Below are 144,179 nucleotides of genomic sequence, written 5' to 3'. Positions count from 1 at the left end.
CCAATCTTATGTCACTACAAACAATGCTGCAATGAATATCCTTTTACATCCATCTTTGGGCACATGTGTGAATAAATCTGTAAGAAATTCCTGGAAGTGGAATTGCTGAGTCAAAGGCATGTGCATTTAAAAATATTGATAAACACTGCCAAATGGCCCACTAATGGGATTGCGTTAATTCTTGCTCTCACTAATAGTATATGAGATCTCATTTCCCCACGTGCTCATCAACACAATGTGTTATAATTTTTATCTTTAAAATACTCTCTTCTAGTTGTGTCTTCAGCAGAGTTTTTCAGAGCAAGCAGTGAGATCTATTTAGTAAGTTGTAAAGTCAGTTTAGTGGGTAGAAATCATCCTAGAACAGAACATACCAGAGAACATCATTTATGGTAAGGGTAAGTGTTGTTCTGGAAACTTTTGTTTTGGTCTCACATCTGTGTACGTGTGCGTAAATGAACTAAGTTGTGATGTAAAATGTAGTTCTTACTGTAGGTCTTGTTCTAAACAGTTTGGAAAACATTGCTCTACAGGGATGGCAGCTACTTTCTAGAACAATCTTCTCTCACTCTCAACTATCATTCTAAAGTTTAAAAAAAAAAGAAAATCCCCCAAATCCTCTCTTCCTTGCAGCTTCCCTTTACCTTTCATCTCTGGTCCTGTCCTCTGAGAAAAATGTTGTGATGCAAACCCACTTCAGTCCACCTCCCTCCTGTCAACCAACCCAACTCACCTCCCGTCGGATGTGAGCTGGTGTAGAAGGATTTCTCAGAGGGCCTCCAGGAGGGGCTGCTTGTGACTTTCTTTCACAAAAAGGGCACTATTGACATTCAGGGCAGATCAGTCTTCATGGTGAGGGGCTGTCCTGTATGTTACAGGGCATTTAGAATCCTTGGCCCCAGACACAAAATACCAGGAGCATCCTCCTGGTCACTGCAATAGAGAAAAAGCCCCTTCCCCACTTTTCTATGTTCCCCCTAAGGGGCTGTAGCCTCCCCAATCAAAATCCTTGCTGCCGGTGCTGGGGTGGTGGAAACAACGGCTAGAGCTGTACTTTAACAACTTCTGTCCCCATCACCTTTGCTTTAAAGTCCTTCTTACTTCTGCTGTTTGGAACCCTCTAAGCCCCCAACTCCCGTACACACACACACACACACACACACACACACACACGTACACTGCTTGGCTGTTTGCTCTACTCATCCTTCAGGTCTAAGTATTTTGGGAGGTCTCCTCCGTTAGACGCTCTTTCGTTTCTTCTTGCTCTCCGTGATCGCAATGCTATTCTACTTCTCGTTTATTTTGTATATGACCTGTGTCTCCCTCTAACGTTTATGCTCCTCCAGGAGGGCGGGGACCCTGCTGTCGCACCCACAAGTGTATTCCCAGCATAGTGTCTAATATCTAGAAGGCACTCCATAGCTATTTCTAAAAAGAATGATTTATATACGTTCTCCCTTAGTATCAGAAGAGGTACTGATGGACCAATGACAATTTCCTGAGAGTACTAAGTAATCCTTCTTCCTCTGGTGACTGAGGCTCTTTGCTGTCTGTGAAGTGAGCGTCGGAGGAAATTCTGATGAATTGTCCTGGGTGGGTGCGTCAGCCAGGGGCCTGGCAGGAACAGAAGCGCGCTCAACACAGGAAATCTGCAGAGTATGAAAGGACTATTCACAAAGACGCGGGCAGGGTTTAGGGAATCTGCCAAAGATGTGCAGCAACCTGGGGACTTGAACCAGCAGGAGAATGTTACCATCTCCGGGTGTGAAGAGATGAGAGGAGGGAGAAGTCACCTGAACGTTGACGAAAAGTTGTGGAGAAGGCCACGGGACAGGGGCGGTGTGGCATTTGGCCAAGGGACTTGGCCAACCCCTGGTGACCCCACAGGAAGCGGGCATGGGAGTAAATGCCCCAAGCTCTCTCCTCCCGCCCTTTGATCTCCTGCCAGGGCCTCCCATTGGCTGAACCCAATGGGCAAGGAAGCCCAATGATGCGGTCTACACAGGTCAGCCTCCTGACTGCTCAGTCCACACAGAGCAGAGTGGACAAGGGTGGAGAGTGCTCTGGAGGAGAAACAAGATGACAAGACAGTGATTTATCTCAGGGGACAGTAATGGTATGGCCTTGAGAGGCCATGGAGTGCAGTGGTTAAGATCATGGGCGCCAGAGCCAGAGTCCCTGGGCCTAAATCCTCCCTCGTCCACCCCCTAGGTATGTCACCCCTCTGTGCCTCCGTCTCCTCATCTGTAAAATGGGAATAATAATGGTGCCCATACGTGGAGTTGTGTGGGCATTGAACGTGTTACAGTACGTGCCATATACTTAGATCAGTGATTGACACATGGTAAGCGCTCCATAATTGTTAGCTCTTATTAGTATTGTCATTTGAGACGTTGTACTCCTAGGCCTGTGTAGAGGAAATTTAAAGGGGAGGAGAAAATGAATAAGACCTTTCGTTGAGGGACGGGGCTTTGCAGAAGCAAAAGAGAAGTAAAATGTAATGACAGTGGAATTGGTTCCCTGGTGCGGAAAAGATCTCCCTCTTCTTTCCCATCAGGAGGGCTGACCTCAGCTTTGAAATTTTGATTGCTAGCAAAAATTGAGTTTATTTATTTTTTCTCACTTTCAGCACTGTCATCTTTTTTTTTAATAATCAATAGGCTGATGGAACATATTTGAATGCAGACATTAAATGAGTTTGCATTTGCTACTTTGAAATGTTTTAATCCCCCGAAGAGAAAGATTAAAGCTCTTTACAGAGGGTAGGGGTGTATTTCTTTTAAAAAAATTAATGTTGATATTCAGCATTCCACAAATCTTCCTTCATTTCCTGGTGTCAGCGGCTAGAATCATTTCATTGCCCACATCACCACTGGGCCACAGTGAAAGGGAGGTGGGGGGGCGGAGGGGAGCTGAGGCTGCTGGAAAGGAAAATCAAGTGACAAGTTTGCTTCATGGAGAAAGGGGCCAGGGAGGGGAATGATGCTGAGGGGATGTACAAAGCATGCCCTGACAAAGGAACCAGCCACATCGTGAAAAAATATACAGTTACGAGCCACATAATGATGTTTTGGTCAACGATGGACCGCATATACAACGGTGGTCCCATAAGATTAGTACTATATAGCCGAGGTGTGTAGTAGGCTATACCATCTAGGTTTGTGTAAGTACACTCTGTGATGTTCACACAATGATGAAATCGCCTAGCGATGCATTTCTCAGAACGTATTCCCATCATTAAGGGATGCATGGCTGTATATCTTTATTTCCATCTCTACAGATAGATAGATATAGATATAGAGATAAATATATAGATATGGATAAATATTTTGGATTAACAAATTTTCAATAAGGGCAAAATGTTTGGAATGAACGGAGAACTCTCTCAGGCATGAGAGACAAGTTCTCAGACTGTCACTGGCATACAAAGTGTTATGATGATTAAATGAGAACAAAATGTTCATGAAGAGGGAACAATAAACCTTGTCCAGCTGCCAGTGTCCTGGAGACTTCAGAAAGCACTGGACTGAGAGTCTGGAGAACTAGCTTCACCCTCTGGAGCCTCCTCTCTGGTTTGTTACCCTTCCAAGACACTGGGCTCCTCTGCCTCACATCCTGATTATAATACCTCCACTGCTTACCTTGCAAGGTTTGGGTGGGTGAATGTGAAAATCCCTGGAAGAATATAAAATCATGTATAAGAACATAGTATATATTTAAAGTGTAGTAGTAAGCAAGTGATAAGTGTGCGTTCATCCAACAGGGTTCATTGTGCATGTGCAGTGTGCTAGGTACTGTGCCAGGGCCTGGGGACACAGGGGTGACTACTTTGAGGGAAAGAGAAAAACAGTGTTAGATGTATAAGACAGTAGAGAGAGGTTAGAATTAAACTATTCTAAGATATGGTCTTGGAGGAGGGTAGAGAAACTAATTAATTTTAGATTAAGTCACATATGCATGTTAAAAAATGGAAGGTAACTACTGAAAGAATAGAAATAAAATATAACTTTGCTACTAGCAGTGGGGGAAATAGAAGACAGAAGAGGCAGAGGGAGGACCAAGCAAAAAGCAGGAAACAGAATTCACAAAATAAGATGGAAAAGCAAACTTCAAACATATCACTAATCATAATAAATATAAATGTTCTAAACTTGCCAGTTAAAAGATAGAGATCAAAGATGGGAGATGGACAGAATCCAGCTATACCTAACACATAAAAACAGAGAAAGGTTGAATTGAAACATGTTCTTTTTCCAGGGTGGATCATAACTGTGTCAAATACATCTTTTTTCACTACTTGAGTTTCCCCTTTTCTCTAGGGACTTTATAATAGAGTAGGGATTGAGTTAAAGCTGGGGAGAAATTAGAGGTGGGAGAGAAAAGAAAGGAAAGAGCATTTATTGATTCATCTCCTGTGCTGGGTGGTTTTGAAAGGGAACAAATTTGCTTAGGCTAGAAATGTTCACTCTGGAGTAGCCTATTAGTCAAAAACTCAGACTATGGTGTCAGGCAGATCTGGACTTGGTGTCCAACTCATTTATTCATTCATTCACTCATTTAATTAATATTTGTTGCATACCTACTACGTGCTAAGAAGTTTTCAGGGAAGTCCCCGTAATCTCTCTCTCTGACTTAGTTTTCTCATTGTATCAGTTATCTGTTTCTACAACAAGATTATGTAAGAAACAACCACAAATCTCAGTGACACATAACAATAAACATTTATTACTGCTCACTAGTCTGTGGGTTGCCTGGAAGGAAATGCCGATCTGGGCAGGGCTTGGCTAATCTTTCTGGGCTTGCTTATGGGCCGTGGGCCTCTGGAAGCTGGCTGGTCAAGGATAGCCTTGGTTGGGCTCAGTTCTGTCTTAAGTGGCCTCTCATCTTTCCGCAGACTAGTTTGGGCTTATTATCCTAAAGAGAGGAAGCAGAAGTTGCAAGGACCCTTGAAGTCCAAGCTCCTGGCATTCTATTAGCCAAAGCAAGACACTTCACCCTTCACCTTGAAGGGTGAAGACATTGACTCCATCTTTTGATGGACAGAGCTGCAAAATCACTTTGCCATGTGAAGTCACATTGCAAGGGCTGTGGGTACAGGGAAAGGAAGAATTAGAGCCATTTTTGCAACCATCATCCTGTTGTGCAGAGATAATGTTAGCACTCACTGCTTCGAGTTATTGTGAGAATTCAGTGAGATCATGCATATAAAGCCATGATTTTGAGCCAGGCTTGCAGGAGGTGCTCTGAAAATAATAGCCGTTACTGCTGCCATTGTTGCTGTGATCATTAATGTTTTTATGATTATTGATTTGGTCCTCTTCATCCCTGGGCATCTGCTCAGTGTAGTTCAGAGGTTCAAATCTCCCAGTCAGCTTTGCTCCTGCATGCCTGATTGCTTTTCCTCTCAGTAAAGGAGCAAGTCAGTGGATGGAAAACTTCCTTGATTTTGCGAACACAGATGCCACTGTGTGTTAGCATCCTTTGGCCATTAGCTGTCAAGGCAGCCAGGGTAGAGATCTATTTAAAGAACACGTAGGTGCCCTTGTTTTTTGCCATCAAAGCTGTGCCAGGGATCAGGGATGGAGAGACATCTGACACAGGTCAGAAGACATCTGACCTGAGGTGAGACAGACCCTCCGTTTGCCATCTGCATTTACTCAGGAAAGGAGAACTAATTGCCTAGTGAAGTTTGGTCTCCTCATGTTAATTATCGATGCCAGCAGCTAAACGTTAATAGTTTATTACTTATTTTTATTTCCAAAGGAGAGAGATTGAGCCTCCAGTTAGAAATGCCTCGCAGGCTGCAATTTTGCTAAATTCTATAGTCCTGCTCACAACGCTTCAGCAGGCTGGATGCTCTTACATTGAGCTAAGAGAAAAGGGATCATTGAGTCTTGGCTTCATTGGGGCTCTTGTTTATTTCCAAGCAAAGAATGGCCAAGACGTTTTTCACCATGTAGAATAAACCCGAACAGTGGTTGATATTATGGGGCTGACATCAGCCTCCCTTCCCAATGGGAAGCACTAGCATTTGCAAAAACAATCTACATTTAGGGAGAAGAGCAGAACAAATTTATTGATAGAAATCCCAACCAATTTTAATTTTTTAAAAGCAGAGAAACACTTTCTTTTGCGTTTTATCCCCAAACAGAAGAAGAGCCAGAGATGAGATGTGTTTGCGATTCATCAGAAAATAGACAGATTTTATTTCTCTTATTTTTAGAAGTAGCTGTCTAGGTACTGGGTTCTCTCGAATGAGAGAGGGATTATATTTGGAAATCCTAATTATGGAGAGGCTTTCTTTAAAAAGCAGCCTAAAGCCAAACTGGCTCCCACTGATGCTTCTTTGGTTGTTTCTTTCTTCTCTTTAATCCTTCTGACACTCTGAAAGTAGTTCACACATAGAATTAAAAGAATCCATTTTGTCCATCCTTGATATTTGCTTGACTTTATAGTTCCTCTCCAGAAGCCACAATCTCATCCTCTGGCCCTCACTTTGAAGAACGGTATCAAGAAAATTAGGAATTTAATTTTTTTGGTTGGAACACTCAACTCAAATAGGCTAAAGTAAAAAAAAAAAAAAGGAATATATTGGCTTACATTATGGACAAGTGTAGGAGCTTCAGGCATGGCTGGATCCAGGTGCTCAAATAATGGCATCAAGAATCAGTTTCTCACGTTGCTCTCTCTTTTGCATAGACTTCAGTCTTAGGCTGAAGGGTGGCAAAGATGCCCCTTAATAGCTCCAGGCTTACATTACCCGTGTAGCAACCCCAACGTAAATGATATACCTCCTTCCTAAGAGCACTAGCAAAGTTTCAGACAGGGATCTCATTGGCTTGCATTGGGTCACATGCCTTTCTCTGTACCAAACATTGGCAATTGTGGCCAATCCAATAGATGGCTTGGTCAGGCTTGGGCATGTGCCAGCCCCTGGAGTACAGGGAAGCATCAGCTCCATCCAGACCTCATGGACCAACTATGCAGGAAGGATAATTTACTCGAACAGCAATCAGGAGCAGGGATATGTGTGCTGATCAGGCGAAGGTAACAGATGATCTCTGGGATGATGTGCTAGTCTGGGTCTTCCAGACGCCAAGACGGGCTTAAACGTGTAAGGATTTAATTAGGGAAACACCTGTGGAAGAAAATAGGAAGGGAGCCAGGAAGGCTCGGAGAGCCACCAGACCCTGAGTGAAGGGGAGAGGGAAGGAAGGTTGAGTAGGAGCATCCTAGACTCTTGTGCAGTCTAGAAAAGTTTCAGCAAGGCGTCAAGGAGTCCTCCAGCCAAAGTCTCTGTCAGAGGAGTCCTGTGTCTCCCAGGATCAGGCCTGTTTTAGTATTCCTGCTGCACTCCATTATTGGCTGGGAGCAGCCCGTGGGATGCGTGGCCTCGTTTGCACCGATGGATTTGAGATCTCAGCAGCTGGGGCCCTCAGTCAATTAAGCTTCCTGAAGCTGGAGATCTGCAAGGCACATTCTCATGGCTGCTACAGATAACAACTCATCTTTATAAAGTATCTGCTAGATTAAAAGGTGCTTCCATAGCTCTCAGCATAGTTGATCCCCTGTGATACAAATAATGTTGTTATCACCTCCTCCCATCTCACAGATGGGGAAGGTGAGGCAGGAGAGATCATGACTTGTCCCAGGCCACTCTACTAGTCAGCCAAGAGCTAGCACTCATATCCTGACCATTGCCTCCCTGCCCGTCACACCCCCTCTGCACTGGGTTGAATAGTAACCCCACCGCACCCCACCTGCCAAATTCACATCTACCCAGAACCTCAGAATGTCACCTTATTTGGAAATAGAGTCCTTGGAGATATAATTAGTTAGATTAAAATAAGGTCACTCTGGATGAGGGTGAGCCCTAAATCCAATATGACTGGTGTCCTTAAAAGAAGAACGGATTAGCACACAGACATAGAAGAGACAGACGGATGAAGGTGATATGGCGATGGAGGTAGAGATTGGAACGGTGCAGCCTTAAGCCAAGAAACACCAAGGACTGTCAGCAACCCCCAGAAGCTAGGAGAGAGGCACGGGACAGATTCTTCCCTAGAGCCTTCAAGAGAGACCAGGGTCCTATTAGCACCTTGATTTTGGACTTCTAGCCTCCAGAACTGTGAGGAAATAAATTTCTGTTGTTTTAGCCATCCAGTTGTGGTAATTTGTTATGACAGCCCTAGGAAATGGATACACCCTCCTAAAAGAACCTGCCACCCCTCTGGTTCTTCTCTTTGTTTACGCTGTGTGATCCTGCCCCCACCCAGACCCATCTCATCAGCACTGCTGATTAGGTAAGTCCAAAGCCACAGAGTCTGTGGTCAGATAGTAGAGGCGTTGAAATGCTGGGCCAAGGAGACTTGGGTCGTGCGCAAGTCCGAGGAAGGTGGCTGAAAAAGAGACTTAGTCATGTTGCTATCATGCACCTCCTGATATGATGTGATGAGAAGGGCATTTCATCTCTGTGAGATTCTTCCCCCAAATCCATAACTCCAGTCTAATCATGAGAATCATGATACAAACCCAAACTGGGGGTTATGCTACAAAATACCTGATCCCCCGTATTCTTCAAAAGCGACGAGGTCGTGAAACAAGGAAAGACTGAGAAACCGCCACTGGTTGAAGGAGACTAAGAGACGTGGTGACTGAAGGTAACGTTGGATCCTAGAACAACCAAAAAAGATATTAGTGAAATGCAAATGAATTCAGTTAATAGTAGTGTACCAATGTTAATTTCTTAGTTTTGACAAATGTACCATGGTTATGTAAGAGGTTAACAGTAGGAGAAGTTGAATGAAGGGTATATGGGGACTCACAGCTTTTCTGTAAATCTGAAATCATTACAAAAAGAAAAGAGAGAGACAGAGAGACAAGAGATGGAGAAGCAAAGCAAAGAAATACCCTCGGGCCAGACAGGGAGAAAACTTGGTTTGTGATGTACCTCTTCTAAATTATATGAGGTCTGGCTAAATTTCATATCCTGTCCTTGGATGCATCTGTCCATCCATCCATCCACCCATCCACCCAACCACTCACCCATCCATCCATCCGTCCGTCTGTCTATCTGTCCATCTGTCCATCCATCCATCCATCCATCCACCCACTACCCATCCATTCATCCATCCATCCATCCATCCATCCACCCACCCACCCACCCACCCACCTGTCCATCCATCCATCCATCCATCCACCCATCTAACAAATTTTTATTGAGCACCTATTATAAATTAGACACTATTCTAGGTTCTAGGGATACAGCTGTGACAGACTATTAGGTATCTGATCTCATGGAACTTGTATTGTGGTAAGAGAAACAGACTCTATCTATCTATCTATCTATCTATCTATCTATCTATCTATCTATCTATCTATCATCTATCTATCTTCATCATCATCATCTATCTATATAAATTAACAATAAACCATCAGATGGTGATAAGTGCTATGTGGAAAACTAAAGTAGGCAATGAGGGGGAGGTGATCCGAGAAGGCCTCTCTGAGGAAGTGACTTAAGCTGGCACCTTAACGAAAAGAAGAAAACCTGCCAAGCAAAGAATAGGAGGAAGTGCAGTCCAGGCAGAAGGAACAGCTGGTGCAAAGGCCCTGAGGTGGGAACAAGCTTGGGTGTTTGATAAACAGAACAAAGGCCTGAAGCTGGAGCTTAGTGAGAGAGGGGAGGGTAGTAGGAGATGAGAGCAAAGAGGCACGTGGACGAGTGGGGGCAGATGACGTAGGGCCTGTAGGCCAGGTGAAACCATTTTTTTAAGTGCAGTGGGGAGATCCCAGAGGGGGTTTCAAGAGAGGGAAAGACATATCCAGGTTTGGTCCTGAGGACACACCCTTGGCTGTGTGTAGAGAACGCACTGTAAGAAGATAGGACCAGAGGAGGCAACTACAATTGTCCCAGCAAGTTGATGGTGGCTGGGAGCTGGAGACTGGACTCCACGAGATCCATCTTTACGATAAAGCTCCCTTTTCTCTCCAGCTACTCAAAGGGGTTTCTGTTTCTTGCAACCAAATATGTGCTGATTATGCTTCAGGCCGTCTGATGCCCCATCTCATGTTTCCCCCATGCTCTGAGGTCTTCAGTGAAATGAGCAAAACTTCCCTTTAGGATGTCGAATTTTTCTTGTTCCTTGTCTGTGCCCACTTTCTCCCCTCTGTGTAACACTCTTAAAATAGCTCTCTTCTTGGGGCCCACCTTGGCCTGACCTCTGAGAAAACACCTCACGACCCCTAGTTTTTCTCTTCTTCCTTCCAAACTTACCTGTCCTGCATCCATTCTCTCGAGTCTCTTTCCCATGCTAGGGATGGGCTGATAAATGTAATCTTGCCAGACTGGAAAGGGGTGATTCTTCCGGATAACACTGGGGTTTTAATGGTGAGTTTTGTTGCCTTCTGACTCAGCCAGCATTCATTGGATGTTTGCTTAACTCTATCCTGGGCTTTTCCAAGTTTCAAGCCCCTTCGATCCTTTCACACACCTAGGGAAGTAGATACTCTTCCTCCTTTTGACAGCTGAGGATGGAGAGGCTCAGAACCTCTGCTCCCTTTCCCTACAACGAATTATGGGAGTATCAGGATAGGCCAATGAGATGAAATGATTTTGTGCTGTAATGCCCCTCAAGGTTGACTTGAGAATGACATATAAATTCGTATGAAAAGTACCCTCTGGAACTTATCTCGTTCTTCTGAAAAACCAGTAGGCATTTTCAAATGCAACCAGACTTGTGTCCCCTGGGGCTTTCTCTTTCTTCGTTTCCTGTGCTAGAAAGGGCTGGCGCGAGGTTCCCGGGTTTGCTGTCTGAGTGAGCAGGAATGTTGCACGCGGCTACAGCTTTGGAAGCGTCAGCTCTGGGGCAGGAGATTTGCAGCTCACCTCCCCTGCCACCATCACTCCCCATCTTTTCTCCAAGCGTCCTCTTCCATGTGGTCCAGTCTGTGAGAGGGGCCCTGGGTGAATGGGTGGCCTGAATTTCTGCTCAGTTTCTTTGCAGTTTCTAGGGTGTGGTCGTGATGGTGGAAGGCTCAGTAAGCTATAGGCATCCATCCCTGAGGAAGAAACTTGTATCTTATTGAGGAAATAAATGGCTGGCAAAAATGGTGCCCTTTTCATTCATTCATTCATTCATTCACTCATTCATCAACTACTTGTTTGGTATTTATCCTGTGCCAGATACTGTGTTAAGTACATAAGACAGATATGGTCCCCTGTCCTCAAGGAACTGACATCTGAATGTAGCCAGCAACTCTGGCATGGATCTTCTGGGATGATCTAGTCCAGGTCCTTTTAAACTTGTTCACAGAGACCAGCATATAGAACACATGGGGCTCCTTGCAGAATCCTATTCACTGCTGACACATTCCATTTACGATAACTAAACCTGCAATTTAGACATCGCCCTCCCGCGCACTGGGGATCACAACAGAAGGAGACAGGCTGTTCTGGTGGCTGAATTCTGCACAAGGTGGGCAGAGAAGAGGAGGTCCAATCATGTCAGGAGGAGTTGGGAAAGGCTCTTGGGAGAGTGGCCAGGTGCCCTGTTCCAGACCCAAGCAGGCCCTTCAATGTGTGTTCAACACAAACAACGTGCTTAAGAGCATGGGCTCTCATGTCAGACAGATGTGTGCTGAGACCCGGCTTGGTTACCTGCTGATGGGTGAGTTTGAACAAATGTCCTCTCTGAGCCTCAGTCTTCTCATCTGAGAAATGGAGATCAATCCTAGGACTGACTTTCCAGGGTTGCTGTAAGTATTAAACAATATCCTGTGTGTAAAGAACTTAGCTGAGGTCTTGGGACATCGCTGTTATCATTCTTTGTAAATTCTGGGGAAATTTACTACCAGGAATCAGAAAAGAGGAACTTCAGTCTGGCCTGTTGTCATCAGAGAGGTCTCCCGGAGGAAGCGACCTTTGAGTCCCTAAGCTTGGCAACAGCAGGAATGGTATCACTTTTGTGTTCTTCCATATCCCTAGCATCTGGCACATAACTTGTTTACAAACTCAGTGTATGTTTGTTGAGTGAATAAATGAATGACTGGCCAGGACCTTGAAGGTGGGATAAAATGTACATGTAGAAGGGCCTTTTGGGCATTTCTCTCTTCCTCGGGACCATACTTATTAATGGGGTCAAACTATATATATACCATTTTGTAGTTTTTTTTTTAAATATGGAGATTACATCTTGACTATCATGGTGTGGGGCTGCTTCACCTCCCCCGGTGTGGAATGTACCACAATTTGTTTAAATGACCCTCCTCTTGTTGGACATTTGGGTCGTTTCTAACTTGTCATTATTGTATGCAGTACTGTGGTGATAATCTTTGTACATACACCTAATTATTTCCTTTGGTTAAATTCCTCGAGAGAGGCTCATGAGTCAGATGGTAGGTGTATATCATTTCTCAGGTTTTGGACGCATGGCGCCAGCTCACCCTCCAGGAAGCCTGTGCCAATTTACCTGGCCACCTACCCATCAGCTAGTCCGATCGCTAGTCTGCTGCCTGAAAGACAATCTCTTATCGTTCCTGCAGCGGTCCGCACCGCCTGGCTTGCCTGGCCGAATGGGATTCGTGGGGAGCGCTGGCTCTCCTGTTTTCAAGCCTGCTGGATATCTGTCGTGTCATGTTAGGATTACGTGAGTGTGATGTTGAGAAATGTCCTTGGAGAAGAGATGCTCCCCAGATGTTGGAGCAAGTACTGGAGTAGGGAGGGAGAAACGCTCAGGGCGCTGAGAGATTGGTCACGTGGCAGGTCCCCTCCCCACGCTTCCCTGGTCTCCCGTGGAGGTAACCTTGTTCAGTCTCTCCCCACCTCACACACATGGCAGAAATCAGCGTCCTCTCCATAGTATCCTTCTCGCGGCTCTTTTATAGCGCTTGTCACACTGTTCTGTAATTTGGGGCCCTCTTTTTCCTCTCTTCCATTGGCCTGTAGCATGGGGGGGTGGAGTCTTACTCATTTCAGTATCCCCAGCATCTGGCACAGGGTCATGATAAAAACTAACAAAATGAGGATGATAATAATAGTAACTAAAGTGTTGGGCACTTACTCTATGCCAGGCACTGTACAGACTGTACCACTGTACAGAATGATCCCCATAAACTAGTGATGTAGGTATTATTGTTATCCTTGTTTTACAGATGAGGATGCTAAGGCTCAGAGAGGTGAAGTGACTTGCCCAAGGTCACACAGCCAGTGAGTGAAACAGGCAGGATTGAAGCCAACTCCCTCGCAATCATTCTGCTAGGTGCTTGGTGGGTATCTAAATGATAGTCTAAATGCTCTACATAAGCCACTAACTGAGGATCCCCATTTCCACCTGCTCCCTCCCCAACACTAACTGATGACTGGCAGATGTCAGCAGATTTGAGGAATCTGATTTTTTCATTTACAGGGAAAAGTCAGACTGGGGGTTTGAGAGGGTCTTCTTGGAGGAGTGCTTTGCTGACCTCCCCACATCCAGGCACAGTGCCTGGGGTCCCCCCATTACAGATTCGCTCCTTCTCTGCCAGAGCTGAAAGCTCCCTTTGAAAATGTAGATTCTTTCAGCAAATGTCAACCTCTCCGTCCTTAACGCCTTGGTGGGTGTCAGGACATCTCAGCTTTCTTCTCAAGCTGCTCTCCTCATGCTCCTCTTTTCTTTCCACTTGTCCAAATCCAGCCAGCTCAAATGTCACTCCTCAGGCTGGCTTCCTGGCCTCTCCCAGCTCGTCCTGCTCTGTCCCTGTGGCCAGCATCTCTGGCGTTGATCGTCTGGGATGATGATCTAGCCCAGGTCTTCCTAAAATTGTCCAAAGATAGCAGCATCTTGAAGATATGGGGCTCCTTGCAGAATCCCGTGAACTACTGACATATCCCATTTATGATAATTAAACTTGCACTTTCGGCTGGTCAGATGCCCCCTTCATGAGATTCCAGTAAGATAAAAGATACAAGCATCAAAAATTCTAAGAATAATTCACTTATTCAGCATTGACCGAACGTCAAATTTGTTCTGGACCCTGAGAACTCAGAGATATACAGGACTGAGCTGTGTTCTTGGAATGTCCATTCTAGGGGAACCAGTTATAATGCAGGCTGGACCTGGGGAGAAGGTTAGGCTGTGCTGTAGGGGCTCAGATGAGGGATATATACGTGGTCAGTCTTCTATAAGTGTTAGTTATTTATTTGTTGTAGACCAGAAACAGATTCTGGAGGGGACGTGGGAGAGGGAAGACCCTACATTCTTCCTTTATTTTCTTGGCATAAGACCGTGCTTCTGGATTTACTGGAATAACTGGGAAGCCGCCCTTTGAGAGATGCAGTTGCTAAGGGGAGGGGTCAGGTGAACCCAGCATACCGAGAGGCTGGTTTCAGGGCAGATAGTGCTATTGAGGTGCTGGAAATAAAAGAGAAAATCAAGCTCATGTTTGCCCTGCATTACATCAACTTAAATACATTTGCGTAGAAGAAAACATTATGTCACTACTGGAAATGGAAATACAGCATTTCTCTAATGCTGTGTTTAAAAGAAAGATGTAACATTTAAACCTTAAAAAAATATGTGTCCATAGACACCTAACATCATCGTTTGTATCTCAGCTCAACATGTATCACCCTTTTGGAAAACGCCTCCCTTCAATAATAATAATAATCACAATAGCAACAATAATAACTAAAGATGATCCACATAGGGCTTCCTATATGCCAATCACAATTATGTGATCCTAATGACAACCATGAGAAGGTAATGTTATTATGCCCCACTTTACAGGTGGGGACACTGAGGCACAGAGAGGTTTAGCAACATCCTGCAGGCCACACAGTTTCTATCTGGTGGAGCTGGGTTGGAACCCAGGCAGCCTCGCCCTAAAACCTGGCCTTTTAACCATTTCATTATACCGTCTCTGCCGACGCTCCCTCCTCTAACTAACACCTATGGTAGTTTTGAGGAAGAAAGGAGTCTAGTTAGGCACCCAGCACACAGTAGGTGCTTAATTAATGCATTACTTAAGGTATGCAACACTCGTTCACATCCATTAGCTCAATGACGCGTTCTGGCCTTATTGGTAGGCAGCCGGGGAAAGCATTGTAGTCCCATCTTACAGTTGAGGAAACTGAGGCTCAGAACACACAAGTGACACGCCCAGAGTCTCGGCTGGTGAGTGGAGGAGCGAAGAGTCAAGCTCAGAGCTTCCAAAGACAAGTCCAAGTTTCCCTCTCTAGCAGTGCCTCTCCTGATAACACCAAGTTGACTGATGAATAAGTAATACTCATTGACTTGTCTTAAAAGCTTGTCTTTCCAAGTCCGGCAGCATCTTCTCTGCAGTCACCCTATTTTCTCCTAAGGGGGCTAATGGGCTTCCCCAAGACTTGCCTCTTTCTCGGGGAAGGGATCTCTCAGGGCACATAGGCCACCTCAGGGGTCCAGCAATTCTCTCTCTCTCTTTTTTGCTTTCTCTTTCTCTCTCTTTTTCTTGCTCTCCTGTCTCTCTGCCCCATTTACTTGTTTTGTCTTTGACTGATCCCCTGTGATGAGTTGTGCTCCTGGAAAGCTGCCCTGTGACAGTTCTTTCCTTTGTGTTCCTGATGATAGCTTTGCCCCGGAGGCTTCTAACAGAGAAGGAGGGAGTGAATACAGCACTGCGTGCCCTGGCAGTGCCATCCAGCGACAGAGCCTGGTGGTTGGGCTAAAGCTTTGAGCACGAGTCCTTTCTCCTGTAGGGCCTCCTTCTGCGTGCACATGTGTGCAGGTGCACACACACATTACACACACATGCACACTGTGTGTTTAGAACAGGCTGTGACATGATTGAAGGATTGGGTCCTCTGGCTGATTTGTTGTGGGATTCTCATCGTAGGGTCCTCTGGCAGACTTACTGTCTTGGTTTCCTCTGGCCACTGCAACAAATAACAACAAACTTAATGGCTTAAAACAACATAGATTTCTTCTCTTACAGTTCTGGAGGCCAGAAGTCCTAAAATCAAGGTGTCAGCCGGGCTCTGCTCCTTCTGGAGGCTCTAAGGGAGAATCTGTTCCCTTGCCTTTTCCAGCTTCTGGAGGCTGCCCTCATTCCTTGGCTTGTGGCTCCTTCCTCCATCTTCAGGGCCAGCAACATAGTATCTTCAACTCTCTCTCAATCCTACAGTCCATATCACCTCTCCTCTCTGACCCTCCTGCCTCCCTTTTTCCCTATAACCACCCCAGATAACTCAGGGTAATGTCTCCATTTCAAGATCCTTAACTTAATCCCACCTGTAGAGTCCTGTTTGCCATGGAGGGTGACATATTCACCCCTTCTGGGGATTAGACCATGGACATCTTTTGGGGCCATTATTCTGCCTACCAGTCTTTCTAACTGAAACGGGAACATTCTTGCTTTCTGGGCTATCTCAGGCCCCATCTCCCTGGGAGACAGTAGAGCACAATAGGCCCTGAAACAAACTGTTTAGATTCACACCCTGCCCTCCCCACTCTTCCTAGCTGTGTTGTCTTGGGCAAGTCACCTGACCTCTCTGTGTCTAATTTCCTCATCTCTAAGCTAGGCAAATAATGTACCACGACTTCATTGTCCTGTTATAAGTCATGAGTTGCACTGGGGAGATAAGGCATGTCACCTGGTGAATAATAAGTGCCAAAAATAAATGAGGGATACAATTATAATTAGGGGTGCCATATAGCATAGTAGTTATAAACTCAGAGGGCCTTGGGTCAAATCCCAGTCCCACCAGTTATGAAGTAAATGGCCTCAGGCTAGTTGCTTTAGGCATCTGAGTCTGTTTTCTCATTTGTAAAATGCAAATAAAACTATTGCCATCTTAATACGTAGAATTGTTGTGAGGATGAAATAATAATATAGTGCACATGCCAGAACATAGTGGGTAGCTTTGGTCATTAATAGTTATCACCACCATCATCATTGCCTGTCTTCCCTGGAGGTGATGGAGAGTCTTAATGGGCTGCCTCTGGCCTCAGCAGAACAAGGACAAGACAGGGCAGCTTGCTGAATCCAGGGCCCTGAGAATCCCCTTTGCAGTGCTCCATCTCGGAGAGGATCAGAGCCTGACCGGGCTCAGCCTTGGGGTGTGTGTCTCCTTGCCGCAGAGCTGTTGGAGCTTACAGCAGCAGCTGGTTCCTTGAACCTCCCAGGCGCTCTCAGGACAGAAGAGGGGTTTGGAGATGGGGACCAGGGAGGTGGGAAGGGTGGGGGCAAAATTCCATGAGAAGGCAAGGCTAGTTCCTAGATGGCATGGTCAACAGGGAAGGTGCACAGCTCTGGTTTCAACCATATTATTATTTTTTAATTTTGCCGCAAAGCCTTGCTTCAATGAAGGCTTGGGCAGATGCCCAGTATGCAAAACAGCTAAAAGCCAACTGCTCTGGTTGAAACCAGGGTGTGTGTGGGGGCAACTCAGGCCTCCTTTTCACTCCTACAGGGGCCTCTAGGGGGCCCAGTTTGAGAAAAAACTAGCAGGGTGGCAAAACACAGGCCTGGGAGTCAGACAGACCTGGGATTTGCATCCCTGCCTCTGCCACTCCCTGGCTGGGTGAGCTTTGGGGTTTCACTTCACCTGTCTGAGCCTCAGTCTTCTCATCTAAAAATGGGACAATAAGAGCACCCACCTCACATAGTTGTGAAGACTGGAGATGGTAACTGTAAAGTGCTTAGCACAGTGCCTGACACATGGGAGGTGTCTAGGCATTTAGCAGGTGGGACCTATTTTCATTCCCTAAAGGAGATCTGAATTCATGACAACCCTCCCAGAACATGTGCCTAATGCCCAGGGAAGCTGTGACAAGTTGGGTAGACATTCCTTGGGACCAGGAGCCCAAAGGCCTAGGGGCTACTTGGGTTCTGATTCAGCCACCAGCATCCTGTGACTTTAGTCCCTCTCTGGGCTTCTTGAATCACTCTTCAGATGTTTACTGAGAGTCAACTGTGTGCCAGGCACTGTTCTAGGCATTAGAACACAGGCCCTGACATCTCAAAGGCCTGAGTTCCAGACTCAACTCTGCCACTTCCTAGCTCTTTGTCTATGGGTAGGTCACTGCCCCTCTCTGGTCCTCGGTTTCTCCACGTGTAAAGTGAGGGGATGAACTTGTGTCATAGGGTCTCCCCAGAAAAGATTCAATGAAATCCTGCCAGAAAATTGTAGAATGCCTTTGAACTTGACTCTGAGAGAGAGACATTCTGAAGCCTGGGCTTTGGGATCATACAACCCTGGGTTTGAATCCTGTGTCTGCCACTTACTGTGTAACCTTATGCAAGGGACTTAATTTTTTGAGTCTCAGTTTCCACGTCTGTAAAATGAGGATAAAAATAGTACCCTCAAAGGGTTGTGATGAGGATTCAAGGAGATGATACCTGTAAAGTTCCTAGCAGAATCGCTGGTACATAGTTGGTTCTCAATAAATGATAACTGCCGTCATCACCACCACCTGCACCATCATCACCATCATCACCATCAAGACCACCACCACCTCCACCATCATCACCATCATCACGATCATCATCATCTATAAAGTGAAGCTCTAAATGGTCTCTAAGGTCCTACTTTTCAAGGGCAGAATTAAGTGGCAAGTATGGTAGATCACCCTGGGCCCTCTGAGTGGGACACTTTTGAGGAGGGGCCCCATTAGAAAGACTTCTCCTTCATTTTGCAAAGAAGCTCTAAACAGATCTTGATCTGCTTGAAATTTCCTGTTCTTTCCCCATAGTGAGCAGGAATAGGACTCTTGAGCTCTGGCGCACTGGAAGCCATAGAAATCAATTTCTCTTTGTATATTTCTCCTTTTAATGATTTTATTTTCTTGTCTGTATAGTGATTTCACTTCAGAAGGCCAGCCTAGATCTTTTGGGGATGGGTCTTTGGCCAAAGCTCCATTGTCTGATGTAGACCTCCTATAATCTCCCAAATTCATCCTGCTCAATCCACATACTGAAAGGTTAGGCTGGCACGTACCATCCTGGGTTGGCTGTCAATTCCTTTCTCCCTCTCTCAAAACATTTGAGTCGTAGGACAGGTTTTGGATCATGGGATCATAGGAGCCTACAATTTGAGTGTTCTTAGTTGTTGCTTTTTAACCTCTCGCTTCCTTTCTTTAGGAAAATCGGGTAACCATATCCTCATTTTACAGATGGAACTTGGAGACATTAAATGAATTTTCCAAGATTGTGTGGGGGCTAGACTTGGTTCCCAGAAACCTGTCAGGTGCTTATTCAACTAAGTCATCCTGCCCCTTGGAAATTTCTGTTTCCTCGGCCTCATCTTTCCTCCTCTGAATTGCGAGGCACCCAAGGTACGGATCAGAGATCTGCAGCAATGTGAATGAGGACAGGTCGACTGGGCTGATTTTGAGGGAAAAAACCACTTGGAGGCTCCCACACTGGGGTCAAACTCGTTTCTGAGCCCAGCGGAGTAGTGAAGGTCTGGGGGCGTGTGTGGGGAAGGTGCTGCGAAGTTAACAGCTCCTTTGCTCTGAGAGTGAGCGACGATATTAGAACAAGTGTGGGGAAGGTAGGCTGTCACTGATTTCACTGTGTGATGTCGAGAAGTCCCGTCCCCGCCTCCCCCTTCCCTGGACTCCCCCTTCTCTGCTCTAACCATCCAACAACTTAACTTCTCTGCCTGAGGGTTCGCTTCCCGCCCATCCCCTCCTCCGCCGCATCTTAGCGCTGTCCGCGGTGCTGATCGGCAATCTCCTGATTGCCGTTTCCACCAGCTGGGATCTCGGGTGCGCCCAACCTCTCCTCCTGGCCTCCCCCCTCTCTTTCTCCAGGCATCTCATACGTAAATCACGGGTGGGAAGCAGGCTTGGTTCCCCTTGCGCCGGGAAGCTGCGCCCCCCTGCCTTGCTCACAGAGGGTTTTGCAGCAGTGGTGGCAGCCGCCACTGATTCGGGCACTGGGGAAGCAATTGATTCGTCTACTGCCAGCAGCCCGGAGTTGCCTACGCGGACGGCAGAGAAAAAGAAAGAGAGAGAGAGGGAGAGAGAGGCTCACAGAGCGAAAACCTTCATCCATGTGGAAGGCAGGCTGAGGAAGCCACTGTCTTTGCCTTGTCCACTGATGAATCTGAGTTTTCTCCTCTTCTAGCAGTGGTATTTCTTTTCGTCTTGGTCCTGCATGATTTAGGGGTAGTTGGTGTGTGTGTGTGTGTGTGAGCGTGCGCGCGCGTGTGCTGGTGCTTCAATTTTATTTTGGGAAGAGTAGGAGAGTCAAATGAACATTTTTTTTCAGGCACCTCTACTGAGCTTTCAAACCAAGTCATCGGGAGTTAGCATCTTCCTACCCGGCAGGGAAGGGAGGAGTTGGCAAGAATTTGGCTCACCCATTCCCCCTGCAATTCGCTGGTGTTGTGGTAAGTGATATTCTTCTCAATTATGCAAATGAATTAGGGGTATTGGAATCCCAGTTGCGATGAGGCGTGTACATGAGCTGATGGGATAGAGGGTAGGTGGGAGAAAGGGGTGTTGAGGCAGGGCCACATTTATTTGACCACATTCTGCAGTGTTTTATTGCCTAAACGGCACCCCAAAGCCAAATGAGATTTCGGCTCAGTGCCCAGGGAGGGGGAAAAATATGCTCATGTTTTAGGCAATGCGATCAAAATTGTGGCTTCTGCCCAATTTGCCCTCTCCCTTGCAGCAGAAGCTGTTGAAAGTAGCCGGCAGTTCTCTGAGTGAATTAACACTTTGTGGGCTGGCCAGCCTGGCATAGAGGGCTTCTGGGTGTTCTGATCTAGTGAGTGGGCACCCTGGCCCTGGGTGGGAAATGGTCACCTGAGACTGGAAGGTTAACCCTTGCCTAGGGTCGCCTAGGCACATCAGGTGAGGCTTGCATAGGACAGGGCTCAGATTGTACCATCTTCCAGGGACAGCTGAGTAGTTTAATTGTGGTGTTTTTTGCAAGCTTGGCTGTTCTAAGATTGGGAGACCTGGGAGTCATGAAAGGACCACATTTTGCTTGGAATGAGCGGCCAGGCAGGCCAGAAAGCAGCAGCCAGCTGCCTGCTGAGTAGACGATGTTTTATTTTCACAGGTGGTGTAACATGTAAGTGAATGTATGGGGAGTGTATCTTGGCATCAGCCCGGGAGACTCCATCCTTGAGCCTGTCTCCAAGTAGGAAAAGAAGGGAACAGGGTTTGCTCAGATTCTGGGGAAGGGCTCCAGGCTCCAGCTTCAGATCTGTTCCAGGACAGGCCAGACTCTGCTCTAATTTCTGTATCTGAGATCCTGATGGAATAAGCCTGCCCCAATCCGTTAGTGAGCAGGAAGTGTAGGTCCTTGTAACTGAATCCAAAAATTCACATTTAATTTTAAAATGCCTTTGCTGCTAATCTCTGAGCCATCAAAAGGGGATTTCTCTTTGCCTTCTGCTTTGATTACATCTACCTTTCTGGAAATGAATGTCCTTATTTTTAGCATCTTCGCCATTATCTCAGGGGCCACTTCAGTCTTCTGCACCCCCCAAGGATTTCCTCTTTAGGCTCTTATTCTTAGAGGTGGGAGGAATAAAACATCAGCCCCAGAGACTGGAGAGCCTGAAATGTAAGCAGGGCCCACTCCATCATTTTCTCTAGCCCCAGAGCCAAGTGGGGACGCCAAAATCCCGCGGTGTGTGCCTGGTCAGGCAGGACGTGTGAGGCAGAGGGGAAGGTTGCTCGGTGGTTAGTGCCAAAGATTTGGTCCTCAAAATCCCAGGTTTCCCTCTCTGGGTGACCTTGAGGAGGAAGTTGCCTTAGTTTTCTCCTTGGGAAGCCTCAAGTGTGAATGATGAATGTGAGGAGATTTGGTTTAAATAAGGAGCCACAGATCTGGCCGTGGGTGATATTTAAAATCTGGAACTTTCGGCACTAACTGGTCAGGCTGGACCATGGTGGGGCCCTGGAGCAGGGGACTTTAGGGGTCCCCTGCTGCGCCGAGTGTTAACCCTTTAATTGCTGGATTAAGGGTGGGTTTGGGGGTGACTTGGGGGGTATGAAAGGAGCCGCAGGGGCTGCAGTGTAGCATTACCATCCAGTGCGGGAGTATGTTAATATTTTAATGACTGATCCAGCCATGCGGCACATGCCAGCCCAGCTGAGGTGGCCGGGACTCGTTGTCCACATGTGGGTGCTTTTCAAACGCCTCCTTGCTGCCTCCCAGCCTTTCTTCCTTGGGGGTGGCTACGATCTGAGAGGCTGCCCTCCCTCCTCCCCCATCACATTTGAAATGGTGCATTGTGGTGCACCAGGGAGAGAGAAATGGAAGCTTCTGGAAAGAGCCTTGGACTTGGATCAGGACACCTGGGTGCCAGCCCCAGCTCTGCCTCCCCTTTCCAGGCCTCAGTTTCCCTATCTGTGCAATGAGGCAGTTGGTGTAGGTGACCCCAAGGCCTCTTCCAGCTCCAAGATCCTGTGACTGTGCGATAGTTGTGTGTGTGTGTGTGCATGCACGCTTCTAGGAAGGGTCAGTGCTGTGTTTGGGTATTTATCACGTGTGTTGAGGAGGTCTGTTTGGGGTGAATCAGGATGGGGGTCTCTTATGAGAACTTTGCTAGGTTCCTAGAATCCTGTGATCAGCTGGAGAGAGGTCTGCTTTATTTACGGGCTCAGATACACAGCCGTGCAAGATTTTGCAGCCCTTGAAGGCCCTCTAGAGACTTACCCCAGAGGTGGCAGCCAGGACCCCTTCGAGAAGCTCCACTCTGAAAGATGCATATTCATGCAAACACACAACATCAGGGGATTCGTGGACTCTCCCTAATACCCTAATCTGAGCACCTCAAGTTCAGAACCTCTCATCTAGTCTCACCCCTTCAGGGGTCTCAGAGAGGGAAAGCAACTTGCCCAAGTCCACACAGTAAGTTATGGCACAGCAACATAGGAATCTACCCTCATGAAGACAAGGCATCACCCCCTCACTCCTGGCTCTGGCCACCCCCCATCACCCCACTCCCCAGCTGGGGTGCAGAGAGAGGACTTTCAGCAGCGCCTCTCCAGCCTGTGCTGCTGATCGGGAGGCATAATCATGGAGACAAATGTGGACATTTCCTTTCTCGCTGGTGGGAGAGGGGCAGCGCCCAGAGATTCTGCAATTCTGAAAGAGTGGCCTGGAAAGTCCGTCTCACGAGCTCGCTCTGCCTTTTCCCTGTTCTAGCTGCTCTCATACACATCCGGGCTGCCCGTTCAAGGCTGTGTGTTCTGGTCAGGGTGGCTGCTCTGGGGATTTATTTGTAGGATGGGATATTTAACACCCCCCCCCTCTGTGGGTCATAGAGGGTTTGTGACTGTCTAATAAAAACCACCGTGACATATGGACCTGTCTACTGCTCTTTATCTCCTTTGAGTGGGGAGCTGGTCGTAAATGCAGACAAATCAGGAGTTGATGTGAAGGCGATGAGAAGCAAACAGCACGGTTTATTTCTGTTAAGCGCTGTGGCTGTAACCTGGGATAAAAATAAATCCGGGACCCAGTAGTGGTGGGCTGGAGCTGCCGAGCTTAAAGTATTCAGCTGCCACCCAGGATGGAGATCCTTGACGTGCTGGAGAGTGAAGGAAGCACCACAGAAATAGCCTCCTCTCCTTCCTGCTCCCCACCCCTGTCTGCCTCCTCAACCAGCCGTTTGAGGGGCTGCCGTGTGGGACTCTGGGAGCAGCCAGACCTGAGTTCGAATTCTGACTCCAATGCTTCCTTGCTGGGTGACTTCAGGCAAGACTCTTAACCTCTCTGAGCCTCAGTTTCCTCAGTGAGGGATATTAAGGGAGTATGGCTTGGTGGCTAAGAGTGTGGGCTCTGGAAATAGATCTCTTGGGTTTAGATCCTCATTCTAGCACTTTCTATCGTGTCAGTTTATCTCTCTGGGCCTCAATTTTCCATCTGTAAAGTGAGGATAATAAAGGAACTGTGAGAATTTTAAGTTAATGCTTGCACAGTGCTGAGGACTGAGCCTGGCAAGGAGAAAATATCCAACAAACGTTAGCAATGGGGACGATATTGGTGATGGTAACAGTGGAATCACCCCCGACTGAAAGAAGATAGGGGTGCGGTGGAGGAAAGTGGATCCTTCAGGCCAGTTGTGCAGCTCTGGGATCCAAGAGAGAGAGGCCGTGGCTTGGAGACAGGAGACTCGCAGTCCCACTTATTCCCTCCGTGGGCTTCGTGCAGTTGCTGGAGGTCCTGGACCTCAGTTTCTCCATCTGTGAAATGGGCATAATGACCTCCTTTCCTTAAAGCTTGTGAGTACCCAAGGGAACAGGGTGGTTGTGAGTGTGGTGGGCAGGCCCTGGAGGAGTGGCTCTGGGAGGAGAAGCCCTACTGAACTGGGAGTCCTTGTTCCTCCAAATCCTTGGGAGGCTTTTGCTGACTCATCCCAACTCACCAGCCTGGAGCCTGTGGATTTTTCCTAGGAGGCTTGAGCTCTCTCTCCCCTCCCTGCCATGGTGCTTCCCTGCCACGGAGCTCCTGCACAGGGCTCCTGGGGGGCTACAAGGTGAGACCTTAAAGGCCAAGGCTGTGCCATCTTCATTGTGGGAGTCAAGGTTAGTACATAGCAGGTGCTCAGCGATGACTTCATGAGTGAATGAATGAATGAAAGAATGAATGAAACCTCAATTGATTGACTAGTGGACAGGTCAATTTGAGGAGGTGCCTTTGGCTTATGGTCCCACCAGAGGCTTCCATGCAGCCGGCACTTAATTAGTGTTTGTTGATTATGATGTATCACCGGTGAAGAGTTTGGAAGGCTTTCGACTCTGATCTGCTACAGCCCCCTCTCTCCTCCTGCCAGGGCATTCGTTGACATTTATTCATGTCACACATTTATTGAGTACTTATGGTATGCCTGACCATGGTGGGTATTGGGAATAAAATGGTGACAAAGACACAACCCTTGGGATTTAGATAAAGTAAGTGGCTGCCTACAAAATGCGATCTTTTGTGGGGGTGGTACAAAGAGGGCTTCCTTATCCCCTTTTTAGGGTGTTTTCACTCAGCTCACTGATATCTGAAATTCCGTCATTAGTTTCCTTCTTTGTCTTAAGGCTTTGATCTTGGAGGATGAGCAGATGCTGGGGCGGGATAACGCATCCAGCCTTGTTAGTCACTTCCCCTTTAATGAGGAGGAGTTGTAAAATCCTCTCCAGAAAGTGAGGGGGGAGCCTTTCTGGAGTGGGGAGTGGAGTTTGCACATGCTAAGCTTGCGGGGAGACGAGAGGGCGGAAGGCAGAGAAAGGCGGACGTTGCTGCGTTCACATTTTGCTGGGGGGTAAAAAGCTTTTGATGCCCTAAGGAACCCAAGGCAAATTCTTGGTCACACCCTAGACCTGCTCCCTCAGAAGCTCTGAGTGCACAGCCCTGGACCTGTGTTTTCACAAGCCACTGCTGTAGATAAAGGAGTTCTTCCGAAATGCAAAACACTTTTGCAGGTGTTAGTTATAACAGTTCTAGGTGTGTTTCGAGCCTTAGACTTTTTGCCAAGGTTCCTCCCTGCCCCGCTGCCCATCATCCCCCAGGATGAGCAGGATAAGAATCAGGCTGTTGCCTCTCCAACACACACCAATTACTTTCTGCTGCTGAATGCCTCAGTTTCCCACAGGAGCTGGACCCAGCAGGGCTGACCCCAATCCCTGCTAACCTCAGAGCACTCCAGGGAGTGCTTCTTTCTCAGGCAGGACCCAGGGACTTAGGTTATCAGATGGCTCAGGGGCAAGGCAGCAATGATCAGCCCTCCAGCCTGGCCAGGCCTTTGGGGCTTGAGGGAACAGAGCTGGTTCTTCTTAGCCCAACACAGCTCCCTATTTGGGCCAGGGAGACGTGGGAGACGGTGGTGCCGAGGCTCCAGGCTGCCGTATGGAATGTCTGTGGTTTCCTCGAAGTAATTGTCTTGCTGTCATTAGTTTTAATGACATAATGCATGCTTAAATCTCATTGTAATGGAGCCGCGTCAGACTCTGGTTTAGTAATCCAGCTAGTGAACAAGATAACACGCCTCAGGAAGCTGGGGTTTCTGCCCACCCCTCTGCAATTAATCAACAAGAGGAAACCCATCTGACAGCATCATAATGATGTTCGGTTTGTGAAGGATTTATTTGGAGAGCGGGTGGGGGGAAATCTCGTCTCTCAATATAATCTGAGTGAGTTCATTCAGCTGCCTTTTTCTTTCTTTCTGTTTTTTTTCTTTCTTTCTTTCCTTTTTTTCCCTCTTTAACGCATCTACACAATGACAAGCAGCGACTTGTGAATGGAAGCAGCTTTCAGTAGAGAACAGATTATGTAAGCAGGTTTTGGTGCCAGCATTGATGGCGGGGCGGCGTTCTGGGGCTGCTGAGAAGAGGGAGGATTTCTCCAAGTTCGTGGGGAGGCCCTTCATGCGAGACGCTGCCCCAAAGCATCTGCGTGGTCCATTCTGTCCCACAGCTGCCCCTGTGTCTGCCTGTCAGTTTCTCCCTCTGTCACTGTAGCCTGTGTCTCTACATCTCTGTCTCTCTGGCTCTGTCTCCCCTTTTCACTGCCCCCGATGCCTTGCCCATCTTTCCCATTCTTTAGAAATTCTGCTTTCTTCTTTGGTCCCTCTTTGGTCACTTTCTTTCTCTCTTCCCCCATCTTTCCTGCTGCCCTGCTGCTGGCCTCTCCCCTTCCTTATCTCTCTCTCTTGTCTTCCTCTCCTGACTCCTGCCCTTCCCCACCCCATCTTCAGTCTCATCTATGCAGCCGTGCCCACGTGCTTGTGAAGGGAACGCATTTGTGAATCCCTGAGACCCGAGTCAGGCCTCCAAGGAGGGTGAGCAACCGTCCCGGGACTGAGGGGGTTCTGGGCTCGCAGGACTCTCTGTGTCAAACCTGGAAAAGGCTCGGGCAAACCAGAATGAGTTGGTCATCTTACTTCTACGTTGAATGCTTGAAATTTTGTAGAGCTTTCCAAAGGCCAAAGAGGCATCCTTGTGGGCGAGTTGCCTACTGTCCTGCTCAGGGGAAGAGACACGGTGGTCTCTGCAGCCCTCCCCAGCCTTGGCGTTCTCTGCGTGGCTTTGGGGTGTGAAGAAGACCTGGGCACTCAGAGGCCAGTGGTCGGTCAAGGGCAGGGTGTTGACCCCCTCCTCCTTCCCTAAGCCCCTCCCCCAACAAGACTGACCACCCAGCCAGTTATTCGCTCCTTTGTCACAAGAGGGGATGCGGTGAGAGATTGCAGATGGCTTTGTGTCAGACGTTCTCAAACTTGAGCCTGTGTCCGAATCCCCTGGAGGACAATTAAAACAGAGTTTCTGATTCAGTGGGACTTGGATGGGACCCAAGAATTTGTGTGTCTAACACATTGTTCCCATGTAACGTGGATGCTGCTCCTCCAGGAACCCCACTTTGAGAACCACTGCTTTCTGCAAACTCATTCCCCCATCCATTCATTCCCAAATATTTACTGTATACTACCATGTGCCAGCCCTGTTTCAGGCCCCGGGGACCCAGCAGTGAGCCAAACAGAGTTCCCTGCCCTCTTTGAGTAAAGTTTGATTGAGAGCTGAGTTTCTAGAAGAAGCCAGAACAATTCAGGTGGGGGGAACAGCAAGTGTGAAGGCAGAGACAAGTGTGGTGTCTTGAAGGAACAGCAAGAAGGCCAGTGAGTGGAGTGAGGGGAAGGTGAGGGGGACGAGGTGGGAGGGAGGGCCGGGGCTGCGTCATGCGGGACCTGCCAGCGTACACGAGGAGTCTGGTTTTATCTTATTTGGGGGGAGGGTTTTAATTGGGAGAGTGACATGACCTAATTTACAATTTTGGTAATGATGGCTTTGGTTTCTGAGTGGAGAATGGACTGCGGTAGGCAGGGGTGGAAGCCAGGAGACCAGGGAGGGGGCCCAGAGACGGGGCTGTGGGCCAGGTGGTGGCAGGGAGGCAGAGGGCCAGAGGGAAGGAGTGGCAGGGCCCGCTCTGGGGGACGGGACCTGTTCTTGGCAGGGGTTCAGCAGTTGTGATTCTGGGGATGTGGAGAGAGGCCTTGGCTGCTCCCGGGGTGGGGGGGGTTGGGTTAAGAGGCAAGACCAGCAGGGCGTGGTGGGTGAGGGGGCCTTTCGGGGAGATCTGCAAATGCCCGTCCCGTGCTGGCTAACATGCGCGGTCGCCCTCTCTCCAGAGGAAACAGCAGCAGCTCGGGGTTTTTTCCTCCCATGAGCAGAGGCTGCATTAACCAGTCAGCGTTAAGCAGGATATTGGAACTTGGCAAAGGTGATGCAACCGCTGGAAGTGGCTGCTGCCGCCGTGTCAGGCTGGGATGTCTGGCCCGGTCTTTCTCCCAAAGGTCTGGAGACTGGGGGCTTGTAGGAAAGCCTGTTGGACAGGACAGAAGATGCGAGCTTCTGGCATCGGTAGCTTCCTCTCTGGTCATTAGAGACCTGCCTGTTGTTCACCAGAGCCAGAAGGGAATGATCAGCACTGGGCATGTGCCAAGGGACGAAAGTAGGGTGACACTGATTCTGGGGCAGGGCCGGCCCCTCGAGGGGGAGACCGCAACGTGCAGACTGGTGACACATGTCCTTTGCCCTTCAGAAAGGGACCTGCTGCCACTTCTTTAGATTTGTTTTACTCTCTTTTCCCTTGGAAGGGTTGATCTGGCCGGGCCAGGCCTCCTAGTATCTGTGTATTCTCTGCAGAGGGGTCTGGGCGCGTGTCGTCCCCTGAACGGTGCATTAGCTCTTTGGGGAGAAATCTCCAGGGAGAAATAAACAGTGCTCGCCTGTTGGTGACCAGGAGGGGGCTTTGCGTCTGATGACAGCGTGAGGAGAGCTGGCTTCACTTGCCGCCTCTCAGTTTTCCGTGGAGAACTCGTCCGCGTTGTGGATTAGCACGGAAGGTTGGTTTTGGCACGGGGCTCTGAGAGTTATTCTGCCTTCTCCTTTCCTAGTACATGACCCGCGTTGATCCTTGCAGGCCTCTTTCTCAATTTTTCATTATTTATTCTCTTTTATCCCTGTACCCCATACCCCTCTCCTCATAGGCAACCCTTCTATTCTGTTTAATGGATATCTCGTTTGTATTTGCACCTTCAAAACATGTATTTTTGATTTATATAAATGGTATTGTGCTATAAATCTCATTGTTTCTCACTTTTTTTTCACTCAGCACTGTTTTTAACATCCTTCCATGTTTCTTTGCTTCTAATTGTTGCTATGCTCCAAAGTGTAAATCCCCCATATTTTACGCATTTTCTTAAATTATATTAGTCATTTGGGAGGTGCAGGGAGATGCTTCACTGTTTTGCTTTTGATTATTTGTTCAACAAACATTGAGCACCCACTCGTAGTGCCAGACCTCATGGGGATGTAGAGAGAGGCAGAGGTCAAGTTGGTGGGGTCTGAAGCCGGCGCATCTGGCTTTGAATCCTGACTTTGATACCCACGGGCTTTGTGACCTTTGGCACAGTGACTTTGCATCTCTGAACCTCAGTTTCTTCTTCTGTAATATGGGATAATAATCAATCACCACCTCACTAACTATTCAGAGTTAGTGTGAAGATCAAGCAACTTAGAAATATTTTCTTTTTACGTATAAAGCTCTGCAGAAATGGACTCTCTGGTCTTCAGCTCCTCCTGGCTTGGATTTAAAGCACGAATGTCCAGCTGATAAGGGACTGGACTGCACCGTTCAGTAGGAGGCAGTGTGCTCAGTGGTTAGAAGCACAGCTGCTGTCTCCAGACTACCTTGGAATTCTGGTCGTGCCACTTGCCAGCCTGTGACCTTGGGCAAGTTACTTGGCCCCTCTGGCCTCAGTTTACTCACCTGTAAGACAGGATTAATAAAAACACCTCCCTCATAGAGTTGCCCTGAGGATTACATGCGTTAATATATGTATGAAGCATCTGGAACAGCACCCAGTGCGTGGTGCACTATATAAATGTTAGCTGTTTATTTTTGTATAAGGCTTACATTTTTAAAAAATTACTTCTATAGTCAATGTTGTTTCACAATAACCTTCTGAAGAGGAGAGCTGGAATTACTACCTCCATTTCCAGATGAAGGAAGGAAGCCCCCTCGAGGTGAACCAATTTCTCAAGGTCACAAGGTGAGTTAGGGACCAGAAAAAGGTTGTCTTCAGGGATGACAATGGCCAAGCCACAAGGCTCCGAAGCCTAGCAGGTCCACCAGGCCAATGACAAAGCATAAATCCAACAAAAAGCGACAAAATGACGGTCACAGACAGGCTGTAAAAAAGCAGACGGCTAATTTGGTGGCCTCAGGATCCTTCCTGATGGGCCCCGGCAGCTGGAACTATGATCACCTCCAGGTGGTGAGAGTGGATGCCACACCTGCTCCAAGCCACCTGGCTATCCGGTCACACCTTCTCTCCAGAAGGCGGGCCACCAGCACGTGGCTGATACCCCGCTGGGGAGCTGGGGAGCTCCAGGGTAGACACTCAGGGTTCTGGAAGCTACTTCTCATGCTTTTTTGGAAGTTAGGACCCCTCAAGCTTCTGTCCCCATCCCCCTGCATGTGCCATCAGCAAACCTCTGGGCTCTCTGTTCTCAGTGCCATCAGTTGGTTGGTTCAAGCCCGGGGTGTGTGTGTACCAGGCATTGTAAGACCCGACTCGTTGGTGGGATAGCCCCACAGTTAGGGGCTCAGCATCAAAAGTGCAAGACTCCTTGGATTCAAACCTCCCCTTCACCCCTTTCTAGTTGTGCAGACCTGGCCAGTTACCAAAGCTCCCTGTAGCTCAGCTTTTCCCAACTGTAAAATGGGGATGCTGTTAATAGCACGTATTTTGTAGGGTTCTCGTGAGGGTCAAATGGGTTCCTAGGGCAGAGCTCTCAAGGGTACTACCACTGTCACCATCGGTTTACCTCTCAGCAGCCAGTACAGACTTGTTCTCAGATCTTTGGATCTTCCCAATTCAGGAAGGCTCTTGAAGGTCACTTACCTATGCTAGTGGTTTCCAAACTCGCATCTGGCCCGTAACAAAGTCCCCAGTGGCCCTGGCAAAAGGACGAGGGTTAGGCGTTTACAGATGGACAAAACATTGCCAACTAAATTTTCCTAGAACAGATTTTCCTTTAGCCTGACATTATGTCTTTTCTGCTCGTTTCACGTTAAAATATATTTTTTAGAAACGAAACATTGGCAATAGTTGATGGTAGTTTCTTTTTTTAAAAAATTTTTAGCGCCCTCCTTCGCAAATAACAACAGCAAAAGTTGACAACCCTAGGGAGGCCCCCTTAAATTTGGAAGGGATTTTCACTCATTTGAGAAATCCCGATATCTGGGAGGTAATTTTGTCCTGTCATTAACCTCAGGGGTTATAAATTTTAGTGTGTGCAAGAATCTCCTGGAGTGTTTTTTTAAATGCAGATTCTCAAGGCCCATCCCTAGAAATTCTGGGTCAGAAGGTTTGGGGTCGTGCCGGGGAATCTGCAGTGTAAAGAGTTTCCTGATGATTCTGTTGCACTGGTCCATGGGTCATGCTGGGAGAAACGTGGTTCCTGCCGGTGGATGAATCTTCTTCATCAGTCGCTGGGCGGTGGGTTTGAATGCCTCCAGGGAGAGGGACTCAGCACCTACACAGGCATCCTGTGCCTTGTCGGACAGGTCTGGTGAGCATGCGCGTCCTTCCTGATGTTGACTTGATCTGACCCTTGTGGCTTCTGATCATTTTGCCTTCTGGAGCCAAACTGAAGAAATAAAATTCCTAAGACAGAGCGTGATCCTTACGAGTTAAATGCACATTAGGAGATGATTGCATGAAGCTACGAGTCCGAGTTCGTTTCTGTTAGGGCGATAACTCCGAAGTGAATGTCTAGCCTCCTCTGCATTGTAATTTGGGCCCCCCTCAACCAACATACAGTCATTCAGTCAGTCAATAAATATTTATGGACCATCTATTACCATGTAAGTCAGATGACCCCAAATGAAAGGTGGACCTTCAGTTTCCACATTTTCCTAATAAAATGATCGATCTCCCCCAACCCCACAAAATGTTTTGCCAGACTTAAATAAATAACCTGTTAGGGATGCAGATAAAATGGTCAAATGCCCATTTATAGTATTTGATTCATTAATTATATCACACACACATACTTAAAATCACATGTTATATAAAATGATCAATTGATCCATAAAAACTGTTTTTTCTGCCATTGATACAAATTTAAAAAATAATTAACAAACCAGAAAAGCAAAGAAAGTTTTATAACTTTAATAAAAGTCGTTTACTGCAAATACCTTTTGGTGAAGAACGAGAAGAGGAAGAGACACCATTTGGAGTTGCCTGGTGGTTGAAAAATTTAGAAAGAATGGACTGAAACTATTTTGCTATTCAAAATAAACTAAACTGAGAGAGATGGCTTGACAGTATGAAAAACATTTTAAGGACCAGGATGGAAGGCGAATTTCTGTTTTCTGAGAAATATTTGGTTGGAGGGATCTTCAACTTCTATTTGGTCATTTATAGTATTTGTCAGGCACTGTGCCCACTGCTGGGATATAGTAGAAAACAATTTAAATTTGGTATCTTCGCTCGAGGAATGTCTACTTATAATCACGCAAATGGGTGTATAATTGCAACCTGAGGCAAGGGTTATAAAGAGAGAGGCACAGATCTATGAAAGCATTTCTCAAATCTGACCTAATCTGGGAGGGCTTCCCTGAAGTGACATTTGACCTAGGAGCTGAAGGATGAATAGGAGTTAACCAAGTAAAGAGAGGAGAAAAGAGTCTTCATAGCAGTGAGAACACCATGTGCAAAGGCCCTGAGGTGGCATTCAAAGATCTGAAAGAAGATCTGAGCTACAGGGTCAGGGGTAGCTCAGTGTGAGATGAGATCGGTGGTACCTGCATGGCATGGTGCGGCAACTTGTCTTTATTCTAAGAGCAATGGAGTTTCAGAAGCAAAAAGATGACGTGATCTGATCTGCTTTGAAAAGGCCTCCCTCACTGCAGCACAAGAGTCACACACAAGGGAGGAACTTGGGGAGATTTGACAAATACTCTGACCCAGAAGGGGCTCCATGTATTGGCCAAGCCCCCTGTGCCCCACACTCTTTGCAGCACCAACTCCCTGGGAAGGAGGAGGACCGTGAGACCCCAAACAGGGAGAGATTTTGTTCTGCAATTAACCACGGTGCGGGCTTCTCCCTGAAAATGTGGAGGGAGAGAGTGGAGGGAGGATGTTAGGGATGGTTGCCAGTCTACCTGGGTTTAAATCCCAGCTCAGCTGCCGTGTGACTTGGAGCAAGTTAATAATTTCCTTGCACCTCAGTTTCCTTATCTGAAAAATGGGGACACAATCTCATCTACCTCATTGGGTTGTCTTGAGAATTTAACAAGTCAATACGCATAGTCTTTGCCTGGAACACTCATGGCACGTGAGAGGTGCTCAACAAACATTAGTTATTATTATTTTGATGACGATGAAATCTCAGAGCTCAAGATTCTAGAAAGGATCCTGTTAATCCTTTTCACTGTCTGCCTCACCTCCTTTAGGCCTTTACTCAGACATCACCTTCTCAGGGAGCCTTTTCTGATTATCTTATTTCAAATTGCACCCCCGCTCCAGAATTCTGCTTCCTCCTTCTGTTTCCTATTTCTCCCTAGCGCTTAGCATCATGTGACACCCTCTGTAGTACTTATTTGTTTTGTTCTTTGTCTGTCTGCCCCCACTAGATGGTCAGATCCACCAGAACAGGAATATTTGACTGTTCTGTTGACCACTGTCTGCTCAGTGCACTGGCGCACAGTAGGTGCTCAATAAGTATCGGTTGGAAAAATGAACACTGACAGTGTGAGTCTCATGCTCTTTGCTCTTGTTCAAAACCTGCCCCCTCCCAAGGCTGCTCTAACTCACCTGTCGGTTCATTACACACCAAAAGCAGCAAAAGGAAAAAAATCTTCAAGCCCTAGAGAAGGGTGAGGGATGGACAGGGAAGATGTTGAGGCACCAGAGATTCTGGTGATGGGGAGGAAAGGGACGGTCTTTTACAAAACCAGCTCGGCAACCTGATCTTTTTAACCCGATTAATCCCATTAAGCCTTTGTCAATATCAACATTACCTCACCCTGGCCGCGCCTGCTGGCGGAGCAGCAGGCGTATTCAATATTTAAGAAGACCTGCATTGCAGGCGGAGGCTTTGGGCCGCGTATGGAAGAACAAGCAGCAAATGTGCGGCGACAGTCTCCTAAGTGGTGGATTATTTTTAAAAGGAGAGAAACAGAAGAAAAAGCCCCAAAGCCCTCAGCCTCCCCTGGCCTTCCCCGATTTCTGGTAACGTTGAATACCCCAGAGTTATTTGCTCTGACTCAGGGCAAGAGAGTGCTGCCAGCAGAAGGGAAACCTTGAGCCAGGGAATTTGGTCTCCTGGGTCCCGGTTTTCTAGCACTGCATAAAGCCGTGGTTCTCAGAGTGTGGTCCCCAGACCAGCAGTGTCAGCATTCCCTGGAACTTATTGGAAATGCAAATTCTTAGGTTCTGCCCCAGGCCTCCCAAAGCAGAAACTCCGGGGCTGGCTAGGAGGTGGGCATCAATCTGCTTGCGCGAGCCCTCCAGGCGACTCTGATGCTCGCTCAAGTTGAAGGTGCACTGGCAGGAGGGAAGGGACCCTGAGGAGGGTGTGGGTGGGGGCACGGGGTTCTAAGCTGGTGGTTCTCCGCCCCGGCTGCACGTGAGAATCACCAGGAGAACTTTCGAAACCTGTGATGCGGGTACCCACTGCGAGTATCTTCTTCAGTTGGTTTGGTTGGGATCCTGGAATTAGCATTTTTAACTCTCCCGCCCCTCGAGATTCTAGGGTGCAGCCCGGGATGTGACCCTTTGTTGTAAGGCGACCCCTCTGTTTACCACCATGTGCCTTTGGAGAGTCATCTTACGTCACGTGTCCTCATTTTGGGCATCTGGAAAGTGGGCCCTAAACCTCCCATCTTAACGTGACTTGCAAGGAAGTTATGAAGCTTAAATTGTGAAATCTCTGTAGGGTGGCAAAGTGCTGTGCAAATGGGGAGTTGAGGAGGGTCTCCTGGGACGGGTCAGTGCCTTTTGCCAGTTCTTGACCATTTCCCTCTGGTTGCCCCAGCTGCCCCCCATCATCTTGGGGAACCAGGGCCATAAGAATACTCACCATCTGAGAGTTTTGAAAGAGTTTGGCGATTACCGCCCCTGGGAGAGGAAAGGTTGACGCAAGGTGCTGGAGGCAGGAAAACAAGAGGAGGGGTATAAATTCAAACCTCACATGTTGTGAGGGGCAGTGAGGACTTCACACCAGAATTATCCTTGTTCTGGAATGAGGGCTACCAGTTTCTGAGCACTTAATGTGGGCCAGCAGCGTACGAGGAGCCCACATGCCCATTTCATCCGATTCTTCCATCAGCCCTGAGAAGAAGGTACAGTTATAACCCCCATTTTCCAGACAAGGACAGTGAGGCACAGAGGGGCCAAGGAACTTGCCCCAGGTCCCAGGCTAGCAGGGGATGAGCCAGGGCCAGCCCCCAATGAAGTGTCTGGATTTAGCCACTTCGTATCAAACAGGTCCCTAAGTTGAACACAGGCTGGCGTCCCAGGAGAGGTAATTACTGAGGAGGCGTTCTGAAGATGTCTCCAGAAGCTCCAGGTGAAGTGACGTGGGAGGAGTTAGTGTCACCCGCACCTCCTTCTCTTGCCTCTAAATTCAGACCCTTAACACAATGCCTCCTGCAGTCTTCAGTTCTTCGTCGCGAGAGCCTGGCTTTCCACTCAGGGCTTCTACGGCCCCGTGAAAGCTTGTTGGAGACACTTTAGTTTCCTTTCTCAATTTGCACATGGCAGCTTGGCCATGCAAAACCAGACCAAAAACTCAGAGATAACTGCAAAGCCTCAACTCCTCTTCTAGAGAGAAATGACCTTCAAGCTTTCATTTCCTCAAGAAAGAGCTGGAAATCAGGGCCAAAGAGACTCAATCCTCACTTGTCCTCCGCTTTGAAAGATGAGGACCTTCCTGTACCCTCAAGCCAGTCCTCACCAGTGACCCAGTTTATTCCAGAAACTGAGCTGACAGCCTGGCTGGAGGAGAACCACTTCCACTATCCCTAGCTCGCTGCAAACCTTTCTCCTCTGAGCACGCTCTGTGGACATGAGATTGAAAATATAGTTATAAACCCATTTGCTCCCAGCCCTGCTTTGTTATCTGATCAGACTCCAGAAAGGCTGGGTGCTGGATGATTCCTGTCAGTCTTCCGTGCCTGGTGAATCCCCGAGCCAATACGTTGCCTCTTGGTAGGTTTCCATTCTTCTGCTTTTCCTCATTCTGCCCCGGAAAGGTGACGGGGGAGGAACGGGGTTTGAAATGCACCTTGGGTTTCTCGTGGGAGAGGCTGGCCGGGAAACAAGCCGTAATGACAGTACTTAGTCGATCCTTGGCACTTTTCCTCCCAGATTGCCTCTTTGCATCAATTATCTCATTATCTGCCCCTTGCCTCTACCGCACTCTGAAAAATAAAATAGAAAACAGACCAAGCTCCTAAGCTCTTATTTGTCTCACTTAATAGTCCTCATTGTAAGAGGGAAAAGAGGAAAGGGAGGAGCACTTGCCGATTAGTCTGGTATTTTTTATGTACACATGTATATGCGCACCTCGTATATACCTATACATACACTAAGATATATATAACATATCATTACATATATGTGTATATATACAGAGAGAGAGAGAGACAGGCAGACAGACAGACAGAGGGAGTCGATTCACGTTATTCGCAGTAGTTCTGTTCTATAAACATTCTATGTGATCACTGAACTAGCAAACCGTGGACTGTTGCTCCTGGGGGAGGTACAGGGTGAGTTCCTGTGAGCCTCTGGTCACACTTCATCAACCGATCTGCACATATCCTTGTTTTATCTGTGTTTCTGTTTAAAGACACCTTATTTAATATATGTCTTGGTCTGTTCGGGCTACTATAACGAACCACCTGAGACTGAGTGGTTTACAAACAACAGAAATTTATTTCTCGCAGTGCTGGAGGCTGGAAGTCCGAGATCAGGGTGAGAGCGTGGTCGGGTTCTGTTGGGACCCCTCTTCTGGGCTGTAGACTGCTGACTGCTCGTTGGGTCTTCACATGGCAGAGAGCAGAGTGAGGGAGCAAACTCTCTCTCGACTCTTCTAAGGGCACCCATCCCATCGTGAGGGTCCTGCCCTCGTGACCTCATCTAATCCTCATCACCTCCCAAAGGCCCCACCTCTAATACCATCACATTGTGGGGGCAGAGTTTCAGCATGTGAATTTGGGGGGATACAGACATTCATTCCATAATAATATATATTGTTGATTCATTAACAGTGAACTCAAGGCACACGGCACTATACCTTATGCCATAACGAAGCTTATCTAACAAAGATATATTTCTCTATGAGGCACATCACAGCCTTCTTGCCCTTAGGAACACCAGACAGCGCTACAGCACTATGCTCGGGGGCCATTTTAAACAGTGAAATCACCAAAAAAATGCAAACAACGTGGCACTAAATAGACCTCCAACAAGAGGCTTGTTTCTAGTCCGAAAGCAGAAACAAGAGGGCAGAGGCTCCCCTGTTGGACTTCGGCTGGGACCACGCATGTCGGGCAACTCAATGTTTTTTGGCTGCTCTGTGCATGTCTGCAAATGACCAAAAATATGCCGCCGGTATTACTTTTGGGCTTACTAATAAATTTTAGTGAGTAGGCAGATTGGCAAATATGGAGTCTGCAAATAGTGAGAATCGACTGTGTGTGCATGTGTGTGTGTGTGTGTGTATCAATCAGGATGATGTTGATTGTAGACACAACTCAAACTAGTTCAAGTGAGACAAAGGGACATTTCCTGGCTAATGTAACCAGAATCCACAGCCTGGCTGAGGCCTGACTCTATCCAGTGGCTCAAAAATGGCATGAGGACTGAGTTCTCATCAGCCCTCAGTTCTGCTTTCTCCTGGGCAGGCCTCGCTCTCAGGCAGCTTTCTCCACCTGGCAGAACCCCACCAATGTACTTGGGGTTCAGAAACTCAGGGCGTAGCCTCCCATAGTCCACAGAAATCATCCTCCACAAGATGGAAAGTTCCATGGGGGTGGAGTGGACATCTGTTCCTCCTTCTCCTGGTACCAACACTCCAGTTTTCTTTTAGGGAACCATCTCCTCCATATCTCAGCCCGCGGTGTTCTGACGGGGCTGACTCCACTCTGCCTGTGTCCTGTTTACTGACTTCCCATTGGCCAAAAGAAGTCACATGCTAAGCCAGAGTTAGTGTGGAAGGGTCGACACCATGTGGAAGGCGTGTTCGTTGAGGACATCAATTTAACAGTCTACGGTGCTGCCCCAGAACAAATAGAATCAGGGCCTGTGGTTCACTGTCTGCTGTTGGCCTCATATGCTTTTGATAACTCATGTAAGTTCCTGGAAAGCTGGGTGTCAAGAGGGTGTGTGTGTCCCTGTCTGCCCCCAGTGCAGTACAAATGCTTCACCTACTGGAGTGAGTAGCTTTGAAAGAGAAACTAGACCCGCTTCAGATGTGGTTTTGATGTAAGGTCTCTCCAGAAAGTCTTCAAGTCAGGGAATGGGTGGTGACGTCTAATGGAGCTTGAAGGTGTGTGTGTGTGTGTGTGGTGTGGGATATGTGTGGTGTATGCAGATATGGACTCTGACATCTACGGTTTGAATACTGGCTCTGCCATTTGTTTAGCTGGTGACTTTGGGCCAATACCTAACCTTTCCCTGCCTCAGTTTCCTGGTATAAAATGGGGCTAATGATCAAGTTGAGAGTTAAGTTAAATAACACCATGCTAAGTACTAACATGTGTAAAGCTCTCAGCACTGTGCCTGGAACAGGACGAATGCTCTATTTATGTGGAGTTCAATGAAGAAGGATGGGGAGGAGGAAGAAGATGGTGGGGGGGTTTAGAGTCAAACTGCCCTTGACTCCCAGCCCTACGACTTACTGGCTCTGATTCAACCCTGGGGAAAGGCAATTAACTTTATAAACCTCAATTTTCCTATCTGTGAAATGGACTCACTGGTGTCTCTTTGCAAGCGTGATATGAGCCCATGTATGTCACTGACTTAGCGTGGCCCCTGGCCCGTAGGAGATGTTAAGTACCGTTTCAGCTGTTTAGATCCCGGAGGTGTGATGAGAGTAACTTACTCCTCTTTCTTTAGTTCTAACCACGTGCAAGGCACGGTTCTAAACACTTTGCAAGTGTTACCCATTTAATCCTTCAACGTCTCTATGAGGTAGGTACTATTATCACCATTATTATCATCTGTTTTTCATATGAGGCAACTGAGGCACAGAGACGCTTAGTAACTGTCCTAACATTGTACAGCTAGAAAGAAGCAGGGCTGGGATTTGAACCCTGGCAGCTTGGCCCCTCTCAACCTCTGTACTCCTCTGCCTCCAGTGATGGGCGTCATAACGCCCCCCGCCCGGGGCGTTGTAAATTGCGGAGTGCTCCGTCCATACTTGATGTCCTGATGGCTGTTTCCATGGGGACACGGGGAGAGGGACAGGAACTCTGTGGTCCATCCGTGTTCTCCAGCCAACACCACCCGAGATTCATTTCTCTGTCCCTTTCCCCCACTGGCGCCAGGAGGGCCTGGGCAGGAGAGGGGAACGGATGGAGGCAGAGCTTCAAGATCTATTATTCATGGGAACGAAGAGGAGCTTCTCGTTCTTTCTGAAGTGGTCTTGGATTTCTTAGCATCCGCACTCCAGGGAGTGGGCATGGCTGGACTGCGTGAGACAAGAGGTGTCCTTCCTGGCCAGAGACTCTGTAACCCATGTTACTGGCGGGGCAGAGAAGACCCGGGTGACACCTGCCTCGTGAGGGCTGGCCCTGTACCAGCACGGGCCTCGATACCTTGTATTGCCCTGTTTCCCCTCCAACCTCCCAACAACCCTGTGAAGTAGGTGCTCTTACAGCCTCCATTATACAGACCAGGAAACTGAGGCTCTGAGAAGTGAAGTCGTTTGCCCGGGCTCACCCGGCTTGAGTTTGGAGCGGGTTGAACCCAGGTCCATATGACAACAAAGCCTGAGCTTTTGATGGAAGATCCTGTCATGAAATTTGTACCGTGGGTGAAAATGAGTGTGGCGTGCGTGTGCGTGGTGGAGCTGGGGGTGTAGGTGTGGCGGGTATGGGGGTAAATGGCAGGGCTGTGGGTGTGTTGTGGTGGGGGTGGCGCTGCGGGTGAGGAGGAGGGCCGCGTGGGCGCCTGTGTGAGTGTGTGTGCTAGAGGATGTGTAGTGTGGGTGTGTAGGGATGGGTGAGGATGGGTGTGTGAGGTGGGTGGGTGGGAACCGGGCTGTGGGTGGGCTGTGGGGGTGGGTTGTGGGGGTGAACGGGCTGTGTTTGCATGGGAGTACGTGTGAGTGTGGAGGAGGTGTGCGGGTGTGGGTGTAGGCAGGTGCAGGTGGAGGGGGGATGTGAGTGTGTGTGTGTGTTGTGACAAGGTGGGAAGACAAGCAGAGCCCTTCCTGGGGTCTAGTTGCCTCTTCCTCACAAGGATGAAGTGAAATATGCATTTTCCCAGGACAGGGAGCATCTAAGGCCAGAGTACTTAATCTTTCTGTCTTGTCACCGGAGCCTGGCTCTGCCTGCTTGATGAGAGAGTCAGGCTAAGTCAAGGAGTTCTGCCCACAGATGAGAGGGAGGAGTCTGTGAGCTGGAGCCTTTCCTTTCCAAATGCAGAAAGAGATTTCAGAAAAGCACACTGCCCTCTTTACAATAGCCCCAACAAGTAGTTTTGCTGTTTGTGCTTGATTACCTCTAGTGACTGGGAACTCATTACCTCTCAAAGTAGTGCATCCTCCTTTTGATACATCTGATGGTTAGAAAGCCGTTTTTCCCTTAATCCAGACTCTCCCTTACTGTACCTTTCACCTATTGCTGCCAGGTCTGCCAGGTGGCTATGCTGTAAAAGTGGTTGTGCAGTGTAGTGGTTAAGACAGTTGGTATTAAAGGGAAACCTCCTGGGCTTGTACCTTGGCTGGCTCCACCATTCCTGCCTGGTGACCTTGGGCAAGTTAATGCACCCCTCTGAATCTCAGGAATAGGAATGACTTCAGAGCCTACCTCATAGGATGGTGTTGAAGATGGAATGGGGCAGGATATGGAAATTGCCCATCTGAAGGCTGGTGCTGTTAATTTCTATGCCACCCCACCTTTGCTAAGGACAGATCCTCAGGACAGGATAGTGAGCTGGGCACAGGTCCTGGAGCCATACCACTGGGATTCCAAAAGGGGCCCCATCATTTACTAGCTGTGTGACCTGGGAGAAGTTAGCCAACCTCTCTGTGCTCCAGGTGCCTCACCTGGGAGAGGGGAATAATCACCGTTCATCGGGTCATTGTGAGGCTTAGGTGAGTTAAGTACCTAGAACAGTGCCTGAGGTATGGTAGGCACGCAGAAACTGGTGGCATTCCCAGAGGGGTAAGTGAGGAGAGTTTAATGAAGAGGCTGTTTACAGACGTGTGAGCAAACCAGCAAGGTCAGGGCGGCCAGGATGCTGGAGCACCCAGCGTCCAACGGAGGGAGACATCCCCTCCAGGCCTGGAGGCACGGGGCACAGTTATGGACCCAGAAGAGAACGGGTCGTATGGAGAGGTCCTCCCGACAGGAGCTGTGACCTCCAATAGAGGGCCACAGCCAGCCCACGGTGACCAGCACGAGGGGTCCAGGGGATAAACACCCCAGCCTCTCTCTCTTCCCTCCCTCCAATCGCCTACTGGTGCCTCCCTTTAGACAAACCCAACCAGAAGCCAGAGGGCAAGAAAGCCGTTGATCCCGTCCACACGGGCCAGCCTCCCAGGCACAGAGCAGGCTTGGAGGGTGAATAGATCCGAGGAACAAGTAGAAAATGTCCAGCAGAGCTATTTTTATTATTAGGTTGGACCATAATATGCTGCCACTATGCACCCATATCTGCCATATGAAAACAGCAAATTAATATGCTTCACCAAATATTACATTATTTGCACCCACAGTCAATAGAGCTGGGTGGTCAGAAGGCTCATTTATACAAGACTCAGGTCTGAGTCCTCGGATATTCCACTGGCTGCCAGTGTGACCTTGGCAAACCAGGGCCTCAGTTTCCTCATCTGTAAAATGGGAATGCTATGTCTCCCATCTAAGGTTCATGAAAATGCTCCACAGATGAGAGGGCAGAGACTGATGCCATTTTTTAAAAGTGATAAATGCCCCTCTCTGCTCCGAGTATTTCGTCCCTGAGACAGAGGAGGGAGCAGGACGACACTTGTGTCTCCGTGGCACGTGGAGATTTAGGGCTGCCGATCAGTCACTTCCAGCTGAGTTTTCATCAGAATAAGTTTCATTGCGAATTGCGCCTGAGTGGCAGCCAGGGGCCATTAAGCTAAATGACTCGTCTTCCTACGCAGACCTGCCTAATCACATTTTCCTGTGCGGGCCGCGTCCTGTGCGCGCATGCGCAGATGCGGAACTCAAGCCTGAGCTGTCCCTCGCTCGCCGCAATGTAGTTGGAGCAGAGACGAGCTTGGTTAGCAACGAACGCACCAAAGGCGAGTTTCCACTTGATCAAGGACTCGGGTAATTGGCTGGACCGTGCCCGGAGCCCTGAGGAGTGTTCTGTTCACAGGGTCTGCGTTTGCATTTTGTCGTGCGGTATTGGGGTTTACAGACTCAGGGCTCAGAGGGATTCAAAACTCAGGGGAGGAAGGAAAAGTCTGGGGCACCCTGCCCAGCAGGAGACACTCGCCCCGGTTAGGTCAGTTCTGGATGCTGTGCCCCACCTTCAGCGTGTGTCATGTGTTCAGCCCTGAGGCTTCCTTTCCAATGCACGCCCTGTTGGGACTTACTGGCTGTGTGTCCTTGGGCAAATGACTTTACCTCTCTGGACTTCGGTTTCCTGATCTGTAAAGCTGGGTAATAAAAGGTCCTGTTTTCTAGGATGGGTATGAAGATCAAATGAGATGTTGCCTGTGAAACACTTAGCGGGTTTCCTGGCCCATAGTGAGCACACACGGGATGGGTCAGTTTGTGCTGCAATAAACAAGCGGTCCCCAAAGTTCCAGTGGCTGAGACAACAGAGATTTGCTTCTAGCTCGTGCTACCTGGATATAGTGGGTCAGCAGGGTGTCTGCTCTGCATGTGTCCTCCTACAGGGGCCCAGACTGAGGGGGGCACCCTCTTCATCCATCTGTGATTGTCATGATGGGAAGAGGGGAATGTGGTGAGGATGTGCTGGCTGCAGGGTTTCCACCTGGGGACTTTGATTGGCCAAAACAGGTCATATGGTCATTCCAGCTTCCCAGGGAGAGGGAAGGGCCATCCTGTCACGTGGTGGAGAGACAGAAATATTGTCATCAGCACTAATGACAACCAGGGCACTCAACAAATGACCCTTGCTGTGACACAATTACATTGTTATTATCACAACGTGATACATATTGTTGTTGTTATTTCCATCATTCATCATGGTCATGCTTCATGTACTTGGGCTACAAAAAGCCTGAGACATTTCCTTCTAGTGCTGAAGCTGAGCTCCCATCTCTTTGGGAAAACATAACTGAGATGATTGTTATTAATAATAACATAAATTAATGATAGTTTCCTATCATTTGACAAGGAGGGGGTGTTTTGTGTCAAGCCCTGGACCAAAGACTTCACATACATTATCTCACTGAATCCTCACAACACAGTCGTGTGCCACATAACGATGTTTCGGTCAATGATGGACCGCATACACTATGGTGGTCCCCTAAGATTAGTACCATACGGCCTAGGTGTGTAGTAGGCTGTGCCATCTAGGTTTGTGTAAGCACACTCTATGATGTTTGCACAACAACAAAATCACCTAACGACGCATTTCTCAGAACATATCTCTGTCATTAAGTGACACACGACTGTAGTTCTATTTTGAGGTGGGTCCTATTACTGTCCCCACTCTACAGATGAGGAAACTGAGGTTCAAGAAGGTGAATACACTTGTCAGGCTCATAAATGGCTGAATGGGCTTGGACCGCAGGTCCAGGCCCTAAGTTGCTTTGCTGAACTGTCTGCTAAGGGTACGTGGTCTCAGCCTCTGGACCTTTAAATGGAAGTAGGGTTGTCTGGGTGCAGAGTGCTGGAGATGCTCTGCACTGTCATTGGTGACCCGCAGAAACAGGGGTTCATCATTGGGCCCCACTCTCTTTTCAGTTCTGTTTTCCCCTCCTCCCAGCTCTCTAATCACCCGGGCTCCATCCCCATGACCTCCTCCAGTCCCCAAACAGTCCACGTCCATGGAAGTTTCTGAGCCTTTGCTCGCTCAGGTCTCTCATCCTTTCCTCCATCCTTTATGTCTTGCACACCCCAGCTCATCCTTCAAGGCGCAGCCCAAATGTTCCCCTCTTTGGGAAGACCCTTCCCACCCCACCCGCAGGTAGAACCAATCCCATAATCTGTCTGTTCCCATGGCATTTTGTACGTTAACAAATCTAAGCCTTTTCTAGACACACACACAGACTTTTCAGAGGGGGGAGGAAATTAGTCTTTCTTTTTAATTAATGCCAGGTCTCTCATGCCAACTTTTAATACTGCCACCTCATTTGTCTTATTAAGTACTTAGTTTTGCTTTTCATTAGTGCTGTTTCTTGTCGCTGAATTTTAATTGTCAGTGCAGCGTCTCAGCAGGCCCTTGGTGAGGATGCTTTGCAGATGTTTCATGTCCTTCTGGAAAGCCTGAGCTTAGGTGGCAGTGCCTCTGAAGCAGGGGAAGAGGAGGTTCCAGGGGGCGGCTGAAGGCTGGTGTATTTCTCTCCAGGCCTCAGCCAATTCTGGCTGCCTTTGAGATCCCTATTTGCTTCAAGGAGGCTGGTCTATGAAGACACGTAGAGAGAGCTGAAGGAGGGTTGAAATGGCAAAAATTCAATTCGTATTTGACCTGAGGAGAAAAAAAAAGGAACATATTGGCTCACAGTAGCCAAAACGGCCAGGATAGATTCAGGCATGGCTGGATCCAGCATTCCAACAGCATCATGAGGAATCAGTCTTTCTCCATTTCTCAGCTCTACTTTATCCTTTGGCAGGCCTTTCCCAGGTGGTGGCAAAAGTGACCAATAGCAGCTCCAGGCTTCTGTTCTGCCAGCTTAGCAATCCCAATGGAAAGAGAATGCTTCTTTCCATATAGGTCCAGCAAAAGTCTTAGGGAAGGCCTTCATTGGTCCAGATTGGGTCATGTGCCTATCCCTGTACCAATCACTGTAGCCCACAGGGTGTAATACACTGATTGGCCAGGCAAGGGTCATTGGCCCACCTCTAGGGACCAGATTTGGATGAGCCCCATCTGAGCCACACAGATTGATACTGAGAGAGGAACGGTTTCTCAAAGGAAAATTGGGGTGCTGTTACCACAGAAAGGGGAAGTAAATGCCAGACAGGCAAAACCAAGAAATCTCTGCTGCAGAATCCACTGCAGTGTCTCACTCAGGCCTAAACAAACTCCTGGAATTTAGACCTTCGCTCCCCCACAGTCCCACCCTCAAATAACAGTAACAGTGACCTCCTTGCCTGGTACTTGAAAAGCATTTTAGGTTACAAGGTCCCTGTGCACGTGTTAACGCATCCGCTCTTCCCAACACCCCTGCAAGGTAGGCATGACAAAGCTAGGAATTTTTATGTCCTCATTTTACAGATGCAAAAACAGAGGCCCAGAATGGCTAAGTGACTTGCCAGAGTCAGACAGGAAATGAAATGAATAGGGGAACCCGGGTTGGATCCCAGGACTCTGGGCCCAAGGCCAGCAATTGTCCCACAACAACTGTCCCACAACAACTGTCCCTCTATCAGTCAGTTTTTGCTGCATAACAAAGCGCCCCGCAGATTGGTGGCCTGGAAGAACCACCATTTATGTATTTCATGGTTGTTTAGCTCAGGAATTGGGTCGAGGTCAGCTGGGTGATTCTTCTGGTCTAGGCCAGACTGGCGTGATCTTGGCTAGGCTTCCATGCTGGCTGGGCCTGGCTGGTTTATGCTGGGCCAGCTGCAGTAGCTAGGACAGCCGTGGCCCCCGACCATGTGGTCTCCCATCCTCCAGCAGGCCAGCGTGGGCTTCTCCTGTGGTGATTATAGGGTTCCCAGGCCAAGCTCTGACACGCTGCACTTTTCAAGCCTCTCATTGCATCACATTTCCTACCGCTCCATCAGCCACAGAAAACCTCACCGCCATCTCAGAATCCAAGAGTGGAGAAACAGATTTCGCCTGTTGATGGGAGGAGCTGAGACAAGCATGGAGGCAGGAAGGGAAGAACTGGGGCTACTTTTTACAACCAATCCACCACCTCTGCAGTGAGCTTAACGCTCCAGTTCCTGAGCTAGGTGAGGAAGAAGAGGGCAAGACGCACCTTTAGAGAGCAGTGCTGGTCGGGGCATTTGAAGCACCATGGCGGCTATGTGGGCATTTAGTGCCCTTCAAAGCACGTCCTGGAAGTTATGGTCCACTTTTGCTGCTAGAGAGCAAAAACGATGATGATGATGAGGAGGAGGAGGAGGAGGAGGATGTTGATGATGACAGTGATGATAATAGTAGGACAATAGTTAGCATTTACTGAGCATGTACTATGTTCCAAAGACCATGTTGAGTGTCTTGCCTGCATTATCATACCTTATCCTTTATAATACTCTTAGAGACAGTACAGTAAAGTGATTAAGCATACAGGGTCTGGTGTCAGACCTGGTGGGTACCAGTCCCAGCTCTGCCAATCACCAGCTGGATGGGCAAGTCACTTAACCCTTCTAAGCCTCAGTATCCCCATCTGCAAAATGGAGATAATACAAGTACCCTCCTTAATGGGTGGTTGGGAGAATTAAATGAGGTCATCTACACCCATCCACAGGACCGGGCACATCTCAGCAGCCATGATGATGAGACGGGCAGTGCTGTGATTGCCATCCTCATTTTAGCAACCGGGAAACAGGCCCGCAGATGTTAAGTCCCTGCCAGAGACAGTGAAGCTTGTAAGTTGCAGAGCAGTGGGGGCTGGGCTCCGCCTGCCTTCACCACTGTAAAATGGGGACCGTGCTGTGGGGCTGTCTGAAGGCTCGTGGCAGGCGCCATCTGTTATTGCTTATGGCGATGGGAGAACTACGTGGAGGTGACACGGAGTTTGCTCTGTTTCAAGGTCAGGAGCGTAAACGTGCTGTCTCTCAGGCCTGTCTCTGTCCTTGTCTCGGGCACCAACCAGCTTAGCCTGGAAGGAGCTAAGGTCTGTCATTCCAGCCTTGGATTGGGGGGGTGGGGGTGCTGGGGATGTCCCAGCTGGCTCTAGGAACAGAGAGAAGCGAACAGCAGCCTGCACCCTCTGGATGCAGCTGGATGTGTAAGGGTCGTGGGCTCTGCGAGAGGAGGCTGGAGGGGCGAGGCGTGCAGGCAAGCAGAGGGGGCGCTCAGCTCCGTCAAGTATGGTAGGCAGGGCGGGAGCCCGCCATCTTTCTCTGCTGGCCCAGGGTCCCTGCCTTGGCACGGAACCCTAAGTGCCTGGCAGATGTCAAAGCTGGATGCATGGGGAGACAGAATAGAACATATTCAGCTCACATCACCTCTCAAAGCCCTTCTGTGGCTCCCGCATCACTCAGAGTGGAAGCCTGAATGGTCCTTGTGATCTGACGCGCCCCCCCTACCTCCACCCCCACCCCAACCCCCACCCCTGCTCTGATCTCAGCTCCCACCCATCTTCCCCTTGCTCTCTCCACTCCAGCCACTCTGATCTCCTTGTCGTTTCTCTCACTTACCAAGCACATGCCCACCCCAGGACCTTTGCACTTGCTGCTCCCTCTGCCTGGAATACTCTGCCTCCACTATCCACACGGCTCCATCCATTACCCCCTCCAGGTCTTTGCTCAAATATCATCTCTCAGTGAGGCCCCATCTGACCGCCTATTTAAAATCGACCTTCCCTCTCAATCACCAATCCCCTTTCCCTGTTTTATCTTTCTCTAAAGCGCTCATCACCAACTGACACATTTTATATTTGGCTTGTTTAGTTATTGTCTGTCTTCCCCCCAGGAAGGTAAGCAACATGGTAACAATGATTTTCCCCTTTTTTATTTGTTTTGATGCTGTGTCCCCAGTGCCTAGAAGAGTGTCTGGCCCAGAGTAATAGATGTTCTATAAATATTTTTTGATTCTTCTCATTTCTCAAGAGAAGCTGGCAATCTGTATTTTTAATTAAATCCGGTGCTTTTAAAATATTGGCTTAATTTTATTTTTAAACAATGCTGCCTGAGCCAAGCAAAAACATCTTGTCAGCCTGGATCCCGTCTGTGGACCGCCCCCCACCCGTTTGAGGCCCGTGGTGTAAGTTTCATTTCCCACCCCATCAGAGAGTCTGAGAGGGTTTTTCCAGATTCCTAATTGAGCAGTGATGGACCAGACTCAGGGGAGGAGAGGAGGGGCAGGAAAGAGACGGAGAGATGGAACTGACTGGGCACCGTCCAAGCTGGTGGCTGCAGGTTCCGCTGTGAGCATCTGGTTTAACTCCAAGACGGTGGGGCCGGGAGGCCAACTGTGGCCGTGAACTCCACGCAGACAGCTGCAGCTCACGCCGGCTCCCCGCAGCGCCCTGAAGCGGCGCGCAGCCCCCGCCAGCCCAGCACCGCCCCGCCGGGTCGAGCTCAGACACCTGCTGTAACTCTGAAGCCAAATGGGCTTTAAGAGTTGTTTTTTCCCGTCAGCTACAGCCGGCAGAAGACTTTGGAGATTCTAGGAGATGGAGACACCATTTCTTAGCAAACAGTGGGGAGCCGGCGCTTTCTGGGCTGGGGGCAGGGTCTTTGTGGCAGTTTAAGAGGCAGGGTTGCCTAAGGGTTAGCACCAGGCTGTGGCGGTGGGCAGATCGGGAACAAGGCCTGGCTCGGCCACTTGCTTGCGAGTTTATTGAGTGCCCACTGCACTCCCTGAGCTCTATGACTTACATGCAGATTTACTGAGCACCTACTGTATACCATACTCAGGGCTGGCTGCAAGGTGAAAATGCAAGGCCTGTTGTTCAAATATTATTAAGAATTTCAAGATGATGACAGCAGAGCATTAAGCCAAGTGCGGGATCCTTTTAAGCTCAGGGTCCGTCTGTGCACTGGAGGTGCAATTGTTGAACAAATACAGACCAGGGCCCTGCTGTCACGGATCTTACAGAATAGGTGGAGAGACAAACAGCACACAAATAAAAATAATAATTGCAAATCATGATAAATATTATAAAGGAAACAAACAAGATGCAGTGAGAGTAAGTAACGAGGTGAGAGGAGGTAACTTAGAGAGTGCAGTCAGGGGAGGCTTCTTGGAGGAGGTGATGTTTGAGCAGAGACCAGCAGAGCATGAGAAGGAACCAGCCACACGAGAGTGAGAGGAAGACGCTATCAAGGCAGAGAGAACAGCGGAGGCAAAGTCCTGGTGGCAGGTAAGGCCAGTGTGACCAGAGTGTGGCCAGAGACACAGGGAGAGTAGCAGGCAGAGGATCATGATAGTTCTTTGAGGTCACAGAAAGGGTCTTAAATCTCCTCTTATGTGCAACAGGTAGCTACTGAAGCACTTTATCATTTTAAAATTATATTTTTTAAAAAAACAAATATTCACTTACTTTTGAATAGCTAACATATCCACATGGTTGCAGATACAAAGGGGTAACTGTGAATTCTCCTCCCATCTCAGTCCTGCTACCCAGTTCCCCTCCCCAGAGGCAAGCGATGTTATCAGTTTATCGTGCATTCTTTGCAGGAATACTTTATGTGTATACAACCCCAAATCACACGTACATATCCTACTTGCCCTTGTGCACACAAACGGTGTTGTTCCGGAACATGGTCCTACATCTTGGTCTTTTCTGTAGGCAACTTATCTTGGTGATCAATCCATATCCATCATAAGAGTCGCATTCTTCTTTACAGCTGTGTAGTATTCCACTGTGCAAGGCACCATCATCCAGCTGGCCAGTGCTTATTATTTGGCATTTAGATTGCTTCACTGAAAGAGTTTAAGCAGGACCCTGGGAAGCCCGCTGAAACTCTCTGTGACTCAGTTACTCATTTGTAAAATGGGATAAGAAGGACATAAGCCTGTTGTGAGAATAGAAGGAGATAAACTTGAGCATGCAGCACGCCCTTGATATTTGAACCATCGATTGTTGCTGTTGTTGCTTTTGTGACTCAAAGTTGACTGTTCCTTGGAGCTTGCACGGGACTGTGGGGGAACCTGTGCCCAGGAAAAAGAGCCAGAGCCTCTGGCTTCCAGGGGAGGCAGTTACTTTGTGCTTCGTGAAGTTGCAGCTGCAGGACTGGATTGCAGCCGCGGCTTTGGCCCTGACCGGGCCGAGGCGTGAGATCTCGCAGTGTCTCCAGGCGGGGGCCAGGGTGGGCAGCTCGCTGTTTATTTCTGAGGCTGAGAGGTGGGAATACAGCCAGGGGCCGCCAGTCACCAAACACTCATCAGAACCTGGCAATCTAAAGCCCAGGGAGGAATGTTGTCCAGGTGTGAACAGAGTAACGCACAGCACGTGGGCTTGGAGGCTGCGTTTGAATCCCAGCTCTGCTACTTGGTGGCTGTGTGACTTTGAGCAGGTAGTTTAACCACTCTGAGCTTCAGGATTGTAAGGATTAAAGTAAATAACAAAGGTATGGAATTTGCCACAGAGTAGGTGCTCAAGAACTGTTAGTCATTATTGTTGGATAAACTGTAGTCTAGGAGAAGTAGGAAAAGAGAATCCCCATTCTACAAAGTGCTTACTGTGTGTCAGGGTCCGTGGTAGGTGCTTAAACTCATCAGCTCGGTGACACCAGGTTCTGCCATGGTCTAGGGCTGGCATCCGGTACTATTGATCCACCACACGCATCTCCACTTCTGCTCTTTGTCAGTGGTTGGCTCCCCTCTGCTGGTCCTCCCTGGGCCCCAGGCTCCCGTCCAATATGGTGATGGTTTCTCTTTGGTGGGCAACGGGAAAGGCAGGGGTGATCTGAAAATGTCAGAGGCTCGCCGCTGGATTTTCGCCGTTTCTGTTAACTCCCCTCAAACCCACCATCTGGACTGGACTTCACAGAGTGTCATCTGCAGGCCGGTAGGAGAAATCTTAGGACCATGCTCTGTCAGATGGGAAAATGGCTAGGTGGCTTGTCCTGGGGTGACATAATGCCCGTGGGATCAGAACCCCACTTTCTTAAGAGCCTCCCTTCTACTCCTGCGTGAGGTCAAGTTCTCTACAAGCAGAACCCGAGATGGGGTTTCTTGTGCTGGTGATGGACTCGGGGAGGCAGGACAGGGCCATGGAGGACGCTAGGCAGGGATGTGGCTTCAGCTGGAGTCTGGCCTCAGCCTGACCCCACGAGGACCTCTGGAGCATGCTGGCCCCACACAGCCGTCCCACTTTGAGACGGGGGGCTGCACTTTTATATTCTCCCTTGTCAGCTAGTCTCTGGCTTTGGGCTGCTCCCTGGGGTGGGTGTAGCTCCTAGGTAATTCTGAGCAAGGCAGCCGCTCTTGTTGCTGAGGGCAATTCGCTGGAAAATGGTGCTGCTCTGAGCCCTTGGCTGCTAACGCTCCTAGAGGCTGGAGGGTGGGCGTGCCACCTGTAAAGGGCATCAACACTGTCTGCCATGCCCCCTCCACTCCGCCTGCCTCTCCAACCACACATGGCCTCCTCTCTCTGGCCTTGCTCCTTCGGTTGTTCAAATGCCTCGGTTACTCAGGCATCCCCTCTCCCGGCCCAGGCCTGGCTGACTGGGGCAAGGAGTCCAATCCTGGGATGTGAAGTGCTCTGAGAGGCCTGGGTGGTGAAGCTGAAATAGCCAGTGCTGTCCAGAGTGGCTTCTGGCCTGGAGGGACAGAGATGCATGGTTTCCGTGGGGTGGCCAGCCAGTGTGTTGGGACTTTGCAGGTGGAATTTTAATAGGAACTGAACTCCTGGTGCGCAGGACTGAATGCAGAGAGGCAGGCCAGGCTCTGCCTCGAGGGCAACAGAAGTTGGAGATCAGAGTTCCTGGGAGGGGACTGTGTATCCCTTGCCCTAGTCCTGCCTGCCTTCTGGGTCTTCCAAGGGCCGAGTTTCATCTCTGCTGCAAAGCAGGAGGCAAGGCATTCACGTGAACTTTCGGCCATCCAGACCAGGGGCAGCTGAGGAAGCTCGTTACCAGGGAATGAGGCTCTCGGCACCCAGCTGGGGCCAGGGGGCCCCAGGGGGCCCAGGGCAGCCTCGCTTAGCTCTTGGCGCAGGTGATAACGAGATGTTAAGGTTCTTTTCAGCAGATTTCCTTTGCAACAGGAGCCATCTCTCTTGTCTGTTTTCAAAGTAGAAACAATGATATGGTCATATTAATCTGGGAAGATTATGTTAACCCCACAGGGACAGACAAAATGGCTTTTCTGTAAGGGGCTTCTCTCCCACATGTCCAATCATCAGCCCACCTCCGGCTTCGCCCATCCAAAGATTTAATAAGTCCAAAGCCTGCAGGATTGGAAAGAGAGTTATCTCCCTGTTCACCTCCCAACCTCTCAGCTATTCAGCTTTCCAGAACACAAGGCTGTGGGTAAGGGAGGGAGCCGTCTCCTCTGATCCTTTTCTGCCGCTAGAGAGCTGTGACTACCAGTGGAACTTGCCCTCTCGGCCTGAGGTTCCCCATCTGGAAGGTGGAGAGGCTGGGTGAAGTTCTCTTTCTTCTCTGGATCCCTGGAGCGCTTGGCAGAGAGAGGGACTTGAGAAATACCGAGTGGCTGAATGCCTGGGTAATGTCCTCCCTGGGTTGTTTTCCAGGAGCGCTGGACTTCTGCCATGACTGACACCGTGTTCAGCAGCAGCTCGAGCCGTTGGATGTGTCCCGGTGACCGACCCCTTCAATCAGAGTAAGTCACTGCGTCTTCCTGGGATGGCTTGTTTGGGATAAGTGAGGTCCTGACAGTTCTCCACTTGAAGGAGAAAAGGAATAGCAAGGAGAGATGTAGAATTTCCTTCCCTGGGGGGGGGGTGGGGAAGGAATCTGGTGGGAATTTTGTCTTGGAAACCTCTCCATTGATCTTTACTGCTTTGCGGGGTTGGAATAACAAGACCAATGTCCCAGCTCCGTGCCCCAAATTAGAGGCGGCCTGGTGGAATGGGAAGTGAGCTGACCTGGTGGTTAGACTCAGTTCTGGTTCTAGAGCTGAGCTAATTTACTGTGTGATCACAGGCGAATCTCTTCCCCTCTCTGGGCCTCAGTTCCCTCATCAAGCAAATAAGGAAGCTGGACTAGATCAGAGGTTGCAAACTGGCTGCCAGCTGACTCTGACTCACAGAAGTGTGTTTTATATGTTTGGCCTGATCATTTGAACAATGGGAAATTTCACATAAAAATAACTTCACATTCTGTATCCAGAAATTACTGTACTTGAATCAGTGGTGTGCTGGATCTGTACCACAGTGGCTCAGGAGCGCTGATGTCAAATTTTCAAGAATTTTGCAAGCCAGTTGTTAACCATAGCCTTTAATAAAAAGTAATTTTGGGGGCCGGCCCAGTGGCATAGTGGTTAAGTTTGGCACATTCCGCTTTGGTGGCCTGAGGTTCACAGATTCAGATCCTGGGCACGGACCTATACCCCTTGTGAGCCATGCTGTGGTGGCAACCCACATACAAAATAGAGGAAGATTGCCACAGATGTTAGCTCAGGGCTAATCTTCCTCAAGAAAAAAAAAGAGGAAGATGGGCAACAGATGTTAGCTCGGGGCCAATCTTCCTCAGCAAAAAAAAAAAAATGGTATATAATTTTACAATTATATTCTGTTAAACATAAAAGATCTAAATACTCAAAATTAATCACTTCTTACTTATTTTACTACATTTTGTTATTCTCTCTGTTAAGTATTTCTATTATACCTATAGGGTGAAATACTATATAATGGCACGATACTGCATATTTCTTCCCAGTTCTGCATTCAGTGACATCATGTTGATATTCAAAATCAGCCACAGCCGGGCTTTTCCCCGGAGATTCAACTGTTAAACATTTACCAGGACACCACTGCCTGAAGTCCGCGACAGTCTAAGTCTGTTGTTAATCGTTCCTGCAGATTTTCACTCATAGTGACTTGTTTCTTTGAATGCTTGGTAATTTTTTATTGGGAGCTCAATCTGAGAATCCTGGGGATCTACGTTGGGGATATTTTTCTTCAGAGAGATTTGCATTTGGTTCTGCCAGGTGCACTGCTCACCCAGGAGGACTTTAGCTCTCTTGGAGGGTCCTGGCTCCAGGAGGGGGTCTCAGACTCAGCTTCCTCGCCTGGTGAGGAGCTCAGGGTCAGATGCTGGGACACGGTGCTGGTATTTGTATTGGCTTACGGCTCACAGCTCCCTGTTCTGGATTCAGTTTGCTGGGTTTTCTTTTTCTTTCTTTAAAAAAGTGCCTTATAAAGGTATAATTAATGTACCTTCAAAAGTACACATTTCAAGTACAATTTGGTTAATTTTAAAACTTATGTATATACTCATGCAACTATCGCAATCAAGATCGTGAATAAATTCGTTCACCCAAAAGCTTCCTTGCGGCCCTTTCTCCTCGCTCTGTCCCCTTATCCCCAGGTAATCACTAACTTTCTTTCTGTAACTATAAATTAGTTTGCATTTTCTAGAATTTTATATAAATGGAATCATACAATGTGTACTCTTTTTTGGGGGAAGATGTCTCTCTTTTTTCACTCAGCGTAATTATTTCACGATCCATCCATATTGTTTTGCGTATCCACAGTTTCTTCCTTTTCATTACTAAATCCTGTTTTATTGTGTGGATAGACCACAATTTGTTTATCCATTCATCTACTGATGGACGTTTGGGTTGTTTACAGTTTTCAGTGAGTACAAAGAAAATTTTGTATAGACATACGCTTTAATTTCTCTTTGGTAAATATCTAGGAGTAGAATGTCCCGGTCACATGTAGGTGTATGTTTAACTTTTTAAGAAACTGCCAAACTGTTTTCCAAATTGGTTGTACCATTTTAAATTTCCACCAGAAGTGTATGAGAGTTCCAGCTTCTCTACCCCATCATAGCACTTTGTATGATCAGTCTTTTCGATTTTAACTAGTCTAGTGCTTGCACAGAGGGTCTTTTTTGTGGTTTTAATTTGCATTTCCCTAGTGACTAATGATGTTGACTGTCTTCTTATGTAATTTTGCCCTTCATACAACCTCTTTGTTTAAGTGTCTGTTCAAACCTTTTGCCCATTTTTAAATCAGGTCATTTATCTTTTTGTTATTAATTTTTACAAGTTTTTTTCTTATGTTATAGGTAAAAGTCCTTTGTTGGATATACATTTTGCAAATATTTTCTCTCAGTCTATGACTTGCTTTTCTTTTTCATAACAGAGTCTTTTGAAGAGGAACAGTTTTTAATTTTGATGAAGTCTATTTTGCTTGTTTTGAAATGGGTGTTGGAGAATTCCCTTACTTTCTAGAAATCCCAAAACTGCAGTAAAAAATATTTGCTCTGATTTATCAAGGAGCTAATTATATACTGGTGAGGGATCTTTCTGAATATTTACTCTGCCCATATTCTCTGAAGCCAAAGCTACTGCTGTTTACTACTTCGACCTAAAACCTGCTCCAGTTCTATGAATTCAACAGTTTTGAAGACACTACTGAACTCGGTTGGTTTCCTTTTCAAAAGGAAACTCCAAGTTTCCCAAGCCCCTTCCTTGATGTCCTCTTGGAGCCAAACTTCTTTTGCAGAGAATATTCTATCAGCCAAAAAGTGTGTCTTTGTAAGATAAACAGCTGCCTGAAGGATGTATAGGGTAAAATATTTATTTGATTTAAGAAATGTCAGTTAATTAAAATCCCATCCATCAGAGTTTACTTTAGTCAATATGAAGCCAAACAATTTGCCTTACAATTAAATTAGAATTATTCAGACAGTGTGGATGCGGTTTCATTACAGTGCTCCTGGGCTCCCGTGAAACATCTTGGCATTCTGGACGCGTCTGACTGGGTTGATTGCTACTGCATTTTCTTCAGATATTAAAATTATTTTCCAATAAATGCTAATGGGTGAATTATAGTCATCACACACGCTATCTAGCCTGCTGCAGGGGTGATGTGCTAATGCAGATGCTTCTAATGTCTTTCTCCAGTAAATTAAGAAATCTAGTCTTAATTAACTACTGGCTAGCCAGACACACTTACTGCTCTTGTGATTTTCAGATGCCTTCCTCTCCCAGCCTCCTTGAATCCAATCATGATGTTTGAAACACAATTGCGATTGTGTTTGAAAGAATTGACTATGTCCATGCTTCTTGCGTGAGTAGGGCAGTGGTTCAGCTCTTTATGTTGGAAATACGTGGGGAGAAATGCTGGGAAGTTGATACTTCTTTACAGCTTTCGAGTCTGCAAGCCAGAGAGTGGAAACTGAGGCACAAAGAGAGGACATGACCGCCTGTGGTTGCACACCCAGTAATTGGAGATGCTAGTCTCCTTTCTAGAATGGAAGAACTTGCTTCCTCAAACTAGGGCACTGCGGGTTCTACTTTTGGATGATCCAGTTACTGCTCAGGGCTCACTGCCCTCCTCAAAGTGCTTCTTGTCCCTCATTGTGTGAAACAACAGAAACCAAGAATGACATTGGCCATGTTACCAATAAGTGATTTCTCTTTAGTGCCCCAAACCCGTTATTCAAATACATAAATGATCAGCTCGATTAATTAATAAACTGAACTGATTGGTCATTTTAATCAAAGCTGTGATTTTACAACTCTACATTGTAGCAGCCTTGTTTTAGATGTGCTGACATAAGATAATGACAGAAAAATAATGGAAGTAGGTCATCATAGTTTAAACCATGTGGTTTTTGCATCCAGAAGTATTGGTATAGTTAACGAGATTTCTTTCTCAACTTTATTCATTTTTTATTTCTCTCCTTTCTTTGCCTTCCTTCAGTGATAAAGAACAGTGAGTATTTTATGATGCTTTTATTTTTCTACAAACTGAATTTTATCTCTTTTCTGATCAAAGTGGCTTGCTCCTAAAGAGAGATGGTTTAAAAAGGAACTAGCAAATTTTACATCCAAAAATAAAATCCAAGTTATTAAAAAAAAACACACCCCTTTTGAGAAAAAGATTATGAAATTTCAGAAAGGTATCTTGATAAAAGGATGGAAAGTGTTCCTTAGGAGAGCCCTCAGTTTAATTCTTGTTAGTAATTTGTGGTTTTCAGCAAGTTTATTGACCACTTTCTGTGCCTGTTTCTGCAGCATTTTGCGTGGGAACACTGTTCTTAGATGAAGAAAATGTTAACTCAGATAACTGCTATCATTAATAGAAGATCATGATGGGGCCGGCCTGATGGTGCAAGCAGTTAAGTGCACGCACTCCGCTGCGGTGGCCCGGGGTTCGCAGGTTCGGATCCCGGGCGCGCACCCATGCCCTGCTTGTTAAGCCATGCCGTGGCGGCGTCCCATATAAAGTGGAGGAAGATGGGCACGGATGTTAGCCCAGGGCCAGTCTTCTTCAAGAAAAAAGGAGAAGATTGGCATCAGATGTTAGCTCAGGGCTAGTCCTCCTCACAAAAAAAAAAAAAAAAGAAGATTATGATGAACAGAACAGAGCTATCGGGAAGTGATGTGCTATACATATGGTCTCTGTCACCTCGCGGGAAGTCAGCCTGATTTCCCAGGGAACTGCCTTTGACTCAGAGGTCCCATCTCTGCTCACAACTTTTGTGTTTTAAATTGGATTCATTTCCTAAATATGCATGACAGATTGGATGCTGAGTCCAATAAATGAACAATCAGGCTGGAAAGCAGGGCTGTGTGTGCACGTTCAGAAACTATGGAAAGTCATTTTTACCCTCCCCGTGATGGGAAAGTTATCACGAGCACAAGCAGAGCGCTGGGTCTGGCGTCTGAAGACCCGGGTCTGAGTCCTGCTCTGATGCTCAATGTCAGTGTGGCCTTGGGCACTGCCATTCACCTCCTTGAGCTCTGGCTATCTCCTTTGTGAAATGGGTATGATAACTCTGCCCTTCCTCCCTCAGCAGGTGGTGGTAGCATCAAATGAAATGCACAGGAAACCTTTGTCAACTGTGAGGCACCAAGCAAAGCCAGGGGAAGGTGTGAATCACAACCTTGCCTTACCCTTGTGTGTATATATATACATTGTGTGTATACATTATATAAATACATTGTATACATACATTATATAAATACATTGTATACATACATTATATATATATATATACCTTGTATATATACATTGTGTATGTATTTACACACATTGTGTATGAAAATATATATGTATATATATAGTGTGTGTGTATATATATAGATAGCACTTGCATAATTTATTCAGCTTTTTTGGACCCAAATGACCACACCATCAGGCCCAGAATCCTCTAAAGGTTTCCTTTCTTTTTTTTTCTCTCCCCAAAGCCCCAGTACATAGTTGTATATTCTAGTTGTAGGTCCTTCTAGTTCTTCTATGTGAGACGCCACCACAGCATGGCTACTGACAGATGAGTGGTGTGGTTCTGCGCCTGGGAACCAAACCCAGGCTGCCGAAGTAGAGCCCCTTGGAGGCTTCCTGAATGCTGAAAGTTGAAAGGTAGAGTGTAGGTTCATCCTCCTTCCCTCCCTCCCTCATCCCCTTCCTCTCCTCCTCCTCCCTTTCTCTCTTCCTCCCTTCAGTAACAAATACTCACCAAGTTCCTACTACGTGTCAAGCAGTGTGCTAGGCACCAGGGATACAGAGACAGCCAAAGTATGACTGTGTGCCCAGTGGGGTCTACAAACAAATAAAGAGCCAGTCCCTAGCAAATACACTCCAGTGTGCAAGGAGCTATACTAGCAGAATCACAGTGGGCTGTGAGAGCACGAGGACAGGCACCTAGCCCAGACGTGGGGGTCATGATGGGAGAGCTTCCAGGAAGAAGTGATGTGTAAGCTGAGACCAGGTGAATGAGGAGCAAGATGGAGACAAGACAGAGGAGTTCCAGGTAGAGGAACAGCATGTGCAAAGTCCAAATATGACAGAGAGCATGGAGTTTTAGGAGAACTGACTGGACCTCAGTCTGGCTTAGAATATTAGCAGAAGCCCGAGATTCCCTTGGCATTCTGAAGGGGGTGGGGGAGCCACGGCATCCTTTCTGTGCCCCCTTTAGTCTGGGAGGGGTATATTTCATCCAAAAGGGCCTCAGTACCAGCAGGGTGTGTGTAAAGCATTCTGTGGTGTGGCTGCCCCTCCTTCCCCATCCTTTCCTTCAGGATTCATTAAAATCTCATTCACTGAGCTGTAAAGAGACTTCCTGCTGACACCTGCCCGTGTCGGCGTCCTGGGGGAAGGGGGGGGGATAAGAAGAAGAAAGGGCAGAGAAAGGATTAATTTTCTGCACACCACCACTGTTTAATGCTTCAGAGCCTTTGTGCCCCAACAGCACTTCCATCATCCCACTCCTTTTGGGAGTTATCATTTATTAATAGACACATCTGGTGGGTATTTATTATGTGACTATTGTGAGCATGAAGCGTAGAACCAAGGTGGGAGGCCAAAAGTTGGTGGGAGTCTGCCTTTGCAGTATTTTAGGGAGAAACATCAGTGAGGGGCTTCCACCTGGCGTCAGGACTCATTTCCTTTTGTATGAGAGGCCACCAGTGCTGGTTTTGGTGGATGCATTCCTTCTGACCCTCTCTAGATGACCTAAGCAGGTACATTCAGGTGGTGGATGAAGCATGTCTAGAATGCTGGTTTCTCCAGCCTCTGACCATACTCCCTCCCACATATTTCTCTGCAATTCCCTTCCCTCTTCTGAGTGTCAGTCATCTGGAAAATGAGCAGGTCAACTGCAATGATCTTGAGGCTTTTTGTTAGCAGCAAAACTCTTTTTCAGAAGAGTTTTATTTTATTCAGAAGCTGAATATATAAGACAGATAAGAGTGGAGCTGGATAAAGGCCTTTCGTGGTTGAAAACATTAAATAAATCATGGTAAACTTTATGCAACTGTAATTTAAAATAAAACCAAACTGTAAAATAAATGTAGGGATTCTAACAATCTTCACATTTTTTTGTTATTGTTGCCATCGTGGATACTGTATCAGTTAGCTTTTGGTGTGTAACAAACCATCTTAAAGCTCAATGGCATAGAACAATTATTTATTCTCAGGGATCTGGGCTTAGCTGGTGGCTCTGCTGATCTTGGCTGGGCTCGCTCCTGCATCAAAGAGTTGGCTGATCTAGGATGGCTGTCGCTAGAATGACTCGGCTCTGCTCCACATGTCTCTCATCCTCCACTGTGCTGTCCTGGGCTTGTTGTCATGGTGATAGCAGAGGTCTCACAGAGGAAGCAGAGACACACAGGCCTGTGCAGGCTTAGCCTGGGGACTGGCACAACACCACTCTCCTGCATTTTATTGACCAAAGCATGTCGTAAGTCCAGGAAGGATTCAAGGGGTAGGGAAATAGACTCCGATTCTTTGGTGAGAGCAATTTCAAATTCACTTGGCAAAGCACTTGGATACTTAGAAGGGTGAAGTATTGAGGTCATCAATGCAATAAACCATATTTCATGCTTTTATTAAATATCAACTATTAAATCATTTAAATTTTTTTCTCCTTATTTTCTTTACTGGTATCTTTGCTTTGCTAGTGTTGGGAACCCAGCATTGCCAACTGGCTGAAGTGAGAATGGAGGGTTCCCTGCCTGCTCTGTCCCTCTATGCCTCACTCCCCTGCAGCCCTTTGAGATCCCTCCAGGGAACTGCAGAGCAGTTTGAAACAGTTTTGGGGAATAGAAGGCAGGTTTCTCCAGGAGGCATTGTCCTAAGCATGTGAGTAAGAGTGGAGACAGGCCAGCCCTCTTTGCCCTGACCTGTCTCAGCCAGTAAGCCAGGGCTCTCTCTTCATGCAGCCTCTGAGGGTCAGGAGTAGCCTCTGAGGGTCCCAGCAGAAAACAGACATGAAATCATTCCAGATGATTAACATCAGGAAACTGACGTTCAGAGTGGTGCAGAGCCCCAGTATACACTGCTAGTAAGCGGCGGATCCGGGACTCCAATCTTGAGCTCCGCCAGGTCAAGTTGGTGCACAGTTGGCCCTCTGGGTATTTTCTGGATTGGACACAATGCTCTGAGTAACTTGTCCAACAAAGCGATACTTTGGTCTCCAGCTTTGGTCTTTGACAAGATCCCACCACTTGATTCTGGTCTTAAGGAGGCGGAGCTGGAATCCTATGCCCAGAGGCCTTTGGCAGAGAAGCCACCATCCTGTTAGAGGAGCATTCTCAAGGCCCCCATGCTCACAGTGCTCCTCAGCCCAGGGAAGGCCCAGAAAGGCCCATTGTCTCCCTTGAGAACAAAGCCTTTGGTTTGAAAAGACATCCTGTTTCCCTCTGTTTGCTTTTGAAATTAAAACATGAAAATCCACAGGAGGCTTGTGGGTCCCCACTGAGACCAATCGGCGACATTTTCAAACACTGGATGAGCTGTTTGTCAACTGCGTGTTTTGGAGCAGAGGATGGGGGAAGGGTTTGGAGAGATGCCGGCAGCCTCCAGCAGGCCTTCTGCTCGTCTGCAGATGGAGGCAATTATCCTAGGCGGGGCCTCTTGGGAACCCCCATCCCTGCTTATGGTTTTGGAGCCATGCGTGTCCAACAGCACCTGTTTCCTGCGCACACTGACCCCAACGAGTTGTGTGGTGGGGTGAGAGGCGCTGGCTTCAGGTCTGGCCCATTGCTGACCGTGACCAGACTGTGAGCTGCAGGAACGTGCCCTGGGAGGGGTCTCCACGGGGTATGAGGCCAGTGTCTCATCTGTGCTCTGCTTTCGTCACTGAGTTGCTTCGTAAAGGCGGAAAATGAATGGAGGGGGTCAGAAGAGAATGAAGGAAGAGCAGTAGGAACAAAGGAAGGAAGAATAGGGGCAGTTGAGACATCCATTTCCACGGAAACCAGAGGGACCAGGGGAGGGGGCTGGATTAGCTTATGACTGAGGCCCTTTGGGAAGGATGGGTGGTCTTCATTATGCAGGAGTCCAATGTATCCTTTAAAAATAATGGGAAGAGGGGCCGGCCCCATGGCGTAGCGGTTAAGTGCACGCGCTCCGCTGCTGGCGGCCCAGGTTCAGATCCCGGGCGCACACCGATGCACTGCTTCTCCGGCCATGCTGAGACCACGTCCCACATAAAGTGGAGGAAGATGGGCAGGATGTTAGCTCAGGGCCAGTCTTCCTCAGCAAAAAGAGGAGGATTGGCATGGATGTTAGCTCAGGGCTGATCTTCCTCACGAAAAAAACAAATAATGGGAAGAAACATCAGGCTGGGGGATATTAGCACACTGTAAAGAAGATCTTTCCAACAGACTCCTTATGAGAGAGTGAGGTCTCCATCATGGGGAGAATCCAAGCAAGGCTGGAAGGACTGTGCTAGGGAGGCTGTGGCAGACAGACTTTAGGATGATTCCCAGTGGTCCCCACCTGCTGGGGTTCATGCCTTTGTGTAATCCCCTCTCCTCGAGTGTAAGCAGGACCTGGAACATGTTTCTAACCTATAGAATATGGCAGAGGATGGGCTGTCACCCTCAGGATCACATTAGGTTATATAGGACTCTGTCTCAGTCAACAGGAGCTAGAGATTCACCTTGCAGGCTTGAAGAAGGAAGCGGCCCACAGGATGAAGTTGAAGTCCACTTGGTTAGGAGTTGCAGGCTGCCTCCAGGACCTGGGGTGGCCTCTTGCTAACAACTAACAAAAAGCTGGGCCCTCAGTCACAACCACTGGAAGGAAATGAATTCTACCAACAACCCAGATTTGCCTGGACGCTGATTCTTCTCCCGTCAAGCCCGCAGATGAGAATGCAGCCCAGCCCGCAGCTGATTGCAGTCTTGTGATACGCTGAGCTAAGCTGGGCCTGGACTCCTGATGCGGAAACTATGAGATGATAAATGTGCGTTGTTTTAAGCCCCTACATTTGTATTAATTTGTTATGCAGTAATAGAAAATGAATACAGACACTATAGATGGGGCTCTATGCCCCGCCATGTCTATCCTCCAGCTGGGCTGGTTTTTCCAGTTATCTATGCTGCAGAACAAATACCTCAAACTTAGCAGCTTAAAATGACAGAAACCATCTATCGCATCTCAGTTTCTGTGAGCAGGAGTTTGAGAGTGGCCTGGCTGGTAGTTCTGGCTCGGGTGACTCAGGCGGTTGTGTCTTATGTCAGCTGGGGCTGCGGTCATCGTGGGGTTGACGGGGCTAGAGGATCCACTCACACACCTGGATCCTGGGGTGCCGGCTGTTGGCTGGGGGCCTCAGTTCCTCTCCACACAGCCTCTCCACAGAGATGTTTGAGCATCCTCACGACATGGCAGCCGGCTTCCCCTAGAGCGTGTGACCCAAGACACCAAGGCGGAAGCTGCAGTGTCCTTTATGACCTCGCCTTGGAAGTCACACACTGCCACTCCCACTGTACTTAGTTGTCACACAGGACCAGCAGGGGTTCAGTGTGGGAGGGGACCACATGGGGGGGCGGTGTGACTACTGGGGGCAGGGGTCCTTGCGGACTGTCTTGTAGGCTGGCTACCCCGTTGATCTTCCTGAGCCTCCCCAGACACGCTGCCCACTCTCTCAGTCCAGGCCTTTGCAAAGCCCATTCCCTCTGCCGGGTCCAATCTCTTCCTCTGCTTTCCCTCACCATCTCCAGCTTGTCTTCAAGGCCTCAGCAGGAGCAGCCATAACTCTGTGGGGCCTGAAGCTTCTATTATTTAAGGGGCCTTCTTCAAGATAAAGCAGACAAAACATCTTGCTTTTGCAAATTTTTCAGATCACATGACCATTACTAGGGCCCTTCCCAGGGTCTTGGAAGGTGCCCACGCCAACAAAGGGTCCCAATTTAAGCTTTGCCAGCGTCACAATAAGTCCTGTGCGGGGGCTCAGAGTAGATGTCACTTCCTCAGAGAGCTCTCCTTGGTCCCCTAGACTAAGTAACTGCCATTGCTTTCGTCTCCCCATGGGTCACACTTAGAATTAGACATTTAACATCCCTTTTGGCCACAAGGGACCATGTCTTATTCAAAAACTCTTTAAGTGCTTCGTCTCAGACACTATTCTAAATGCTATTGACATAACAGTGACCCTGACCCAGACAGGGACCCTGCCCTCCTGGAACCTACATTCTGGTGGGGAAGAGAGGCAATAAACAGGTAAACAACAAAAATTGTAAAAAGATAATTTCAATTAGTGATGGGGGCAATGAATAAAGTGAACCTGGGCAACGGGAGATCAGACACGGCCCCTCTGAGGAGCTGACATTTGAGCCGAGACCTGAATGATGAGAAGGAGCCAGCCATGGTGGGGATCTGGGGAGATAAGTGTTCCTGGAAGGGGGGACAGCAAGTGCAAAGGCCCTGAGGCAAAAACAAGGTTTAGGTGTTCAAGATCGAGCAGGGAGGCCAATGTGGCTGGACTGTAGTGAAGGGAGAGGAGGCGATGAGGACAGAGAGGCAAGTTAAGGTCAGATCAGGTAGGACTTTGCAGATGGGGGAGAAGACTAGGTTTTATTTTTATTAAAGTCAAATTCACATAATATAAATTAACCATTTTAAAGTGTGCAATTCAGTGGCATTTAGCATATTCACAATGTTGTGCAGCCACCACTCTCTGTAGTTCTGGGCTTTATTCTAAGCCAGTGAGAAGCTATTGGAGGGTTTTGAGCCGGGCGGTTGAGCGTGTTTGGCACCTGTTCATCCCGAGTCCCCTGGGCTCCAAGGCAAGGTGTGTTCCCACCAGAATTCCCCCAGGCCACGCCCTCCTTCCCTTTCTCACAGCGAGACTTGTCCCAAGACTTCTGCTTCCTTTTGCTTTTGCAGTCTTCCTTCTCTGCTCTGCAGAACAAACCAGCTGAGGTGGGAGGATGGTGGGGAGGAGGGGAGGGAGGAAGATGGGGCTTTTGATTTCCAACTTTGAGCGTCAGAAGGCAATTTTGTGCTTGCTGACGTGACTAGAGCAGTGGAAGTAACATAGGCTGGCAGCTGACGGGGTGCTGGCTCCTGAAGACTCACGGCTACTGATTTTTTCCCTAATAGGGGCAAGAATTCCTGGTGGTGTTTAACCCTGCGTTCCACTCGGGTGACGTGCCTCAGTGCCCTGGGGCGTGGACCAGGTCATTAGTGGAGAAGATAGTAATTTTCCGTAGACCACAGCATTAGCTCTCCACCCAGCAGCCTCTGGTCCTCTGCACCGTCACCAGGGCTCTGTGGGCAGGTGTTCAATTCCCTGCTACCGTGGAGGTTAAGTGTGCAGGCCACCCGGGGCTGAATCCCGCTTCTGCCACTTCCCAACCAGGTGACCTTGGGCAAGTGGTCTAATTTCTCCACATCTGAGTCTCCTCACCAGTAAATAGCAACAACAATCCTGCCTTGTAGGGATGTTATGAGGATTAAATGAAATAAGTTGGACATACAGTAGGGATGATGTGAGGAATAATAGGGTAATGCGGGCACACAGTAAGGATGATGTGAGGAATAATGAGGTAATGTGGGCACACAGTAGGGATTTTGTGAGGAGTAATGTGGTAATGTGGGCACACAGTAGGGATGACGTGAGGAATAATGAGATAATGTGGGCACACAGTAGGGATGACGTGAGGAGTAATGAGGTAATGTGGGCACACAGTAGGGATGACATGAGGAGTAATGAGGTAATGTGGGCACACAGTAGGGATGACATGAGGACTAAATGCAGTAACACAGGCATGCAATAGGGACGTTGTGAGGATCAAATGAGGTAACATGGGCACCCAGTGGGTGCTATGTCAGTGTTTGCTGTAAAAAAAAAAAAGAAAAGAAAAGCCGGGAAGAGCACCGGGTGGAACTCAAAATGCTACGGGAGCTTTTGAGGCTGGTGATCTGGCTGTTTGTGTGAAATCAAGTGATGTTTATAAAGCTAGTTGGCAACTAGTTTAAATTTATTTAAAAAAAAAAATCTTTGGCCCAAACAAAACATCTGTGCCAGGCAGGGGCTGGGGTCAACCTGGACCCAGGGCTTCAGACCGCCCTCCCGGAATTGTTTCCACTCCAGCTATGGAGTCTGCTGTCCTGGATTCTTTTCCTGAGAACAGCGCTGCCCTCCAGGTTTCCATGAGCTGCCTGCAAATGCCGCTTACGGAGCGTCTACCATGTGCTAAGCCCTTAGTGAACAGAAACTCGTCAGAACCCTGTGAGGGAGGGACATGTGTCCCATTGTACAGATGAGCAAACTGAGACTCCGGGAGACATGACTCTTTTGCGCAGAGTCTCCCAGCAGGGATTTGAACTGACTGACCAGACTCCAGGGGCCACAGCCTAACCACTACTCTATCCCGCCTTCTGGGTTTCCCTCCAGCCTCACGCCTTTTCCCACACTACCTTTCAGGCTCCAGGCAGGCTGGTCCGGCCGCCCCAGTGGTCAGCCCGACAGACAGCGGAAGCAGGAAGAGCTGACGGATGAGGAGAAGGAAATCATCAACAGGGTGATTGCTCGCGCGGAGAAGATGGAAGAGCTGGAGCAGGAACGAATCGGGTGAGGCCTGACCCTTCCCGTCCATTCCGAGAGCTACCAAGGCAGGAGGCCGGGAGGCCGGGAGGCTGTGATGCTCAGCGGGTATGCTGGGTGGGGCAGGGCTGCCTTTGGCGTTTGTCGTCTGCGACACGCCAGGCCACCCACCAGGCATGAGGTGGGAGAGCTGGAAGGGGAGACAAGAGAACAGAGGAGAGAGGGGGCCAGCGTGCTGGGGAGGGGACTTGTTGGCTTGGGGAAGCGGGATCCTCTGATGGCGAGATGGGAGAGCGTCGCTGAGGCTGGGTGCCTGTGTGTGAGCGCAGGGTGTCTTCGCCAATTTCAGCTGCGTAGAAATATGCTCTAGAGACGTTGGCCGTGCAGATGCCAGAACGTACGGCTGAAGGAGAGGTGAGGAGGAGAGAGGGTACGTGTCTAAGGGCAGTACGCAAACTAGCCCATTTGAAATGAATTATGTAAGAGGATTGGAGAAGTCGATCCCGAAAGGGGAGCCAGCGTGAGACTGAGGCAGTAGAGGTTAACCCGGTGGGTCTGGACTCGAAGACCCCGGGTTCCGTCCAGCTCCCCGCTTGCCCACTGTGGATCCTGGGCATGCCGCTGCACCTCTCTGAGCCTCGTTTGCTCACGAGTAGAGTAGGGGGAATAACAGTAATTATCCCACAGGAGTGTGGCAAGCAGTAAGTGGAATGACGCATGGACAGTTCCTGGTCCAGGCCCTGGTCATACTTTGTGTGTCATAAATGGTAAGAAGGAGCAAAAAAGTGGGGCTCAGAGGGCAGAGATTTAAAAAATGTGTATAGGAGAGAAGCAAGGGATGTAAGGAGGATGTGTGACCCGTGTGTCAGAGAGTGACAAAACCTGAGCAAAGACAGTGCTAGAGAGAGAGGGGGCGGTATGTGGGTGGGCTTGAGACGAGAGGAGTGGGGGATGTGGCTGATCCTCAGAGAGGGGAGGCGAGAGGGGAGGAGAGGAGAGGAGAAGAGAGGAGAGGGAGCGTGTGTGTAGGGGGGGCTCCTGGCATGGGTGGAAACTTTGGCTTCAAGGATGCCAGGCCCCCAGAGTGGCCCCCCAAGACTGGGATCTCAAATAGGAAATGGGAGGGGGTGCTGGGGTGCCTCCTCCTCCCCAGCCCCCTCCCCAGGCCCCTCTGCCAGGGACAGCCTTTGCCAACTGCTTACAACTGATTTAGGCCCAGAGGTGCCCGGTTATCTCCCGCCCACACACTCAGCTCGGGGTTAACGAGGTTCTTGGATGGAAAACGATGTTATGAACATGCAGGAAGTGGGGGCCTTTGGTTTGAGCCTCTGCAGATCATTTTACTCAGGGCGGGCTGGGGAGATCTGAGGTGCTGTTGACAATTGACAAATGCCCGCCACAGCCTGTGTCACCTTCGTGCTCCACTCGCTGTCAGCTTCTTTGGAAGCTTGCTGAAGGGGTGGGTCTCGAGGGGCCTGCTTATAGGGTTCAGTTGTTATCTTGCTTTTGGAAAGATCTACCAGGAGTGGGGAGTTGTCCAGGCTGGAGCTCTTGGACCGTGCACACGTGTGTGTGTGTGTGTCTGTGTGTGAGTGTGTGTCCACTTCACCCAACAATGGGGCTCAGCCCCTCGGAAAGGAGGGACATGGATGTCAAGGGTAAACACTTGGAAGCAAGAATTTCTCTCCTCCTTTTTCCTGCGTAGCACTTACACCAGCTAACATCTTTTGTATTTGACACATTTAGTTTGACTGTTGTGTCTCTCTCCCTGTTAGATGATAAGATTCCTGAGCATAGAGGGTTTTGCCTGTTTTGTTCACCTCGCCACTGGGAGGCAGAGGATGCTACCTCCCAATTTCTTTCTACATCTCCTGTGGCCAAGAGCCTGGAGAGTTTAGAATCTTGTAGTCCAGGGTCCAAGTTCTCAGGGAGGGCACTCTGATTGGCTGGGTTATGTCAGGCGCTATCCCTTGTGCAATCAGCTGTGCCCAGGGGTGCCAACCATGTTGTACAAACATGGCCACTGGGCTGCCTCTGGGGGCAAAGTTAAGGGGATCTTTGTGGACTGAGCAGATACAAGCTTGAACATTCTAGAACATTCTAGCTGGGTTCCCTGCCTTGTCCTCTATGTCTTACCACATTGCCTCGACTAACCCAGTGACATGGTGGAATAGCTGGTAACTAATCCCTGAGGCCCCAGAGTCAGAGAGACCTGGGTTCAAATTCCAGCTCTGCCCCTTACTCCCTGTGTGACCTTAGGTAAGCAACTTTACCTCTCTGTGCCTCAGTTTCCTCATCTGCAAAATGGGGATAACATTAGCACGTACTTCTCAGTGAGTGTTTAATTAGCATGCAAAGGATTACCGTGGCGCCTGGCACAGAGCACATGCTCAATGGTGGCCATCATTTAACAATACATTTGCTGGGGAAGCTCAGGTTTTGACACTGGCCAAGGCCTGCGTTCTAAAGTTATGCCCTGAGACTCCTGTTTGGCAAGCCCTGGAATTCTGGCAGCCCCTGGCTTCCCCTGCAGGAGATTTGAGAGGCTTCCGAGGAAGCTGGGGCCAAGCCCTTGGTGACACAGTGTCCCTTTGCTGAGATGGTGTGCTTTCTGCCAGAGCAGGGAGGATGGTCCCAGAGGATTCTGGCAGTGGCTGTTTTCCTGCACCTTCCAGCAGCCAGCCCTTGCTGGTAGCATCGCCAGAAGCAAACCCAACGCTATTTGTGTCCTATGAGCTCGTACCTGCCCTCATTCTGTTCTACCCATGCTTCCCTGGGAGGGGATCAGAGCGGAGTCAGATGAAAGCAAAGCCACACATCAGACATAGAGTGAGGCTGAAAACGGGCGCCATCGGGGCTCCACTTCAGAACCTGAGGCTCTCAGAATATGAGGCCTTCGGGGCCTCAGTTTCCCCACCCATCCAATGAGGCTGGTCTGTCTGATTCTCAGGATCCTTCCTGCTCAGACTCTGCAGTATTTGGGGGTGTCTGGTGGAGGACCCCGTACCATGTTGTTGGCTGCTCCTCTCAGAGCAAATGAGCTCCTTCTAGCTGTGAAAGTGGCGGATGTGTCTGGGAACCCTTCTGGGTTCAGACACAAGCTCTATGATGCTCAAGCTTCTTGTCTATTAGCTGAGAAAGCCGTCTGGGAGGGATGTGAAATCATCGTTAATAAACATAATAACTAATCATCATAGTGGGTACCATTTATTGAGCACCTGCTGTGTGCCAAGCTCTGAACCTAAAGCTTCATATGGATTAACTCATTAACTGCTCCTCTCAATCTTATCAGGTAGGTGCCATTATCATCCCCATTTTGCTGGTGAGGAAACTGAGGTTTAGAGAGGTTAAGCCACCTGCCCAAGGTCACATAGGGTCAAGATGTGACCTGTCTGGCTGACTTGCAGAATTTTGCTCTTAACTATTAGGTGTCTTCCTGAAGTCTTGGCCTCAAATTCATAGACTCTGCAGAACACGAAAATTTTAAAAGCTCAGGTTTGGAGGGGATATTTGGGGATCTGGGAGCTGGAACCCCCTCAGTGCTGGCCCAGTGATTTCTTCCGGATCTCATTAACCTGTTTGTACCTTCAGAGCTACCATAACTGGTCTCCATGCTCCCGCGGCTCTGCGAGTTCCAGGGGAGAATCACCCTCAGGCCTCCCAGGGGGCACTGCCTCTTTGGGGCAGTTTTGCTAGAGTTAGCCACCCCAGGGAGCCCCAGGCCCTGCAGCGGTCCAAAGCTGGTTCTCCCCCTGGAGCCTCACTGCTTCTGCCCAAGGGCTTGTCTAAACCCTCTCTCACCACTCAGCCCTCAACCCAGCTCGGCTCTCTTCAGATCCCTGGGGAGAGATGGTGGCCAGAAGGGAAACTCATTAAACAGCCTCCTTTTGCCCCCACCTTCCTTGTTCAAGTGCTAAGCGGGAGGGATCTCAGAGTTTATTTTGCATGCCCTCACTGCTCCAGACTTTCTATATTAGTCAGGACACTTTGCTTGCAAGAAAGGAAATTAATTCCAGCTGGGTTGTTTCAGTTATCTATTGCTGCCTAACAAACCACCCCAGACTCAGTGACTCAAAGCAACAACGGTATATTATTTTTCACGATTCTGTGGGTTGAGAATTCAGGCAGGGTTTTCTGATCCGTGTGGCATGGGCTGGGGTCGCTCAGTCAGCTGCATTCGGCTGGTGGCTGGGCTGGACTGCAAGGTCCAAGAAACCTCCACTCCCAAGTCTGTGCTTCAGTGCTCTCTGTGTGGTCCTCTCCCTCCACAGGATCTTTCCTTATGCAGTAGTCTAGCCTGAGCTCCTTTACTTGGCATGGATCTCAAGAGAGCAAAGATGGAGGTTGCCAGGATTCTTAATAGCTAGTCTGGAACTGGTAGGGCATCACCCCACCACATTCTGTTGGAGAGGGAAAATAGATCCCATCTCCTTCTGGGAAGAATGACTTATGCGTCCAGGGAAGGAAGGCATTAACGGTGACCATCTTTGGAGACTCTACCAGATTATGCAAAAAGGAAAATTTCATATCAAGATTCAGAGATATCTCAAGGGATCCAAGGGCAGGAACACAGCCTGGCCTCATGAAAGATCTGCTTCTCATCCCACATGTTAGAAAACATGCCCATTCTACTCCTCCCCAGCTGTTATGGCTCTTCGTAGTCCTAATTCCAAATTCCCAGGGAAGGAACTCTGATTGGCTCAGCTCAGCCTGAGTGCCCACCCCTCATCCAATCAACTGTGGCCAGAGGTGCCAGGTTATACAAACATGGCTTCTCCTGAGTGTGCAAAGGGCCTCTGTGAGTTGGATGGACACCCAAGGGGTGTCCACAGGACTTTTAGAGTATATTAAGTCTGGAATTAAACATCTGCCTGGGGAAATTTGTGTTCGCGTGTTTTGTTTTTGTTTTTCCCCAGTGGTGGGTCCCTCTGCGTCCTTGTTATATTTCCTTCTGTCCAGAGCCTCTCAGAGGCATTCACTCACGTATCCTGCCTGCAAAGGGACAGGCAGCCAGGTGGCTTCCATTCGAGGTCAACTTCCCTAAACAGATGGGCCCAAAAAAGTAATTAGGATTTGTCATTAACCTTGGTGTCCAGACGCTGTGATAGAGGAGGAAGACAGAGAGACGCGGGGAGACCTGTGGTTGACAGAATCTGTTGGGTTCCTGTCACCTCCCCATCGCAGTCCCACCATCCCCTATATTTTTGGCACAGAATTTTTCCAAAATGTGGCCAGAGGGAGAGGTGAGTAATAACGCTTGGAACTTGCTACATCTAGTTAGGCTTTGCTATGGTTTGACCAGCCAACAAAAAGCCAGACCATACTCTCCTCTTTCTAAAGGAGGATCCCACACACACATTTTTTTTTTTGACCTGGAGTCCTTGACATTCTGTGGATAAGATTCAGGGACTCTGGGGCTTCCTGATATTATAGACACATTTATGCATGTGTCTGTGTGCATTTTTTGAGAAGAAATGTTCATAGATTTCATCAGGTTTGGGGGAGACACTGAACCCCCGATGTTAAGAACTGCTGAGTAGTACCCCAGTGTTCCCAGGGGTTGGGTCAACACTTTCTAATGTTCTACAGCCTTAATGCTTTATGGAATCTGTGTGTACAAGGTGAACGTGGCAATCTTCTTAATTCCTTAGTTAGCCCAGGGCCTGGAGAACAAATGAGTAGGTGTTGAATGAACGGTACACGTTGAGTGACCCTGAACCCAGCTGACTGGGCCCCTCATGGAATCACTTTGACCTCACGGTGTGAGGTTGGACTGTGTGGTCTCCAAGGACCTCAGCCCAGGGCTTTTCAACATCAGCAATGTTTACATTTAGGGACAGATAATACTTTGTGGTGGGACTGTCCTGTGCCTTGTAGGATTTTTTAGCAGCATCCCTGGCCTCCACCCACTAGATGCCTGTAGTAACCCCCACCCAGCTATGATACCCCAAAACGTCTCCAGGCATCACCACATGCTCCCTGGGGGCCAAAATCGCCCCCTGTTGAGAACTGCCGGTCTATCCCTTTCACTGGGTGGTTCAGAAAAGGGAGAAGAGACAAACTCGAGAATTTTCCTGCAACCACACTCACCTTCTAGGGAAATACTAAGAACAGCCCCCTGTTACAAAGTGCCATGTGCTGGCTCTGTGCTCAGAGCGTTACGTAGATCCATTTATGTAATCTTCACAATGGCCCTGTACATTAGGCCATGTTATGATCATCCCCACTTTACAGATGAGGAAACTGAGGCACAGAGAGTTTAAGCAACTTGCCCAGGGTCACACAGCAGTAGAACTGGGATTACGAACCCAGGCTGGCTGGCTCCAGGGTTAGAGTCCTATTGCCAAGGAACTTTCAAATATGTCAGATTTCCTTTAATCCTCATAATGTCCTCACCGAGAGACAGACTATTGTCTCTGCTTTACAGCTGAGAAAACTGAGGCTTAGAGAGGTTAAGACACCTGCTCAGGGGCACACAGCTTTTCCATGGCCAAATCTGACTTCGAACTTGAACCTGTCTTTCCGCTTTATCCTATTGCCTTTTGGGGGTGCAGGTAGGGAAGGCAACTGACAAATGCCTGCAGGGATTTCGGGAAGTCAGTAATTTACAGGGCGTCTCAGATACTCAGGGTAACGGGTTCCGTCTCACACATTTCTTCCTTTGATGAGACGGTTCATCCCTCTCCACCGCAATGACCCTTGTCCCCTGCAGGCCTCAGCACCACATTCTCTCGACTCTACTTTCTACGACAGGAAAAGGCAGGTGGAGGGGTTACAAAGAGCCCCAACCATAAGCACTGAAATGAAATACAGGCTTTCTTCTCCTAAAGCGGGCAACAGCATCTGGGCACCCGGACCTAGCCTCCAATCCCATCTCCGCCACTCGCAGGCTCTGTGCCCTTGGGTAAGTGACTTCCCTCTGTGTGCCTCGGTTTCCCCATCTGTAAAAAGGGGGTGAATAATAGAACTCATCTCACAGGTGTAGATGGCTTAAGGAAAACAACGCATGTGGGATGGTTAGCACAGCTCCTGGTAACTATTCCTATTTCTGGGTTTATGATGGCCCAGTCCCGTGCCCGGCATTGACTGCATTGGCACGGCTGAGTCCTCTAACTGACTTCCTGTCTTGGCTCCTTTGTCTCCAACTCTGAGCCGGGTGACCCACTTCCCTAAGGTGCTGAGGCCCAGGCAGGCATCCCACTCACCAATCCATCAAGGAGAGAGAGTAGGACTTACGGCTCCCCAGGTGGCGACAGCAATAAACAACAGTGAGAATTAATGAGTCTGAAATGCACGCAGCCTGCGTGCCAGCTGCATGGCTTCGTGACAGAGTGGCTCAGTCATTTAAGGACGGGTTCCTGAGAGAGCCTGGCATTGGAGCCTCAAGCCAGCCCCCATCAGAGTAGCCGTGTCCCCGTTCACAGCAGGTGGCCCGTCCTTAACTTCAGAAAATGCCAAGTTTAATAAACTTAATGGTAATATCCCCCCTACTCAGCAATTAGGGTGAAGAGAAAAGGAGCCTGATTCTGGAATGGATGGTGTGTGCGTGCGAGAGACAGAGAGACAGCATGGCACCCACTCTCGCACTTTGCTGCATTTTTATGAATCGTGCAGTCATGGTCAACTGCTACTGTAAAGCCAGCTGCTCCGGCCCCATGCCCTCAGTGGTGGAACCCCAGCTTTTCGCCATTTCCCTCACCGACTCAGGCATCGGTACACAAGCCCGTCACCCCTTGACAGGCAGGGCGTCTTTCTCAGCTCTGCAGCCGCCATATCAAGCTTACTTCCTGGAGTAACTGTACATCCATCAGCCTTCTCTTCGACATCCATCCAGACACTGCAGCAATACTGGTTTGAAAGCTCAAAAGCAGTTGCCTGAATGTTTCCGAGGCCAGTTTGGACTTCTTCAGGGAGCCTGAGCTTAACAAACAAGCATGATCAGGCCTGCCGTTGGCTTATATCCTTGTCTGCAGAAGGCAGCCAGACGGGGCTGGGCTCCCTGCAGGGGCAGAGTCTATGCAGCCGTGCGTGTGAAAGTGTATTCTGTATGTAGATGCTGATCGTGCACGTGTGTGTGTGTGCTCACAGGTGCACGTGGACATGTGTCTCTACGGGTCTGCCTGTGGGCATACATGTTCATATATGGGGCCATGTGCCCTCCGTGTGTGTGTATTTTGAGATGAGCACATGAATCCTGTCAATTTCCACTCACTGCAGCCACTTTAAAAGCTTTAGAAAGACGGATTTCATGGGCAAATTATAGCACTCTGGTTGCATAGAAAAAATGTGAGTACAGGGAGATATAAAAGCCACAAATTTCCAGAAGAAATAATTAGCAGCAACCATTACTGAGTAGTTACCATGTTCCGGGCATTTTACAAACACTCTCTCATTTTGTCTTTGCAATAATCCTGGGAGGTAAGGACTTTGTTTTTCCTAATTTACATATGAAAAATGGAAGCTTGGAAAGGTTAAGTAACTTTCTTGAGGTCACAGAGCTAGGAAGTAAGAAGTCCAAAAGTTGACCCAGGCGAGCTCCCTCCAGAATTGGCACCCCAACACCTGCGTCATAGCTGCCTCCTATTTCTAAATTCTAAAAGTGTGTGTGCTGGTGTGCATGTGTGTGTGCATGCGTGTATGGAGTCTATACTTCCCTGGGGTTGAGCACCTGGAGAAGGTGATTAGAACCTCGCAGAGGCCAAAGCCTGGCTCGTCTGACATCCCCAGCCAGGCAGGGAGGAATTGCCCTAACCTTGCTCCAAGAGGAGGGCTGAAGTCTTGATTCAGACCTGAATCAGGAGGAAATAGAACCTGGGTGGCAGATGGGGCAGGAATGTGGGTATGGTAGGAAGAATAACGGCCCCCCAAAGATGTCCACATCCCAACCCCTGGGACCTATGAATATGTGAACTTACATGGCCAAAGGGACTTGGCAGATGTGATTAAGGTAAGAATCTGGAGATGGGGAGACGACCCTGGATCATCCAGTGGACCCAATGTCATCACACAGGTCCTTATAAGCAGGAGGCAGGAAGGTCAGAGTCACAGCAAGATTGGAAGATGCTACAGTGCTGGCTTTGAAGATGAAGGAAGGGGTCACGGGCCAAGGAATACAAGCAGCTTCTAGAAACTGGAAAGAGCAAGGGTGTAACAGATTTCCCCCGGGAGCTTCCAGAAAGAATGGAGCCCCGCCAACACCTTGACTTTAGCCCAGTGAAACCTGTGTCAGATGTCTGATCTCCAGCACTGTTAAGATAATAAATATATGTTGTCTTAAGCCACTAAGGTTGTGGTAATTTGCTACAGCAGCAAAAGGAAGCTAATACAGAGGTTGACTCCTTGAAGCCTGCTAGTGGGCAGTGGCATCTTGTGCCCTTCCTTCTAGTGTTCTCTTTTACCACTACTGAGTTGGACCCATTTGGGACAATCTTGTCATTTCAAGAGACCTGGTCCAGCCCCATGTGTAGACTAAGTCCAGAGACCTGCCTGCCTCATTAATTAGGACCACAGCAGCATCTGAAACTCTCCCTGCTCTGAGCCGCCCAAGGGTCCCATTCACATGACCATGTGTTGTCTCAAAATGTGGGAAGGTGAGTCTCCTCTATTTAAAGCCCTTGAATGCTGTCACATCACTCAGACTCAAGACCCTGCATGGAGTGGCCCCTGCCCACCTCTCCAGACTCGTCTCCCACCGTCCAGCCCATCAGCCAGGCCAAGCATCTCTTAGGTCCTTTGTACATGCTATTCCTTCTTCTTCCAGTGCGTCTCCTCACTGTCTTTACTGAGAGTTCGCCCCTCTTGATCCTCAAGTTTCAACTCAATGGTCACTTACTCTGAGGCCGCATCCTGACTGCTCATGTCCCTCTCTTATGAGTTCTCACGGCTGTCCATCCTTGTCCTTCAGAGTACTTACTAGGAGTGTAATTACGATGATCTATGTGATTATTTAAATGATGTCTGAGCCCCTGCCTAGAACGCCAGCTCCATGAGGGCAGGGACCTCATCTGTTTTGCTCCCCATTGGGTCCTCACTGTCTACTTACACGTGGTAGGTGCTCCATATATATTTGTCCAACAAATGAAGAGCCCGTCTCTATCCATTTGGACGACAAGGTCAGACCAAGTTGGGAATCCACTTCCCACCACCTCCAGAGGTCATCGTTGGTGCCTGGAGGAGGGGACATACCGTTTCTGGTGCCTCTGGGAGCATCCTGAGAAATGGGAGGTGCCCACCCAACTTCACTGAGTCACCAACAGCTCCCCCTGAGCACGCAAACCGGTGATGGATGTGTTTCCTGGATGCAAGGCAGGGGTAGTAGTCCTCAAGTTAGTTGGGCATGTAAAGACATAACCAGAGTGACAGCCACCTACAGTGTCCAGCTAATCGGGCACTTAATGTGGAGACATTAGGCAGGCAGACAAAACTAGCGTGCCACTGCAGACAGGTCTTCTCTTTCAAAACACATCAAGTTCAAAACTTGATGTTTTGGCCTCAGGATCTGAGAACCCCTGAATGTTGCCCACGGGAGGAAACATGAAGTGCATCTCACTGAACCCCTCACGTTATAGTCTGGAAGGAGGGCACCCAGAGAACAAAGGCTTTTCGAAGTCATTGACTGGATAAAAGGTAGAATTCAAACCCACGTCCTCTAACCATTGGCTTATGTTTTCTCTTCTACTGTAAAGGTAATACACGTTCACTGTGGAAAGTTAAGGAAGTATAGGGGAGTCCAGTTAATTGGGTGCTTAAGGAGAGGAGGGGGTGGGGGAGGCATTAGAGAAGGAAATAAAAGTTACTCATAATCCCACCACTGGCAATAATCACTGTGAGTATGTTGGTGTGTTTCCTTCCTGATTGTTTTTTTTTGTCCAGTACACACCAGGAAGATGTCCAGATGAGCACATCCAAACCCAAACTCACACTCTGATCACAGCTCTACATCCTGGGTTTTGGGGGTTTTTCCCACTTATAATAGGAGAGCATTTTCCCATGTGGTTTGTCCCACGACCTCCTTCCTGCAGCATTTCTCACAGTGCACCCGGGGATTCATCAGCATCAGGATCATACAGGGAGCCGCTTCCAAATGCAGACTCCCGGGCCTCGCCCTGGCCCTGTAGAATCATTGTCGGAATGTTGAAGACTCTCCCTAGGTGATCTAGAAGCACCACAAATTTTGGGAACGTCCTTCCACATAGCAGATCTCAACAGGGCTGCATGCTGAAATACTGGTATCCAGGCTTAATCAGAACCATGGCAGAAAAGGTTTAGAATTGGAGCCTCACACATTGGTATTTTTTTAATGCTGTCTGGGAGATCGACATGAATTGAGGGTTGTGAGCATCTTCCATGATGCATTTAGGGCTCTCCTGCCAAGACTGGGAGCAAAAACATTCCTTCTGGGGTAAGGAAGCTGAAATGTTTTATCACCAGGATGAAGACCCATTTGTGACTCACGATCTTCCATAACATCATTTTGATTTAGCTTCCTGCAAAGTTTTATTTCCAAGTTTATACTCTTTGGTGATTGGGGCCCTCCAAATTGAGGTCCTAGCATATGGGGCTACAGAGAGGAGGTCCAAACAGGCGGGCTGCCGGAAACCCTCTGCTCATCCCGATGTTTGAGCAGAGAAGGAAGGTCTGCCCATCCCCACCCCACGTGCTTCTCTCTTTTTTAGTCTGTACTGAATCCACAAATAACAAGGGTCCCTGAGCTAAGACATCTGAATAATGATCTTAAATCTGTTGTTTTTCTGTGCCATTTGCTGCCACTGATAGAAGCTAATGAGACACTCCTAGTACAAGGCGTGTTAATGGGGCTTTTCGCCATTTAGGATTGAATGGTGGAAGGAACGGGCATCTTGGTAGAGAGGCTAGAATGGGGATTTGCAAGTGGTGGGTGAATCCAGGGCCCTTATTTTCCAAGAGGAGTCAGGGAAGCCGTCTAAGTTTCCCGAGTAAAACGCACCACAGTTTAGAATTGAGTCGTCTGTCCTCTGCTCTCTTCCTGAGCTGGGTTGGCAAAGCTTGACCTGAGGCAGGAGGCCCTGGGGGCATGGTAGAAAGAAAGGTAATTTACTGAAGCAGAGAACTAGATTCCCACCCTGGCTGAGTGACCCTAGGCAAGCCTCTCACCCTCTCTGTGCTTTGGGACCTCTATTGATAGAATGAGAAGAACAAAATCTAACCATTTTCTGGCTAGGACAGTGTGGGAAAGAGAAAGTAGGTGAGAGCAAGGATGTGTACAAGAAAAATGTCACCTTGCCGTTACCATTGTCTGCCTCCATTAGCTCACTTCATTGTCTTATTGAAAGGCGTCCTGAACTTCATCTGCTCCAGACAACTTCAAACTGTTTCTTTAAACCGTGGAACCAACTCTCCAAACGAAATCTAATTCAACAGCCCAAACAAACAAAAGCGATAAATGCAGACATGCTCTGGATGAAATACGGTCTCCTGGCCCCTCAGAATCCCTCCTACCGCACCACTACCGTGGGCTGGTCCTAAACTGGCTCTAAGGAACCCTGGGGTGCCATCAAGCACAGTTTGACAACCACTGCTTTAGCACAATGCCTTCTGTTTTACAGGTGAGGAAATTGAAGCCCAGGGAGGCAAAATCCAGAGCTAAAATCCAGATTTCTCGACCCTATGTTGAGGGTTCTTTAGAGAAACAGGATGATGGGGCAGCTGTGGGGGGTCTTGTCCCAAGCTCAGGGGGGTGAGAGACAGATGGGACAGAGCCAGCTGGGGTGACTGTGTGTGTGCAAGTGGGTGCTTACCAACACTTGAGGGTCCCTTGGTGTGGGGAAGGCAGGGGACTGAGCAGTGTGGAGCCTGGACTGCACAGGGACCTCCCCAGGGCTCTGCTTGGCAGTGGTGGCAGCACGATGGAGCAGTGAAGAACAGGCAGCCAGAGCCAGACTGCCTGGCTCTGAATCCCAGCTTTCTCCACCTCCCAGCTGTGTGACTTGGGTCAATTGCTTAACCTCTCTGTGCCTCAGTTTTCTCATTTGGAAAATGGGGGCAAGTATAGTCCTTAGCTTATGGAAGGATTCGTTGAGAAAATCTGCGTGGAGTGCCTATCTCCGCCCTGGCACATTGTAGGTGCTCGATAAACATTGGCTACTGTTATTCCAGGTGTTCCGAGACCACGGACTGGGGGCTTGCTCCTGGTTACTACCGCCTCCCATCATCCTATGAAAACAATTTCTAGGGAAAACACGGGGAGGGAGGGGTAGGGGAAGATGAGGAGGAAGGGAATAGCGTGCTGCCTTTGCAGGTTCTGCACGTCCTGCTCCCCAGGCAGCTCTCTTCCATCTGGTCACAGCGGAGGCTCCGGAGTCTACGGGCTGCTTTTGGCTCTTCCTTGGGCGGAGCGGCTCTGTTGAATGGAAGACAAAGGGGGAAGCTACTATTTATAACATTGCGAGCAGAGCGCTTTGAGGGGATGGCAGGAGCGCGGAGGGCCTGTGAGGAGAGTCAGCATCAGGTGGCTGCCAGGCAGGGCTGCCGGGGACCTTTCGGAGCCTGTGATGCCCCAGTCCCATCCCAGCAGCTTTCACGCTGTCCAGTTGTGTCAACAGCTGGGATCCAAGCGGTGGAGGGGTCGGCAGGGTCTGGCTCCATCTGTGTCCGTTGGCTGTGGCTGCAATGGGAACAGTAAGGTCTTGTCTGAGGAAAGGACAAGGAGATGACTTCAAGCTGGTGGGAAGTGTCAAAAAACGACCTGCGATTGATACAGGATGCCCCACAGGGGTGGTTGTTATACAGCCTTGCTATTCAGGGTGTGCCCAGGGACCGGTAGCATCACGTGGGAGCACTTGGGAGCTTTCTAGCCATGCAGCACCTCAGACCTCACCCCAGACCTGGAGTTTCACAATCTGCGTTTTAACCAGATGGCCACGGGGTCTGCGTGCACATTAAGTTTGAGAAGCGCTGGTGTGATGCACATGAAACCAGGCTCTAGTTTTGGCTCTGCCACTTCCTAGCTATGTGACCTTGGGCAAGTCGTTTAACTTCCCTGTGCCTCACTTTCCTCACCTGTAAAATAGCATAATAGTAGTGCCTGCCTCCTTGGGGGTGGGGGTGGTGGCAGAGCACTTCATACCATGCCGGGCATATCTTAAGTGCTATATAAGTATAAGCTGTTGTTATATGTCGCTTGGTGCTCAATTCAGCTTTCTTTGGCTGGTTATAAATTTGGGAAGTGGGCTTCCCTCATTCATTCATTCATTCGTTCAATCATCATGTGTGAACACTCACTCTGGACCATGAGACACAGCAGGGAACAGGACAGACAAAGTCCCAGGACCAGGAGAGCTTATAGTTCAAGGGACAGCCAGAGATGGACTCATAATGAAATAATTACTCAATGCAGATAATCTCACAATTACTTACAAATGTGACAAGTGCTATGCAGAAGCACAGGGTTGTTATTAGAGGAAATAAAATGGGTGGTCAGAGAAGGCTTTTAAGAGGAAGTGATATTTCAACTGGAATCTGAAGGATAAGGGGAATCTTGACAGGCAAAGTGTGTGTGTGTGTGAAAGATAGAGAGAGAGAGAGAGAGATCACAAATATGTGTGGTGGGGGGAGACTGTGTTCCAGACACAAGGAACAGAATGTGCAAAAGTACTGAGGCAGATAGGTGAACTGGAGCTCCAAGACTGGTGTAACTAGATGAGTGGTTCTCGATCTTGCATGTGCATCAGAATCCTCTGGAGGGCTTGTTAGAACAGAATGCTGTCCCCACCCTTGGAGCCTCTGATCCAGTTGGTCTGGAGTGGGGGCCCAAGAATGTGCATTTCTAACATGTTCCCAGGCGACGCTGATGCTGATGGTCTGGTGGTCACACTGAGAGAGCCACTGAACTAGAGCACTGAAAGCAAGACCAACAGGGAGAAGAGGTTTAAGGTTTCACCTGGGGCCAGACCTCGTAGGGCATGGAAACCTCGTGGAAAGGGAACCAGCTAAGGTTTTGAAGTGGAGTGGGAGTGGCATGGTCAGATTTATGTTTTAGGGGTAGCACCATGGCTGTGGTGGGGAGAACAGATCGCAGAAGGCCATGAATGAGAGCAGGGAGATTATTAAGAGGTCGCTACAGTCATCTAGGGGAGATGATGGTGGCTTCGTTGAGGTGAAGATGGGGAGAAATGGGTGGACTCCAGACATGCTAGGGAGGTAGACACAAGAGGATTTGGTTGGATCATTGAATGTCAGGGGAGGAGGAGGTCAAGGAAGACCCCCAGGTTCCTGTTTTGAGCAGGTTAGTGCCATTTCCTAAGAATGGAAGCAGGTATGCCAGGGGTGGGGATGGAGAGCAGCCAAGATGAAGAGTTCAGTTGAAAGCACAAGTTTGAGATGCCTGTGAACATCCAAGTGAGGACATCTTGTAGACAATTAGATAAGCAGATCTGGTGCTCAGAAGGCAGTTTCCCCAGAGGAGGTGACATGAGATAGATAGGACTAGATAAGGTTCTTAATCCAAAGTCAATAGAATAGGTAGGAGATATGGGATATGGGTTCTGTGATGTTCTGAAAATGTATCAAAATTTCATGTGCGTTTACCCCTTTCTGAGGAGGGGTCTGACAGTCATCATTAGATACTCAAGAGTCCATGACTCAAAGAAGGTTAAGACCATCAGCCTGATACTATGGAAGATGGTGGTGGTTCCTGGTAACAAGGTCCTTATTACCCTGTCTCTGCTTCTAGGCGCCTGGTGGACCGTCTGGAGAACATGAGGAAGAACGTGGCTGGGGATGGGGTGAACCGCTGCATACTGTGTGGAGAACAGCTGGGGATGCTGGGCTCTGCCTGTGTGGTGTGTGAGGACTGTAAGAAGGTACCATCGCCCTCCTCTTCCCTCCTTCCCTGCTCATCACATGCAGAGCGGCTAGGCCTGGGTTTGAGCCTTGAGGGTCACTGGGTCTTGGGGATGGTGCTTGGGTCCTGAAGGGTAGTTGCCAGAATGATTCTTTCTGGGATGCTCCCATGCCCAGCTGTATTCCAAGGTAACCCTGATCCTGGTTCCTCCCTTCTAAGTCACTCTAATCCTTCTGTCCCCTTGGGGCTCAACTTCATCCAGGATGGACTTGGGAGCTTGAGGTAGGACGTGAGCTATGGTTGAGCCTGCAAGTATCCTGGTTGTGGCTTAGCAAGTTATATGTCAGGCTAAAGAGCGTGTGTGTATGTGGAAGGCTTACCCAGCATTCTCTTACCCTGGGTTATAGTACAAGTGACTTAGAAAGCCCCTCTCCAGCCAAGTGAGGACCACTGGGCTTCATGAGCCTTCATTCTTGAAGGGGAGTCTCCCTGTGCTCTCTCCACACCCTACCCTCTCCTCAAGCTGTCTGCACTTGACAATTCCAGGACAGAAATACAACTGTCCTTGGTCTGTCTAATTCTCAGGAAAGGAATTCAGGGAAACAACTCAGCTGGAGACATCCATAATGTCACTTGGCAACTCCTGCTTGGGGTCCAAACATTTAGAATGAGATATTGGGGGAAGTTTATTTGAAAAAACTTTTCTGTTGCAGTCAACCAGATATTGAGAATTTTGTGACCTATTAGACTTTCCTACTTGTCTTGGCTCCAGGAACTCAGCTGAAAGTATAATGCTCCCTCACACAGCTGTGGCATTTACTCAGATAACTTCCTTCTCCTTGAAGAGTTGAACCTGTAGTCTAAGTTGTCTCAGATTCATTTGGGAAATAAAGAAAAATAAATTAATAAACAAAATGGATATATGGTCTTTCCTCTTAAAAAATCATATCAGTGATCTCCCCTATATGCTGAGGATTCAGACCCCATAGGGACTCTTGGAGAATTCCTTCATCAAGTGCTTGGGAAGGATTACAGTTCTTATTATTGGAAATTAGGACTCAAATTGGACCTTTATTGTAACTGGCCTTGGTCATGGAAGGGACGTGAGACAAAGAGTTCTAGCTCTTTACATCCACCAAGAGAGAATGGGTCTCCATTGCTGCCCTTCCTGGTCACTTCCCCTGGTCACTGGCAGCTCAGAGCCTGGCATAGCTGAGTGTGCACTGGACTATGTTTTGTCCCTAGAATGTCTGCACCAAGTGTGGGGTGGAGACCTCCAACAACCGCCCGCATTCCGTGTGGCTCTGCAAAATCTGCATCGAGCAGAGAGAGGTGAGTGGATTGGCCCCATCTGGCTTCTGGAGGACCCTCCCTTCTTTGTCCAGTTCCTCCTTCCTCTCTGGAACCAGGGAACCCCAAGTCTGAGGCAGTTGGGGACCGGGGAACCTGGTCAGATGTGTGTCTTAAGTGGTTTGTATAAAAGGAACCAGTTCAGCTGTGAACACTGGCAGAATAGTCCCTAAGAGTTTGAATGAGTTTCTCTTCTCCTCTCCTGCTTCTGTGAATCTTCTCTTCCTAGCAGTAGGGAGAACACCATGTTTAAGAGGTGGAAGACTTGGTGTCCAGTCTTTACCCTTCCACTCTCTGGCTATGTAACCTTATAACAGTTTGTAACCTTTCTGACATTCAACTTTCTCCATCAAGGAAATAAGTATACTCAGGCCCTCTCTCTTGAGTGTTCAGGGATATTGTGTAAGTCAAATAGAAATTGTAAAAGGCAGCGTAGTGGTAAGAAAAGTGTGCTGGCTATTGTGTCAGTGTGCTGAGGGTAGAGGGCAAAGTTAAAAGTTAGCACTCAAGAAGGCAAGAGCAGTAGTTGTTGGCTGTCACGTCTTCATCCTCGACCTCTCCACCCCCAGGTGTGGAAGCGTTCTGGAGCATGGTTCTTCAAGGGCTTCCCCAAGCAGGTCCTCCCACAGCCTATGCCTATAAAGAAGACCAAGCCCCAGCAGCCCATCGGCGAGCCTGCTGCCCCTGAGCAGCCCACCCCCGAGCCCAAGCACCCTGCCCGGGCTCCAACTCGAGGTAAGACAAAACAGCTTCTCCTTTCAGCACCAAGGACAGGTCTTGGCTAACTGGTCTACATGGAGGATGTCCTGACATCATCATATCTGTTTTTCTACCCAGTTGGTGGACAGCCAGCCTCTGGGCTTGGGTCTAGGACTCCTATGTCCCCTTAACAACTCACCATGAACCCTCATCAAGAGGGCAGCACAGGGAACTCCCAGCAATGCCAGGCTGCCAAAAGGCTTTGGTGCCATCCCTGATGGAGTATTTAGAGGAACAATGGAGGTAGAAATTAAAATTAGGATCTGATAGAAACTCCTACAACAAAAATACACATGGAAGCCTAAGGGGATTTGGGGCCCATGATATTTCTTCTTTCAACCATCAGCAAATCTGAAATTGAACTAATTAAAAGGGGAAGATGCATAGAAAGGAAATGAGTAAAAGAAAACTGCCACTACTATAGATATTATCACTATTATCCAAGTATCATTATTATTAAAATGATGACAAAAATGGAGAGGCAAAACAGTAAAAAGAAAAAAATTCAACTACAATAAAAACACATTTTAATTGAATGAGGCCACTAGGACTGACCAGATAACGTCCTCACCGTAATTTTGATTAACACTGAGTGATAAATGATGTGGTCTGAATGATAGTTCTGGCACTGAGTGCAGACAGTGCTTCTGAAAGGAAGGTTATAGTTGAAGGTCTCAGAAATTGAAGTACCCAACCATGTCTCCCGTAAGATCACTTCTCAAGGTACCCAGTACAGTGCCAGGAACTCAAAAGGCATTCAACATATACTTTCTTCCTGACAAGGTATGAGCAATTTCTACTCCTTGCAGAGAATTGCCAAATTGTCAGTGTACACTACATCCCTGAGGAGCCCCCCGTTTCCACCACTAGAGCATCCTTCTTTCTGGTTAAGCGTTACTCTCTCTACGCTAAAAAGACTGTATAGCATAACTGTCAAGATCTTGGACATCTGAGGCCAAGAGGACCTGAATTTGAATTCTAGCTCTGCCATTTACTAGTTGTGTGAGCCTGGGCAAATGGCCTAACCTCTCTGAGATTTGTTCCTCATCTATAAAATTGGGTTAATAACTCATTGTGTTATTTTGAGGATTAAATGAGATACTAGGTATAATGCGCTCTGCAGTGTGCAGCACTTAATAAATGTTGGCTAATATTACATAATGTTAATCATCTATATATAGACACATAAACATACACGCATAAATGGTATAAACTAGCTTATCCGGTAAACTCTGGACAAAATAAATAACTCTGAAAATACGGTTGATGTAATACCCATTCACCTCACTGGGAAGAAGTAACATCACCAGCATTGCATAGTGACACCTAAAAAGTTACTGGGGGCCGGCCCCGTGGTGTAGCAGTTAAGTGCATGCGCTCTGCTGCTGGCGGCCCGGGTTCGGATCCCAGGTGCACACCAAGGCACCACTTGTCAGGCCATGCTGTGGCGGCGTCCCATATAAAGTGGAGGAAGATAGGCACAGATGTTAGCCCAGGGCCAGTCTTCCTCAGCAAAAAGAGGAGGATTGGCATGGATGTTAGGTCAGGGCTGATCTTCCTCACACACACACACAAAAACGTTATTGGTAATAAGATCCAGTGCTGGTGAATCTTGGGGGAAACGGGTACTGTATAAATTGTTGCTAGGACTATAAATCACCTCCAGCCTTTTGGAAAGTAATATGGCAGAATTTATTAAAATTTGAAGTGTATATACCATTTGATCCAGCAATTCCTCTCTGGGAATATATCTAACAGCAATAAAAATACCAATATAAAAAGATATATGTGTAAGTATACTTGTTGCATCATTATTTATGGTAGCAAAAACACTGGAAAAACCTAAATATTCATTAATAAGGGAATTATTGAATGGATTATGATATATCCACACCATACTGTATTAAGCATCTTTTAAAATGGAGTGATGTAAATGTACATTATAGATTTGGAATTACGTCCATGATATGCGCGTTCAATATTCTTTTAGCAAACATTTACTGAACACCAAAGGAGTTCCGGGCTCTGTTCTATACCTTAGGGATACAGTGGTAAATGGAACAGACAAAATCCCTGCCTTCATGCAGCTAAAATTCTAGTAGAGGAAATAGGTGCTCAACATCAGCAAATACCGATAGAATATAATATCAGGGAGTGATAAGTGCCGGGAAGAAAAATTAAGCAGGTGAAGGGGATAGAGAGTGACAGGAGGCTCCACGTTGGATAGCAGGTCAGAGAAGGGCTGTTTGAGGAGATGATATTTGGGGAGACATCTGACTAAAGTGGTAGAGAGGGCCCATAGCGTGTGCAAAGGGCTTGAGGTTGGAGCATGCTTGGTGAATCCTGGGGAAACCAAATTAAGAGAACAAAGCACTTTCTAGAACAGTTTGTAGCCAGTGATCCCAATTTGTTCTTTTTAAGCCTGTGTGTGCTCATATGTGTTTGTGCATGAACGGAAATAATGTGAACTTGTAAATGGGAGCTCCATCAAAGGGGAGATGGAAGGGGAGAATTTTAATTTAAAAAAAAAGTTCTTGGGAGTGGTAGATGGGCCCCTCTGTGAGCTGCTTAAGTAATGGCTCCCCAAAAACCATAAAACAAGTGCTCCCCATCAGTTTTCTCTCTCTCCAGGTGACACCGAAGAGAGGAGGGGCCCAAGTCAGAAGACAGGTGGGTTCTGCCGACTTTCCTCTACTTTGGGGCAGAAGTCCTTTCAACCCGGTCCTCAGTTGCCCTTTCTCCATTCAACTCATGCTTTTCCTTCCAGGCCCTGACCTGGCCTCTGCTCCTGGGCGAGGAAGCTGCGGGCCTCCCGTGCGCAGGGCCTCCGAGGCGCGAATGAGCTCATCCAGCCGGGACTCAGAGAGCTGGGACCAGGGCCACGGCGGGGCTGCCGGTGACTCCAGCCGGAGCCCTGCAGGTGAGAGAGATGGGCACATCCAGGATGAGGCTTTCTGGATGAGGAGAATCAAAAGGAATGGAGAGGACAGTTCTTTTATTCTTTTATTCATTCAGTATTTATTGAACGCCTACTGTGTGCCATGTTCTGTTTTAGATGCTGGTTCTAGTCTATGGCAGAGGAAAGTCAGGATCAGAAATAATTCTGTCTCCATAATTTTGCTTATATCCTTTTCTTGCTCCAATGCCACATGTAAGAATTACCTGATGTTTTTGCCTTCCTCCTCAAAAACTGTGGGGGGAAATGCGCCTCGGCTTTGGGCAAAGTAAGGACACTTCCCTCTCATAGAGCCCTTTCTAAGTTCTTTCTTCCCTTGACAGGTGGTCTGTGCTGTCCGTGAAGATGGGGTTGGGTCAGCGTGGCCAGGTGCCGCTCACAGGTGCCCTCATCTCACTGGGCACCCCGTACCTCTGGCCTCACCCGTGGTGGCTTTATTTGGCAATGGACCGGTGGGAGTCCTTGATTCCTAGACTTTGAAAGAAATGTCTACTAGATTGGGGAGATCTCTGTTCCATAACCGCTTGTAGGAGACCTCAGAGCAGCTTCATTTCTTTGTAGCGAGAAGATGAGACTGGGTCTAAGTTAGATGGGCTGAATATTTTGGTCCCTTGTTGACCTCTGGCCTTCTCTTCCTGAATAGTGGGTTCGTGGTTTAGCACCCCAGTTCCTCTTCTTCTTGGCAAGAGAGCTAGGCAATCACTCTGTGCTTAATCTGCTGTCCAGACCCTCTAATGAACGTAGGATTCAGATGGACAAAGAAAGATGAATTTCTCATATCCGCAACATGGGAGAATATTTCTTGACTGCTTACCACGTGCCAGTTGCTGTCCCAAGCTCTTCACATATATTGTCTCCTTTAATACTTGTCATAACTGCCAAATCCAGGTATGAAGACATTTATCATTCCCATTTTAGAGATGGAGAAATGGAGCTCAGAGAAGTAGTGCCACTTGCCCGAGGCCACACAGCTGACAACTGGTTAAAATGGAAATTAAACCCATGTCTGTCCAACACCCAAGTCCATGCTTTCTGTTTTTCTTTTCCAGAGGTGAAGTTTTTATTGGCAATGCTTTTTCAAAATCTTTTTTTACAGCTATAAAATATACATAACATAAAATTTACCGTTTTACCTATTTTTAAGTGTACGGTTCAGTGGCGTTAACTATATTCACATTGTTGTGCAACCATCACCACTATCCATCTCCAGAACTATTTCATTATCCCAAACTGAAACTCTGTACCCGTTAAACAATAACTCCCCACCCCCTCCCCTCAGCCCCCCGCAACCACTAATCTACTTTCTGTCTCTGGATTTGCTTATTCTGGACATTTCATATAAATGGAATCATACAGTAGGTGGCTTTTTGGGACTGGCTTATTTCACTTAGCATACCGTTTCCAAGGTTCATTCATGCTGTGGCATGTATCAGAATTTTATTCCTTTTTAATGCTCAATAACATTCCATTGTATGGGTAGACCACATTTTGTTTATCCATTCATCCACTGATGGACATTTGGGTTGTTTCCGCTTCTGGCTGTTGGGAGTAGCGCTGCTGTGATCTTTGGTGTACAAATATCTATTTGAGTTCCTGCTTTCAGTTCTTTTGGGTGTGTGCCTAGGAGTGGAATAGCTGGGTCATATATATGGTCATTCTATGCTTTTTTTTGAGGAACCACCATACTGTTTCCACAGCAGCTGCACCATTTTTACATACTCACCAGCGGTACACAAGGGTTCCAATCTCTCCACATCTTCACCAACACTTGTTTTTCTCTGCATTTATGTATATGTATATTAATCTCCATCCTGATGGGTGTGAAGTAGTCTCACTGTGGCTTTGATTTGCATTTCCCTGATGATTAGTGATGTTGAGCATCTTTTCATGTGCTTGTTGGCCATTCGTATATCTTCTTTGGAGAAATATCTATTCAAGTCCTTTGCCTATTTTTAAATTGGGTTGTTTGTTTTTTTATTGTTGAGTTACAGGAGTTCTTTATATATTCTGGATATTAATCCCTTATCAGATATATATGATTTCCAAATATTTTCTTGCATTCTTTGGATTGCCTTTTCGCTCTTTTGATTGTGTCCTTTGATGCACAAAAGTTTTTAATTTTGATGAAGTCCAATTTATCTATTTTTTTCTTTTGTTTTCTGTGCTTTTGGTGTCATATCCAAAAAATCAAAAAGCCAATGCCATAAAGTTTTCCCTCTATGTTTTCTTTTAAGACTTTTATAGTTTTAGCTCTTACATTTAAATCTTTGATCCATTTTGAGTTAATTTTTGTATAGCAAAGCATGTGCTTTTAGCCTCTGTATTATTTTTGCCTTCTGAGGGAAATGACAGTCGCGTGACATTCCTAAGCCAGATTTGGGTCCCCTGTCCCTCAAGAGTCAATGTAAATGTCCCCTCTTCTATGAAACTTCTAGTATCCACCTACTCCACCTGGGGCTCAGTTCGTCACTCCCTCCTCTGAGTTCCCAGAGCACCAGCACACATCCCTGCTCAGCACTTATCACCATCTCAAACATGCTATAGACTGAATGTCTCTCGCTCGTCTAATGTCAGGACAGTAGAAGACAGGGGAGCAGCAGATCCATGTCCCTTAGGTGCATGTTAAAACTACTGGTTCCTCTGCCCCATTCCAGGCCTCCTAAATCAGAATTTCTGGTGTTAGCACCCCAGACTCGGCATTTCTTAAACTCCTTGAGTGATTTCAGTGAACGCTGAAGCTTGAGAACCACTGCTTGAGAGCCTGAAAAGTCAGATAAATGAGTTTGGACTTTTTCTTGAGGGTGTAGGGAGCCACAGAAGGATTTGGAGCAGAGGAAGGGCCACGATCTTATATTTTTATATCATTCACATGCAGCACAGGGATGGCCATGCGATAGGCATTCAAGCCCTACCTGGTAACACTGACGTTGGTCAAAGGGGTCTGGTGCTCCAAGACACTGACGTGTCTGTGCCACCCTCTTCTGCCATCTGAGGAAGGCGTGATTGCGACCCTTCCTCATCTGCTGGAGTCCAGATGCCCTTCCAGTGTAATAAAAGGCTCGGTCATGCCAGCGGCCCTCAATGGTGAGCCAGAGTAAACCCCAGAGGGAGTTCCATCGGGAGCGCTGAAGATGACTTCCCACTGTGGTCCTGGCCCCTTGACCAGAATCAGCTCAGCTCTACATTTTCCGCTCCGTCATCCCGATGCCTCCCAGTGCCCCCTTCTCCGAGATCTGGGACCTGGAGTGAGGGCCATGGCACGAACCAGAATTATTCTGACTTTTTTTAATGCCACACAGAGGTCGCTTCTGTGTCAACATGTTGGCACACCTTTTCACGTTGGCACACCCCAGCTCCATGCATCCTTCAAGGACGAGCACAAAGGCCGCCTCCACCGTGAAGCTGTCCCCATCCCCCAGCTGGAGGTCGCCTCTTCTGCCTCCAATCCCTGCGATGTTGCTTATTTACATACCTGGCCTTTCCAGTGTAATGTTAAGTGCACAAACACCAGAACAAAGACTGTGGGGTGAGATCCCAGCTCTGCCACTTCCCAGCTGTGTGTTCCCACTTTACAGATCGAGACCAAGGGCTTCCATGTATCTGTAAAATGGAATAATAACAGTAATCGTTCTTATCTCATTGAGCTGCTCTAAAGATTTAAGTGAAGTGATACTCGTAAAGGTCTCAGAACAGAGCCTGGCACATAGTGAGGGCCCGTGTGCCTATTATTCTCTTTCTTCCTCCTGGAGCAGGTATAATTGCTAAGGATGTGGATTCTGGAGTCAAATAGACTTGGACAGAGGTCCTAATGGCTTCCTAGCCATGTGATCTTGGGCACACTTAACCTCCATTCCCTCAACTGCCAAATGGGGACCATAATACCACACATGACATCAAGTTGTGAGGGTTCCATGAGGTGAGGTCAGGGCCTGGTGCATTTGAAGCACTCAATGGATCTTGGCTATTATTGTTGTTTTATAAATTCATTATTTTGGTGTCTGTCTCGTTCCTCTGACGGGCCATGCACTTCTGGAGGAGTTAAGATGGTATTTTGTCCATCTTTGCACAGAGATTGGCACTTGGTAGACATTCAATGAACACTTGATGAATGAAAGAGTGAGTGAATGAATGAATGAACATGGACCCAAATGAGCAAGCAGTAGTGCCACTGCAGGACCCTGGAACAAGACCTGGGGATTGGTAAGGCCCCAGCCAGAGATGATAAAGCATCTTCTGTCATTAGCATTCAAGCATCTCTCCAGTGAAAAAGGTAGGGATTCAGGAAAGGTGGGATCCAGCCCAGTGAGGTGAGAGAGGGTGGGACTTTCTTCCAAGAATGTCATACCCTCTGGGTGCCAGGAACTGCTGTGTACGTCATCCCATTCAGTCCCCTAGCAGCTCCGCAGGAGGCAGTAGCACCTAATGGTCTCAGGCAGACTCTGCCAAATGCCTGAGTTCAAACCCTGGCTCTGCCACTAACCAGCCAAGAGACATGAGGTGAGCCCCTGGACCCCTCTGCACCTTAGTTTCCTCTTTTGTAAAATGGAGATAGTAAAGCCCCCACCTCCTGGGGTGTTGAAATGAAATAAGTTCTTATATATAAAGTCCCTGGCACATGGTAAGCATTAAATAAACGTTAACTATTATTATCAAGTGGGTAGAGTTGCCTCCATGAGGCATCTGAGGTTCAGAGATGGTAAATGACCAGTCCAAAATCACACAGCTTATAAAAGAAAAAGCTGGAACGCAAAGCTGGGTCCATGTGAAGCTAGAGACCAGAGGCTCTCAGTGATAATAGAGTAATATCAACATCTGACAGATGCTGAGTGTCTACGACAGGCCGGGCGCTGTTCTGAGCACTTCGCGTGTATTGTCCATTGAGTCTCCACCACGAGCCTGTGAGGGCGGGACTGTTATCCCCATTGAACAGATGAGGAGACTGAGGCCCAGAGAGGATAGGTCACTTGTGCAAGGTCACACAGGCGGAGGCCGCATCACAGAACCTGTGCTGTCAACACCTGTGTCTCTGTGACTTGCCCGGGGGGTCTGAGTGTTGGAGAAAGAGAACGTGCTGAGGGGAGAAGAGGGGCTCAAAGGGCTGCGAGTGTCGGGGGGCTGCATTCAGTTCAAATCCAGAGGCGTTGCCTCGTGCCCTGTGATGGGTCCCCAGCTTCTTCCTGCTTCCACTGTGTGTGTGTGTGGGTGTGGGTGTGAGTGTGTGTGACATGACGGGCTGTTTCTTTTCCTTCCCCCTGCAGGTTTGAGACGGGCCAACTCCATCCAGGCCTCCAGACCTGCCCCCCCCTCGATGCAGAGCCCAGCGCCTCCTCAGCCTGGACAGCCAGGTACCAGCCACCCGCCCTCTGCCTGGGCCGTCGCTCAGCTGTGACCTGGGTACCCACCCGTGCTGGCAGAGCCCACCGGGCTGTCTGCAGAGCCGCAGCCACCACCACCCCCTAAGCTCCTCCAACGCCCTCAGAATGAGGAACCCTCTGGGCTGGGAAGCAGGCAGGGGTGGGTTTGCAAGAAGTGACAACACTTACTTCCCTGGTGTGTCCCACTGTCAGGCGTTGTCACTGCACTGTCACAATTTTTACCACACGCTCCCACCACCTACCTTCTTACTTCCTGAATATCTTTTTTCAAATTGACTCACTTTCAAACCATAACTGAGAGAAGCTGCTATCACAAACTGTCTCTCAAGGAAATTTTAAGGACGTCGGACTTTAATAAAAAGGGAAATGTTCCCAGAAGGGTATGTGAGATTTGGGAAGAAATGGAAGGCAAAGGGATCAGTAATATGGGAAAATCTAAACAAACATGGCTTGTGTAAAACAATAGAAATGATGCCTAATTAGTGTAGTCCAAAATTCATTATTTTTTTAAAAACCTATAATCCTGGTATAAATGGGAAACCAGTATTCCGTGTCATAAAGAGAGAGTGTATTCATTTACTAGGGCTGCAGTAACAAAATACCACAAACTGGGTGGCTTAAAATACCAGAAAGTTACAGTCTCACAGTTCCGGAGGCTGAAAGTCCAAAATCAAGGTGTCTGCAGGGTTGGGGCTGTGAGGGAGAATCTGCTCCAGGTCCCTCCCAAGCTTCTGGTGGCCTCAGGCTTTTCTTGGCTTGTAGATGGCGCTCTCCCTGTGTCTTCACATCGTCTTCCTTCTACACATGTCTCTGTCTGTGTCTAAATTTCCCCTTTTCATAAGGACGTAGTCATATTGGATTAGGGCCCACCCTAATGACCTCATCTTAACTTGGTCATCTGCAAAGACCTTTTATCCAAATCGGGTCACATTCACAGGTCCTGGGAGTTAGGACTTGAACATCTTTTGGGGAGCACAATTCAATCTATTGCAGGAGTAATTATAAAAATTAATGTAATGAAAATAAAACAGTGCCATGAAATTCTCAGTACTCTGGCCCGCTGAAGGTTCTGAGCCTGAGGCCTGAAGGGCCTTGTCATTCAAAAGGGAAATTCACAAAGGGTAGAGCGGTGTTACAGATGAAGTAGCATGACGGGGACTTTCTTCACGATGGAGTCGGTGTTGAAAGCCAATGGGAACCAGAGAGACTTTCTCACTGTGTCATTGTTTCATGCCCCATCCGTGTGGCTCCCCTCCACATCCCCCCTCTTTGGGAAATGCAAAGAATCCTCTGGACAGGTAACGACCCCGTAGCAATGGTGGACTCAAAGCATAAACTTGCCCATCACCTCACAAGCGATTCTCACTCCATCTTTCATCAGCCTCATGACAGCCGGTGAAACATGAAGTGCAGGATCACCATTCCCACATCACAGAGCAGGAAGCTGGGGCCCAGCAAGAAAGCGCTGGGGCCTTTCTGACCCCAGAATCCCCCAGTGGGACTGTTCCTGCAGCCCCGGATACCTCTGCCCGTCACCTGCTGGCCCCGGGCCTGTGTTCACACCCATGACGTGAGGGGGGCCAGGGGCAAACCCCCAAATGATGCCTCCCTCTCTGCTTCACCCTCCTTTCTCTCTCTTCCCCACTCAGGGCCCCCAGGAGGCAGCAGACCCAGTCCCGGGCCAGCAGGACGCTTTCCCGATCAGAGACCAGGCAAGTGGTCGCTTCTTCCCGTGCCTGCCCAAGAGGCCACCTCTCCACCACTTCCCTGTGACAGAGCAGGGGGCTGCAGACCTCGGCCCAGCCTGTACCCCAAGGCCTTCTGATGGGCTCTAAGGGGCCCCTCTAGTTCCAAAACTCTAGATAGTCCATACTAAGACTAGACAGAGAGAAAATGACAACACATAGAGCGGTTAGGAGCACACACTGCTCCTTCACTTCCCAGCTGTGTGACCTGGACAAGTCACTTAACTTCCCTGAACCTCAGTTTCCTTATCTTTAAAGATAAGGCCTACTGATTCTGGGTGGGAACCGGGAACCTGCATTTTTGCAAGCTTCCCTAGGTGGCTTTGACAAAGGCAACATTCTAAGAAGCAGTGAATGGTGTGACGTGGGCCCCCCGTCAACTGGAAGTGATATTCCTCCACTGCAGGGCTGTGTGCAAGGCTCGACAGGCACCTGGTACACAGTAGGCACTCATCACTCATGGTAATGCTGTAGCATTATGACACAGGGACTCTTTCCTGCCCTCTCCCATCTCTCCTGCAGAGGCGGCTCCGAGTGACCCTGGCTACACTGGGGCCGCCGCCGCACCGCGGGAGGAGAGGACAGGGGCAGCTGGGGGCTACTCAGCAGTTGGAGCTAGGGAGGACCGAGCAGGCCACCCACCGGTCCCCTATTCCCAAGCGTCTGCCGCTATCCCCCAGCCTGCCGCAGGCCCTGCCCGCCAGCCCCCTCCCCCGGAGGACGAGGAGGAAGAAGCCAACAGCTATGATTCGGACGAAGCAAGTAGGTGGTGCTTAACGGAGGGGAGTCTGGGAAAAGCCACCTCGGGGGTCATCCCCAGGGAAACAGGAACAGCTGAGGGACAGCCCTGTACACCCCCGGCCCCCCAGTATGCCAAACCTCATATATTTCTTACCAATTAGAAAAATACAAATCTGTGTCACTAAATTCACAAAGGACATCAGCTTTCTAAAGCATAGGTGCTATATATTTTTTTGATTGTGGTAAAATTCACATAATGTCAAAGTTACCATTTAAATCATTTTAAAGAGGACAATTCAACTACATTCGCGATGCCCAGTTTGGCGGTTCCTCAACAAGTCAGACAGAATTATATGACCCAGCAATTCCACTCCGAGGTGTATTTATATGTATTTTAATAATTTCCCAAACTCTTTAATGTGTAGCTTCTAAAAGTAATATTTTTAACCATGCTTTTGAAATTTCTGGACGTTTCCTCTTGCATCCATCAATTCAGTGATTTATGAAGTGCCTGCTCTGTGCCTCTCCCACTCAGACCCCGAGTCCCAGGGACACACACGCGCACGCGCACGCACACACACACGCCAGCGGCACTTCTCCTGGGTGTGGCTGGGAGCAGCAGGGACAGCTGGGGTGGCCTCCATGAGCTGGGGGGAGGCAGGAGTGGGCAAGCGTCTGGACCCGATATGTGTTGCAGGGTTGGGGGATGTTCCAGGAGCTCCTGGTTGGGTGGAAAGACAGGACCCGCTCAGAAGAAATGCACCAGTGGCTGTAAACAGTGGCATGGCTTTGCCCATCCTGTCACCTCTCCTCGTTGTAAAATGGGACGTGAATCCTGCCCCCCACCCAGGGCTGAGGGAGGGTAAACTGAGGCACCTCCGGTAAAGTGCATCATAAGCTGGAAGTCATCATTACTATACAGTGCTAAACACGCCTGCGGGAGTGCTGTTATGTGATGCTCGCGTCGGAAGTCATCATCGTCAGGGCTTGTTTTGTGCCGGGCTCTTTTCAAAGTGTGTTGAGTGCATGTGCTCACTGAACCTTCCCAGTGGGCCTGCACCAGCTGCTTGTAGTGTCCCTATGTCACGGACAGGGGGACGAGGAGCCAAGAGGTCCAGGGACTTGTCCAAGCCCGCACGGCCAGGGAGTGGAGGGCTGGTGGTCAATGGCACTGCTGTAGCAGATCAGAGGCCAGACCTGGGGAACATGGCTGTCCCCTCTGTCATGGGTCACGGGTCTGCATTTCAGGGGGAAGGAGCCTGGGAAGCCCCCCCACCTCGTCAGCCACGGGCTGTGTCTGCTCTGGAAATGCACCGTCTAGCCCGCATACTGGTCCTTCCCCCTAGAACAGCGGCCACTGCTCCTTCCGTCTGCCTTAAGCATCTTCGCTGAGCAGCCAGCCAAGATGATCCCTCCCAGCCTGTGTCTGTCCCTGTCATGAGCCGTCCCCAGTGGTTTATAACAGCTGTCTCTGTATTCAACTCTATGCTCCTCACTCACTCGCTCATCTCTACACTTGACAAGTATTTATTGAGCATCTACTAGGTGCCCCAAACTATTCTAGAGGCTACGGACACCATGGCAAAAAGCAGCAGACCAGATGGCTGATCTAGTGGAGAGAAACGGTTAACATACTAGTTCATTTCAAATAGAGATAGAGCACCATGAAGGAAATAAAATAGGGCAAATAACCTTGAGAGTGGCTGCTCTAGATGGAGTGATCAGGGAGGGCTTCTCTGAGGAGGTGACATTTAAGCTGAGACAAAGATAATGAGAAGGTGTCAGCCACGAGAGGATCTAGAGGGAGAGCATTCCAGGCAGCAAATGCGAAGACTCATTTATTCCTTCAGCAAATAGGTGAGCACTGACTATGTTCCCTGCACTGTGCCCAGTGGGGACACAGCAGTGAACAACGGCCCTTGCCCTCATGGGGCTCTCAATCTAGCAGGACGGGCAGTCATTAACTAGGTGATTGCACAAATGATTAACTGATCGCAGATGTGCTGAGGGCTCCAAAGAAGATGAGAGTCTACCAGGAGGGGGTTTCCAGAGCAGGGACTGAGTCTTCCTTTCCTCCGTAGGCTCAATGCCTGGCCCAGACACACATAGTAAGTGTTCAGGAAATGTTTGTTGAGTGACTGAATGAATGTTCTCTTGGTTCCTGCCCCTGCCCCCGTCAGCCACCCTGGGTGCCCTGGAATTCAGCCTTCTCTACGACCAGGACAACAGCTCCCTGAACTGCACCATCCTAAAGGCCAAGGTGGGTGAGGGGCCGAGCTGGGGACCACTCAGGCTGCTCTGGCATTTCTAGGGGACTCAGGGAGGGCGTGGGTTACTGGGCCTGGCTCCTGTCTGTTGCTTTATGCATCTGTGACAGGGACAGTGATGAGAAGAGGGCAGAAATTAACCACAGCCGGTTCCTTTGGGGGGTACTTCCTCCGGGGATGGTCCCAGAGGAGTTTCACTGAACTGCAGCTGCCTCCCGAGAACAGAGACACAGCGGAGATCTGCCCCGCCACGTCCACAGCCTCCGGAGGGGACCGCAGAGGTGCCACCGGGAGACAATGACAGCCTGATTTGACAGCCGACATGCCCACCGAAAGGCTCCTTCTGCGGATGTGGCTGTCGGGCTGGAGCAGCGGCCCGTTGTTGCAGACACCAGGACATTGACGTGGGCTTCCGAGGGGGCGGGAAAGGCAAACCGGGGTGGAAGTGCATCTCCATGCTGCAGGCTCCAGGGGGAGTGAGCCGACTCGACTCCACACCCCAAGGAAAGCTGGACGATGCCAGCGCAAACCCCAGAAAGGAATGGACTAGGATTCGCCCACCCCAAGTCTGGCTGGTGTAGAAGAACAAGTAAGGCTCAGGAACCAGACTTCCTAGCTTCAAACACCGGCTCCACTGCTCCTAGCTGTGTGACTCGGGGGAAGTTGCTTCACCTCTCTGTGCCTCAGTGTCCCCTTCATAAACTGAGGATAATAATAGTGCCTCTTCCATAAGGCTGACTGTATTAAAGTAAGGTGGCTACAGGTTCCAGCTTGCCCAGGGCACCCCCAAATTACCTTGCTGTAATAACTAAGAGCTCCCCCGGTCACTCATAAAATGTCCTCGTTTGGATGATAAATGAGGTATAAAATGCTTAACACAACTCCTAGATCAAGACACCCCCCGCCCCATCACGTCTTCAGCAAGAATTCATTGAGCACCTGTTATGTGTCCATCACTGCGGTAAACACTTAGATGCATCTACCCCCCCGACCCCCGAACACAGTGAGTAAGTACACGCGTTATCTTGTCCCATCTGCATAGGGACCTCTGAGGTCGGATCACGATTAGCTAGAGGCTCCAACCAAAGACATTCAAGGACAAATTTAAAAAACACAGTGTCTGCCAATTTGCAACCTCACACTCCACACGTTCATTCCAGAAATGTCTATTAAACGCCTGCTTTGTCCCAGGTGCTACCCCAGACCCTGGGGATACCAGTGAGAGCAAGAACAGGCCCTGCCCTCTTGGACTTTCGTTGGGGGAATTGACGAGAAACCATCACCGGGGCATTTCCTGACTATTACACACCCTCTGGGGCTTTCTTCAGGTTATTTTGTCCCATTTAATCTTCACAACAACCTATGAGGAAGGGTCTGTCATCGTTCCCATTTTACAGATAGGGAAACTGGCTCAAAAGCCCATGCTCTTACCCACTAGGCTACCCTGCCAGGTTTCCCCCTTGTACCCCATTCTGTGGCCTCCTCTCCCTGTCTGGTGGTAAAAACATTGTTCACATTTACTTGTGGCAGGTGCATGGCTCACCCTTCACAGCCAAGATCTCATTTAATCCTCTTAGAACCCCACGAAGCACGGCTGCAATCAGCCCCACTGAACAGATGAGGAAACTGAGGTCCCCGGAGATCACAGGACACAATATGTGGGATTAGGGCTGTGAGAGGGGACAGTGGGAGCCCAGAGGTGGGACCCCTGCCTCGGCCTGGGCGTAGGGGGTGGACAGAGTGTATCTGAGCCTCAGGAATTCTAGAGTTGCTCCTGATAACAAGCCCAACTTAATTCCTACCCCAGACAAATTCCCCTCCCCCATGGTGTCTCATCTGAGCTCATCCCAGCCCTCTGAGGGGGCCAGGCAGAGACTGTGATCCCCCTCATACAGATGGAGAAACTGAGGTCTCAGAAGTGAGGCCTCCTTTCCCTAGCCTCCTCTTCTCTCCCGCCCTTCCTATCCTGAGACAGCTCCTCCCATCCTGGCAATAACAGTCCAACCTTGATGGAGCGCTTACTCCGAGCCAGGCACTGTGCCAAGCACTTTACAGGTGAAATCATGTTTAAGTCTCCCCGCTCCATGAAGCAGGCACTGTCCTTATCCCGTTTAACAGGTGAGGAAAATGAGGCTCAGAGAGGTTAAGAAACTTGCCTGAGGTCACACAGCCAAGAAGTGACATGGCCAGGCTTTAAACCCTGTCTGCCTGATGCAAGTTCCTGCATTTCCCTTCTCTCTCTCTGGAAGAGGAAGCCCACAGGGTGTCCTGATGGGCGGGACAGATGCCAGGGCTGTGCCCATCGCCCGTGACAGCTGTGCGCCCAGCCTTCCCGAGGCCCTCACGCCACTGCCTGTGCTCCTGCAGGGACTGAAACCCATGGATTCCAATGGCCTGGCGGATCCCTACGTGAAGCTGCACCTCCTGCCGGGAGCCAGCAAGGTACCATATGGCCTGGGCCCCTCGGCCAGCTGGGCACATGGGCCCTGGCTGGCACCCAAGCTTCCCAGCTCGGAGCCTGAAATATCCCTATCTGCCCCAACCCCCTCCTCTCTGAGCGGCAGAGTCCTTGCAAGGGGCGAGGGGTGGGCGAGCAGTCATTCTCCCTCGAGGGGAGGGGGTTCAGCTCGTTTCTCCAACCCAGAAATCTGGGATCTGGGGAGCTGCAAAGGCCAGGAGAGAAGCAGACGCCATAATTACACCCGTCACCTGCTCAGACACCTTCAGTGGCTCCCCAGTGCCAACCACGGGCCACCTCCTACACCCATTTTATGTCCCAAGCACACACTCCTCATCTCTCAATGGAAACAGAGGACTCTCTCCAGATTTTAGGGCTGAGCACTGGAGATAAAGTTCTGTCACCGAGAGAAAATGTACCCCCATCCTGCCCACCTTTCTCTCCCCTTCCAGCTCAAGTGCTGATCATTATTTGGCTGTGGGGAGGGGAAAGTGGGGTTGACCCCCTCAGAGCACATGGCTGGAAATGGAGGGGTGCCTTTCTGGATTTTTTTTTTTTGCTTTGTTGTGTTAATTGGACATGGATGTCTTAAAAACAAGGGTGACCTCGTACACTTGGTTCCATGATCTTGGGAAAATGCCTGTTAAAAAATCTCTACAAGTATCAAGTGCCCCATAAAGCAAAAGAGGACACACGTGTGTGCATGCACACGCACACTTGCTTTCTTTCTTTCCTTGGGTCAAGGGAAGACAGCCCCTCACCTGGCTGTGGCCAAACTGTGAAGTGTCAGCCACTATTCCTTCTAACTCCCCAGTGACCTGTGCTTCTCTTTGAGACCCTCTGCTTTACTCACTCCTAAATCCAAACTTGCTTTGCCAAAGAATCCAATGAGTCATTTACATGTTAGTATGAATTAGGTTTGTCACCAGGCCACCTCTTCTGAGTATAGTGCATTTCTAACCTTCTCTCTTAGAGTAAAATGAAAAACTTTGTCCCCTGTAAGGAATTTCAGGCATGGACGATGCTACTTAGGGAAACAGAAGGAACCATCCCAATATCCCCAGAAATTGTTCCTTCACTGCCCAGGAGTGGGTGGCTCTTGTTTCTGCCTTCCTGGCCTATAAATGATATTTTTGTCTCAAAGGAAGATATGTCTGCTTTCTGATCTTAATGGAAAGTTCAAAGGAGCATGGAGGGAGGGGTGGGCCAGTGTCCGGCATTGGTGACGGCTGTAGCCGTCTCCACAGAGGATGCCCCCCACTCGCTGAGAACATGCGTTTGGGAGCAACTGAGCCCCGGACACTTCTAAGGGGAGTGGAGTCCTAAGTCACCCACCTACCCACCGATCCACCCCAAATTAGCCCAAAAGATGGGACTGCAGGGCTGGCTGCCCACCGAGGCAGGTGTCTGTCCATGTCTCTGGGCTCTAGTCCAACAAGCTTCGTACAAAAACCCTGCGGAACACGCGGAACCCCGTCTGGAATGAGACTCTTGTCTATCACGGCATCACGGACGAGGACATGCAGAGGAAGACCCTCAGGTACCTGCCGGGTGGGTGGGCAGAGAGGGGACTGAGGCTGGGCAGGCTGAGACAAGCGTGGCTCCCAGGCGCCACTTGAAAAAATCTCTGCCTTTGAGATAAATTCCTAGAAGTGGCATTACCATGCCCAAAACAGTGATTATTCTTAAGTCTTTGGAGACACATTGCTCTGCAGAGGGTGATGTTGGTTACACTCCCACCAGCTGGGTGGAGACAACTTCCTTCTCCAGTCTCTATAGGCAGGGCTCAGCCATGAGGGTGTTCTGGCCCTCCAGAACTTTCAACATTGTTCAACAAATGTTGATGGCCAAGGAGGGAGGTGCCATTAGTCCCTCACTGTCTCCCAGACTGCCTCCCATGCCTTGGGGGGACAAGTCCTTGCTTCCCCTTCATATATGTTGAGGTGAATTATGCCTTGCTTGTCCTTCTGGCTTCCTGAGGGGCCTTTCTCATGACCTGCCCTTTCTGTGCCTCTCATCGACTCAGTGCTGTGCACTGAGTGGATAGCAAAGGACGATACGGCGCTTTAGGAGTCGGGGAGACCTGGACTCACATCCTGATTCTGCCTCTTACTAGGGAAAAATTATCCAACCTCCCTGGGCCCCAGCCTCCTCTCTAAAGTGGGAAACTCAGATGTTTGGGGGGAGGAAAAATTAAATGAGAAGAAGTCAGCTAAGTTCATAGCCTAACTTCGCAAAAGATGATGCTCAAATGGCCATAAAGTATATGAAAAGGGGGCTCAACTTCCCTAATCCTCGGGGAAATGTAAATGAAAACTTCAGTGAGATACTGTCGCCCACTCAGACAGGCCAAGATTAAAGACTGACAAAATCAAATCTAGGGAGAACGAGGAGCAACCAGAACCTACATAAACTGCTGGTGTGAGTATAACTGGTGGAATCAGTTTGGCAAACCATTTAGAAGTTTCTACTGAAGCTAAACTTATGCATAGTCCATGACTCAGCAATCCCACTCCTGGGAAGATACCCAATAGAAATACATACGTGTGTTTAAGAAAAGATGTGAACGTGAGTGTTCCATAGCAGCTTTATTTATAATAACTCAAAACTAGAAATAGTTCAAAACCAAATGCCCTTCAGTAGCATAATTATGGTATATTTATTCAGTGGAATACTATACAACAATGAAAAGGATAAATTACTATAGATATGATGAATCTCACAGACATAATTTTTAGCAAAAGAAGCCAAACATAACAGAGTACATACCATCTTATCCTATTTATGTGAAGGTCAAAAACAGGACAATGAACCCATGGGGCCAGATGTCAAAGGTACTGGTTGTATTTGAGGGAGGTGATGACTGGGAGGGATCATGAGGGTCTTCTGGGCGCTTGAAGGTTCTACACCTTGATCTGGGTGGTGGTTACAGGGGTGTATGCTTATGCAAAAATTCAGCAAGCTATAAATTCAAGGTTTGTGCACTTTGCTGCCTGTAAGTTATCCTGCAATAAAGAAGAAACTAAATGTTCCTGGCCTAGTGCTCAATAAATAGGAAATTAAAATATTCCTATGCACATTACACATTCTTTGCCAGCATCAATCACAGCTCTTGGTACATAGTAGGAGCTCAATATATGCTCTTTCTCTCCCTACCCTTTATATTGACCACAGGATCTCTGTCTGTGATGAGGACAAATTTGGCCATAACGAGTTTATTGGTGAGACCAGATTCTCACTCAAGAAACTGAAGCCCAACCAGAGGAAGAATTTCAATATCTGCCTGGAGCGAGTGATCCCGGTGAATGCCTTTGCCCCAAGGGTTCGATGGCGGGAGGAGAGGAGGTTGGAGGGTTCTGTCTTCCTCTTGGCCTGCAAAGGGCAAAATAGATCTGTAGGGTGGCAGACAGTAGAGGGATTATGGCAGCTCTCGAGAGGAGGGGGAAGATTTCAGGTCAGAACATGGGGGTGGCATCCGGGCTCTGCCTTTTACCAACCCTGTGTTCACATCACTGCTCTGAACGGCAGTCCTCTTTGGTAAAACTGGGAAGGGCAGTGTGGTGTCGCAGTGTGGCCTGCCTGGGTTCAAAGCCCAGCTCTGCCGCTTCCCTGCTCCCTGGCATTGGCCAAGGAGTGAACCATTCTGGGCCTCAGTTTTTCTTGTCTGTAGAGTTGGCACTATAATTGTACCCACCTCATAGGAGGGTTGTGTGAAACACATAATCAGAACAGAACCTAGTACATAATAAGCACTCATAAATTAACTGTTGTTCTCATAGGAAATAATACTGCCTTACCCACCTGTCAGTCATGAAGTCATAAGGCATCATGCAGATAAACAGGAGGCAGGGTGGTGTAGTGCTTAAGAGCATGGGCTCTGGTGGCAGACTCCCTGGGTTTGAATCCTGGCTCTGACACAGAAAGTATAACCTGAGGCAAATTACTTAACCTCTCTGGGCCTCTGTTTTCTCATCTGTAAAATGGGATAGTATGGTACCAATCTCATAGGGTCTTTTAAGGACTAAACGTCAGAGTGCATATAAAGCATTAGAACTGTTATTGCCAGATGTGGTACTCACCTTCTGAGAAAGAACAAGGACCAAATTGAGGCTCTCCAATTGGGCTATACCTCGGCATCAACTGGAGATTTTAAAATCAGAGCTTTCCAAACTAAGATTTATGGTGATTTCTCTTGGAGATTCTGACTTAGGTGGGACCCAGCAATCTGTATTTTTAGAGATAATCTAACTTGCCCTTTTTCACATATGGGCCATCTTGGGCCCAAAGAGTGGAGTGGGTTGCCGAGGTAACCCCACGAGTTGGTGGCTATGCTCTCCGGCACCAGCCAGAGCCCAGCCCTCCTGCAGCCACCAGTGTGCCTGCTCCCCCCGGGCAGCAGGCCAGCTCCCGCCGGGGAAGCCGCGGGGGGCGGGAGGGGAAATCCTGCAGCATCCTCCCACCAGATGGCCGGCGCGAGGATGGAGTATCTGTGTGCCACGACCATATTTTTATAGCACAGGCGATGGAACAAGACACAAGGAAAATTGCAAGGAGGAATTTACACCAAACGCCAAGCTCCAAATAAATCATTCAACACAACCCTAGGAGGGAAGTCTTTCCTCTGGGTCTCTGCCTGCTCACAGCTGGTTTCTTCAGGCTTCCTTTTCCTTCCCTCACTCAGTGGGTCCAGTGGGTCAGGACAATGCCAGGCCCCGACCCAGGTCATCAGCTCCTGGGTCTGCCCATCTTGCTATGGTGGACGCAGCCAGCACCAGAGGCGTGGAGGTGGCAGGACAGGCAGCAGCCACAGAACTCTGCTGATCGTCTTCTTTTGATCCTTGCCTTTAACCCTTCCACCACGCTCCCCCCACATGCCCCGCAGAGGACAGGGGGCTTGTGAGAGCCGTCCCTTCCCCTCTGGACCTCTGTTTTCCTCATCTCTAAAGTGGGGAGGCTGGATTTAACCAGTGGTTTTCACGTTGTGTTCCCCAGAGCCTTAGAGTCCCACAAAAGGACCTTGTATGTGAGGGACAGCAGGGTCAATAAATAAATCATGGGGGTAGAAGCACCTGGTGGGCCAAACCCCAAGACCCTTGCGTCACTTCAACCAGAGCAGATGAAATCCTATCTGCTTTATGTGTGGGGTGCTCTGCGACTTATTGCCTACATGGCCTTGGGCGAGGGTCTTAACCACTCTGATGCTTGGCGTCCTCACCTGTCAAATGGGGATAGGGATATAACCTACGTTGTAGGCCATTGTTCGTTAATGTGGTCTGTCAAATGGTTAGCATTATATAAATTTTAGCTAAAAGGGAGAAAGCTAGAGAGCCACAGGGGCTTGGAGAACTTGCCCTCTTGGCTCTGGATGCTAATGGAGGGGTGAGGGCTTTCTGGTCCTTCTTAGCGTAGGGAGATGAGCCCCACAGACAATGTTCTCTTCCCTTTCTGTTTCCTTCCTCTAAGATGAAGCGTGCTGGGACCACCGGGTCAGCCCGAGGCATGGCCCTTTATGAGGAGGAGGTGAGCACTGAGGGGTATGGAAGCCACAGTCCAGGTCTGGCATCTCCCTTTTCTCTCCCTCCCTGGCCCCTTCCCTACTGTTTCTCCTCAAACCACATGGCTGTTGGGTCCCCATGAGAGATACCCTTGCCCAAGGCACTGGCACGTGAGACTGAGTGGATGCTCTTCACATCTGGAGCCCCCGAGGTGGGGGCAGCCCCATCCTCTCACTCCTAGGACATACCCTCCAGTTCCTCAGCCCTGTTGGCAGAACCTCCGTTGGCAATTCTGCAGGACTAGAGCAATGCCATGCTCCCTCTGTTGGGGAGTCAGGCGGGCTCTTTGAGCTGTGCGTCTGGCAGAGGCTGGGGTTAGGCTACACATCCATGCAACCCCAGGGACTACACTTCTGAGAGGACTGGTTGGGTTGGGAGAGTCTGGGACCAGGGTCAAGCTCCACCTGTGATCAGAGTAAAGCCCAGTCCCTGTCTAAGTCAGAGTAAAGCCACTGGCCCCCGTGTGCCTGGACTGGTCTCCTTGGCTCTCACCGTCTGCTCCGCCCTGGCGGCTGCTGTCCATGGTGCTGATTGCACTGGCGCTGGCCCAACTCCTCCTTTCCACAGGCTCTTCCCTAACTCACCATCCACATTGCCGGGCCCCTCCCCTTCCTAGGCCCACGTGTGCTCTTCTCCCACTGCAGCAGGTGGAGCGTATTGGTGACATAGAGGAACGCGGCAAGATCCTGGTGTCCCTGATGTACAGCACACAGCAAGGAGGCCTCATCGTGGGCATCATACGCTGCGTGCACCTGGCTGCCATGGACGCCAATGGCTATTCAGATCCATTCGTCAAGCTGTGAGTCAATGCCTTGGGACCTTGAGTGGGCCCCAGAGAGGGTCCTAGATCCTTGAAGGGAGAACCAGAGAGCTTCCCCAAGACCGTGGTACATTGAGCCCGGAGAAAGGAAGGAACCTGCCCAAGGTCACACAGTAGACGGATGCCCAAAACTGGCTAGAGTGTGAGTCTGGAGTCTCAGACGGACTGGTGTATCACTCACCCATAAGGGAAGTTTGGTGGCTCTGTCCTCTCCTGTGGGAGAGGGGTGGTCAGCAAGGTTGCAGTAACCCCATCTGTAGCCCCCTGGAATTAGCAACACACCCCTTCAGCAGCCCAGAGCCCCACAACCAAAGAAGCAATCTGGCTTTTTCTGGGTTCAGTCTGGAAATGCTCCAAGAAAAGCCCTCAGACAAGCCCAGGAGCTTGTCAGTCAATTTCACCCCCTGCAGTTAGAGATCTGGGAGGCGCATTTTCATGGGTTTGGTATATAGTAAGTGCTCAGTAAATACCTGCCATTGTGGCTATGTAAATACCGTCACTGTTCTTACTCATGCCAAAGAGTGTTTGTTAATGTTCTCACCAGCCTGGGAGACAATCCTGCCTGTGCACTGCCTCTGATAACAGAAAAATCAGGCCAGTATGGGCTTCACTTCAGATTCTCTTTGAAGGAGGATTTAGTTAACAAAAGAACACACATGTCAGAGATGAGTTTGATTTCTAGGAGTAATTTGGTTTTATTTTCTCATATGGTTCATTTTTTTTTTTAGTTTTTTTTTTATTGTGGTAACACTGGTTTATAACATTGTATAAATTTCAGGTGTACATCATTATACTTCTATTTCTGCATGGATTACATCATGTTCTCATGTTCACCACTCAAATACTAATTACAATCCATCACCACACACATGTGCCTAATCATCCCTTTCGCCCTCCTCCCTCCCCCCTTCCCCTCTGGTAACCACCAATCCAATCTCTGTCTCTATGTGTTTGTTTGTTGTTGTTATTAGCTACTACTTCATGAGTGAGATCATACAGTATTTGACCTTCTCCCTCTGACTTATTTCACTTTGCATAATACCCTCAATGTCCACCCATGTTGTCACAAATGGCTGGATTTCATCGTTTCTGATGGCTGAGTAGTATTCCATTGTGTATATATACCACATCTTCTTCATCCATTCGTCCCTTGATGGGCACTTAGGTTGCTTCCAAGTCTTGGCTATTGTGAATAACGCTGCAATGAACACAGGGGTGCATGTATCTTTACGCATTGGTGTGTTTTCACATTCTTTGGATAGATAGCCAGCAGTGGAATAGCTGGATCGTATGGTAGTTCTATCCTTAATTTTTTGAGGAATTTCCATACTATTTTCCATAGTGGCTGTAGCAGTTTGCACTCCCACCAGCAGTGTATGAGATTTCCCTTCTCTCCACATCCTCTCCAACACTTGTTGTTTGCTGTCTTGTTAATTATAGCCATTCTGATGGGTGTGAGGTGATATCTCATTGTAGTTTTGACTTGCATTTCCCTGATAGTTAATGATGTTGAACATCTTTTCATGTGCCTGTTGGCCATCTCTATATCTTCTTTGGAGAAATGTCTGTTCAGGTCTTTTGCCCATTTTTCAATTGGGTTGTTAGTTTTTTTGTTGTTGAGATGCGTGAGTTCTTTATATATTTTGGAGATTAACCCCTTATCAGATGTATGGTTTGCAAATATCTTCTCCCAATTGTTAGGTTGTCTTTTCGTTTTGTTGGTGGTTTCCTTTGCTGTGCAGAAGGTTTTTAGTTTGATGTAGTCCTGTTTGTTTATTTTTTCTATTGTTTCTCTTGCCCAGTCAGACATGGTGCTTGAAAATATGTTGCTAAGACTGATGTCGAAGAGCGTACTACCTATGTTTTCTTCTAGAAGTTTCATGGTTTCAGGTCTTACATTCAAGTCTTTAATCCATTTGGAGTTAATTTTTGTGTATGGTGTAAGGTAAGGGTCTACTTTCATTTTTTTGCATGTGGCTGTCCAGTTTTCCCAACACCGTTTGTTGAAGAGACTTTCCTTTCTCCATTGTATGCTCTTGGCTCCTTTGTTGAGGATTAGCTGTCCATAGATATGTGGGTTTAGTTCTAGGCTTTTGATTCTATTCCATTGATCTGTGTGTCTGTTTTTGTGCCAGTACCATGCTGTTTTGGTTACTATGGCTTTGTAGTATATTTTGAAATCATGGAGTGTGATACCTCCAGCTTTGTTCTTTTTTCTCAGGATTCCTTTAGCTATTCGGGGTCTTTTGTCGTTCCATATAAATTTTAGGATTCTTTGTTTTATTTCTGTGAAAAATGTTGTTGGAACTTTGATAGGGATTGCATTGAATCTATAGATGGCTTTAGGAAGTATGGACATCTTAACTATGCTAATTCTTCCAATCTAAGAGCACGGAACATCTTTCCATTTCTTTGTGTCGTCTTCAATTTCTTTCAGCAATGTTTTATAGTTTTCAGTGTACAGATCTTTCACCTCTTTGGTGAAGTTTATTCCAGATATTTTATTCTTTTTGTTGCAATTGTAAATGGGGTTGTATTCTTAATTTCTCTTTCTGCTACTTTGTTGTTAGTGTATATAAACGCAACTGATTTTTGTATGTTGATTTTGTATCCTGCAACTTTACTGTATTCACTTATGACTTCTAAAAGTTTTTTGGTGGCTTCTTTAGGGTTTTCTATATATAAAATCATGTCATCTGCAAATAGTGACAGTTTCACTTCTTCCTTTCCAATTTGGATCCCTTTTATTTCTTTGTCTTGCCTGATTGCTCTGGCTAGGACTTCCAGTACTATGTTAAATAGGAGTGGTGACAGTGGGCATCCTTGTCTGGTTCCTGTTCTTAGAGGGACAGCTTTCAGTTTTTCACCATTGAGGATGATATTAGCTGTGGGTTTGTCATATATGGCCTTTGTTATGTTGAGGTATTTTCCTTCTATACCCATTTTATTCAGAGTTTTTATCATAAATGGATGCTGGATCTTGTCAAATGCTTTCTCTGCGTCTATTGAGATGATCATGTGATTTTTATTCTTCATTTTATTAATGTGGTGTATCCTGTTGATTGATTTGCGAGTGGATGGTTCAACATTCTCATATGGTTCAATAGAGAAAATTAGCTCATGGATGCTGTCCTGCCCTCCATTAAGTCCCAGCCACATGCAAACTGGTTTTCTTAAATAATTCTCCCCACCATCCCTTCTCCCACCCACCCAATCCCTCCAGAAGAAGTGGAGTTGCTGTGGTCACCAGTGAAACAGTTGCCGTGGTGGCCATTGTGGAAAAAGAAACAGGAGACCATCAATCAGTTTAAGATCAAATGAATATTTTAAAAGTCAGGATTGCCCTTTATTTTTGCTCAGCACTTGGTACCTTTCAATTTCCCATTTGCATCTTTTCTTAAAAATTATCCTCAGAAGCAGTTCTATGAGTGAGAAAGAAACGTTTTCCCTCTTTACAGATTGGGAAACCGAGGCATGCTGAGGCATGTCATGTTTGAACATGACACTCATGTTCAAAGTTGCATAGCTGGTGACAGCTTGAATCAGAATTCAAATGTCCCAGCTCTTAGGAGTTTTTAGCCCATTTTGTTTATTTTCCCAGAAGATATTGATTGAGCACCAGTGCCAGGCATTGTGCAAAGGCCCTGGGCCTGAAAGGAGAGGGAGTGGGGTGAAGAGCATGGCACAAGATTTGGCTAGGCTGGGGCAGGGACCCAACCACTTAGGCTCTGCAGGCTGCATTAAGGATTTTGAACTTTACCCTGAGGTCAAAGGGAAGCCACTGAATAATCTGAGCAGAGGAGTGACAATAATCAGATTTGAATCTTCTCCTTTCTGTCTACACACATGGCATCTCCCCAGGAGTTGGGGGCAGCCTGAGGGGTAATAGATGGTGAAATGGCAGGCACCCCCATCCAGGCTCTGATTTGATCCATTAGAAGAAAGTAGTGGTCAACAGCACAGACTCCAGAGGCAACAACTGAGTTCAGTCCCAGCTGTGTGACGTGAGGCACATGTCTCTACTTCTCTGGGCCCTCAGTTTCCTGGTATGTAAAATCAGTGGTTGTTCTGCCATCTGGGGTTTGTTGAGGATTAAGTACACCTAGGGTGCTTAGTGCAGTGCCCGGCATCAAGTAGATGCTCTATTGCGCATTGGTCATTATTATGTTGATTCACTTTCTAATTTATTCTCTTAACACTGGAAGGAGGCTTTGGGGTCATCGAGGGCCGGTTCTTACTCATTAACCTTCATCCATAGAAGCCTCTTCTATGGTCTGGTGGCATAGTGGTTAAGTTTGTGCACTCTGCTTTGGCAGCCCAGGGTTTGTAGGTTTGGATCCCCGTGCGGACCTACACCGCTCATCAAGCCATGCTGTGTCAGCATCCCACATACAAAATAGAGGAAGATTAGCATAGATGTTAGCCCAGGGCCAATCTTCCTCACACACACACAAAAAAACAATGTCATAGAAGCCTCTTGTGTCTCCTCTTAGCTGGCTGAAACCAGACATGGGAAAGAAGGCCAAACACAAGACTCAAATTAAGAAGAAAACCCTGAATCCTGAATTTAATGAGGTAAGGCTGCCCCATTTTGGTCATGCTTTGGGGTACTCCCTGTATGTGAGAGAGGAACAAACTCCCTACTAGAATGTTGTAAAGCACATCAAAAAAATCTTTCTCTCTTAGATCAGCTTGAATTATCTAAAGGAGAGGTAATGAGTTCCTTGTCACCAAAGGGAGTCAAGCCCAAGACAAAAGCCTATAGATTAGGAATGTCATAGGGAGAAAGCTGCATCTGGAGAGAGATTGAATTAAATCATCTCCAGCATCTTTACCAATTCTAATAGTCTATAATACTGGCATTTGAGGAGATAAATAGAGGCAGTGAAGCCCTTTACCATCTGCCCAGTGACGGCTGCCCTCTCCTTCTCCCTCACTGCCCATGCCATCCAGTGCACCAAGTCCTGCTAACACTGTCTAGATACCCATTGAATGTGCGCCTCCCTCCGTGTCCTCACTGTTACTGCCTTGGCTCAGATCCTGGCATTTCACGCCTGGACTATTGCAGTAGACTCCTGACTCATTTCCCTGTGCTTGGTCCATCCTCTACCTAAGCGTGAGCTTTCTAAAACATGAATCTGCATTTGTCACCCCTTTGCTTAACCCAACAATCGCTCCCTAACTTTGTGACAATCAAGCCCTTTCAAACTCACCTCCCGCCCCTGCCCCATCTCGCACCCCACTCCTCAAGTCACACTAAAGTCTGTGCAGGTCCCTGGCACACCTCTCAGCCTCTGCACCTGCTGCTCCTTTTCCCTGACTTCCCTCTCCCTCCTTTCCTCTCTGGCAAACTCCTACTCATCCCTCAAGACTCCTTAGGAGTGCTAACCCCTGCAGATATGCTTCCTCTGTGCTTCCAGGCTTTGTGCATCCCTCCATCTGATGTTGTCCCTGTGGATTTCAATTACCTGTTGACAAGCCTTCCAGATACTAGGGGTCTGGAAGTATCTGTTGAACTAACGGAGGGTTGAATAAAGGAAAGAGTGGAAGAATAGATGAGTTCTAACCTCACCCATATGCGTGGTTCCCATCTCAAATATCCCAAAATACAGAAAAAGAAGAAATACACACAAGTGCCATGAAAGAGACACAGTCCTGGGCCTGGACCCTATCCCTTACCCCACTCCACGCCCAGAGCAGGCATTACTCCATGTTTTGATCTCCATGCCCTGCCCTGGAGCAGCGTTGGGCGCTGTCCTGGGCACTGAATTCTCCCTTCTTGGCCCCACCCTTGAGATTTTACCGGATGTTGCAAAGTGAGAAGGGAAGCTACAATACAGTGTGTTTAGTGTTGTTTCATTTCTTAACAACGTACACGCATATCCACATACGTGGGGAATGTACTATGTAAACAGAGCCCAGAGCAATTGCTGGCCAGTTGGCTCATCCCCTCCCGTTCCCAAGTCCCCCTCTCAGCTAGACTCCTGCTTTCCTAACACTGACTCATGAATTTTGATTAAGAAGCCAATTCCTGCTGTCCTGCCCTCCCCTCTCCCGGCATCTGAACAAGTCACAAAGTATGAACTCCAGATAGCCAATAAACTCAGTAGCAATAGAGAAAATAAGAATCAAGACCAGACACCATATCTCAGAACAGTCTGGCACACAAATATTGGAAAATGTTGGTGCCCAGGGTTGGTGAGCATGTGGGGAAACGCATGCACTGTGGGTGAGGAAGCGAGCTGGTCCAACTTCTGCAGGGAAGTTTGTCAAAACACTTCAAAGGCCTTAAAATTTTAAAATTTAAATTCCATTTATTTTGGGAACAGGTAATATAGTCACATATTTGAAAATTCCAAATGTATCAAAGGGCATCCAGTTAAAATTCTCCTCCCTCCCCAGCCTCCAGCACACACTTATTTTCTTCTGAAGCAACAACATTATCCATTTCCAGGATTTATATATATATGTACATACACAAAGCAAATATATGTGTGGCCAGCTTTCTTATTGTACACAAATGGCATCAAAGCACGTACCCGCTGTTCTCCAACTTAAAGTTTTACAAACTCAGAAATCCACTTCTTGGAATTTATCCTAAATAAATCATTGCAGATGTATACAATGATTTAGCCGCAAGGGTGCCTTTTATCATATCGTTTGTGATAGTAAAAAGTTGGAAACGGGCCAGCCCAGTGGTGTAGTGGTTAAGTGTGAGCACTCCACTGCAGCAGCCCGGGGTTCCCAGATTCAGATCCTGGGCGTGCACCAATGCACCATTTGTCCAGCCATGCTGTGGCGGCATCCCATATCAAGTAGAGGAAGACGGGCACAGATGTTAGCCCAGGGCCAATCTTCCTCAGCAAAAAAAAGGAGGATTGGCATCGGGTGTTAACTCAGGGCTAATCTTCCTCACACACACACACAGAAAAGTTGGACACAACCTAAATACTCAACTGTTGGGCATTAGGTTATGGTACAGCTACACAGTTATTAAATGAAGCCATTAAAATGGTGATGTAGGAAAATATTTGCTAGCATGCTAAGTTGGTTTTTACCATATGTTATAAAATGGAAAAAGAAGGTCACAATACAATATATTCATATTTCATATATCATATTCAAATATTTAATATAATATTAAAATTCATATTCCTATTCATTTTTTAAAACATACATCAATGTGGTCACACCTGGGGAATGTTGACAATGGTCATTCTTGGATAATTAGATTACAAATTTTGGGCAGGTTTTTTTTGCTTCCTTGTTTGTTTTAACGACGAACGTGAATGATTTTTACAAACAGACAGAAAAGTTATTTTAAAAATCAGATTGTCTGGAAATATAAGCACCTATGCCTCATGTCAGTCTCAGCCCCCTCAACTACCTTTAATCTCTAAATGATGGAGAAAGGGGACACCCCAAGGCAGAAGCTACCAGAATGGAAGGACTGAGCTTATGGCTATCTGTCTTCAAGGAAATTGACCAGGACCAGCTTTCTTAGAAAAGTCCACCAGCCTTCCCCATTTCAAGCAGAGAGTCACTGAAAAGAGAGTTATAGGGCTTGTGGGACTTTATATTATACGGAGTGCTTGTTGAAAGAGGATTGTTGGGCTGGGAGAAAAGGCTCAGAGTGAGAAGGCCCCCTTGCTCCCAGATGCCCAGGGGCCTCCCCTTGGTCCCTGAACCCCTAGGACTCAGCCCCTTAGCTCCTGATGCTGAAGGCTCAGAGGACCCTCTCACTCACCTGTCTTCCTCCGCTGCATCCAGGAGTTTTTCTATGACATCAAACATAGTGACCTGGCAAAGAAGTCACTGGACATCTCAGTCTGGGACTATGACATCGGCAAGTCAAACGATTACATCGGTGAGTGCTCCCAGCTGCCAGAGAAAACCCAGTCCTCTGTCCTCCCGGGAGGGGAGAGCCTTTCCCAGGGCTGCAGAGGGTTGAGGGAACTCCTTTTCTTCTGGCAACCACATTGTCCAAACGCTAAGTCGAGACCCGTGGTCCTGATTTGGGTCCAATTTGGGAATGACTTTATATGAAAAAGCTTACAAACCTGGGAAGATTGGGTCATGATTGGTTATTTGCTGAACAGATCACCTCCAGTGGAATAATTAAATCACAGGAGAGTGGGATGTGTGGCCTCTGCAGAAAATAGGGAGCAAAGGAAATCTCCTTAGTCTTTTTGCAAGTCTGGGCTGAAGGTTCTAATTTTCCCAGTCCCCCTCCAAAAGATGAGGAAGAGTAGTCATTAAAGATGGGGCAGGGAGGGAACTCCAGGCAAGGGACACAGCATGGGCAAAGGTACAGAGGCAGCACTGAGCAGGGTTATGAAACTGACTGGAAATAGACAGTGAGTACCCAGAAGTGCGGGAGATAAGTTTCAGTGAGTGGGGTGGTGACTGGTAGAAGGTCTTGAAAAACAGACAATGCAGTTATGACCTGATGCTACAGTAGGGAGCCATTGCAGGTTCCTGAGTAGGTAGTCTGTAGGCAGAGAAACCCAGTAGTGATAATAACTTCATAACAACAACCCTCTATAGAGAATGGATCCCAAGTCGCTGGAGGGGGTCACTGCTTGGTGGCAGATTTTCCCAACTAGACATTTGGGTCCCAAATGAGAGTCCCATATGACCCTCCACTCTGACCACCTGCCCCTCTCTTCCCATCTTGTCCTCCAGGGGGCTGCCAGCTGGGGATCTCGGCCAAGGGAGAGCGCTTAAAACACTGGTATGAGTGTCTGAAAAACAAAGACAAGAAGATTGAGCGCTGGCACCAGCTGCAGAATGAGAACCACGTGTCAAGCGATTAGCATGGTGCCCAGTCCCCAAGTCCGTGCCCCACTCCATGCCCAGGTCACCTCCTAGCCTGCCCCAGCTGCCCATTGCACTCTGGTCTCTCTTCTCTACACTTCCCCTACCCCGTCCCTCCCTGAGCCTGCCTTTGAGGTCTACCCCTCTCCTTGGACACTGCTGCCAAAGACCTTCCTCCTCCCTCCGAGAAGCTGCGGCATAGGCTCTCAATGCAGCCCTCTCTGGTCCCTCTAGGATGAGCAGTAGGGATAGGGACGGGGAGATTTTTACAAGGAGGTTGTTGGCTTAACCACCTCTCAATTCGGGTAAACTGCAAAGGTTCTTTATCATTTGGGACTGTTTTTAGGCCCTCCTGGCCTTGGACTCACACACACTCACACACAACTTGCGTTTCCTGTGTCGTGTTTATGCATGTCCTCAGGTATCCGCAGTCCCAGACGAGACTGTGAGGATGGGCATTGGGGCAGAAATAGAGCATCCAGGCTCCCCCCCCACTCCGTGATGTACACCCCAATGGCCAGGAAAACAGACTGCAGTGTTAACGCCCCGGTGACTAGGAACACACCCTCTGGGTCCAGATGCATCCAGAAGTGGACACACAGAAAACAAAGGGACTTGGCAGCCCCCCTTTTCAGGATGTCACCTATTTGCTTCCTACCAAAAAATAACCCCCGTTCTCTACCCACCCCCTTCTCTCTCCTCCTTGCCTCTCCTTCTCCTTCCACCACATTAACCTCTCCCCTCTCACCCTCTTCCTCTCTAAGGGAATGAAATAGCAAAAGCAAAAAATATCTTAACACAGCCTCACCCTGCGCCTTCTCTCACCAGCCTGACCAGCAAACTCTGAGAAACTGGCAAAACCCTGACGTTCTACTTAGGGCCGTGGTCCTTAAGACCACCCACTTCTTTTGCCGGCCAAGCCACATGTCCTCGGGCCTCGGGCCGGCTGCTGGCACTGCCCCTCGTGCATAGCCGTATCCCGCGAGCTGTGTAGACGCCCATAGAGGGGCTTTCTCAGCCCCTGGCCTCCCCAAGTGGGTGCAGAAGGCATTTAGAAACCAGAGCTCTGGGTCCCAGGGGGCCTCTCCAAAGCCCCCAGCCTTCCTCTTTGCTCTGCTCTTACTTAAATGAATCAATGACCCCCCTCCCTGACACTCTGATTCTGTGCTCCTTCAACTCTCTCGCCTCTTGTCTCTCACTCAGAATCGCCTCCAGTCTCTCTGCCTCTCCTTGTCTCTCTCTGTCTCTCACACCATCTTCACCAAGTGTGTTGGGAGAATGAAATACCATCATGGATCTGAAACTTCAGAGGGTCACAGATCCTGATGCCAAAGGCTGTTGTTCCATCGTGAATTGTTTAGTCTTTCTTCCTAAAAAATAAAAAAATTAAAAGGAGGAAAAGGCAATGATGACAAACATTATAAACTTGAGGTTAAGGTGAGGCCATCTTCAGTTCCCTGTGAGAAAAGCTTGGTTTTTCCCAATTTCCATTAAGTCTTCCCCCGTAAAAATCACCCGTCCTCTGCCCAAGACCCCGCCATTATCTACAGAAGTCATCAGATGGGCCGTAAAACTCTCACTTTCTCCAAATGCACACCTTTTAACCTTCCGTCTCAGTGCCCTCCTCCCTCAGCTCCCTTCACAATTCATTGGACGTCACTGATTTTTCACCTTGAATCACCATTTTCTAAACATCCAGCTCTTCACCTTCTCAAAGATGGCCAATAGCTTCCTGGCTGCCATCTTCCCTACCAACCCTCTCTCTCCCCGACAGCCCCCTTGGCAACCACTCTCAGCTTACCTCCTTTCCACAGTTTGCCCTTAGGAGACAGCATGCTGGCTGTGTTGCCCAGCCTAACGCTGGAATCAGCATGCAGCAAGTTCAGAGTGCCCCCAGTCCGGGCACATGCTCCTCCCCTGCCCCCAACAAATGTAACCGCCTTCCTGCCTAGAATACACACACGCCCTCCGGTGCATGCAGAACCGCCCACCGCCTTTCTTTGTGATGATGTAGCCAAAAATAAAGTAGGAATACCCAGGAAAAGTGGTGGCCTGTGATTTTCTCTTCTGGTTCCTGCGTGGTCTTCCTCCCCACCAGAATACATGCTACCTGGAGAGTCAGTACTTAAGGAGCTTCACCATGTTCCAGCCATAAGGAGCTTCACCATGTTCCAGCCACGGAGGAGACAGCCATGAACAAGGCAGATGTGCTTGCTGCTCACGTGGAGTTTGCCTTCTGGTGGATTTCACCTTGGGCGGTGGGCTCAAGGCAACTTGGCTGACCCTGCACCCTCTTAGACGAATGCTTTTTGCCTGTGCCCACCCAACAGGGAGGCAACGTCCTCATCTTCTCCCTCCTACTCCAGCCTTGGGTAAAAGTCCCTAGTGGTGTGGAGTCAGACAAGGTCAAGGCTGAAAGAGGCCATAGAGCTGAGCCAGGGCCTAGTTCAGTCAACTCACTCACCTGACAGATGAATATCCCAAAGCCCAGAGAAGGGAATGACATATCCAAAGTCTCACAGCAGCGATGCCAGGAAAGAAGCTAGATCGTTGGACTCTCTGTGTGGTGCTCTTAACACACTGATTGACAATAATGCCGATCATCAAACGGCTCCTTTGTATTCTAGAACCTTCCATCATGCAATGAGCCTTCACAGATAGCCCCTCATTTGAGATTCTCAGTGGTCCTGAAAGTGATCTACAATCTATCCCAAAGTGCTTAGGCAATTTAACAGGAATATTGGTTACTTCCCAGAAGGAGCCATCAATTCCATCCCACAGAAAACTTCTCTTCCAAGCCAAGTTTGGACAATTTCCTTTCTCACCCCCAAAAGGCAGATTCTCGATGTTGGGGGCAGAAGTAGGCATATTAGAATCCCCTGGGGAGATGTTTTTCTTTTTAAACTACCCATGCCATCTCTGCCACTTCTCCCTCCCCTCGGATTCTGCTACACCCTCAGGGTGAGGTGTATATTTGAAAATACCTCCTGCTTGGTGGCCTGTTCTCCCCACCTCCATCATGACTTTGCAAGCCACTGCCCTAAAAGTCCATCTGTTTTTCCAACAATTCATCCAGCTGCCACCAGGTGGAAACAGGTGCCAATTAGGGCCATAACGACTTGTTGCCACTTGTTGCCACTTTCTTTCCCTGTGCTCACGGCAGACATCATTCATAAATATGGCATCTTTCTCAGAGAGCCTGCTAGCAGCCTCTGAATCCTTCTCAACACAGCATTCTACACACAGCAGCCACCACTTGTCACTCATGGGCAGTTGAAAATAAACCTAATTTCCATCTTTAAAATGTTTGGTCTCCTTCCCTAGGCATGGGACTGTGCCTGCGAGGCTGTGATGAATACACACGAGGAAAGTTGTCATAAATATCAGTACACCTGACTTGGCTAATAAATAAAACACTTTGCAAGAGACACTATGGAGTGGCAGAAAGCATCTGACCAGAAAAGCACACCAGCTCTTTAATCTGTTCGGCATTCAAATCCTGACTGTAACTTTTTAGTTGTTGACGCTGACCTCGCTGAGGCTCAGTTTCCTCATCTGGAAAATGGGGACAAGAATAAATACTTCAAAGAGGTGAGAACAAGTTGCCAAGTTCTGGTCTCCCATCAGGGCTGACAAAGATGAGGCCCAGGAAAGGGGAAGGTCAAGGGGCTGGTGGTTCCTAGGGAAAGCAGTGGAAGCTGGATTAAACACTCGTTGCTGCAACACCCACTGGGCTGGCACCTTCTCAGCTCAGTCAGATTTGCCAGGGGCTTTGTCCTAATAAGGCTACATAATACACATTAGAGCACCATAGAAACAGAAATCGCCCTGCCTGCACGTAAAAGGTATATTCTGCTTGGCTCTGTGTGACCTTGAGCAAGTCACCTCCCCCTGTGGGTCTTCCTCCATAGGCAGGACATCAGACTTTCCTGATTCTCTCACTTGGCTGCCAGGTCCCACAAATATGTCTTAATTTCCCAATTGTTCAATAAAGACCTAGATCTTTTTGCTGAGGACAGGCCCCTGACTAGAGTCCTGCATTGTCTGTCTTGCAAAAGATGGTGCAAGAAATGAGCCATCTATAATTTCCTGTTCCTGATTCTTGAAAGGGAACAAGAATTTAAAGCCATCTTCAAAGGCATGAGGGTATAATTCTGGATTTTTCTAATTATTCCCCCATCTTTTACAGTTGTCTCACTTGTCCCTAAATTTATGTAATGTTTTATGAAACTCGTCTTTATTGCATCTTTCCAAAGAAATCAGTGTTGGTCTTCTAAGGAGAGACCTCTTTCGTACTCATGTTGGATCTGTTTGTATATATTTAGTCACAAGTGTACATTTCATTAACGAGTACAATTGCCATAAAGTCATCTGGGAGCAAATAGAATCTTTGATATACATACAATCCAACTGATGAGTAAAGTGATGTTCCATAGATGGACACCTACCCCTTCATGGTTACATTTTGCCTGAGGCATAAGTCAATATGTTATACAGAAGGAGTGAGGAGTGTCAATTAATTGATGAGCTGGCTAAGAGAAGAGTGATTAAGAAATAGTTGGCATTAACAGACTACTTCAGCCAACAACAGCAGAACACACATTCTTCTCAAGCTCACATGGAACATTCACCAAGATAGACCACAGTCTGGGCCATAAAACACATCTTTTTTTTTTTCTTTTCTTTTATTTATTTTTCCCCCCAAAGCCCCAGTAGATAGTTGTATGTCATAGCTGCACATCCTTCTAGTTGCTGCATGTGGGACGCGGCCTCAGCATGGCCGGAGAAGTTGTGCGTCGGTGCCCGGCCGGGATCAGAACCCCGGGCCGCCAGCAGCGGAGCGCGCGCACTTAACCGCTAAGCCACAGGGCCGGCCCATAAAACACATCTTAACAAGTTCCAAAGAATAGATATCATACAAAATATGCTCTCTACCACAATGGAATTAAATGAGAAATCAATAAAGGAAAGATATCTGGAAAATTCCAAAATATTTGGAGATTGAATAACACACTTCTAACTAACACATGGATCAAAAAGTCTCAAGAGGAGTGACGTCAGCATCATGGCGGAGTGAGCTTTCCCCCTTAGACTCTCCTGCACTAAGATACAACAAAAAGAACATTCATATACCAACAGAGGACATTCACACAACACAAAACATGTCTGAGAGACCCACGCAGCTGTACATCTGAAGGTAGAGGTGCTGGTACCCCCAGAGGAAGTGGAAGGTGGTAAGGAGAACTCCTCTCTTTCTCCAATGACAGCAACCCTGGGACCAGGTCTGCACAGCTGTCTGAGAGAGAGCGGGGAGGGGCAGCCCTCTGTGGGTAAACCGTCACTCTCCAAGTTCTCTCACAGCCAGTGGGAAATTCCCGTATGGAGGGGACTGAACTGTTGTGGGGGTATCTTATCAAGCTAGCACCCCAGGAGAGAGATAGCAAGAGAAGAGTGAGAAGCCCCCAGGATTGGGTAGGCCAAAGAAAGAGCCCCTCCCCAGCCCAGAGCACCAGCACAGCTGGTCAGCCAGAGCACCCACGGATCACGGCTGGCTCAGAAGGCACAGCTCTTGACCTCCACTCAGTGGTGGCAGGTGGAAGCTGCAACCAGATATTTTCAGATGAGGAAAAATAAAGCCACGCCCTCAAGCAGTATGCAAAAATATACTAGATCTCCAGACCAGAAAGAAAATGATAAGCACCCAGAAATCAATCCTGAAGGCACAGAAATTTAGAACCTAGATGACAGGGATTTCAAAACAGCTATCATAAAAAAGCTCAACAAACTACAAGAAAACACAGACAATTCAATGAAATCAGGAAGTTCCTCACAAGAGAGATTGAAACTATAAAGAAAAATCGGTCAGAAATGCTGAAGGTGAAAAACACAATGGAAGAGACAAAAAAAAAAACAAAAACCCTGGAATCTTTAAAGAGCAGAGTTGACAATATGGAGGAAAGAACTAGCAATATTGAGGATAAGAATGAAGAAATGCTCCAGATGGAGGAGGAGAGAAAACTAAGACTAAAAAGAAAGGAAGAAACCCTCCGAGAAATATCCGACTCAATTAGGAAATCCAACCTAAGGACTATTGGTATTCCAGAGGGAGAAGAGAAGGAAAAAGGAGCAGAGAACTTGTTCAAAGAAATAATAGCTGAGAACTTCCCACATCTGGGGAGGGAGCTGGAAATACAAGTGAACAAAATCAATAGATCTCCTAAATATCAACACAGAAAGACCCTCTCCAAGGCATATAGTAGTAAAGCTGGCAAAAGTCAATGACAGAGAAAAAATATTAAGGGCAACAAGACAAAACTAAAATAACATACAAAGGAATTCCTATCAGGCTGTCAGCTGATTTCTTGGCAGAAACTTTACAGGCTAAGAGAGAGTGGAATAATATATTCAAAATTCTGAAAAAAAAAAACTTCAGTCAAGAATACTATATCCAGGGAAAATATCCTTCAGATATGATGGAGAAATAATAACTATCCCAGATAAACAAAAGCTAAGGGAGTTCATTGCCACAAGACCCCCGCTACAAGAAATGCTCAAGAAGACCCTAATGCCTGAAAAAAAATATATAGAAAGGGGATACAAAGCATTGAGCAAGGAGAAAAATAGGTAGACACAATCAGAAAAATTGCAGCTCTCTATCAGAATAGGCTAGCAAACACTTAACTATAATATCAAAGATTAAGGGAAGGAAAACACCAAAAATAAGTATAACCTCATCACTTTAAACACAAACTCACAACACAAGATGGAATAAGTTGTGACAATAATAACTTAGAAAGAAAAGAGGAAAGGGATTGAATTGACTTAATCTAAGGAAATAAGAGGCCATCAGAAAAGGGACTATCTCATCTACAAATTTTTTATACAAACCTCATGGTAACCACTAAACAAATAATCAGAACAGAGACACATACAATAAATAAAGAGAAAACTAAGAAAACCGTCATACAGAACTACCAAACTGAATTTGTAGTCCAAAACACACATGACGAGAAACAAAGGAAAAGCAAAAGAACTGGAAAATGAGCAATAAAATAGCAACATTCAGCCCTCATATATCAATAATCACTTTAAATGTAAATGGATCGAATTCTCCAATCAAAAGACACAGAGTGGCGAGATGGATTAAAAAACAAGATCCAACAATATGCTGCCTCCAGGAAACACATCTCAGCTCTAAACACAAACACAGGCTCAGAGTGAAAGGATGGAAGAAAATGCTCCAAGCTATCGGCAAACAAAAGAAAGCAGGTGTTGCCGTATTTATACCAGACTAAGTAGACTTCAAGCTAAAACAGCTGATGAGAGACAAAGAGGGGCAGGCAATATATAATGATAAAAGGGACACCCCACCAAGAAGACATATCACTGATAAATATATATGCACCCAACACAGGAGCAGCAAGGTACAGAAAGCAACTATTAACAAACCTAAAATGAGATATTAACAACACCACAATAATAATAGGAGATCTTCACACCCCACTTATATCAATGGATAGATCATCCAGACAGAAAGTCAATAAGCAAACAGTGGACTTAGATGAAAAACTAGATGAGACGGACTTAATAGATACATATAGAGCACTCTATCCAAACACAGAAGATTACACATTCTTCTCAAGCGCACATGGAACATTCTCAAGGATAGACCATATGTTGGGGAATGAGGCAAGCCTCTATAAATTTAAGAAGATTGAAATCATAACAAGCATCTTCTCCAACCATAATGCTATGAAACTAGAAATCAACTTCAAGAAAAAACCTGGAAAAGTGACAAGATGTGGAGACTAAACAACATACTACTGAACAACCAATGGATCATTGGAGAAATTAAAGGAAAGATCAAAAAATATCTGGAGACAAATGAAAATGAAAATACACCATACCAACTCGTATGGGATGCAGCAAAAGTGGTCCTGAGGGGGAAAATCATAGCAATACAGGACTACCTTAACAAACAAGAAAAAGCCCAAATAAGCAACCTTAAACTATACCTAACAGAATTAGAAAAAGACAAACAAACAAAGCCCAGAGTCAGCAGAAGGATGGAAATAATAAAAATTAGAGCAGAAATAAATGAAATGGAAATGAAAAAAAAACAATAGAAAGGATCAATGGAACAAAGGGCTGGTTCTTTGAGAAGATAAACAAAATTGACAACCCCTTAGCCAGACTCACTTAAACAAAAGAGAGAAGGCTCAAATAAATAAAATTAGAAATGAAAAACGAGAAATTACAATGGATACCACAGAAATACAGATGATTATAAGAGAATACTATGAAAAACTATATGCAAACAAATTGGACAATCTAGAAGAAATGGATAAATTCTTAGATTCATACAACCACCCAAAACTGAATCAAGAAGAAGTAGAGAATCTGAATAGACCAATCACAAGTAAAGAGATTGAAACAGTAACCAAAAACCTCCCGAAAAATAAAAGTCCAGGACCAGATGGCTTCTCTGGAGAATTTTACCAAACATTCAAAGATGATTTAATACCTGTTCTTCTGTCTTGACATGAGTGCAGCCATGTTTGGCCGTTCCATTGACCTATAGCCACAAGCATGCAAAGAAAATATAAAGCTGCTTTCTGTGTGGTGGGAACTGGCCTTTCTCCCACAGAGATAGTTGCAATTTGTAACATTTCAAGGTTCTTCAGGCATTGCAGCCCGGGGCAGACTGGCCATCTGTGCTAGGCTGGGACGATAATCAGGGAAAAAAATGCACGTACACAACTGCTGGTTGGGATGATAACCAGTGAAAACAATGCACGTACACAACTGCTGGGCTGGGACGATAGCCAGGAGTCTCAGTGCACGTACGCCACTGATAACCATTTGTGCATGGGCACATTGAATGCTTGCTCTGCAAACTCTGTAACTGCTTACTCTGGAAATTACTGATGCTATATAAACTGCTGGAAACCGAGGACTGGTGAGAGTCTCACCTGTGGAAGGGACCTTGCCCAGGACCTCTGATGATCGGATTCCCGCCCAGCCATGTCAATTGAAGAGACTCTCCCCAGCAGTGGGGCGTGGATATTGTGAGTAACTGATCTGATGTGTTCTCTTTTCAGTCAACCTGGTGTTTCTCTTTCTGGTTGATTTGTGTCATTTCCCTTCAGTTGATTTGGTGTTTCCCTTTCTGATCCATCTGATGTTTTTCCCTCTTGTTATATGACCTATTCGAATCTGCTGCTATTTTCAGTCAATCTGGTGTTTCCCTTTCCGATCAAGCTGGTGTTTTTCCCTCTTATTATTGGACCTATTCAGATCTGTTTGCAGATTATCGCCTTTACTCTCCTCAATATAATAAAATATACCTTCAGTCCATCAGTTTGGAGTGGAAAGTTTCTTTTACATCTCTGATCAAATCCCCCGAACCTCTCAAAACACCTTCTCAAACTATTCCAAAAAATAGAGGAAGATGGAACACTTCCTAACACATTCTATGAGGTCAACATCACCCTGATACCAAAGACAGACAAGGACAATACAAAGAAGGAAATTTACAGGCCAATATTGCTGATGAACATAGATGCAAAAATCCTCAACAAAGTATTGGCAAACCGAATACAACAATACATTAAAAAGAACATACACCATGATCAAGTGGGATTTATACCAGGGACACAGGGATGGTTCAACGTCTGCAAATCAATCAATGTGATATACCACATTAACAAAATGAGGAATAAAAACCACATGAGTATCTCAATAGATGCAGAGAAAGCATTGGACAAGATCCAACATCCATTTATGATAAAAACTCTCAACAAAATGGGTATAGAAGGAAAGTAACTCAACATAATAAAGGCTATATATGACAAACCCACAACCAACATCATACTCAATGGGGAAAAACTGAAAGCCATTCCTCTGAGAACAGGAACAAGACAAGCGTGCCCACTCTCGCCACACTTATTCAACATAGTACTGGAGGTTTTGTCAAGAGCAATTAGGTAAGAAAAAGGAATAAAAGGAATCCAAATAGGCAATGAAGAAGTGAAACTCTTGCTGTTTGCAGATGACATGATTTTATATATAGAAAACCCTAAAGAATCCATTGGAAAACTATTAGAAATAATCAACAACTACAGCAAAGTTGCAGGGTACAAAATCAACTTACAAAAATCAGTTGCATTTCTATACTCTAATAATGAACTAACAGAAAGGGAACTCAAGAAGACAATCCCATTTACAATCACAACAAAAAGAATAAAATATCTAGGAATGAATTTAACCAAGGAGGTGAAAGACCTATACAATGAAAACTATAACACATTATTGAAAGAAATCAATGGTGATATGAAGAAACGAAAGATATCCCATGTGCATGGATTGGAAGAATAAACATAGTTAAAATGTCCATACTACCTAAAGCAATCTACAGATTCAATGCAATCCCAATCAGAATCCCAAAGACATTCTTCATGGAAATAGAACAAAGAATCCTAAAATTCATATGGGGCAACAAAAGACCACAAAAAGCTAAAGCAATCCTGAGAAAAAAGAACAAAGTTGGAGGCATCACAATCCCTCACTTCAAAATAGACTACAAAGCTATAATAATTAAAACAGCATGGTACTGGTATAAAAACAGACACACAGATCAATGGAACAGAATTGAAAGCCCAGAAATAAAACCATACATCTAAGGACAGCTAATCTTCAACAAAGAAGCTAAGAACATACAATGGAGAAAGGAAAGTCTCTTCAATGAATGGCGCTGGGAAAACTGGACAGCCACATGCAAAAGAATGAAAGTAGACTATTTTCTTTCGACATACACAAAAATTAACTCAAAATGGATCCAAGGCTTGAAGGTAAGACCTGAAACTATAAAACTCCTGGAAGAAAACATAGGCAGTACGCTCTTTGGCATTGGTCGTAGAGGGATCTTTTTGAATTCCATGTCTACTCAGACAAGGGAAACAAAAGAAAAAATAAACAAGTGGGACTTCAGACTAAAGAGCTTCTGTAAGGCAAATGAAACCAGGATCAAAGTGAAAAGACAACCCACCAGCTGGGAGAAAATATTTCAAATCATATATCTGACAAGGGGTTAATCTCCATAATATATAGAGAACTCACACAACTGAACAACAAAAAAACAAACCCGATCAAAAAATGGACAGAGGATATGAACAGACATTTTTCCAAGGAAGATACACAGATGGCCAACAGGCATATGAAAAGATGTTCAACATCAGCAGTCAGGGAAACGCAAGTCAAAACTACACTAACATATCACCTTCCAACCGTTAGGATGGCTACAATCACCAAGACAAAAAATAACAAATGTTGGAGAGGATGTGGAGAAATAGGAACCCTAATTCAGTGCTGGTGGGAACGCAAACTGGTGCAGTAGAGAGATTCCTCAAAAAATTAAAACTAGAAATACCTTATGATCCAGCTATCCCACTACTGGGTATTTATCCAAAGAACCTGAAATCAACAATCCAAAAAGGCTTATGCACCCCTATGTTCGTGGCAGCATTATTCACTATAGCCAAGACATGGAAGCAACCCAAGTGTCCCTCGACTGATGAGTGGATAAAGAAGATGTGGTATATATACACAATGGAATACTACTCAGCCATAAAAAAAGACAAAATCATCCCATTTGCAACATGGATGGACCTGGAGGGTATTATGTTAAGTGAAATAAACCAGACAGAGAAAGATCAACACCACATGATTTCACTCATATGTGGAAGATAAACTAACACACGAACAGAGAGAACAGTTTGGTGGTTACCAGGGGGAAGGGGGTTTGAGGGTGGGCACAAGGGGTGAAGGGATGCATTTATATGGTGACTGACAAACACTAATGTACAACTAAGATTTCACAAAGTTATAAACTATTATGACATCAATAAAAAATGAGGAAAGTAAAAAAAACAAGAAAAAATCTCAAGAGAAATTTAAAAACACTTTGCACAAAACAAAAATGAAAAAACAACCATTTAAAATTTGTGAGACACTGAAAGCAGTGCTTGAGGGAAATTTTAGCATTGAATGCATTTATTAGAAAAGAAGAAAGATCTGAACACAGAGAGAGATGAACAGATGGAGCAAAGGAATTTTTAGGGCGGTGAAACTATTCTGCATAATTTCATAATGGTGGATACAGGACATTAGGTATTTGACAAACCCATGGAATGTACAACACAGAGATCCCCAATGTGAACTATGAACCTCAGTTAATAATAACACGTCTGCATTCATGCGTCGCTTAACGACGGGGATAGGGTCTGAGAAATTCGTCGCTAGTTAATTTCGTCGTCGTGCGAACATCATAGAGCGTACTTACACACACGTAGATGGTACAGCCTACGACACACCTAGGCCGTATGGTACTAATCTTAGGGGACCACCGTATATGCGGTCCCTTGTTGACCAAAACATGGTTACGCAGCGCATGACTGTATATCAATTCATCCATTGTGAAAAACGTACCATACCGAGGTTAATAATGGGGGAAATTATGGGTGGAAGGAGAGGGGGCATATGGGACTCTGTACTTTCTGCTCAATTTTTCTGTAAACCTAAAACTGCTGTAAGAAATAAATTCTATTAATAAAAAGGAAAAAATATAGTATGATGCCATTTTTAAAAAACAGAAAAGAGAACTGTTAAGTGTGTGTATGTGTGTGTGTTTACCTAGAAAAATATCTGAAAAGACCTATACCAAAATGTTTACAGTGGTCACCTTTGGGTTTTAGGATCATAGATGGTCTTTACGCTTCCTGATTTTTCTGACTTTTTTTCTTTTTGTAATATGCACAAGCTGCTGTAAAAATCATAAGAGACTAGAAAACAATTTTGTCAGCAACAAAAAAAAAGACAAAGAAGGAAATTAAAAAATCGTGTTTTAATTACAATTTCTCTTGCGTGCTGTCTTAATGGAGGTTACAAAGCAACATTTTCCGAGTACAGTCTGAAGAAAGGCTGGATGTTCTAGGCTGCTGGTTAAAGGAGAGTAAATTTCTGGGAGTGGAGGAAGGAGCTGGGAGGCAGACGCAGCTCAGGGATCAAAGGAGTGTTTGGTTTGCTAAGAGGCAAAGACGAATGACACACCTCCCTCCTTCCAAGAAAACGAAACCAAACGGCAGCCCAGGCTCAGGCAGCATAAAAGAGAGAGGCTGGCAGTTTCCAGGAGCCAGCTCTGCAGCCACTGGCTCTCCTGTCCCTGCCCGAGCATCACGATGGATCTCAGAAATACCCCAGCCAGAAATCTGGACAAGTTCATCGAAGACTACCTCCTGCCAGACACGCAATTCCGCAGGCAGGTCCGAGAAGCCATCGACATTATCTGCAGTTTCCTGAAGGAGAGGTGTTTCCGAGATGCCCCCCACGCAGTACGGGTGTCGAAAGTGGTGAAGGTGAGCCCAGGCCTGCCTGACTGGGGAAGGGTGGCTGAATGGGCAAGAGTTTCCCCAGAGAAAGAGAGAGGGCAAAAGGGCCAGGTCTGGGGCTGGCGGTTTCTGATTTATGCACACCAAGGGTAGAACCATAGCTTGTTAAAATAGCTTCCAGGGTGAGGTCCTACATCTGTAATTTTTTAACGAATGCCCGATCAAGTTTATGAACCACCATCCCAAGCCACACCATTTCAGAGATGGGGAAACTGAGGCTCAGCTCTGATCAACCACCTGCTAAGTAATAGCCAGGCTGGGGACTCGCAGTTTCTGCAGTATCACCAGCTGGTTAAGACAATAACTTCTGAAAGCAGATAGCACCTATGGCTGTGAAACCTTGAACAAGTCACTTAACCTCTCTGTGCCTCAGTCTCCTCGTCCATAATCCCCAAAACCTTATAGACTGTGCAGATTCTGTAAAATAAGGCAGGGAAACCACCCAGCATGGGCTGGTCTGCAGTGTATAATAATATAAGGTAGTAACCGACAGGGAGTAAAGAACAGACTCTAGAACAAGGCAGCCAGGGTTTAAATTGATCTCTGCTGCCTCCTAGCTGTGTCATTGGGCTGATACACGATCCCTCTCAGCATGTTTCCCCAGCTGTAAAGTGGGAACTAATGACAATAGAAGGTAAATCATAGAGTCCTGGTGGGCATTGGAGGAGTTAAGACTGGAAATGCCCTCAGGACACGGCTGGCGCTCAAGAATATTCGTGATTGTACTCAGGTGATTGTCACTTTATTTAGGGAGGCTCTTCTCAATGAAGGTGAGTTCTCATTCTCATCTGTTTTAGGGCGGCTCCTCAGGCAAAGGCACGACCCTCAGAGGCCGATCTGATGCTGATCTCGTGGTCTTCATTGACTACCTCACAAGTTTGCAGGAGCAGTTTGAGCGCCGAGGAGAGTTCATCCGGGAAATTAGGAGGCAGCTGGAAGCCTGTCAAAGAGAGGAAACATTTGACGTGGAGTTTGAGGTCCAGAAGCAGCTGTGGGAGAGGCCCCGCGCACTCAGCTTCGTGCTCAGGTCCCGCCGGCTCAACGAGGGGGTGGAATTTGATGTACTGCCTGCCTTTGATATCCTAGGTGAGCCCTCCAGACCCAGGGGTTCCAGCTGGTGTCCTATTTCAGGCTCCTTTCTCTCTTTTCATATTTCTGAACAGAAATCTCCCACAGTTTGAGAGTCTTACCAAAACAGAGCATCCTTTCAAAGCAGGGTTGGAGATCTTAGTCTCTCTCCTGGGCAAGAATGACTAAGGTCATAATCAGCCACGGGAGCAACAGTAAACAGCAAATTGGCACAATCTGGGGCAAGACGTTTCTTATAACCACCGGCCGACTTGCTAGTTCTGCTTGTGGCAAAGTGTGTGAATTTTCTCTCTCTAAAATGAGGCAGCATAGATCCGGCATCAAGTCAATATGTTGATTTCATCTTTTAGGCAAAACATGAGGAAACCTCGTCAACCTGTGCTGAGGCTTGGGATCTCTAGATAATCTGCAGGAACACTTGGATGGGAGGCATAACCTCCCGGAGGCTCAATTTCCACATTAGGAAAACTGATAAACCACACTACCTAGGTCACACTATTATTTTAAGTATTAAGTGATCATCTACGTTAAGCTCTTACACGGGGCGCGGCACATAGCAGGGGTTCAAAAACGTGAGTTCCCCAGCTGTGCACCAGGCACCCCAGGAGACTGCAGTGAACTCACGTGGTGCACGGAATGGTTTTGATTTTCAGTTTTTTGTGGGAAACAGCGACATCTGTGGGACACCACGCACGCTACTGCTATTCAGTTGCATGGACTGATCTACTTAAATGGAACTGTTAGGAATTCCTTTTGGCTTAGGGGACCCGTGAGAAAAATACTGAAACTCTAAAGGCACTGGGAGATGAGACAGGTCGGGGATCTCTCCTTGCTGCCATGTCCTGTGTTGGGTGCTGGGTTGAGAACGGGCTGTGGAGGAACCTGCGAGGAGGCTCTGCCATAGTCCGGGTGAGAGATGACGGCAGCTTGGACCAGGCGATGGCAGAGGAGGTGGGAGAAGGGAGGACTGGGGATGGACCTCAGGCCTCCCGGCTCTGAGCCTGCGGCCCTTTGCGCTGCACCCACGGCCAGTGAGCTTGTCTCCCCAGAGAGACTGAAAGAACCTCAGAGAGGAGCTGTCATCTTCAAGTTTTGGATTGGTCCCTAACAGGTCAGGTGACCGCAGGCTACAGACCTGACCCCGAAATCTACGTCCTGCTCATCAAAGAGTGCGAGCACCTGGGGAAAGAGGGCGAGTTCTCCCCCTGCTTCACGGAGCTGCAGCGAGCCTTCCTGAGGCAGCGTCCAACCAAGCTGAAGAGCCTCATCCGCCTGGTCAAGCACTGGTACCAAAAGGTGTGGCCCTCCTGTCACGTGGTGGGGGGGAGGAGGAGGAGGTGGGAGAGGGAGGGCAAAGGGCAAATTCATCCTTCCAGTTACTCTGGCCCAAACCAGGGGTCTTCCCTGACTTTTTCGCACACACACCTCCATCCAACCAATCAGCAAATGATGTTGGTCCTGTATTTGCAATATATCCGTAATTCATCAATCGTCACCACCTGTCACTCTCACCCTGCTCTGAGTCATCTGGCGAGGCTCACAGGCTCTGCCCCCCACCTCTCTGAACCCCCACCTCTGCCCCCTCGCCTCTCCCCCAGGCCATGCTGGTCTCCTCCTTATTCTCCAAGAGGGAAGCCCTCCTCCAGCCCTGGCCCTTTGCATTTGCCTATGAGCCCAAGCCCTTAACCAGAGGTCAGTGAACATTTTCTGTAAAGGGCGAGGGAGTAGATACTTTAGACCTTGTGGGCCACATGGTCTCTGACACAACTACTCAACTCTGTCTTTGTAGCATGAAAAGCACCATCGACCACACATAAATGAATGGTGTGACTTTGCTCCCAGAAAACATTACTTACAAAAACGGGTGTCAGGCTGGATTTTGCCCGTGGGAAATGTGCTGTACACGAAGGCCGGACAAGCCAGTTTTTCTGACTGTTTTTCCTCTTCTCAGTGTAAGGAGAATCGTGGGAAGCCACTGCCACCACAGTATGCCCTGGAGCTCCTGACAGTCTACGCTTGGGAGCAAGGAAGTGGGCAAACAGAATTCAACACGGCTCAGGGATTTCAGACCGTCTTGGAGTTAGTCCTGAAGCACCAGCAGCTATGCATCTACTGGACAAAGTACTACGACTTTGACAACCCTGTTATTAAAGAATACCTGAGCAGGCAGCTCAGGAAACCCAGGTATTCTCTCCCCTTCGTGGATTAGCTCTCCACATCAGTGAACCCCCGGATACAGACGTGGCGCCTGAAATGGAGGAAGTGGGAGGGCTCCACATTTATGGATGATCTTCTGTTGCCAATCATTGTGCTGGGCACGTTACTACTGCCATCTGATTTAAACCACAGCCTCCAGCCCTGTGAGTCAGGCACTATGCTCACCCCTTGACAGATGCGTAAACCGAGGTTCTGACAGGTAAGGCGCTTGTCCAAACCTTAACAGAAAATGCAAGACACCGCTGAAATGGCTGTGCTGGGCATTCACATGCTTTGTCTCAGTCCTCATACCACATCCTTTGAGGTGGGTGTGTTCAAGCCTCCCCATTTCACAGATGAGGAAACTGAGGCTTAGAGAGGTCAAGTGACCCGCCCAAAGGAACACCACTAATAAAGGGCCGAGGTAAGATTCAAACCCCGGTCTCCAGGCCCAAGTGCAAGGCTCCTTCTCCTCGTGCTCGCTGCCCACCATGGTGCAGGGCACTCAGGACACACCCTGGGCAACAGCGCCCTGCTGGGCCCGTCCTCCTGCTCCCAAGTCCCAGCCTGCCCCAGGCTGGTGTTTGCTCTGCAGGAACATCTACACTCCTCAGATGCAGCTCAGCTCCTCACCTGTCCCTCTAACTGTCACTCTTCAGGCCTGTGATTCTGGACCCGGCTGACCCTACAGGAAACGTTGGTGGTGGAAACCCATCTGGCTGGCAGCGGCTGGCACAAGAGGCTAGAGCCTGGCTGGATTCAGTGCTTTAAGAAAGGGATGGGTCTCCAGTAGGCTCCTGGAATGTGCCGGTGAGACCTTCTGCTTCCTCCCTGTCCCCCTTCCCACCCGCTCCACGCAGCATTAGCTGGAGACCATTCCTTCCAAAGAAATTGCTTCTTGCCGGAGGCCACTCACGTTCATAGTTTCAGGCTGTGCTTCCTACTTTACAGGCATTTTCACCCCATTCAGAGGGTTCCTGGAATTTTCACCTCCCTTGTCCAGAGTTCGTTCTTTAATTAATGTCACCTTGCCTGGGGGTAACTCTTAAGAGCTGCACTTGGCTCACCCCACTGATAACAATACTAAACAATAACAACCACCGCAGATTGAATATCTGCTTTGGGCGCAGGTTCTGGCCTCAGCCCCTTAACATACGTTGTTTCATGGAATCCGCACAACACCCTGTGAGGTGTGTTTCCTACTCCCGTCTCCCAGATGAGTAAAGGAGGCTCAGAGAGGTGACGTCACCTGCTCAAGGACACTCAGCTAGGGAGTGGCAGAGCTGGGATTCAAACTTGGTGGACTCCAACACCAGTACTCATTCCACTATGCCCAACAGTCTGCCTCGTGTCCCCCTATTTATGTGACAAATGGGAGACTCAGAGCAGCTGAGTGACATGGGCGTGTCACACAGCTAATTCGGGGCAGCAGGACTCAAACTTGGGTCTTTCCACTCCCCGGGTGGGGGTCTTTCTCATGCGGGGGAGGGGTGATGATGTCATAGGTGGGTCCCCGGGAGGGTTAGCGTGCAGGATGTTTGCGGGGTATCCACTGGCGTCAACACCCGTGGAATGGAGGGGAAGAAGCAGGAGCGGGCAGCACAGGGAAACGTCCAGCTGGGACGCAGCCCAATGACAGTCCCAGCCCACCCTCTGGGAGCTGACCTGCAGCAGACTGAGCTGGCCAGGCCTGTATAGCCCACATGGACCAGTCACTGAACCGGGGCGGCTCAGGAAGGGGCGTGGCCTTGAGCGCGGGGCTCTCTGCAGCCGAGGCAGCCCTAAAGGGGCTGACGGCTGGAGTCTGTCTGCTGACCACCTCCCAGCAGCTGGGGCTTGCTTGTCCTTCCTTGAGGGGGATCCAAGTGGCATGTCACAGTGTCCCCCTAAATGCTCTCCGGGACCCAGTGCCAGCTCTCCGATGTGATCGTGTGCTTTACCTTTTCAGCCTGAGGAAGACCGCAAGGACAACGGGTTGACCTGGGCTGAGAGGGCACATCACCTGTATGATGACAGCTGGCGCCACGAGTTCTATCAGAGCTCATTCCAGACAGCACCCACTCCCCAGACAGAAGAGAGCTGGACGTGCACCATCCTCTGAACGCCAGTGCATCTTAGGGGAAAGAGTTCCAGAGGCGTCTGGGCCAGTCCCCTCATTTGCAGGTGTGGGGCCTTCATCGGCAGTGATTCGTTTCAATCCCAGGACCAGAATCCATGTCTCCTGATCCCCCTTCCTGCTATTCCATGCTTTCTCACCTTCCATAGAGAGCATTCCCCACCACCCCCGCCCCGCCACAGCCTATTCTGTGACAATCTTCTCTGAGAGACAACAGGACAGATTTAGACAAAAGACTGAACCCCAGCCTTGACTTCCTTCTGTGTACCTGGTGGGAGGGTTATGGTCCAATTTATTATCAATAACAATAAAAATAATAGCAGATACCATTTGTTGGGTGTTAATTAACTGCAGGGCGCATTGCCAAGAAGTATATTTGTGTGCTCTGTGTGTGTGTGTGTGTGTGTGTGTGTGTACTCACTGATTCAGCTAAAAATATTTATTGAGCACAAACTATGTGCCAAGCATTGTTCTGGGCACTAGGAGCACGAGGATGAACAAAACAGACAAAAATCCCCCAACACCCTGCCTATGGAGCTGGCATTTGTGTGGAATGTTTCAATATTGGATAGTTCAGGATCCTTCCAATTTTCAATTACAAGCAATTCTGAGACAAACATCTTTGGTTCTTCCTTTGTCCACACCTCTGATTATTTATCCAGGGAAAGGTTTACAGCTGCCCTGCCTAATCCAGTAGTCACCAGTCACACGTGGCTGTTGAGCCCTCAAAATATAGCTGGTCCAAATGGAGATGCTCTGTAAGCGTAAAATACCTACTGGGCTAAATGCTCCAATTAAAAGGCATAGAGTGGCTGGTTGGATAAAAAACAAGACCCATATATATGCTGCATACAAGAGACACACTTCAGACCTAAAGGCACTCCAAACTGAAACTGAAGGGATGGAAAAAGATACTCCACACAAATGGCAATAAAAAGAAAGCTGGGGTGGCAATACTCATATCAGACAAAATAGACTTTAAAACAAAAATTGTAAAAAGAGGCAAAGAAGGGCACTACATAATGCTCAAGGGAACAATCCAACAAGAGGATATAACACTTGTAAATATCCATGCACCCAATGTAGGTGCACCTAAATTTATAAAGCAATTATAAACAGACATAAAAGGAGAAATAGAAACATAATAATAGTAGGGGGGCTTTTAACACTCCATTTACACCAATGGATAGATCACCCAAACAGAAGATCAATAAGGAAACATTGGCCTTAAATGATACACTAGGTCATACGGATTTAGTAGATACATACCAAAAGTTCCATCCAAAAACCGAAGAACATACGGTCTTTTCAAATGCACATGGAACATTCTCCAGGATTGTTCATATGTTAGGCCACAAAACCAGGCTCCATAAATTTAAGAAGATTGAAATAATACCAAACATCTTTTCTGACCACAATGGTAGGAAACTAGAAATCAACTACAGGAAGGAAATAAGAAAGCCACAAATAAGTGGAGACTAAACAAAATGCTACTGAGCAACGATTGGGTCTGTGAAGAAATCAAAGGCGAAATCAAAAATCACCTGGAGATAAATGAAAATGAAAATACGACATGCCAGAATTTATGAGATACAGCAAAGGGAAGTTTATAACAATACAGGCCTATCTCAAATAAACAATCTAACACTGCACCTAAAGGAACTGGAAAAAGAAGACCAAACACATCCCAAAATCAGTAGGAGGGAAATAATAAAAATCAGAACAGAAATAAATGAAGCAGAGACTGAAGAAACAATTGAAAAAATTAATGAAAGAATTGGTTCTTTGAAAAGATACTCAAAATTGACAAACTTTTAGCCAGACTCACCAAGAAAAAAAGAGAGAAGGTTCATATGAGTAAAATCAGAAATGAAAGAGGAGAAATTACAACAGACATCTCCGGGACCCAGTGCCAGCTCTCCGATGTGATCGTGTGCTTTACCCTTGTATAAATACAAAAGGTATAAATACAAAAGGTATAAGAGACTACTATGAAAAGCTATATGCCAACAAACTGGATAATCTAGAAGAAAGAAATTGATAAATTCTTATGATCATACAACCTTCCAAAACTGAATCAAGAAGAAATAGAGAATTTGAATAGACCAATCACCAGTAAGGAGGTAATTACCAGAAAGGGTAATCAAAAACCTCCCCAAGGCGGCCGGCCCCGTGGCTTAGCGGTTAAGTGCGCGCGCTCCGCTACTGGCGGCAAAGGTTCAGATCCTGGGCGCACACTGACGCACCGCTTGTCAGGCCATGCTGAGGCCACGTCCCACATACAGCAACTAGAAGGATGTGCAACTATGACATACAACTATCTACTGGGGCTTTGGGGGGAAAAAAAAGAAAATTACAGGCCAATATCACTGATGAACATCAATGCAAAAATCCTCAACAAAACACCAGCAAATTACATACAGCAATACATTAAAAACATCATACACCATGATCAAGTGGGATTTATTCCAGGGATGCAGGGATGGTTCAACATCTGCAAATCAATCCATGTGATACACCACATTAATAAAATGAAGAATAAAAATGACATGATCATCTCAGTAGATGCAGAGAAAGCATTTGAAAAGATACAGCATCCATTTATGATAAAAACTCTGAATAAAATGAGTATAGAAGGAAAGTACCTCAACATAATAAAGGCCACATATGACAAACCCACAATTAATACCATCCTCAATGGTGAAAAACTGAAAGCTGTCCCTCTAAGAACAGGAACCAGACAAGGATGCCCACTCTCACCACTCCTATTTAACATAGTACTGGAAGTCCTAGCCAGAGAAATCAGGCAAGAAAAAGAAATAAAAGAGATCCAAATTGGAGAGGAAGAAGTGAAACTGTCACTATTAGCAGATGACATGATTCTGTAGATAGAAAACCCTAAAGAAGCCACCAAAAAACTTTTAGAAGTCATAAGCAAATACAGTAAAGTTGCAGGATACAAAATCAACATACAAAAATCAGTTGCGTTTATATACACTAACGATGAAGCAGCAGAAAGAGAAATTAAGAATACAATCCCATTTACAATTGCAAAAAAAGAAGAAAATACCTAGGAATGAACTTCACCAAAGAAGTGAAAGATCTGTACACTGAAAACTATAAAACATTGCTGAAAGTAATTGAAGAAAACACAAAGAAAAGGAAAGATATTCCATGCTCTTGGATTGGAAGAATTAACATAGCTAAGATGTCCATACTTCCTAAAGCAATCTATAGATTCAATGAAATCCCTATCAGAGTTCCAACAATATTTTTCACAGAAATAGAGCAAAGAATCCGAAAATTTATATGAAACAAAAAAACCCCAAATAGCCAAAGGAATCCTGAGAAAAAAGAACAAAGCTGGAGGTATCACACGCCCTCATTTCAAAATATACTACAAAGCCATAGTAATCAAAACAGCATGGTACTGGCACAAAAACAGACACACAGGTCAATGGAACAGAATCGAGAGCCCAGAAATAAGCCCATACATCTATGGACAGCTAATTTTTCTTTTTAATTTTTAAAGTAACATTTATTGTGTGTTTTTCTCTGATTCAAATTAACACATGTTCATTTTTAAAATGTGGAAAGTACAGAAAAGCACAAAGGAAAAAATTTAAATTACCAATAATTCTCATATTCAGAGATAATATTGTTAATATTTTGGAGTCTTTCCTTCTAATCTTTTCTCTTTTTTTAATTTTTTGTTTATTGCAGTAACATTGGTTTATAACATTGTATAAATTTCAGGTGTACATCATTATACTTCTATTTCTGCATAGATTACATCGTGTTCACCACCCAAATACTAATTACAACCCATGGACAGCTAAGTTTTGACAAAGGAGCCAAGAACATACAATGGAGAAAGGAAAGTCTCTTCAACAAATGGTGTCAGGAAAACTGGACAGCCACATGCAAAATAATGAAAGTAGACTATTATCTTACACCATACACAAAAATTAACTCAAAATGGATTAAAGACTTGAATGTAAGACCTGAAGCCATGAAACTTCTAGAAGAAAACATAGGAAGTATGCTCTTCGACATCAGTCTTAGCAACATATTTTAAGTACCATGTCTGACCAGGCAAGAGAAACAATAGAAAAAATAAACAAATGGGACTACATCAAAGTAACAATCTTCTGTATAGCAAAGGAAACCATCAACAAAACTAAAAGAAAACCTAACAAATAGGAGAAGATATTTGCAAACCATATATCTGATAAAGGGTTAATCTCCAAAATATATAAAGAACTCATACATCTCATCAACAACAACAAAAAACTAACAACCCAATTGAAAAATGGGCAAAAGACCTGAATAGACATTTCTCTAAAGAAAGTATACAGATAGCCAACAGGCACATGAAAAGATGTTCAACATCATTAACTATCAGGGAAAAGCAAATGAAAACTACAGTGAGATTTCACCTCACTCCCGTCAGAATGGCCATAATCAATGACACAGGAGACAACAAGTGTTGGAGAGGATGTGGAGAGAAGGGAAATCTCATACACTGCTGGTGGGAGTGCAAACTGGTGCAGCCACTATGGAAAACAGTATGGAGATTTCTCAGAAAGTTAAGGATAGAACTACCACATGATCCACCTATTCCACTGCTGGGTATTTATCTAAAGAACATGAAAACACCAATGTGTAAAGATACATGCACCCCTGTGTTCATTGCAGCGTTATTCACAATAGCCAAGACTTGGAAGTAACCTAAGTGCCCATCAAGGGACGAATGGATAAAGAAGCTGTGGTATATATACACAATGGAATACTACTCACCCACAAGAAACGATGAAATCCAGCCATTTGTGACAACATGGATGGACATTGAGGGTATTATGCAAAGTGAAATAAGTCAGAGGGAGAAGGTCAAATACCGTATTATCTCACTCACTAAGTAGTAGATAATAACAACAACAAACAAACACATAGAGACAGAGATCGGATTGGTGGTTACCAGAGGGGAAGGGGGAAGGGAGGAGGGTGAAAGGGATGATTAGGCACATGTGTGTGGTGATGGGTTGTAATTAGTATTTGGGTGGTGAACATGATGTAATCTATGCAGAAATAGAAGTATAATGATGTACACCCAAAATTTATACAATGTTATAAACCAATGTTACTGCAATAAAAAAAAATTCCAAGTTTTAATTAAAAAGAAAATATGTACTGGGTTTCAAAGACTTTTTACAATAAAGAAAAAGATGATGTCACACTTGTGACAACTGATCATTGTTTATATTGATTGCATGTTAAAATGACAATTTTTTGAGATAATAAGTTAAGTCAAAATGAATTTCATCTATTTCATTTTCCTTTTTTAACATGGCTACTAGAAAATGTGAAATTACACCTGTGACTTGCATTATATTTCTATTGTTGGCTCTGCCCTAGAAGGTGAATCACTGGCTTAAAGGATAGGCTATACTGATGTAACTTGTCACACTGTCACACTGTCCTTGGTACCAAGAAACAGCATTTCATTTACAAGACTCCAAAATATCAAAACTCCATAAACACTCACAAAAGGACCCAGCATGCTCTCATCACCCAAGTCACTGGTCTCCTGAGTGGCTGGCAAACAGTCTAGGGCTTGTCAACATGGGTTGTTGACAAGTTCAAGTCTGAACTTGAACCCTAGTCCTTCTCGCTCTGAAGCTCACGTTCTTAATCACAGCAGAATGGCCTTAACGCATCTTCAGTGACAGAATTTTATGTTTCCCAGCTCTGGCGATCATGAAAAAGTACCTAGCAGAGCTCCAACTAGTGCAAGCATAATTAACGGAGGGCCCCAGCGGCTGCGCTCTCAAATCCATCTACACATTTATACCAAAGCCACCATGCTAATGACTGAGTGTGGCAGGGACAATAAGGCAGTCCTGTTCCTGGGAGACATGAGGCCCTTCCGACAGGTGATGTTGGCTGAAAGACTCCCCATTGGCCTTGCTGAACGTTCTCTAGGGTGTAAAGCCAACTTTCCTTCTATCTTTCCTTCACTCAGAGTCAGACTTGATGGGGTGTAACAGCTTTCCCAGCCTCTCTGTGCCCCCTCCCCAGTTCCTCTCACTCTCATAAAAATCTTGCACCTTAGTCCTACATTGGCTTCTGCTTCTTGGAGTTGCCCAGACCAACACAACACCTCTGCCACCACCTTCAGGTGGGTGTGTGCTGTTCAGCAATTCCTAGCTGAGAGAGCACTGAAGCACGGTCCTAGCAGCCCCCAGTTGCTGTCACTGCCTATGAGCCGGCCTCCTGGCGGAAGCTGCCGTTTCACTGTCTCTCCACCCCCCTCAAACCTCATTCCTACCTCTCCGCCGGTGCTTCTGTCTGAATCATGCCTTTTTATTTTCTCTATTTTCTGATGCTTTGCCACCTGGGGCCTTGCTGATCCTGGAGAGACTGCCCCTCCCAGGGCTAGCTGATTCCTAGAGATAGCAACCAGCTCAGCTGAGAGCTCGCCTTTCCTGTGCAAACCGACCAATCCAGAGCCTTGGCTCTAAACCACCTCCTTCATGGGCTTTCACACGACTGTTACACTCCAGCCACAGTCTACCTGCCCTACTCACCCCAAGGCCTACCCTCCAGAGCCCACTGAAATTACTCAAACTAGCCCATCCTAAGCCTGCTTACCCTGCCCTGCCTTGCCCACAGACACTACCATAAAGGCATCTGCCCATGTTTTCCCCCTGGTTCCCTCTGCCTCATGAACGACCCTGGTGCTTCCCCACGTGGCCCTGTGTGGCAGGCTGTGCCTCCTGCTTCTAGGGATCTGTGAGTATAAACTTCTTCCTTCATGACAATATTTGGTTATTGTCTTTAACATTAGCAAAATAAAGAAATCATTTTTTAAAAAGAAAAAAAGAGCACTCCCACAGTCCCTCCCTCCAACCTCTTAAAATTTGGGGCCTGTCTCTCCAGCCTTTCCTCTGACTCTGCCTGTCTCCCCATGTACGTAGAGTTTTTCTAAAAGTGGGATTCTACACCCTCTCTGGTTTTGTTACCTGCTCTGTGACATTTACACGGTCATCGCTCCACTTGTATTGTCTTCTGAGAGTGTTTCATGATTATCAACAATGTTGCAGTCATCAGTAGATTAATTGAATTAGTAATCACTTGCTTAATTGAAAAGCCACATAGATCATATGGTAGCACTATTTTTGAGTTTTCTTTTGAGGAATTCCCATGCTGTTTCCATAGTGGCTGCACCATTTGCATTCTCATCAACAGTAGACAAGGGTTCCAGTTCCTCCACATCCTCACCAACACTTGTGTCTTTTGTTTTTTTGAAAATAGCCATTCTAACATGTGTGAGCTGCTAGCTCACAGTTTTGACTTACATTTCTCTGATGATTAGTGATGTTGAGGATCTTTTCATATACCTGTGGGCCATTTGTCTATCTTCCTTGGACAAAAGTCTATTCAAGTCCTTAGCCCATTTTTTAATCAGGTTATCCATTTTTTTGCTATTAAATTGTAGGAGCTCCTTATTGTTTTGGAAATTAACCCCTTCTCAGATTTATGGTTTGCAAATATTCTCTCCCTCTCCATAGGTTACCTTTTAACTCTATTGATTGTTTCATTTGCTGTGCAGAAGCTTTTTAGCATGATGTAACTTGTCCATTTTCACTTTTGATGCCTGTGCTTTGCTTATAGACCCAAGTGACCCCTCGCAAGGACACCAAGAATACCCAATGGGTAACAGATATCTCTTCAACAAATGTGTTTGGAAAATTGGATATCCACGTGCAAAAGAATGAAATTGGACCCTTATCTTACACTATACACAAAAATCAACTCAAAATGGATTAAGGACTTAATATAAGACCTGAAACTATAAACCTCCTAGGAGAAACCGTAAGAGGAAAAGCTTCACGACGCTGGATTTGACAATGATTTCATGGATATGACACCAAAACACAGGCAACAAAAGGCATATATTTTTATATGGTGTGAGGTAGGGGTCTAGTTCTTCTGTGTGGATGCCCAATTACCCCAGCAGCATTTGTTGAAGGGATTGTCCTTTCCCCACTGCTCTTCAAGGTCACCTCTGACGTATACCCAGAGCTTATCTATGTGTGAGTCTGTTTCTGGCCTCTGTTCTGTTCCATTGGTCTATTTTTATATCCTTGAGTTAATATTGCCTTATCTTACTTACTATAGCCTTAGAATAATTCTTAATATCTTGTAGGAACTCTGTTGTCTTTTCATCAAAATCCATGGCTTCTTTTGGTCCTTGATATTTCTACATTAATTTTATACTCAGTTTGTGAAGTTCCACCCAAAATATGGGGAGGCATTAGATTGGAATTACAGAAATTAGTTTAGGAAGAATGGCCTCTATATAACATTGAGAATCCCAATCTATGAACTTGGAGTTTCTCTCTGCTAGTTTTAGTCTTCTTTAGTGACTGTAAGAAAGTTTTATAATTTTTCCCTGCATATAATTTTTCTTTCATGTCTTTTGTCACATTATTTGTTCCTAGGTTATTGTACTTAGTACATTTTCTTTAATTTCATTTTATAATGATTGGTTCCTGGAAGACCTAAATGTTTTCAGTGGGTATATCTGATTATAGCATTATGTGTGTTCTTTCTACTTTTCTAAATTTTCTGATTTTATTAATTTTTTGCAGTAAACTTGTATTACTTATATGACCACAAGAAACAATAAAGCAATTTTTCTTGCAAAAAAAGTTTTTGATAAGTATTTCTGTCAGCCAAGCTTTGATAGTTTATGCAAAGCTGGCAGACCCAGGTTATGGAAAGATCTGGGGTGCTGGTATTTGGAGCTGCTGGTTCAAGGACAATTTCATGAGATTTGGAAAGAGAAGCAAGTGTGTAAGGGATGATAGAAATTGCCATATGAAAACTGAAGCACCTGAGTCATAAATTTTGGAGTCCCCGGAGGTAACACCCCATTCCTGGCAACTTCCTGCTGAGGAAACGAAACTTGGCAGAGCTCATGCATAGCCAACAGAGATGAGGGTAGAGTTCACAGAAGAGATCAGAACACAGCCACAAGCCTAACAAAGAGAGGAAATGTGTGATGCAAAGTTTGGGGTTCAGGGATCATAGGGGAACCCCAGGGTGCTCAGCTTCGTGCTGAGGTCCCCCCAGCTCAGCGAGTGTGAGTTTTAGCGTACTGCCACCTTTGAAGCCCTGGGTGAGCTTTCCCAGATACCCCCTCCCCCTCCTCCTCGCACAAACCCCCTCCCTGCACTCCCCTCACTTTTGTCTGTGAGATGCCAGGACCCCTCCCTGGAGCTCCAGAGCCCTTCCCACCCTGCATAGCTATCCTCTTCTTCCTGCGTTTCGGGCTGTAATTTCCTCCTTCATCCAATCCCGTATGTCTTTCATGGGGTTCAGAAGTCTCCAGTTCACCAAAGGCACCTCTACTTAGGATCCAGCAGCAATGATGAATTTTTTCGTCTCTTTCCTGTTATTCCCAGAGGTCTAGCGGGGAGTGGAAGGCTTGTGCATATGCTCAGTCACCATCTTGATCCAATCTTGACCCTTCTGTTTTCTACCTTCTAAAAATTCTTCAAATGTCTGGTCCCTTGATGGCTCTCTTTCTCAATTTCCAATCTGTTGAGTTGCACGATACTTTTAATGTACCTTTGCCATCATTTCAGTAGGATCTTGAGTGTATGTTCAGTCCACCATCTCAAATGGAAAATTTCTAAAGTGACCTGTGGATCAGGAAGGTGACTGTGGTTAATGCGTAAGCACGAAAACCATGGCTTTATGGCTGAAGGCACCTGGCTTGAATCCCCTCCACAACATCCAACCTCCAAAATAGTCTTCTTCTTATACTTGAATACCCGCAGTGATGTGGTACTCACTACTCAAAATATAAACTGGGTGTACACACTGGCAGTCCACCATCTCTCCCTCTAGTTCACCATGACCTCTGAAATTCATCCTCTGACCTCATCTATTTGCTTCCGGTTGAGGCAGACTTCAGGAAGCTCTTGTTAAGATGAATTGTTACCTGCGATATACTCAGAAGCAGAGTAAATATTGGATCCCTGAGCTGATGGAACAAAGGGCTAATGAGTTTTTGAGGAAGATGGGGAGGAGTGGATGGACTCTGACATGGGCCAGGCCTGGGAAAGAGCTCAGGTCTGCAGATTCTGGTCACTTGGAGGAGCAATAGGGAAGCAGCAGAACAGGGAGAGGCAACGGACTACCATGTAGATAGAAGTTTCCACTCTGCAGCTTACGATCTG

General features: G+C 47.4%; 2 protein-coding genes across 2 annotated transcripts; both read left to right on the top strand.

Annotated features, from left to right (window-relative positions):
• Positions 1-52,706: 52,706 nt before the first annotated feature.
• On the top strand, positions 52,707-116,136 carry RPH3A (rabphilin 3A). The gene is made up of 19 exons (XM_087423628.1): positions 52,707-52,786; positions 66,301-66,447; positions 82,130-82,259; positions 83,486-83,572; positions 84,160-84,325; positions 86,981-87,019; positions 87,117-87,269; positions 92,564-92,650; positions 94,330-94,392; positions 94,948-95,187; positions 97,347-97,426; positions 99,801-99,875; positions 101,322-101,431; positions 103,066-103,192; positions 105,355-105,411; positions 106,091-106,245; positions 110,760-110,841; positions 114,037-114,133; positions 114,952-116,136. Exons 1-19 carry the CDS (start codon positions 52,716-52,718, stop codon positions 115,080-115,082), a joined length of 2,097 nt encoding a protein of 698 aa, XP_087279754.1. The 5' UTR covers positions 52,707-52,715; the 3' UTR covers positions 115,083-116,136.
• Positions 116,137-128,251: 12,115 nt separating this feature from the next.
• Positions 128,252-134,251, top strand: LOC101398866 (2'-5'-oligoadenylate synthase 1). The gene is given in 6 exon segments (XM_087424189.1): positions 128,252-128,495; positions 129,326-129,614; positions 130,729-130,913; positions 131,569-131,801; positions 132,473-132,623; positions 133,762-134,251. Coding segments are annotated over 6 exon segments (1,188 nt in total). The 5' UTR covers positions 128,252-128,318; the 3' UTR covers positions 133,915-134,251.
• The last annotated feature ends 9,928 nt before the right edge of the window (positions 134,252-144,179 follow it).

This window comes from Ceratotherium simum, chromosome 35, assembly GCF_057802395.1.
Source record: "Ceratotherium simum simum isolate JZ-2026a chromosome 35, ASM5780239v1, whole genome shotgun sequence".
Classification (NCBI taxonomy): domain Eukaryota; kingdom Metazoa; phylum Chordata; class Mammalia; order Perissodactyla; family Rhinocerotidae; genus Ceratotherium; species Ceratotherium simum.
This window is presented reverse-complemented; position numbering and strand designations above follow the sequence as displayed.

Excerpts from the sequence above, each read along its gene's own strand:
- RPH3A (XM_087423628.1), top strand. The coding sequence starts at position 52,716 with ATGACTGACACCGTGTTCAGCAGCAGCTCGAGCCGTTGGATGTGTCCC. Across the intron at positions 101,432-103,065 it reads ATGCAGAGGAAGACCCTCAG|GATCTCTGTCTGTGATGAGG; the intron begins GTACCTGCCGGG and ends TATTGACCACAG. Across the intron at positions 103,193-105,354 it reads GCCTGGAGCGAGTGATCCCG|ATGAAGCGTGCTGGGACCAC; the intron begins GTGAATGCCTTT and ends CCTTCCTCTAAG.